Genomic DNA, 144,179 nt, shown 5'->3' on the forward strand with positions numbered 1-144,179 from the left:
TGCTGCTCCTTCTTCCACCAAGGCCGTAGCTTTCTGTTATATGATGAGCCTCACTTGGCGTGTTTTATTGACAATTCTTTGTTGGTGTTTATATTGCCTATCAACCTTCCTATAAGGGTTCACGATAAATCTTCGATTGTAAAAAGGTAACTCAAAAGAACTCATTGAAGAAGCACGATTACTGAATAGACAAACATTTCAGATGTGGAGCAGCGTATTAACGGTGTACTCGTAGTCGCTCAGTTTTCAGGCAACGTTTATTTATCCAGTAAGTGACATTCAAATGAACGCCTATGCTGGAGCTGAAACCGCGCAACAAGCGCACGCTCCTTTGCTCTAAGCACTCTCTCCACCGCACTGCCCTCTTCCAGTTATGGACCAGTGAGAACGGTTGTTGCCGATTGGCAGCCGTTGCAGGTGACGACGCCGGTGGAGCTCACGATCGGGATCGTGTCCAGGCCGCAGGCAAAATAGGCGTCAGGATTGAACACACCTGCGGGGAAAATTCGAGACGTTCCGTATTTCGCAATGAAGAAGCTTGAGTATGTGTTATCTAAATGTATGGATTTACTAAAATCATCAATCGCGAAACAGTTTTCGTCTACGTGTGCCACTTTTCACACAACACCAACAATACCAACATAACACCGAAAACAGCACCGACAACATGGACGTCGTTGGCTCGTTGGAGAACACTGGCATCAAAATGCAACGATAGATACATTTTACTTGTACACGGGGCCATAGAAAAGCGAGCAGCCTCCACTTTTGCGGCCCCCTCTATATTTTATATTTTCATTGTTTTTAATCTTGCTTGGGTCCTCAACCCTGGGCACAATTCGCGGAGAGCCGCCTGAATGGAAGCCGGATTCATTTTTGGTAAACAGTTGCGGTTTATATATTATATTCTAATATTTTGTGTCCTATTCTTCTGTTGACAGGAGAAGGCACCCGTGAAATATCACAGACCCCAAAGAAAATACGCAAGCCGTGCCTGTTGCCCCTTTTTTGTCGACCAGTATCGCCATCTCATCACTGTCAATCCCATTCTATTATGTTTAGCCGTCTGTTCGCCATGCACTATATCTTACAACGCCACGGCATCCAAGCGGTGACGCGACTCAGAGACAAGCCTGACGACGGGCGCTAACAAAAGGGGCCGTGGTACGAGCACAGTGCCGCGGCACACAATGTTGCTGCCGACTCGAGGCTCGGCTTGAATTCCCCCTATGTGCTGGGGCAATGTCGTTCTCGGTTTTCTCGCTTTATGTCCATGCCTCTACTGCGGATATTTTTCCGACATGACCCTATGCCCTTAATAAAATCTTCTTCCCGTAGTTCAAAAACTTTTGGGAAAAAACACTGGCGCTTCGTATCTTTCTCCGCTTTCGTCACTGTAATGACTACATCGCATCTACCTTCCAACACTGCCGATATCATTAGCGGTGCTGGACGTCTACTCCTTGCGCGTGTCGTTTCCTTTTAAATGCAGAGCATTTCAGTAACTCACGATGTCACCCGCGTTGACGTCCGTAGTCGTAGTTCGCACCCCTCCCCCTACACTATATAAAAAAATACTATCCGGCGCCAGGTTTCGATCCCTCGACCCTGCGGGCGGAACTCAATGTACATGGTGCTCTACCCACTGCGCCACAAAGCCGACACAGAATGGGAGGCTACGAACGCGCCTTATATTTAGGTGAAGAGAACTTTAGGGGCTCGCCTTGTCGTCGCAGCTCGCTCGCTGTAACGCATCGATGTTAGGCGACTGCAGGAAGTAGGCGGTGCAGTGAGATAACGGACCGAAGTAGAGCCGGACGGCGCACGGCAACGGCGTCCCACACAGGCTTCGAAAACCAAGCGCTTTATATTATCGTATCCGTTTGAAACTCCTGAACCGCTGGCGTTTATGCTACGTCTCCCCGTTGTTTAGCGAAAAGAAAACTGCAGGTACATTTAAGCAAATATATTAACTAACCGGCAGGCTCTTGTGCGCTTAATTAGTAACGGTCGTTGGGTTAGGTTTTAACTATATTAAGCGGAAAAAGTGCCCGCAAGAAACGGTGCGTTCCAAACTGTGCAGTAAGGCGCGACGACTCATGCGATATGAAAGTAAGCAAAAAAAGAGCAGAACTCCCGCTCGCACTGTTTCAGGCAGGGGTCGCGCGAGCACTGCGAAGGCGGGAAATTTGAATTTCATTGGAAGGGCCTCCATTACATTTATCAAGAGAGGGGTGAGACAGCGCGGCGAACATTGTGATTGATGGTAGCTGTGAGCGGATAACGGCGCCACAGCCCATTATGGCGAATCACTGCTCTGCACTTCAGACAGCTTTGAAATGGAGTGGAACGGCTTTAATTTTATGCAACACCATCGATGAGGCACATAGTTCCGAAAAGCTGGTGCTTACTACAGCACCATTTCCCAGAACACCACCGTGAGGGTCACATATGAGTACTCACACTTCCTGCGGTATCTTCCGTAGCAGGGACAGGTCCCAATAGCGCAGTTGGTGCCAGTTGCCTCGTAGGCGCACACATTCAAGAAGGGGCACGTCTGTGAAAAAAGAACGCGAACGAGAACGCGCGGATAATGCTCCACCAGAGACCTTTGCATTATTTACTCTACTATTAATTCCAATGAAGACCAACTTCTCGGTGTAATTGATTTTAAGCTTATTAGAACTTGTGAAATAAATCCCATATGACTCTCAGCTCGTAAAAAATGCAAGGTATTTTCTTTCAGTGGTAAGCGCAACAACTGGAAACTCGCCCAAATCTCGCGCTAGGTATATAAATACTTTGGTGTTCAAATCGCACGCAAGGTCTCCTATCCGCATGTCACTGCTGTATGTGCAAAATCGCTGAAAATACGGGGGCACCTGCATTCCCCAGCTGCTATCTGCGCATCCAGGCCCGGTTAATCGGTAGGGCTTTGGAGATGGTCGGGGAGTATGGTATGCCGCCGGCTACAAGCGCAACCTGAATGGCATTGACCCGATTAAAGTTCTCTCTCACTTTCTCTCTCGCTCGCTCGATCACTTACTCTCGCTCTCTTTATACCTCTTTCACTCGCTGTCCCTCTTTAAACAGATGTTTATCTAACGCTGGCTATAATGTTCACACAATTTGTTGTGCGCACGACAAAGTTAAACCGATGTCACCGTTCGCAAGTCGCGGGTATCCGTGCCTATCTAACGATGGAATTTGGATGGATTTTTAACGTAATCAAAAAGGAAAGCACGCTATGCCCACGAATTAGATTGAATTGTGGTACTGTACTTCGCTATACCGCCACCTGCTACGGCTGCAGCAAATCGTTGCACCATTCACAACTGGAGCCGACGCTTCCAGTTTCTGAAAACGGCCGCGCGCATGCATATAGGGAACGAGAGCGGCCGCCAGGTATCAAGCAGGTAAGTGTTAGTACTTGTAAACCTGGCAGCGTTATTCCGTCCATTTGCATTCATAGGGACGCACATTCTCAAAGCCGATGGAAGCCGGCAGCCGGTTAAATAAAAAAAACCTGCTGGGCACTGTGTACAACCCTGCACAATACCTTTCCACTAGGTGTGTGCATGTGGTTGCGCCAAGATTCACGATGGAATGTTTTTAAAAAGATAAACATGAAGGACCAGCGGCATTCACTAACAAAATGTGTCGTCGTCAGCGAAGAGCAGACGATGCATGAGTGTGCTAGATTGTGAGAAAATGTCGTTCACGATCACTTCAATGACCTATCTTATGAGAGCGCGGGTAGAACATTGTTATGCATAGCGCAGTAATGGTTGCAGCGCAAAATGGCGACAACGATCGACTCAACCAAGCAAAGAAGGCTCGCTAAAGGCGGAAGTCAGCTTTGGAGAGGAGATCGACGATAAAGCAATCGTGGTTTAGGGGCTGTATATCCAGCCAAACTCCCACAGTATCCCCCTCACTGGCTCAGGGAGGCCGCATAAGTACATGTCATGTGCATAGCGATGGAAGGCACTGAAGTGATAACTCGAGTATTTCAAACATAAAACCCTATGTTGTAAGACTTTTTCACTCTTGAGCGGTGAACAAAATTGTCGCCAAGAAATGTCGTATAGCTGGACGTTTAGCAAAGCCATTTGGATACTTCGTTGTAACGACAGGCCATCGACGCGAAATGAAATAAACCTTTTCATTGAAACCAAACGTAGCGGTTGGTTTATTACCTTTCTCTGCATTAAGGAGGACCCATAACTGAATCTGTGTTCTGCAGGTACACTTGTCAACTTAACGAGTCCTGGTTTTTAAGTTCTACATTTCGAATCCCTTGCGGGAGCTTCGGCTGCCACACGTCCTTTTAGAACAAGCTTTAGCTTCAATGGAGGATACAAAACATGCCACAGAAATTGTTTAGGAACTTACGAACAAGCCACATCTTGTGGCGGTATTTTCCAGGAGCAGGCCTGCAATAGTAAAAGCAAGACACGGGTTTAACGGGGCTGGATGAAAAATGATTTGGCGTTTCGGTATATTTACCGTAATAAAAAAAGACAGCATCCCGAGATGCATTTGTCCACATTGTTTGAAGTTTTTATGTCGTTAGATGTTATCGTCCTTGTTATCGGCAGGACTAGTAATTTATCGTGATGTATGTTGCGATATATCAACAGCACCGAAACTCGGTGCTTTGAAGCACTGTGCACTGCATGAACTCTGAACTTGACCTATCGAGCCGCTATAAGTAGAGCTGTATTTTACACACTATTTCACCACTTTTCAGAAACGTTCAGGAGTGTTCGTTTAATGGGAACTTAGATGCAAGTTATCTTATCGAATACATTTCGTTTGGTACTTTCAACATTGCATTTAAAAATACATTTAGAACTTTCGCGCTTATAATAGAGAAACGATTAAACTGACCACAAAATTAGTAATCTAAAACATTTGTGCACCCCTTGGGAGCCTTTGTCAGGGAAATTTAAGACGCTTGTGAAGAAGCCCAAACGCAAATATTCACAAAATTTGTAGAACGCATCATGAATGTTTATTACGAACAGACATCCCTACCAAACGGGCCTGAAGTTGTAGTAGAAAGACGAGTAGGCTTGTTGGCTTGAAGTCGCACTCGTTACTTCAAACCTTTAGCCGTTATCGCTGGTGGGGCTCGCCTTTGAAAGGTAACGAGTTTAAATAATAAATTTGTTTCCTATAGAGATAAGACATTGAGTTATCGCTGCGGATGCCGCGATCATTGTCAGTTGCCGTATGGGCCATTGGCAACTGACAATGTTTGGCGTAGGTATTTTGTCCCTAAACAAGTAGTAATGGACTTATAGGGGCCATTGATAACGTCACAGATCAGGCCCTCCGCAAGAAACAAAAAACACAAACCGCCTCCTGCGATTGCATGTCTACTTCTGAAATTCATCCAAACCTGCACCTCCAATTAGACCTCAGCATCCCCGACCCTTGACTTTTCCTGTTCCCTTCAAGGAGGACAACGCAATGATAAGTATAATCTCATCTACTGTTTAACTTATCCAAGCAAAACTTACTGCCCTTACTAAACGTCTTCCTCTTGCCCTAACGTGCCGTATATACGGACGACCTCACACTGTTGATTGGTCAGGGCTCCACTTGTCCACAGCAGGATTCACCCCAGACTGTCATCTAGATCATCCACAGGTACGTACAGGCTCAGGGCCCCGATGCATTACAAACAAATGTGTGCTCATTACACCATGTGCTCCTGACTACTAGAAACGCATTGATGCAATTCGAGGTCCTGAGCTCCTCTTCAACAACCACCCAAAACCCATTGTACATTCACTAAGTATACTCGGACTACGCATACCCGAAAACGGTAGTGGCTTTAGCGCCGTCACCCAACTCTCTCAACTAGTCTGCAGTGTTTCCCATCGCTGGTTTGGTGTGGTGGTGGCGAGCATTTTGGAGCCCGAAAGCTTTCGCAGCAACGTCACCTTCAACGTACCTGCATGGGGCTGCGGTGGCAAACGCTTAGGTTAGGACACTCCACCACCACACGACTTTGGGGTAGACATATTGCCTTACATCAAGCAGCACATCACCGTAGCTTTTATGCCCCGTCATGTGCTTAAAGGATAGAACATCGCCCGCCAAGCCACTCGTCCAGGCGTGTTGCAGACGACCCTTACTTCACCCCTGGCTGCACGGACGCCTGCCACTGCTGTACCAACTGAGCATTCGCTATCGAAATAGTTGATCACAGCTGGCTACCGCTCCCGACGGCCTCTGTGAGCACTACCACGTACAGAAGGACTACCGAAGCAGGCACAAAGAAGCCCTACATTGCGTCACTCTACTCACACTCTAAAGAAGCCTGCCACGGATATTTACACGACCACATTACACTCACAGCCCCCGGTTTCCTTCAGGCTCAGCCCAACCTGCTCGACATCCTCCTCATTTGGGCACCCAGCCACGCTGACCACCCTGGAAACGATGCCGCCCAGGCCGCTGCACAGCAGGCCCAAGCCAGCGCTACCGCCCCTGTGCCTACGTCAGGCCGTCTTCTACTGGCAGCCTCCTCTCCAAGGCACCCATATAGGCTTCTTTATTCTTCTCACCCACAACCACTTCAGCCAACGCAGTCATCCTTCCTAACACCCGAACCTCTCTCAGCATGACAGCACTACCCTCTGAAGCCTAAAAACTCAAGCCCTGTCCTTATACTACATAAAAAAATCTACCGTCCCCAATACCACAGTATCTTCGCGTACTAATACTCCCTGGCACCCTATACCACTTGGTACGCATGTGCCAGAAATTCTCTACGTCATCATCCACACCAAACATCAGCTGCAAACTAGGGATGTATCGGCTGACCAGCTAGGAGCTTGTGGCGCAACTAACCGTCGTCGCTACAGCCCGGTGGACGAACCACGACCACTGGCTGCCGGACGACTGAGGATGCCCCTTCAGAGTTGGTGCCCTGGTCATCTACAACCAAGTTCTCGCTTTAATTAAATGCCTACGCGCTCACTCTGCACCCTTCCCTACTCACTCTGCACCCTTCACTCATCCTTCCCTAAGACGGAATGCGATATTGTGAGACAGGGGTAATGTACTTAGGGGAAGGAATTATAAACATCGGAAATAAATAAACGCAGTGTCCACTGTGCCGTCCTCAGCGTTGCAGCCAAGGCGAATGTGCTGTCTAACGACGTTCGAATATTTAAAATTACGCTGCCACAGGGCGCAGCGCTTGGCATTGTGGCGTAAAGTTTCCGTCTAAGCTTCCAGATACCCAGCCGGGTAGTGCGGGTCCCGTGTGGGCCAGTTTTGGTTTTTGCTATGAAATAAATTTTAATCGGAATGGCCTGGGCTAGTTCTTGGTCTTTTAAATTATTGGTTTTTGTTCCTTAGGTTTTGTTTTGTTAGGTTACGTTTGATTACGTGACCTTACGTTAGGGAGAGCAAAAAGGTGGAATACGAGGCAGTTCTTTTTTTACGAAACGCCGGTGAACGTCGCTTCAGTACTGTGCTTGTACTTCCTTGGGACGTCACTTTAGACACTAGACACAGCCATACCGCAGTATCAAGTTGCTTGCACGGACTTGAATATATTGTCACTTACATTCGAAGGGGTCCGAAGGACACTTCTTCGCTCGGCACTGGTATCCGCCGGTACACTGGAGAAATAAAGCAGCGAGGCGAAAACAGAGCGGTTGATTTGAATTAAACTGCACTGGATGTTGCTTCCAGCAACAACCCTGTGCACAGTTGTATAAGGAGTGGGGAAAAAAGGACAGGTCAAGGGCCAAATTTGACCACTGTAAATATGTAACCAAAATAACAGTAGCATGAAGTGATTTAATGAGTGACAGAATAATATCTACGCAATGCATTCGCTTTCATGGCGATTCTGGCCACCGCAGTGACGTCCGGTTCTGCAGAGCGCGCGCCGTTCATGCCGTCGCCATTTATTACTTGTGAGATAGGTAGCGGGTTCGACCCCGGCTGCAGTTGCTGCATTTCTGAAGGGGGCGTGACGTGAAAATGCCTGTGTGCCTAGATTAGCGCACGTTAAAGATCTCCAGGTAATCGGAAAAAACCGGTAGCCGTCCACTACGGCCTGCCTCAAAGGCAAGGTGTAGCCTCAAAGCGTTAACTCGCATAATCAATCAATCTTGAGTGAGATATTGTAATAAAACTTATTTTGATCATAATTTTCATAAAACAGTGGGTGTTAAGTTTGGGATAAATAAATTTCCCATAGACTTAACACTGCTCCCATTTTGCGACCGAGGCAGGTCCTCTCCAGGAAACTGCTCCTAAGAGTCAGGAAAGCAATCCAGTTAGTACTCGAATCATTGACTCTGCAAATCAATAATTACAAGTAACTCCTCTGGTCAGGCTGTAAATATTTTTGTAAAGATGGCGTCTTCTTCTCCGAAAACCTTTCTCATAGAGCACTTCCTCCTCCTCTATGAGGCATGTTGTTGCCGCAAATTTGCAGTAAATGCCATTAAGAAGACGCTCGCCAATGCAGCACCCATCCTCCACACCATATCTAAATGGTTGCACCAAATGGGGGGGGGGGGACCTGCCCGAGCCGTTGCCAACAGTGTTCAGCGTACTCTACAATTCAATTGCATAACAGCATTTGCCTTGTGGACCATTCGCAGAACACTGTTTTGTCCCTGTAGATGCAGTTCCTCGTGGTTCTCTTCAATAGCTCCAGGAAAATCCAGTGGAATCGAACCCACCGATTTCTGATGATCTATACTACCGGGTGGTGGCCTTGTCAGGAGACTACATGCATGTATTTATTTCCGAAATAAATAGAAAAATTAAAATCAGATCGTCATACCCCCTCACCTCATTATAGGCTAGGCAAAGTTTTCCTTCAGAGCCGTCTTACGTGTGCGGCGTGAGCGGTGTCTGCATGCACCTTGGAACCTCGAACATGACATCCACCATTTGAAGCGTGTACTCCAATTTCCCCTTTCCTCCTGCGGCCTTCTCTTTGCGAGTACAAGAAGTCGCCCTGTTATTACTACAACTAGCACACTCGAGAGCTCTACATAAGGTTCCTCAATGCATTCGTCTCAATGTTTTCAGTACGGCAGCTGTTAACCAAACACTTTTTCATAATCGATAGATGAGTGGGTCCCGGTTGCCTCGTTGAAAGGGGCGGTTAGTTCAAGAACTGCCGCCCCGAAGTCCAACCTGTTTCCTAGGGTGGTGGAAGTACAGGATGTCCCCTGTGCGGTTTATAATACCTAGATAAACAACTTGTATACAATGAAGATAAGGGTGTTAGGACTACTGATTGCGAACTACTGTAGCCCGATATCTAAAACATACCAGCGCCGCCTTCGACATTATTGTGAAGCTCCAATTCCGGCGGCGCGGTAATGAATAAAACAGGACTTTTTACATTGAATTGTCGATCGTGTGTCCTACGAGTTTACTATAATCAATTTGACGAAATTTATGCAGTCTTTCGAACGGAACCACGAGTATCAGATAATAGGAAGAGCGTTCGCTGCAAGCGTCCTTGTTGTGGGCTTAAGATTTCAGGCTAACACCGCATTCAACAAAACATCATGCCTACGAGTCCTCCTTGTACTACTACGAAGCTCATAAACCCGAAGGATAAATGTCCCTGTTCTACAAGTTATCGCAGATCGGTTTGTCACGGTCTAATATGACAGCTGATGTCACAGCTGACGACCGACAGGACTCGAGCATTTTGCGTATTACGGTTGTCCCTTGGACGGGAGGGAAGATTGGATTTTTATGTCGTGATAGTGCTGCTCCGGCTTTGGCAAGGAGTATGGGGTTACGTGCATTCTCGTACAGATTCAGACAGAGATTTCTGGGAACAATAACAACCTTCACGAGGTCATTGTGAAGTGTAAACATGAATTGTGGTTCACCAGCAGAGTCGTTTAAATCTGGGTGTTGGTACTACGAGGACTGTGAGAATAAATGTATTGATGCAGGAGACCTCTTTTGCATCTGGTCCTGCAGGAGGACTACACAATTATTTTTTATTTGCGCTTCTGTTTCCCCTCTTGTGAGCGATATGTGGTAAAAAAAACTGCATAATACCAGCCAAACCACACTGCGAATGCGGGGGGCGGGGGCAACGGAGGTTAGGGAAGTCGTTCCCACCCAGGATGGGCCCATAAAATGCCCGCCAAACTGTGCAGTGTGTCATTCCTGTCTCCCGTCCTCTCCATGCTGTATGGTATGCATTGAAGTATTCCCTCAAAGAGGCGCCGTTGATTCGCTTCAAATTTTGCTTAGCTGAATACGGCCACAGCACTCTTGGTCGGTATGCCATGCAAATTTCTCGCATGAAGGCTACGGGGGTAATTAGAGTGCCTCATTAGTTAACTGGCCAATTATCTGAACCGTAAAAGACGACGACGCGGTGGGAATGATTGCTTTGTGTCCTTAATGCCCAATCTTCGGCGAAGAGAACGGTGATTAGAACTAACAGAATATGCGGATCAAAGAGATGCATCCAGAGACCAGGAGGTTCGGTGAGAAGTGTGGTATACTTTGCATTACCTCCTGATAGTTGTGACATTCCCTGTTTTTGACAGCAGCAATCAAGGAAGTTAGGGTCTAGCTTTTCGGCGAATGACAGGCATACGAATTGCGGCAGAAACAATGAATACTTTGTGCCTGTTACCCAACTAAGCCTTCAAACAATCTGCGTGATCCCCTGCCAACGTTGAGTATAGCTACGCTGGTATGTTTCACACAATAGGATACTTACAGAGCAAACGGGGCCGAGCGTTCCGGTACCTGCACAGTAAAATGCGTAATTGTATACATCTGCTTCAAAGTGAAGTACAATAGGCATTTACAGGTACAATAAGAACACCGTAAAAATCTGTCTTAACGTCGAATTCGTGCTCGTATATCATAATGGCGCGATAGGACCGCAAGGAACACTCTACGAATTTGCCTGAATTCCGGTCTCTAGTTGTCACATTCAGGGTGCATTCATTGTGTATTCTTCCTTTCAGTGATACAGGCAGCTTACATTTAAATGTTTGGTGGTGCTTGGCGAGTGCACCCAACATAGTAAAAATTACCACTCAATCAAGCAATCAACAAATCACCGGTCTACAAAACACACATTCTACAAATCAAGTAATCTATCGGGCCCACAAGGAATCAAATAATCAGTGAGTCACTCTTTTAGTCAACCAGGAACTTACATTTCTTTGACGTGGCGCACTTCTGCCCTTTTGCGTAGTTGTAGTACGTGATGCATAGTTCCCCAAAGCCAGTGCACTGCGAGTTCTGCATACGTGAACAGAAAGCGGGTTTACAACAAGTTTAGATCTTCGCATTTGTGACACGGTAACTGAAACGTGGCTTTACCTTGCTACTGACACGGAATGTCTTCTATTTCGGCGGCGATGCTTAAATGTGTTTGACCATCAGTTTTGGCGCTCTGACAAATGGGTTGTTTACACCAACACCATATCCACGTTGACTTTTGCTGCTTAGTATCGCTGATTCAAAGCTTATTAGTTTGTGCTTTTCGAGCTTTAAGCAAACTAATTTCGCGCGGATGTTGTCAGAGGATACAGCCTACGTACTAATTCGAATGAGATTATTCCGCCAGATTCTAAAGCCAGAAAATATCCGTCATAAGTGTACGGCAAGTAATAATTGTCCAGGAGTAACGTAAAACTTCTCGATCGTTTTGCAGACTATGTGTTTAGGGTTGATATTTTTAAGGGCCCACCTTTCTGTATGCTTGTTGTGGCTTTTATGCAATTGTTTTATCTAGTTCCTAAACTTTTCTTTTGTTTTATTTGTTCGGCATTCTGTGCTCCCTCGGCACCATTGGCTCTACTTTTTTATTCAGCCTTGTCATTGAATTTTGTTGGTTGAATTTTATTTCCTGTCTTTTTTACATTTAATTTTTCTTTGCTCTTTCATTGTTTCCATGACCTCCAATAATTACTCCATTTTATTGCAACCATCCCCATCTGGCGTATCAAGCGCTGCCTCTAGTAGAATGGACTTCTCCAGTTAACATAAAGATTCTCTCCCTCTCCGCTCTACACCGACCGTATATTCAGCGATATTGCTGGGGGTATCAAGGGTGTGCTCTCCTCTGATAGCCGCCTGCACACATGCCTAAAAAGACAAAACTATTGTCATTTAGACCATCTTGGGCAATGGCATGAACGCCTTTATGACTGTTTGCTCATCGCCCCGCTTCATTCCTCTAATTTCCTTGGTAGTCTACATACAGTGCACATAAATGATAGGGAAATTACCTGCGCTGAATGGGAAGGCATTGTGGCTTTCCCTGACGATACGTAACAGGTATAAATCATGACTGCGTTATGCGAGTTTCATGAAGCTACCAGAATACAGTTTCGCCTTCTCAGGTCAGAGTTCTGGATGGCCCCTAACGTGGTCACATGCCAACATAGGAGAACAGTCATTGGAAATGACGGCTGCCAGCAGAACTTGAGGGCCGATTCGCCAAATTTACGTTTGCCTGCGACATCAACATACCTTCTCAGGTTCCCACATACGCACTGAGAAGAGGATCGAGCCATGAAGCTTAAAGGTGCCATGGCAGAATCACGACCGAATCAAAATTTCTCATGCATATATTTTTTTTGCATCTTAACCACGTAGGCGTACCTTGTAAGTGTCTTAGTAATGAGGGTTCCCCGCATATTTGGGTAGTTGACATAAGGTATGCGAAGGTTCTGTACCTGTCAATACCACCTATACTCCGCTCATCACCAACAAGGGGATCTCTCCTCACCCCCCTTCAGATGTTCATCCTTAGCACCTATTATCCGAGCAGACTTCAAACATAACTTAAAAAGAGCGAACGATGAAAAAGAAAAAAAAAATCGAACAAAAAAAAAAGCCAACGATGAAAGACAGCAAAGGAGGAGAGCGTCGGGCAATAGGGAGGGGAGGGCGGTTTGCCGCGGCGGCGCAAGCCAGCACTCTTCGAAAGTGTGTGGTGGGGGAGGGAAGGGGGCAGCATGCTGTGCCCGCACGAGGCACTCGACGGCGCGACGCTTGGCGAAAACATGAGGGGGGGGGGGGGGGGGGGGCGTGCGCGTGACTATGATGTGCGTTTCCTTAAGAAGCAGTTCGCGGTCCCTTCCTGAGACGCACTTCGCGCCGCCGACGCTGAGGCTCATCATCGCTCCCGTCGAGAGAACCCACCACGGAGTACTGCCTCAACGCACTGCTGCTGTGCCCAAATATCGCATTAGGGAGTATCGTAATCGCCATCATCTTTTTATGTTTCTTTGTCTAGTCTGAAAAATCGTTCATTTATTCGCTTGTGGAAATACGTCGCAGCGAGCAGGACGGTACCCAAGCCAATGAGGTATATGTGTACCTGTCAGATCTGGTAAATGAAATACTACGTACTGTCGTGCAGGCAGCAGCTGCAGCCCCATGGTGAGAGAGCAGCACTCCTGTAAGTAGGCAACAATGCAATCAATGAAGTAAAATGACAGTGCTCTCGGGATTCATACGGTGACACTAATTTCATTTACTGGCCACGGGACAATTTTAGCAAGCGCTCACTAATGGGGTCAGAATTTACCACGGAGTGGAAAGTGACACGGCCAGGGATATGAAGTCACACGTCAACAGACCGTTTTCAGTTCGTTTTAAGAGCGTTTATTTCACCGCAGGGCCTAGACGAAGGGTATGATAAGATAATATTTGTAAAAGTATTTCATGAACGTGATGGTCCATTCCGAGATAGGTGCGATCCTAGCACTACAGGTCCAATCCAGAACAGGATTTAAACGTGTCCATATGCCGTTCTGCGACACTAAACAGAACTAAAACATCAAAACCAGCCTCCTTTAGCAACAGAATACGTAGAATGGAGGCAAAAACATTTGACAGCAAAACATCACGAATCTTGTATCAATTTCGTTGCTGCTTCAGTTTTACCCGAGGTCATTCGCGTCCAAATCCACGATTGTACCCCTAGGCTACTGAAGCCTAACACCGGGGGTTTCTTTGCAGTTACGTGATCTAACAAAAACAGTGTTCTCCGCAAACCAGTTGGTGACTCTGGGTGCGTACAGGCCGTGGCGGTGTTCTACATACAGTGGAATATAATCTCGCTAAATGAACATAAAAAGGTTCGCTTGTTCTTCCCTATTGTTGCAGCTGATGGGGAGCGACATTCTGTAGCCAAATAATGCCGCAAACTAGAAGAACTTTTATTGCGAAGTTAATCATTGGCCACTTACCCGATTATAAGAGCCCACGTTTGGAACATTAAGTATACGCCGGCACTCGGAAGGCTACAAGCGATCTTTCCTAGACTCATATCCACAAAAATGCAAATGGCGTCCAGGGAAAGCTAACCTATAACATAAATGGGCATCTCCACAGAAACCTGATCCACGTACTCGCTCATTAGGGAGCAGGACAGTAGATTAACTGGAGGCGCCATTGCTCAGCTGTCAGCCCGGCTCACAGCAATCCATCGAGCTGGCCAAAATTCTCTAGAGGGGCTCCAGAGGCAGGTAACGTGGAGGGCATTGTGACTTGTCCCTCTGGTCCCCTTCCGTCTACCAGCGAAGGCCCAAATAAAGCTCCTCCCCTCTCTTCTCTCCGGAATAGCAGCATTCGTTAAGTGTACACGCAATTAACAGAATTTTAGACAGTGTCCTTCCCCTTCGTTTCGATCCAGGTAGCAGCTCGAGCTCTGCGATTTCTTTTGCAAGGTACCAATGAAAGCAGAAAACAATTAAAACAAAGTATTTACGTTTTATTTCGAACGATGCCGTTATACCACTGGTCGCGCACACTGTTAAGAGCGAAACACACCTTTGCGCTGTGTAAAACCACGTTACACGGTAAATGTTAACGTGATTGCCCAACGCCTGCTTTATTGAAGTCTGGGATCACGGATGACCAATATTTCTCCCTGAGTTGATGAGACTTCCTAACCGCAACTTCTAAGAAGCCCTCTGTCCTAATATGGCACTGCCCCGTGAAGCGAAGGTGGGCAGTGGGAGTTTCTGTTAAGAAAAAATTGACATACACCTGCACAGCAGTCGTACGGCTACAAAAGAAAACGTTCAGAAAAGCTTTGAGAAACTTTCTAGTCTTGAAATTATACTTGCAACTATTAAAGAAAATTGGGCCTTGTCCTGCCACAGAAACGTACTCCACATTGGTGATTTCCCATGCAATTTTTGAAGCTTGTTGCAATAACGTAAGCTCAGTCTATCTCAGCGAAACAACGTGAAGAAACTTACCGAGAATGAAAACAACAATCGGCACCATAGCGTTCGCCATCATCGGGAAGGAAGACTTGCAGCTTCCGGTCCTAGGGAAAAACTGTGTCTTCTTTGAAAGCACCGCTAATTTATACGCAAAACCTGTTGACGGATCTGCATAGAATGTCCATAAAAAGGGAAACTGCGCACTTTTCTAATTCGAGTTGCCACGTGCCTACTTTTAGACATGAAAACAGACCAGCTTCTTTATTTAACCGCACGGGTTGGAATATGCACACGCGATCGGCCATTTTTTTTTGTTGCTGGTATTTTTGGAAATTTCTTTCTAAGTTCAGCATGTCTCACGGGGACTATTTTTGCGCCAATTTTCCGGAATTCCACATGAAGACGAAAAGATGTGATTTAGCACACTGTCTGTGCTGTATTTGTTGCGCAAAGGCAGTATATTCTTAAATGTGAATGCATGAATAGGCGGCCAATTGGAGGGACAAAGCTGAGCTTCGGCCTTGGGTGGCGTCTGGTGCCTGCAGCGGCTCTTAAAGGGACCCTGGAAAACTTTTTTTTCACTATTTTAAAAATCTTACATGCTTGCAGAACATATTCACCCAACACACCCAGTACTTAGTTTTTGGGGTGGCAAAGTACCTCAGCTAAAAATCACTGCCCTCCGTCAATCATATAATTTGAAAAGTCGCTCAAAAGGTTTTTCTCTCTTTCCCTGTCTTGACATTCTTCGACGGCCCGAACTACGTCACTGAGGCCTTGTAGGGGCTGTTGACCGGTTTTCCTCCAGTTGCAGCAATGAATGCTTTTCTATAGCAACTTTAAAAATAAAGCAACAAAAACAAAGCAGAAACGGGAGGCGTACCCGGTGCGGCGAGAAATAACGCACTGCCGCTTCGTGCTGGCGACAACTGTAGCTTTCGCAGTGCTTCCAGACGCGAAGGAAAGAGTGAAAGCGTTTGTCGATAATGTTGCAGGGTCCCTTTAAACTCCAACCGGCTGCGAGGAATTGTACCCTGTTCGCGGCACAAAAAGAAAACACACGAAGAAAAAGGGTGCGCCCTTTGGCAGCGAATGCGGGCACGCGTTAGCTTGAGTCCCTATTGGCTGCGACTTGTATTGCGCATACTGCGGACACACATGCTACGCATACGTTCGCATTCCGCGAGAGTGTGTATGCGTTGGCCTGACGTCTTTAATAACTGCGGTGTATCGTATGGGTGATGAGTCAGCAATGAACGGAAAAAAATCAAATCCCCTTTCTTAAGAAAGAGATGGTTAAAACGCTAAGCTTTCTCCTATGCAACGTAATAAAACTACTCCAACCATGTCTGAACGGCGCAGTAGGACAGACGTCCGCTTCATAACGCGAAGTACCCAGGTTTGGGTTTTGACCTCGGCAAGCGTTTTCCTTCCTTTTGAGGTGCTTGATGTGCCTTTTCATATCGCCACCATCGCTTTGTGAAACCAACTGTGTAAGGTGGGCTTTCCTGCAGGACGTTTTTTGTGACGAACGATGCCCTCAGTGAGCCATCGAAAGCGTAGCTTTTTTTAAAAGGCAGCGCTTTGTCCGATTGTACACTCATATTGCATGCGTGGGTAAGCACTTGCCTGATGTTTCATTAACAAGTACTGCTGACGCACAATGATAGTTCCGTTGCTTGGAACGACGTCAGGTTTGGAGTAATGACTACCAAACAAGGTAGCAAATTGGGCGAGTTGGATAGCATTCATGGTGGTTAGCGCGAACGGAAACAATGCACAAAGAAGATAATAGACGACACAGCGCTTGTGTTGTCTATTCTCTTCTTTGTGTGTTGTTTCCGTTCGCGCTGACCACCATGAATTACTACCAAACGTTAACCTTACAATTGCGATAGGTGAATGCTTTTAGATATTGTAACAAAAAAGAAGAAAAAGAAGCAACAAATGGTTGATGGTGGCGACGAGGAAAACAAAACGGGGTACATCATAATACGAGGACACGCGTCTAGCTTCGTCAGAACCGTTACCTCAACCAGCGGCGCAGGAGTCACCAGCGCCTACGCGGCCCACTGCAGCGCCCATTCTGGCGATTGGATATCAATGGTCTTGCATTCCCAACTGACGGCGTTAAGTGATCTTGGCGGTGGTTGTTTTTTTCATTGGCGAATGGCGACGATATGCCTGCTTAGGACTAAATATCCGATTACTTGACGTGGTAGGCTACTTTGACTACGAATAGGAAAATGTCTAAGGAGCGAATTGTGGGAATTCCGCACCAAGGTTTCTGAATACAACATTCCACAAAACTGCGCCTGCCGGTTCGGGTAGGTAGTAATTAGGATGCACCGCAGTGGGCCGCCTGGTAAACATACTACCCATAATTCCATTTTTGGAAACAAAATTCATTGACCCGAGTCCCTACATAAATCAAACGGTGACACCTATATTTATCTGACTTGGTCTACCCTTCACCGCCTCCTCACGCACACCCGAGGGCGAATGCAGCTGGTGTCAAAAGTGGATCGTAATGGTTTAAGAACGTAATGTCATGGCATGTGATGGTTTAAAAAACATGATTCCTGTGTGTCACTTTAACGCTCTTTGTAGCACAGATATGAAGACACAGAAAAATAAAGGGGTGATCCAGGAACATGTTACTAATTTACATCCCTCTGCAAACTCTGAAATAAAACGGTTCAATGTCTTTGTGGTTTTTGGTAATCATGTAGTTCCGTTGCTGCTGTACATCTTTTGCAAAGCTTGACCGTGGTGTGGGTGAAATGTAGTCGTGGAATGAACGTGAACATGTGGACTTTTGTTTTCCTTGAACAGAAAGTTCGTAAACTAGAAAGTCAGCAGCGTCCATCTTTCTGATGTGGAACTACATGCAAAACAAACCTTGGTGACTGGTTGGGGAGGAGGGGGGAAGGGGGTGCGCGGGCCAATACGACATCTGCGCTGGGAGGCCTGGCGTAGTGAAAGGCTACGAAATAATGTTTATCTCTTGGTGTTGTTTAACGTGTCCCGCACTCTCGACACTTGTGAGCTTCAGTGTTACAAGCTGATGACAAAATGGTCGCCATTGCGGAGGTGGAACTAGCGCGTCCTCGGGGCTCCGTAGCACAAACCATTAGCGACTGAGCCACCGCACTGGCAAAAATACCAGTGATCATCTCTTTCCCAGTCCCATGAACATTAGCGAGTTCGGCCCTCTCGATGGCTACCAGTGTTACACGCAGCTTCCTTTACAGGAGCGTATATGTCGCTAATGAGGAAAAATTATATTGTTGCGCGAGGAGTGTATAGGGCATGTCAGCAAAGTTTTCGTGGCGCGCAGTTCACATTCGCATTGTTGTGTCGACCGGGCGAGTGATGTCTCTGCTAACTCTAGTAAACGTGGCAACTGAGGTGGCTGGAGCGCTAGGCACGGAATCCCCAGAGCACGAGGGACGTTCCAGAAACGCGGAGGTTTGAAGACGGGGCAAGCAGACCCACCGCGGTGGCCCAGCGCCTGAAACCCGCTCTACATGTGGCGAATTCACCGCTGCGGCACCGCTGATGCGGCAAAATGACCCCTTCTCGTAGCAAGGGCTGCAAAGAAAATACATCGTTTTGCCGCACGAGCGGCGCCGCCGCTGCGAATTCGTAGGTAAATACGCACCACGTAGAAAGGGCTTAAAGTGGCCATGCAGACAAAACACAGGTTCGTTTTATTCGAAAGAGTTTACGTTTTATAGTGCGCCCAGCGCTTTTCTGACCGCAAAAGATGTATTCACTGATGAAATATTCATATTAGGTTTAAATTTTTATTCTCCCGCTAAATCGAATGTTTTCGTGACGTCTACCACGACGTCACAAGGGCCGGAATGAAATGAACTTCGAGTGCGTCGTTATGCTCTGCAGCCTTGCTTACTGTCGGTCCTCCCAGATGGCGCTACCATACTGAGGAGCGGAACGTTGGCCGCCGTTTTTTTTTTTTTTTTGTTTCTGACCGTATTTGCGCCTGGCTTGTTTTTGTAACGGTATAAAGTAATCGTTTCATGAAACATGTGGTATGCTAGACAAACAGGGTCGCGTAATACAACGTCGCTTACGCGAATCGGCCAGTGTCATGTAACACAACTTCCAAGCGACGGACTGCTGTGCGGCTAAAACTAGCATAGTGCGCCCACTACCAAAATGCAGTGCGCATCGGTACTTTGATGTTTACATTTTCGTAAATTTCATTGTTCACCACACCCATCTTACCGCTGTAAAAGAAATCTGCATTATATTTCAGCGCAAATAGCTTTGATGGGCAAGCTTCTTCTTCTAGTCCTCCCCCCCGGAATCCATTATGTTACCCTCGTGGTCCCCCTGTGGTCAGTTCGTCTCACTACAAGGCCAGCCCAAGTCCATTTCTTCTGCTCAGTTTGAGCTATGACATCTACTCGAGTTTTGTCCGTGATCCAGGATGCTCGCTTCCTATCCCTGAGTATTACTCCTATCATAATTCGCTCTATGGATTGTTGCGCCGACCTAAGTTTACTTTCCAGTTATTTAGTAAGGCGCCAAGTTTCTGCTCCGCCCGTAGAACTCCTTCAGTGAGTACCTTTCTTTCTACGGATATAGGGAGCCTACTTTTCATTTTTTTTGTGGGGGCTTTCCGAGTGCGCCGTATCCCATTCCTATTCTAAGTCGTATTTGTATCTCATGATTGGAATCAGTATTGACCACCTGTCTAACGTAGTTATATTCTTCTGCCTGTTGTAATATTTCCCTAGCTATGCTGGAGAAGGCACTTTCAGCACGCTTCTTTGTGGTTACTTTAGCTTTACTCATATCAATAAGCTTACTGCGAAGACCTATGATTGCGGATCTTTAATCATTTTTTGCAGGTGTTCAGCAGACACACTTAGAAAAAGCATTCCTCATTTATCCTTAACCCTGTGTTTTCCCAGCCAAGCTTCCTAAATACCCCCACACCCTCTCAGACCTGCTGTGAATGGTTTTGGCTAGATGGTATCTCCCGGTCGGAGCGGTAATTTGTCGCATTGCTTGTGAAGAATCACTATGCACGTGCAACTTTGATACATATGTCGTCTAGAAGTCTTGTGTATGTTTCCTTATTCCTTTGTCTTTTAATGCTTCAAGCGCTTCTGCGGCGTGTACTGATTCAAGCGTTTTTTTTATAGTCCATACATTCCGTGTAAAGGGGTTTGTTGAACTATGGGGAGTTTCTATTACTTGATTGATGACAAATGCGATCCAATGTTGATCATCCTACCCTATACCCTGGCTGCCCTTTGGGTTGTTCAAAATCTAGGCTGCCAATAGTGCGGTTAATTATTGCCTTGGTAAAGAGCTTGTAAACAGCTGACAGTAGGGTGATTGGTTTGCAACTCTTAGGCTCTTTCTGTCGCCCTGAAAACACCGCCAGCGTTCTTGAAATAAACATTTATTCCTCGTCCCGCCTTCGTGTGAACTATTATTATGGTCGCATTTTTTCACGCCATGGTTGCTTTTAAAGTCCTTCAGCATTCGGAGAATAGTATAGAAAGCTTTCCGAGTACAATGACTCCACCATTTTTGAGAATGTCTGCGGTTACGCTGTCCTCGCCTGCAGCCTTTCCTCTTTTCGTACCCTTCACCACCTTCTCTACTTCCCGCGGGACATCGGAAGAGAGGCTTGTGGGTTTGTTAGTTTCCCCTGGTCCAAGGGTGGCGCATAGGGTCGGGCGTCAAGTTTCCCCAAGGGAGTGTCAGGAGCTGCCGATGCGATCCACCAGTGGACCTTGAAATATTTTTATCGCTATTCAACTGTTATAGAGCTTTCTTGCTCTCCCGTTGCATGAAAAAAAGGAAGCATGATCTGCTTTTATACTTTACTGTTGTAGATCTTGGAGGGGACAAACAAATAGGGCAGTTTCGCACTAGCGGTGCGAAGACTAGGCAAACAGCAAAGCAGGCGGCCCCACCTAGCTGATCCTTGGTTCGGCAAGCGAAGTTTATGCGTGGTTACTCTGGGAGACTAGGTAAAGTTTTCTGCAGCGTTATATACTTGGAAACTCAGTCAACTTTTCTGTGCAGTTAGGCTTCGAGACTCGGTCAAGTTTTCTACGTGGTGTCGTCGTTAGACTTCCAAAGGGTAATGAAAAAACGGTCATTAAAGTATGTACAATTTGTTACTTTATTTTTCGTACAACTACTTTGCTTCGCGATTGTACCGGAGTCTCCGCATCCGTCCTCGAGTGTCTGGGCAGTGGCTTTCGCGCCGCGTACCGCGCTTCGTCTTCTTCGGGAGTGACGCTCTTCTTCTGTAGCTCCTTCTGTCCCTCCGTGGGGCACACGGCTGTTGCACCTTACATGGATTTATGAACTTGCCCCTGAAAGTTCCCCATGAGTGGCAGGCCTGGATCCTTTTGTCCGCAAAATTTCACATCTCTCCAAAAGTGGACTGCGATAGCACGGGCTAGAACCGGGGGCACCCTGTTTCGCGAACTCGACATCTGTAGGGAGAGCTTTTGTGTGCCTCCAGGCTTCCTCCAGTCTCCAGAGTTTTCTCGATCACCACAACATTGTACGCACGAATGTCGTTCTTTTTTTCTTTTATTATTCAGATGGTTGGTTTAATGATGGATGCGAAAAGCGAAAACGCGTGTGCGTCGGTGCGTCGGTGCACGTTAAAGATGGCCATGTGGTCAACGTCAGTCTGGAGCCCTCCACTATGACGCGCCTTATAGCCCAGGTTTCGCTTCAGCGCGTTAATCACCGCAATCAACCGGAGCAAGGGGGACGCACAGGGTGCGGAGGAAAGTTTCTCAAGGAAGTGTCACAAGATGCCCACGGGATCCAGCAACGGATCCACCAATGAATTTTTATCATTATTCAAATATAGTAGGTATTTCTTACTCCCCCCTTGTCTCAAAAAAAGGGAAGCATCATCTGCGTTTACACTTTACTCTTGTAAATTCCGGAGTGGAGTGAACGCACGCGAAGTGGCGAGGGAAGAGCATTTCAGAGATGACGCCACCAACGCTGTGCAATATGTTTTCAAAGGTCGAGCGGTGGGGGCGCGCGAACTGACGTTTCCTGGGCACGTTTTCCGTGACAGCAGCCTAAACGGCGTCGCTGTTAAAAAAACCGTTCCCGTAATATTAGTGCTAACGTAACACTTGACAACGATTTCAGTAGCGATAAAGTGGCTCCCTTTTGCAGCCAATCGTGTATGAATAGTATATCAGTCAATGACGAGGAGGGAGTGTTGTTTACGTATTTGACATTTTCGTATACAGTACATGATTAATTGGAATGGTGGAGGTGGGCCGTTTCAGTGTGCTCTATTTATACCTTCTTAGCAAATGTGTGCTGCCGAGTCAGTCGTTTTAAGCTGCGGCCGAAATTGCATTACCTTCAGTCGTTTCGAATATCTGCATGATCCCAGCTTTACTTCGAGGTTGCGCATAGCACGGAAACTCTTGCGAAAAGTATCTCTGTCAAAACAGTGTCACACTGAAACGGCGCAATACAGCTATTTTCTGTTCAGTTGCCACGGCATCGATGCCTTTCTCTGTGTCGCTGATTTGCGTCTTCATTCTTTCTTTTAATGGGAACATCCCCTCAGATAATGCCACCATGATAGAAGAAGGACAGTTTTAAGAGAAGTTATGCGACCAGGCGAAACTGTACCACAATGGGAGATCTACTTTTCGCGTAAATAATTTATTTATGAAGAAAATTTGCTTTAACGTTTTAATGCAGAAGTTCTTATCAGCGCGGCATTGTTTCGTAGTTAATGAAACCATTACATTTTATTAAAAAATAACGATTTAGCTTTTGGTTAAATTAGGCGCCTCAAATTTTTCGAACACAGTGCGCGTTGAAACTAACAATTACGCAGATGGCATCCAAACTTGCCATATTGACTACAACGTCCAATTTCTGCGGGGATACAATTAGCAGACGGAATTCCACAATCCGAAGTGAGGCTTCGGGTGTCTTGGGATGGGTGGGCATACTGACTCTATGTCTTTATTTTTCTTACGAAAACTCGCCGTTCTGCCGGAAATTATTTTGACCTCGTAGTTTCATTTTAGTGATGCGATTTTGTAGTTTCGCGTACTTTTTTGAAAAGAAGGTGCTGCTGAACATTCAAACCAGTGGATAAAGGGCACCTACGTTCCCTCGATTGTCACTGTTGTAAATTGCGTAAGGACTTTGTCTGCACCACCCGAACAACGCCAAACCGCGCACTGGTATTGATCAACCAGGAAAGTGCTGTAATCGTCCTTGTATCTTATATTATTTCTAGTCTGAAGGTGTCTTAAATATGTCATATTTTCGCTTGTGTACGGTGAAATTTATGTAATTCTTGTATGGCAATGGAACTGTCGATCGTACCGAAGCAAGCAAGCCCCACTCCTTCCACTTACACAGCAAAATACACCTGACATCATTGCCCTACAAGAAACTGACACCGACCACATTGCATCACGAGGATACACAGCATACACCACAGACCACAAATCCAGAACCGCCATCCTAGTCCAAGCTTCCCAAACGGCACAGGCACATACCCTTCCCACCACAATAGACTACACATTCATCGAACTGCTGCCCCGCCGGAAGTCCCATACCAGCCTTTACATTCTAAATATATACAGCTCACCCACCTCATCCCTCTCCGGAATTGACCGACTACTAAAACACGTACGCCAACGCACCAAAGGACATAAGCTCGTTGTCCACGGAGACTTCAATGCTCCGCACACAGTTTGGGGTTATCTGAGAAATAACCGGAAAGGAACTCGGCTTCAAGAAGCCGCTCAACAAAATAATCTCTACCTCTGCAATACCTACGGCACCCCCACCCGCATCAGCAACAGTGTTTCAAGAGACACCTCCCCTGACCTCACATTCACCGATAACATCAACGATGTCATGTGGTCTTGCCTGGAAGAAACCTTAGGCAGCGGTCACTACATCATCCAACTTCAAATCCCACACCGCAAAAACACTCAGCAGCGAATCGGCACGGCCAGACTAACAGACTGGAAAAAATTTCGTGAAAACTTCCCCACCGATCCCATCGACGATATAGAAGAATGGACCGCACAGCTCCTCACAGAAGCCTCGAAACATACCAAAGAGTTAGCGCTAACTGAAGATAACCCAGCCATTGATGCCCACCTGTTCCACCTCTGGGAAGCCCGAAACGGACTCCTTAAACGACGGAGAAAACGCAAGACAAACCGTAAGCTCCGGATTCGCATCGCCAAACTCACGGTCGAAGCAGAAACTTGCGCTCGTAAATTAAGTCAGCAAAACTAGTCGGAGTTTTGCAATAAACTTCAAGGAACCCTGGGAACCCGCCGCACCTGGCATCTTCTCCGCTCCCTCATGGGAACAAAATAATCCAAATCGACGACGGCGCATCAACTACGTAGACTGATACACCACCATCCGGGCACTGAGGAAGACCTCATACAAGAACTAGAGAAACCCCTCAAAGCAACATCGGCATACCAAACGCAAGTTATCCCACCATATACCGGTCCCCCCAATCTAGAGTTAGATGAACTTTTTTCAATAGCCGAAATGGAAGCCGCAGTGCGTAACCTCAGAAGAAACACACCCCAGGAAAAGAAAAAAAATTCCGAACAAACTACTTCGCAACCTCGACCCAATAGCCCTCGAAAGCCTACTACAGTACATCAACAATCAATGGACATCTGGCTCCCTACCACCACAATGGAAACACGCAGAAATAACCCTCATACCTAAACCGGGAAAACCTCTGAATACAAAAAATTTGCGACCCATCTCGTTAACCTCATGTGTTGGAAAACTCCTAGAACACATGGTCCACAACCGAATTTCACCCCACATAGAGGACAACGGTTACTTCTCGAATACGATGTATGGATTCCGCTCACATCTCTCACCTCAAGACGTTCTACTTCAACTGAAAGAAGATATCATTTACAAACTTACCAATCACCACAAATTCTCGATCCTGGCTCTAGACATCAAAGGAGCATTTGACATCATCACTCATCGCAATCCTCCAAGGTATCGCCTCTAACTGCGGCCAACGTCTCTACGACTACGTTGCCTCATTCCTAACCAATCGCACTGCAACAGTGGGAATCGGGCACCTCCATTTCGACGTTTTCCAAACTATGCCTAAAGGAACCCCCCAAGGCTCAGTGATATCTCCATTACTGTTCAACATCGGCATGAAAGATCTACCTCCCCGGTTGACAACTATCCCCAACCTGCGACACGCCCTATACGCCGACGATCTGACACTCTGGACTCCTGCGGGCTCCATAGGTGACCAACAAGACGCCCTCCAAAGTGCCATCCAAGTAGAACAACAAGCCCAGGGGTTGGAATGCGCCCCCGAAAAATCCGCCTTACTTACACTGTGTAAACGAACACCTAAACAGCACGCCAACTCTATACCGGATCCTGAACTCAGCATCAATAATCAACCCGTTCTTAACGTCCCCCACCTCCGAATTCTCGGGCTCACTATTCCCAAAGACGGGTCGGGTGCCCGAACAATTCTGCCACTCCAACGTACTCTCTCACAATTAATGCATCTTATCCATCGAGTTTCTTACCGAAGATTTGGCCTCCAAGAATCAGATACTCTGCGCATAATCCAAGCCATCCTTATCAGCCGGATTGCATACAGTGCTCCTTACCGAGCCCTAAAACCCTCCGAACAAAACAAACTGAACACCGCGATATGGCAAGCTTACAAAACCGCACTAGGATTGCCCCCTAAAACGGCAGCAAGCAAGTTACTACACTGGGCGTCCACAATACACGGGAAGAAATCCAAGAAGCGCACCAAATTTCTCAATTCACATGCCTCCAACTCACCACCACGGGAAGAGCGACCCTCCGCCGGCTAGGGTATGCGACCCCACAACAACAAGACGAAAAGACACGCATCCCCTGCCCAATTCGACAACACATCAGAGTGGCTCTAATAGCACGTAATATGCATACGACCGATAACAAGGCACGACGAACAGCAAGGGCACGAGCAATCCATGTGCAGTATGACCACCTCCCCTTCAGTCGCTATGCAGACGCCTCTCCATACCCCCACAAATCTGCCCACGCTCCCAGTGTGACCGACGCCAACGGGAAAGTGTTAACCGCAGTCACGACCATTACCAAATCTATAGAAACAGCCGAAGAAGTTGCTATCGCCCTAGCCGCCACCACTTGCGAAAACTACACAGTTATACTGACAGACTCCCAAGCTGCATGCCGCAATTTCTTGATCGGACGAATATCCCTACCAGCATTGGCTATACTAAAACACATTAAGCGACTTCCTGAACTACAGATTGTCTGGTCACCTGGCCACGAAACCCTCAAAGGAAATGAGTCCGCACACGCCGCCGCCCGCGCGCATACACACCGGGCCGTTTCCCGAGAGGGTGACAAACTTCAAGATGGCGACATCCTCAACCCCACGCCCCTGAGAAAAACTCCCACCTCCCCTCGCGGGAACCCCTGTGTAGATGCGACGCATAGGCGGAGCGGCGAAGGGACCGCGTTTTATAGCGCGCATAACGTTGAGGGGACTGCGTAAGCCGGTCCCAGTCGATGACGACGTTGCCGTACTGGTAAAGCGGCGTGGACTCTAGGTGTTTGAGCCAAGCGTGGATGTTGCTTCCCCGGAGAACGGCACACCGGTTATATGCGCAGCGCGCCCGAAGGAGAGGAAACCGCGGAAGAGAGAGTACTGCACATGCGCCGGCGCCAGCGCGTCTGCCGCGGCTATGATGCAACGTGCCGCGGATATGACGCAACACAATCCAACACAATCCACTTTAATCCAAATCCAATCCAAATCCAATCCAATCCAATCCAATCCAATCCAATTCAAGCCAAGCCAAGCCAAGCCAAGCCAAGCCAATCTAATCGAATCCAATCCCATGCCCCCCGTGAGAGAGTGTTCGCTATTGGAGAGGAGAGGGGGTGAGCGGCGGAGAGCGGAGCTGGCGCGGCGAGGAGAGTGGGGGAGGGGCGGACAACGCCGACGACGCCGGAGGGACAAGGCGAGTGAATGAGATGCTCTGCATCTAAAATAGGCCGATATACTCGCCCACTACCGGCGCGGGCGCCAACAATACCCGGCACCCCACCCACACCTATCCAGAACCGAAAGTACAATACTCCGGCGACTACAAACAAACTCTTATCCCCACAATACCCTACTCCATGCAATGTACCCCACCCTCTACCCCGCATCTTGCAAATACTGCCCCCATCCTGTCACCCTATACCATCTGGTATGGGGGTGTCAACAAAACCCGTCCCTTACTCCCAACCCCCAACCTACTTACGAGCAGTGGGCGGTACAACTGACCAGCTCCGACCTCTCCTCCCAGCGTAGCATGGTAGACAGGGCCCGGGTGGCGGGTGCACGCCAGGGCATCCCGAACTAGTGGAAACCCCCCACCAGGCGGGTGTCCAGACAGCAGCACCTAAGGCTCGCATTTATAAAGTTTATTCCTCCTCCTCCTTTCAATCGTTCTTTCGATGGCTTTTTGACAAAAAATCTGTTTGCGCCTTTCTTTTGCGCTTGTTCAACCTATCCCTGTCCTTTTCATTTATTTTCTCACTAGAGAAATTCACCACTCAGAGGAGGAGAAATTTATAATTCTTCCCTACAGAATTATGGGAGCACGTGAACCAAATGACCAAAATCAAAACGCAATGACCACAAAAAAAGAAAGTGAAAACACTTGTACGAAAATCAAACGGCAATGACCGAATTTAAAACGCGAAATAAGCGAACTAGCAGAAAGAAACCCGTTCATTTCGCGGAACTTTACCTGCACACGATGATTTTGTATACGTTTCGGCAAATCATTCTACGGCGATTATTCGGAGCATTTGCGTTCCTCCAATTTCTGCCCGCTTTTCGCGCAGCCAACCACGCGCGGGTTGCCGTTGGTGCGCCAGAAGGAGAAATCCACGAAGAGAGCGAGAGACCGCTCGCGCGATGTGACCGGTTGCGAGTGACGACGCTGACTGGCTTTTCTTGTTGCGTGATATCGAGATACACTTTCGTGCGCGCGCCCGCGCCAGCCCCGAACAGCGAGCGGCAGAAGCGCCCGAAGAGAAAGTCGATAAAGTTGGCACAGTCAACATTTTTTAACACCTGGCCACTCAGTACGTGCAAAACATTTGAATGACATAACCATAATCACGTTTATCACCATTTTACAGGATATGGATAAGGCTGGCTTTGCCGCAAGGCTTTTGAGCGCACTCCACCACCCACGGCGCTAGTCTCCAAGACAAGGTTCGCTTGTGGCCATTTAGTTGTTGGCGGAAGATATTGATTTGTGACGCGGAGAGGAGAGGTGCATCGGGCTCTTCGAAGGAGAGTGTCCTTATCCTCTCATGAGTATTCAGGAAGGATAACAACGATCCAAATAATCCAATGGGATCGCATTGGAGCATGGGGAGGAGGTATTTTTGTTATAAACAGTTGTTCTAAACAGTTAGTTCTGAACAGAAACAGTTTGTTCTAAACTTTATAGCTGGGGGGGATGTGGGGGGGGGGGGGGTGATTCTCGAAGCAGCTCCCCAAATGGGACAAAAAATTGCACTGTGTATTGTGATGTTTAAAATATCGGTGTACACAAGTAATCTCTCATGAACCACACAGTTCTATCGAAATGAGACCGCTGTTCGGCCTATTCCGTTTCCGTCACATACCGACCAACAACTAATCGTCTGCTGCTTCCGAAGCTCTCCCTCCCCCTCGTACCTTCCTCTGAAAAGCAAGTTACCTGGTTTTCGTCTTCACTTTTGCGCTACACTTACCGCTTTTGTGCAAGAGCGTACTTCAATGCGGTTGCCATGTGGTACACGGCTTCTATAAGCGTACGCGGTTCTAAGCCCTGATAAGCCCCGAAATCAAAGTTTTGGCGCATGTTGATTAATTGGCCATTTTTCAGCCGGGTATTTGTAAAGCTTTTTCTACTTTCGTAAATGACTCATTTTGTTGTCTGGGGCAACAATAAATTTTTCAACGAGCTCTGGCTTTAGGTTAGGATTGCAAGCATTCTCACCGTTCCCCCCCCCCCCCCCCTCCCCACCACACACACATATATCTTGGCTCCCACTGGACTCCTACAGCCACGGCGCCCGTTAGTGGCTTTCACAGTGGGGGCTTTCATTGTTATTGTCATGCCCTTGTGCCACATAACCTGTAAATATTCAGTGGGGCCAGGACATGCTCGAACTATGAAAGCAAAAGTAGTATAGGTGACGGAAATGTTTTGCTGTGCTCGGAGCCCCACACAGTTGTTTCACCGAGTATTCCCAACGTTCTTTTGGCCAGCTGCCACGCAGTCAATCAGTCGCAAGAACTTATTTCGACTGGTCAGCGCCGGCAGACCGGGCTTAGCGGGTCGTCTTGCGGCAAATAGTGAACGTTTATTCTTTTTAGTTTCTCGAATCAGTCTTTTATTCTTGCTTTCTTGCTAGTGAATCTCGTGTACGCCTTGATAATCTTTCTATTTTTCTGGTTTCTTACGCGACCTTGTTTGTGGAAGTTGGTATCAATGTGTTGGTATTAACCGCTGGATGTGTTCTAAAGCAAACGAGTTCATCTTCCCCCACCTTTCCTCACTCTGCAGCTGCTGCTGCCGTAACCTTGCTTGGAACCACTGCGGAGTTATTTCAACAACAACAAATGGCGCGCGCTTACCCGGATTGTGCATTTACCGCCGCGGCGTCGATTCAGACCGACGGCTACGCATCCTGGAGGACATCGGGTTAAACAAATACCGACAGCAAACTTGTGATTTTCAGGTTAAAGCTCCGGTCATAGCGAAAGTTTCGCTTTCGACCGCTAAAAGCCGGGAACAGGTGCGGGGATGGGGACTAGCCGACGCAACGTTTTTGAACTACAGGCAGGGTTCGAGCCTTATCATTTACTCCGAAAGTACCAAGCACAAATTTTCAGTATTCTTACTCCATAGCTCAGTTAAAATTTTCACCAGCCGCACTAAGGCCGTTTGAAATTTTCGTAGGTGGACCCGGCAGAGCGAAAGGCGACAAAACACGCCAGAAGCCCCCCGAAAAAAAAAAAAGTTTCTCTTGGGTGGCTATTCTTGCCGTGCACGCGCTTGTTGATTTCATTCCCGACTAATCAGCTTGTTGCAAGAGACAACCATCAAGGGTAGCTTGAGCAACAGGTAGCCTCTATGTCACACCCCTCCCTAAGCTAGTTGGGGGTCGCAGAGAGTCTGAACCGCACTGCTCCCGCGCTGTGAAAGCAGCAGAAATAAAAATCATTTATATTTAGCTCCCAGCTGCGTTCCTTTCCACGGCACCGATATGGGGAGTCTATCGCCGAGAGCGAAAGCGTGGTTAGACGTAAATGCAAATATTGCATTGCCGCAACAATGCACATTTTATGCTGCCTCTTGCAATTCTGATCGGAGTAATCAAACACCCGCGCATACGCTCCGAACAATAGTCTAGGTGCTCGAAAAACGGACGCAAGCGCAGCTTTTGCGCTCTTGAATCCGATAGGGTAAACTGGTCAAAAACCCACCGACCCCTTTGTTTCACATGTGACATTCCAGTACCCGCCGAAAACCGGCTGTGGGAATACCGTCTTCTACAGGGCTCGCAGGAAAAACGACATATGCAAGTTCGTCTGAGGTGACCGCAGTGCAACCAAGACAGAGTCGAACCCTTAATACATACAAAGTAGGACCTGGAGAGCTGTTGCCTTTTTTGTATCTTTTAATTTGCAGACATAACCAATTAACATTGAAATCTGCAGCGAAATGTTTTAGCAGATCATTGACTACCACCCTCTGCCTCCTACGTAAGCTAAAGTAGGCGAAAAAAAGTGGCAGTGCAACGCCAGCACGTTCGGGAGGAAAAGCAAGCACAAAAAGAACAGGACTCCCGCTGGAGCAGTTTAAGGCAGGGAGAGCGCGAGCACTGTGAAGGCGGGAAATTTGAATTGCATTGGCTGGTAGCTGTGAGCGGATAAAGACGCTACAGCCGATTATGGCGAATCACTGCTCTGCACTTCAGACAGCTTTCACATTGAGTGGAACTGCTTTAATTTTTATTCTTATCCAAAAACCCGATACCGTTCCCTTGTTGGTGCAACCCCGCGTTTTCTGTGCGCACGCAGCGCAATCTGCTGCTTCTTTTGGAGCCCTCGTATTTGTTTAGGCGTTCGCTGAAAGACCTTTGCTGCTCTGCCTCAGTAGCATTGTGGTAGAATTGCGGGTTTTGGTACGAATGCCGTGGGTACAGCCTGAGAAATGAGTGCCTTTTTCCTGAGACCAGTCATGTTTACTATTACAAATCTTGTGAGCTCATTCTACGCTTTATGTTCGTAAATAAAAGTGGCTTTGTTTATTTGAGGTTGGTTTAGAGGTGGGGCGGGGTTTATCAGCACGTTTAATTAAGCTTTTGCACGGCAGCAGAGCTTCGGTGTTTGCACCTATGTGGATACTGAGTATATCTACTCGTAAGAAAATGTCGTCGCGGTCGTGCGTATACCAAAGCCTGTTGCCGTAAACACGGCCCTGAAGTTACCATGCACTGCATTAAACATCTCGTACAAGGGGTGATGCAACGTGTCCAGGCACTGTGTTGCGGGCGCGACGAACTGAGAGAGGAGCGATACGCGATGGCTTTGGCTTGACGTTTCCGTACAAATTTGTGGCGAAAGTGGTTCAAATGCAGCAACACCACAACAGCGGCCGCATGTTCTGCTGACGTCAGAACCTTTCGCACGCGTTCTGTCTTATAAGTTTTTTGTTCCTTAGCTTGGTTGGATTGAAGCAAAACTTTCTGTCGACACGGGCTGTATATTTATCACGTAATTAAAACAATCCCAGCCAGCCGTAAGGATCCTTATACCGTTCAGGTTGTAGCTTCTTGCCATTCGATGAGCCACATCAGGAATGTTTCTTTCACAATTTAGTATTTGGTGTTTATTTTACTTGTCATCCTTTCTTCTTTTAATCGTGTAAGCCTTGAGAATATATCTTTCACTGTAAAAAGAGAACCCAAGTCGGTCTACTGCTTTATTTCGGCTCACTATGGACGCACGTTGCCTGGGAATATAGACCTTTAAGCACGCACAAAAACGCATTCACAAGTACTTGTAGTTGTTCAATTTTCGAGCAACGTTTATTCATTTATTTAGAAAGTATCGGTCTTGCGAATGAGCGCTGGCAATGGAGCGGCAACAGGGCAACAAGCGCACACTCTTTAGGTGTAAGCACCCTCTCCACCGCAGTGCCCTCTTGCAGTTATGGACCACTGAGGACGGTTGTTGCTGATTGGCAGCCGTTGCAGGTAACGATTCCGGTGGAGCTCATGATCGGTTTCTTGTCCAAGCCGCAGGAAAAATAAGCGTTAGGATTGAACACACCTGCGTTGAAATTCGGGATGTTCTGTGGTTTGCGCGGAAGAAGCGAATAACTCCTTGTTTTAGTCTATAGGTTTACTTAAATTAGCAATCTCAAAACACGTTCGCTTTCTGCATGTTACATATCACAAGAAACAACAACAAGAACAACAATAGCAACAGCAACAACAACATCAACAACAACAGCGTTGATGCCATCGGCGCACTGGAGCACATTAGCACCAAAATGCAAGGTGGGGCGTACTTTGTACACAGGGTCATTGAAAAGTGAACTGCCTTAACTACTGCAACTACTATTCATGCTGTCATCAATCTTTTTAATCACTTCATAGCTCCTCAACCCTAGGCACACTTCTCGGACTTCCACTTAAAAGGAAGCAGGTTTCCTTTTTGTCACTCAGCTACGGCTATTCTATTTTCATGTCCCATTCTTCTGGTAGCACAAGAAGGTATCCGTGAAAGATCACCTGCCCCACAGGAAATTTGCAAGCCGTGCCTTTCGCCCCTTTTGGTGTTGACGAGTGTCGCCATTTCATTACCGTGAATCCCATTATATACTGTTTAGCCGTCTCTTCGCGATGTACTACACTTCAAAACGCCAGCCAGCGCATACTAGCGGTGACGCGACGCGAAGAGAAACCCGAAGAAAGGCGCGCCCAGAAGAGGCAGTAGTGCGCGCGCGGTGCCGCCGCAGACAATATCGGCGGCGACTCGAGGCTCGGCTGGACGTCTTCCTGTCCGCAAGGGCATTGTCGTTCTCTGTTTCCTCGCTCTGTGTCCACGGGTATAGAGCGATAATCTTGGGCTACATGTCCCTAAGCCCGTATTAATATCTCCTGCGCGGAGCTTAACAAACCTGGGAAAAAAAACTCTCCTTTCTGATATTCCTCCCGTTTGGTCGCTGTAATGACTACATAGGCATCCGCCTTTCAAGGCTGCCGACATCATTAGCGGTGCTGGACGTTTAAATTTTGGGCGTATAGCTTAATGTTTGGGCAACACGCTCTGCTAAGTAATACTAGGGCGATAAGTGCATAGTTACGGTCCACATCCACTTGACGTCTACAAATCACTGCGCACACGAAGCCCTGCCACTTTTATTGGTACAAGGAGATTTGTTTCCGTTTAGCCCGCCTACGCCGCATTGCACCGGCGAAAGGCTTTACGTCTGTAGTAATGGCAGAGAAAATGATTCTACGTACATTGGGGTCTCTTTACTGTCATTACGCACAGTACCAACCGTAACGTAAAGTCTTTTCGGGAGCATGACGCCACCCACCTTCTACGCGCTTGTATTTGAAAGCGAGCGCTGTTACAGAACCTTCTCCCATTCCCATACAAAGCGGAAAGTCATCCCAAGCGCGCAAGATTAGTTGCTTAGGCAAGAATCCCATGATACTTTAGGTTATTAGAAAGGATATTATTAAGGCTATTAGAAAAAAGTGCTTTTAACAGAAGCTAGCATTCTCTCCTGTCCAACCGCATTTACCGTTGCTCTCCAGTCGCCCATCAAGTGAACAGGTACGAATACCACCATAGATCAGGCATATAGTTCCGAAATAGCTGGTGCTTACTACAGCTCCATTTCCCGGAAGACCATCGTGAGGATCCCCTACATGTAGTTGCACTTGGTGTGATATCTTCCGTAACAGGGACAGGTCCCAAACAAACAGGTCAAGCCGGTTGCTTCGTAGGCGCAGAGGCTGAAGAAGGGGCACGTCTGTTCAGAGAGAAGGTGCGGATAATGCTCCGCCACCGAACATTGCATTATTTACACATGCATCGATATCGATGATGACCACCTTGCAAGGTCGAAGGGATTGTAAGCTAATGGAAAACTTGTGTAGTAAATCCCAAATGACGCTGAGGTCATCAAAGTGAAAGGTATCTTGGTTCAGCCGTAAGCGCAACTAGTCCGAGCTCGTTCATATCTCGCGCTGCATATATAAATAGTTCGGTGTACAAATCGCACGCAACCTCTCTGAGTGTCCGCATGTCGCTGCTCTGTGTGTAAAAGCATTAAAAATATTCGGGTGGCTGCGTTCCTCAGCTCCTATCTCGACCTTTAGGTCCGGTTAACCGATAAGGGTGAGTGGAGTGCCACCTGGCTACAAGTGCGACCGGAATGGCATTGGCCAATATTAAGTTTTATCTCTCTCTCACTCTCTATTTAAACAGTTGTTTATCCTATGTTGGCTATACTACTTGTGCAATTTGTTGCATGCAGAACGAAGTTATAGTACCAATGCCGCCGATCGTGAGGGGAAGGTGTCAGGGCTTTGATAACGAAGGATTTCGGTGAAGATTTGTTTGACGTGATCAAACGTATGCAAGGAGCAGAAATTGTATTGCATTGGGGTAACGTTCTTTGATGAAGTGCCACCTAATACGGCTGTAGCAATCGATGCACCATTCAAGTTTCTGAAAATTGCAGTAGACATGCACATATGGAGCGAGAGCTGTCGCCACATAGCAAGCAGGTAAGTGTTTGTACTTGTAATGTACTTGTAAATCTGGCAGTGTAATTGCGTCCTTTTGCACTCATGCAAAACCTTTGGTATAGGCACTGCTCGAGGAGATGCTTGGACAATACACGGTGCAACCAAAAAACGAGCTGCAGGGCACCGCAAGCATACAAAAATTGAAGCCCTTCAACTCAATGTGAAAGCTCTCGGAAGGGCAGAGCAGTGATTCGCCATAATGGTCTTCAGCGCCGTTATCCGTTCACTGCTGCCACCCAATGCATTTCAAATTCCCCGCCTTAGCAGTGCTCGCGTGCCTCCTAGCCTGAAACTGCGCCAGTGGGAATGATGTTCTTTTGCGCTTGCTTTAATTTCGTATGGTGGAGCTGTTTTGCGTCATTTCGAACCAGTAATTTTTTTCTTGCGCAACTAGAGCCCTTCTGCGTAATTTCGAAGGCGCCATTGTTTTCTTGCGCGGCCGCGTTTTTGTTCACTATCGTAAAAACGAACCCAATGAGCATGTCTGACTAAAGGAACGTGGAGACTGCCGGTTATCTACACAGATTTTGCCTGAAATGTAACTGCAGTTTTCTTTGCGCCAAGTAACGGGGAGATGTATGACAAGCACCAGCGGTTCAGGAGGTTTGAACGGTTGACTACTTAAACCGCGTGGTTTTCGAAGCCTCCGCGTAACTCTCTGACGCCGGCACAGAAAGCTCTATTTGGGTGCGTTATCTCGGTGCGCCACCTTGTTCCGGCAGTAGATTGAGCTAAGGCAGCAAGGCGAGCCCATAAAATCCTCTGCACTTAAATACGTTCCCACAAGGTGCGTGCAGGGTGTCGCGCCAAGATGCATGATCAAAATTCTTGAAAAAGGATGAAAATAAGTAACCGATGACATTTACTAACGAAACGTGGTGTCGGCAGCCAAAAGCAGACGAATAAATGATGGCGCTAGATTGTGAGAAAATGTCTTTCAGGACCACATTAATGAAGTATTGTCAGAGAACACTGGCAGTACCTAGTTGTGCATATTGCAAGAGTTGTTACAGAGCGAAAATTCCGAGCAGCCGCGTGTGAACCAAGCTCAGAATGTCCGTTAACGCCGCAAGTCAGGTTTCGAGTGGAGAGCGACAATGAGCAACATCGTGGTTTAGTCGCCGTATAACTCGTCAAACTCTCACAGTAGCCCCCCCACAGGCGTAGCTCAGGAAGTAGCTTAAGGTCCTGTGATATTCAAAGCTATTGGGCGCACTAAACTGACAACTCTTGCATTTCAAACCTAAGGTCCTATGCTATAAAACGTTTTCACTTTTGACGGCGTAGAGAAATTGTCACCAAGAAATGACATATATCAAGCCTTTTATTTATTTATTTATTTATTTTTTTTTTATTTATTCTGGCAAAAGCACATATGTGGTGTTTGGTGGAACACAGCAACATAAGAACGCCTACACTTTTCAGTTTGTACGATCGCTCCTTAAGCCGTCCGCCGAAAAGTGGGTAAAGTTCTTGGCATCCCTGTCCCTCATGATGGCGGCTGCTGGGTGTGGCTTGAACAAATCAAGAAAACATGGCATCAAAAGCTTCACATAATCAAACGCATAAGCAAGCGGTTAGGAGGGGCTACAACGGAGACACTCAAACTATTGACCCAGGCTGTCCTCGCGAGCAAAGTGACTTATGGGGCAGTATGCTTCGACTTTAGTAAGGCTCAGTTGCAGCAGCTGGAGGTGCTACATCGTGAGGGCCTTCGAGTCATCACTGGCCTTCCCAAACATGGCAAACTCGAGTAGCTCTACAAGCACGCTCAACTCCCTCCTCTTACAGAAATCGTCCGAACCCGTCAGGAAGGCCACGACTTCCGGCGAGCATTCGCTCTCGTCGGCCGTGCGCTACTCGTGCTACTGCCACAATGCGCGGCACCACAACATTCCATCCCTTTGCCGCTTCCACCATGGGACGACTTCATTGTCGTTAACCCAAAGCCACTCCCAGTCACCGGTCCTACGCTTCGCCACTCCAACAAACACAGGCACACAGCTGAAATGACCGAGCGGTTTCCACATAGCGCTGCTTATACCGACGCCACTGGGAACCCCACCACGAATACTGCCGGATTAGCGGCCATTCACTCGACATTTCAAGCCGCCTGTCATCAAGAATATGCAACAGCGCCATCGTCTACCCACCTCCAACTCGAAGCGATATTACTGGCTGCCCGACAACTTCAAATTTTTCACTGGCCTGCCAACCAGCCTCATGCAACTATCTTCACAGCCAGCCAGGAGGCATTCCGCGCATTGCGCCGGTTGCCTTACCAGAATTCTATCTGTGCGTCCATCAAGATGCTTGCCCGAAGGTTAGATTGTACAACAGGACTACAAATTCGGGTAGACTGGGTGCCAGGGCACTGCGTTAACTCCTCAAGGAGGCCGCGCGCGCCCTGGCCAGCGATGTTCTTTCCAGCCGCTCCCACCCAGTTTTGCCTCATCACGACCCCAACTTGAACCCCTTTGAAGCCCGTGCAACCTACCAGCGATGGGCTAGAGCTCGACTCCGCAGCCAACCCTTACCACTGACTACCCGTTACCTACAGGACTGCCACGTGGCCTTCAGGTTGTGATCCATAAGGCTCGTGCTATGGCGGCGCTTACAGAGGACATCCTTTTCAAGTGGCGTTCTTACATACCAAAAAAAGGGCGGCCACCCGTTCTCCCAGGCGCTACCGCAAGCAATTCACCTCCGCCGGCCATGACACCACCCACGTGCGTGACGTGCTCTTTAGGAGCCACACCGACCATTGAACATCTCCTTTGGACGTGTTCAGGACTGCACGCGGAGCGCACGCCTTGCAAACACAGCAGCGTTACGTGTTTGACGGACTGGCTCTACCCACCCGCAGCCACAGCCAAGCAGGTGTTTGCCTCCTTGTGGGACTTCACTCTCGCTATTGGCGTTCATCTGAGAATGTAAAGTTTTCCCGAATCGACACCACCCTCCCCACCCGCCCCCACATAGGCCGTGTCGCCATCCTTGTGTCAATAAAGTTTTATTTATTTATTTATTTATTTATTTGTTTGTTTTTTATGTAATTATTTATTTATTTATAACGTACTGCGGACATAAGTCCAAGCAGGGTGGGCGATACAAGTGAACACATTTAAACAGTAATACACCACTTTATGACAGCGCATTTGTGGTGGCTAGGCCATTCCACTCACTGATTGTGCGTGGAAAAAAAGAAAACTTGAAAAGGTCAGTTTGTGCAAAGTAAGAAGTAAGCGCGTGGGGTTGGCGGTGCCGGGTAACTCTTGTTGTTATGGGCGATACATACAATGAAGGGTCAAGTGGTAATTTGTTACGCACGAGTGGGGAAAGAAAATCAAGCCTGAATTGCTTTCTTCGAATTTTGAGTAAAGGTAGGTCGTTAATTTTCGTTAGTTTGGTGGGTCAGTTAGTTTGGTGAAATTTGTTATGTACAAACCGCACAGCTTTGCTTTGAATTCGTTCAAGGTTATCAATGTTAACTTCTGTATACGGATCCCAAATAATGCATGCGTATTCGAGCTTGGGTCTTATTAATGCTACGAAAGCTAAAAGTTTAACGCTAGGCCGGGCACTTTCTGGCTCCTGTTTTAGATAAAAAATATTCGGGAAGGCAGAAGAGCAAACGTTGTTGATGTGAAGGCTCCAGGACAAGTTATTTGTGAGTGTCACGCCTAAATACTTATAGGTATTCACCTCTTCCAGCGGCAACGAACCTAGTTTGCACACGTGCTTGAGTGTTGTTTTTTTATGACTGAGAGGAAGGTACGCTCACTTGTTAGCATTAAGAATCATGCCCCATTCATCACACCATTTCAGGATGTTTCCAAGGCTATTGTTCAGGTTGGCTTGATCAGTTGCCGATTTAACATTTTTATACAAGATACAATCATCCGCGAAGGGTTGAATCAGAACATCAGGGTTAACTACGTCTACAATGTCATTGATATACAAAAGAAAAAGAATGGGACCTAATACACTTCCCCGTGGTACTCCAGAAGTAACTGGAAGACAGCCCCAGTGCTGCCCGCCCACATCAACAAATTGTTTGCGGTTTGTCAAGTAAGCTGAAATCCAAGAGACATAAATTTCAGGGACACCAGTTTTCCTAAGTTTTAAAATCAGTTTATTGTGAGGTACCTTGTCAAAGGCTTTGAAAAAATCTAAAAAAAAAGACATCAACTTGACCTTTTATATCTATAGTGGAAGCAAGCGAATGAATAATCGTAATCCCTTGCGTAACGGTAGAGTAAACCTTTCTGTACCTGTGCTTAAATTTTGTTAAGATTGAGTGTTCTTCTTAATATTCATTTATGCAGTGGCATATAATACGTTCTATCAGTTTGCAGCAGAATGAAGGTAAGGAAATTGGGCGATAACTTTCTATCGATAGATGGTCTCCCTTTTTAAATATAGGCACCACCCGGGCCATCCTTCAGTCTTCCAGTAATTGGGCTTGTCGCAAGGAAGGACGGAAAACAGCAACTAAAAAGTTTGCGAGAATTTCAGCATAACGAAGAAGGAACACAGTCGGGATATTATCTGGATCACAGGAAGTTTTGCTTTTCAAATTGAGCAGCAAAGAAAAAAACACCAGTGTAGGAAATAAAATCTACGTCAAAGAATTGGATATTGCAAGATTTTAAGTTGACGCGAACATCACCATCCTGAATCCCAAGTAGATATACAGTTTCCGGGAAATCCAAAGGCGGTTATTATAAATTCAGAGTAGAAGAAGTGGCCGGCTTGTCGAGGTCGACCTGCCGCTGCACGTGCCGACTGAACCGCACGTGGCAATAGAGGTAGCTAAAAGAAGTGCCACAATGTTTATGTATATGGAAATAGGGGACGTTTGATGCTGAAACACATTTTTTGTATGCGTTTTTTTGTGTCTGCACGTGCAGTCGGCTGCAGCTGTTGGTCTAGGACGTGAGCCCTTCATTTGGAAATTGCGCAGTAGAAGCTAAACTGAGTTTATCTAAAAAAGGTTCGTTTCTTTTTTGGATTCAATTAAAATCTAATTTAGAATTGAAAATATTGGTCTAAAGAAGGAGTGGTGCCTTTGCGTGCATGCCGTGATTCAAAATGCAGAACAATCAAAGAGACCTTCTAGGTTTTGCTAATTTAGGTTGCTTTTTCTCGCTTCGCGTGGAGTTTTTATTGCCGGATTAAAACGTTCGTTATAATATTCCCAGCCGCACACCACAAAATAACCATCCTTTTCATGCAGCCAATAACGTTTGTGGCATTTCTCTGATGTATACAGGATGCGTTATTCTCTTCATAACAACGACAAGATTTTTATAATTTTTTGAAAGTAATTGCTTTTCAAGATACACTTGAGCAATGTTGGGCACCGCCGAATTCCATGGAAATAGAATGGGAAAGATGAAGCTTCAAATTACCGATAATTACCTGCATACAAAAATCACGAGCTATTGCACTCTGTGAATTTGGATGACCAGCGAAGCTTTTCAGCTCACCACCTTGAAGTGACATCATTACCATCATCCTAGTAAGGTCCACTACAGGACCAAGCCCTTTCTCTTCGACCTTCAACTGCTCCTCTCCTCGTGCACTGCTCGGGTCCACAGTTTACCCCCCAATTTCCGTATTTCATCCCTCTAACGGATAAGTGGCCTTCCCCTTCTTCTACACTGATCTCTTGGCATCCACTATGCTATACTAATTGTCCACGGGTTGTCGGTTCGACTCACTACATGGCCAGCTCAAATCCATTTCTCTTTCTTTGTTTCAACTATGACATCTTCTGCTCTAGTTTGTTCCCATATCGAGGTAGCTCGCTTTCCGTCCCGTAGTGTTACTCCTGACATTCGTTCCATAACCCGTTGAGCCCACCTAAGTTTGTTTTCAAGGTTTTTAGTAAGACACCAAGTTTCAGCTCTACACGTCATAATCGGCAGTATATATGCACTGGTTGTCGATGTTTCTTTTGAGTGACACCGGTAGCTTACTTTTCATTCTTTGAGAGTGCTTGCTCAGTGCTCCCCAGTCCATACCTATTCAGCGCAGGATTCCTGTTTCGTGGTTGGGGTGAGCGCTAATCATCTGTCCGAGCTAGTTTGCATAGAATTGAAGTAAAAGATAGCAGGAAAAATTATTTCTCTTGAGCGTGGACGTAGGTTATCTCGAAAGTAAACACTTACAGCCGAATACTTTTTCAGCTGATCATTCGTGATAAAGTTGGCTTTGCACCAGGCATTTTTGCTCAAGCAGGAGAAAAATGCACAGATCCATAGCTGATGTCTGCGCTTCGCACAAACAATTTCATCCTGTATGTCAAGTAACCCCAATGAAAGGAATGTTTACTGTGCACTTTAGGGAATATACCTAGATCGAGCCTAAGTTCCGAACTCCTTTCGGGACGAAAAAGAACATCCCAGAACCCAGTGGGTTCTATAACCGCGCTGTCACCGCCGAAGTCAAATACATTTTAAAATAACAGGACCCAGAGAGTGGGTCGTTTGGTTTCGAACATCCGGAGCTATTGAAATCCTCAGACCTCAAAGTCATATGCAGCTTCGGGAGATTTTGTTGACGAAGAACAATACATGAAACTCTGAAGAAAAAAAACAAAAAAGGCTTCTGCAACTGAGTCTTGGTATCTGCAGGACCCGCTCGCGGGCGATGTTGGTTTGAGCGTCATATGAAGCTGGCGTTTACCCTGAAATCGTGGTCATAAATTACCAACGAGCTGGTTTAAATTACTACCCGTTTTACTTGCAGAAGCATGGCTGCCCGCGAAAAGGGTGGAATGGCGGCATGGTGAATTTAAGAAATGGCTAAAGGTGGGCTGAACAATTGAATCAGCGTGAACAATTGTGAGATGTTTGCGAATGAGGAAACCAAACACGCAAATAAAGAAAGAAAATATAATCTTTGCATAGAACAACAGTCCTCATGGGCGCCTTGTGTATAGTAGAGATGCCGATTTTTGTTCGTGGGATTCGTTTATTTTTATATCCTGATAACCTCCCGTAAGAAAACAACACTGCTTTCAGGCCCGTATACACGCACTTGCTTAGGAAACGCGGAATATCGGGTGTTTTGAAAATAGTTGCGCTTAATTTCCTTTTTGATAACGATGCCAATATCTAGGCTTTTTCACACTGAGAAAGACTTAGGCTAGAACGTTTGTATGTGTTCTTCTCGATTGCAAAATAGAGATAAATATTCATAAAGTGTTTTCACGGACACATGAACACGTAACATATCAAAAAGTTTATAAAGTTGGGTATTTATCATTTTAAAGTGATACGTGTGAGCAGAGTGAGCTTGCAGCAGCCAGTGCAGCAGAGTTAAAAGCTCGTCTTACTTGAATAAAAGCCGCAGCCGTGGCTTAAATTTTGCCCAACCCCGATTGGAAGTATTTTCTACGTTTCCGCACTTTACAATCAACAACATGACAGCTTCCTATCTCCGAAATGCTCGCGCTTTTATAATCGCATCTGGTAATGCTCTCGCTTCACCGAATTCGTTATATTAAATAGGTGAAACGGTAAAACAGGACGCCTATTCTACTTCGCAGAGGTTTTTTGCCCGGCTAATGGCACGCTTCAAGGCTGCTTTCACGGTGTCATCTAAGCACGAACAGCTGGCTGTTGTGTGGGACTCCCTTTATAGGCAGGGACACTGCAGAAGCACTGAAAGGAACCCACGTAACAAGTGTTGCGGGAGCACAAGAGACGTGACTGCGGACTTTTAGTCTCTCAATCAACGTTGCTTGAACGCTCCTTATGTGCACACCAACAGGTTGCAAGCTTTGCCTATGCTCCTTAAGCTCCAGTGTCTCGCCTTTTTTTAAAATGGCGAAAGAAGTCGAGCAAAATAAAAAGTAGATAACAGGAACCAGTTACTAACGACCTAGGAGGCATGCTGGTCACGCGCTATTCGTTCTCACGTGAAGAGGAAACTTTCGCGGCGCAAAATATTCAGCCTGCTGTTCTCGAGGTTTAGGCAGTGTATCGGTGCTTAGACTTTCAGGAATCTGTCGCTGTACATTATCACAGACGCACGCTGATACAATCTGAAAAGTCGTTGCCCTTTCAGCGTCACCACGTTTAGGTCGGGTTTGTGTACTAACATCTTGCTTGGTACCAGTGGCTGGCGAGTCGCCGGAGGATTTCGCAGTCATCGGAAAGCTGTAAAGTTGCCGCAATACAAGGTAGAAGTTTCTTTCAGGCGAAGGGGATTCCAAGATATTCGTTTAGCATGCGATGACCAGCGCTGCCAGGAGGTATTGTGAAAGTGCTTCATCAAGGTAGTGGTAAAAACGACGTAACTCCCATGTTCTCCGCCTGTTAGAGCGTCGGTGCTGCAAGTTTAGAGCAAGTCGTTCCCTGTTTCTGCGCGAGCCAAACACACGGCGTGGGCTGAAGTTGAGTTCCTCCATCAAAGCGCCTGACATGATTGTAATTACACTGGTCATCTTTGGTACGGTTGCTGGTGAGTGAAGCAAGATCATTTTTAATTTCTTGAGTTGTGTCTGGTAAAAAGTTGCATGGTGGCTCACGCCTTTTTGACCTGCCTTGGTTATTTTCTATTAACTTGTTTGATGTTTGCAGCAAGATAAGCCTGATTGTTATTCTTATGTAGTTGTCTTGCGAGTGTACCAAACCGTAATTTTTCGATATGTACCATTGAAAGTACGAAGGCACCAATTATTTGAGGAGAATTTTGCTGTTTTTATTTACTTACTTATATTTGTTTAAGTATTTATTGTTTGTTTCGTCAATGATATTTAAAATTAAAGTAATTTTTTTCTTGCACACAACACTCGTTCCCTATCAGTTCCCGTACTACTTTTTCAAATAGGTTCGATTTCTGAACGTGAGAGTTACAAGCTAAAGTCTGCTCGTTTTCAGAGCTTAATTACACAGATAAATTGGTACCCGAGCATAATCTTGTGCTGGAATTACACTTCAAACAATTTTTAAATTGTGTTTGTGTGCAGCACATATTTGGTGAGTTATTGGTACTATGCACATTATCAACAGCTGACCATGCATCAGACGAATAAACGACACAAAAATGCCACATGACGACAACGCAAATCCTTGTTTGGGACACCATTACAACGTACCTGCCAGTGCTCGGCACTGTCTCAATAGCGAAGTCTCACTGCTGCCGTATCACCTCCTGCTGTCATTGTTCAAAGTACCAATGGAAATAAACCCATAGTACACAGTGTTTTTCATGTGCTGGAACTGTTCCTTCCAGCCACACTTCTTGAAGCCACCAACGTCACCTGCAATGCTACGTGCACAACTGTAAGTTACGTCGCTGGTACACATCAACTATTTTGTTACAATTTGCTGGTCAAGTTTTTATGCTCTATCGGGAGCACATCCTGTTGCAGCTTTCTGATTACATGCTTGCTGTTTTAATTTCTAGAAGTTGGTGGGTTATGACTGCGCTCAATGCAATATCAGTCGTATTTATTCGAAAGGCATCTGGGAAACGTTTCAAACTTTTAAACGCGACCTAACCAAATGAATGGAACGTCTGTGAGACACGCTACGGAACATTTAAGGGTGGTTACCGCTGACTGGCAAAAATTGAAAAAAAAAAAGAACGAGTCAAACCCTTTTTTGCCGCTTACTTGGGAACGGTCGCTAGCCACCATATTCGCGAAGAAGAGTGCCTCCAGAAAAATAATATAATTTTTCCACCCGTTTTTTCGTCACCACGTGAGCTGTAACACATGTGACTTTGGCTATTTTTGTATCTGCATGCTTTAGGTGATATGTCGATTACTCAGGACGAAGCTAAAGAAAGGGCAACACATGTTCCTTCTTTAGATTTATCCGGTGTAACGTTCGCTAATGTGATGAAGGCGTCAGTTAATAGCCAATTTGTCCGACTTCCCCCGCTAAGCGTCCCTATATTCCTTAAAAAGAGCAACGAAATGGTGTAGAACTCCGGTTGGGAATGTCACATGTGTGGCAATCCAACTACAGTTGTCGTACTTAGAACACAGAACAACGCTTTTCTGATGGAGGGGGAAAACAAAAGCGCCCTTGCGTACAAGATGTCGGCGCACGTTAAAAGTCCCCAGGGGGTCAAAATCAATCCGGAGACCTCCACTACTGCGCGCCTCATGGCGTGCGTTGCGTCGGCGCGGCAAACCTTACAATCAATCAATCAATCAATCAATCAATCAATCAATCAATCAATCAATCAATCAATCAATCAATCAATCAATCAATCAATCAATCAATCAATCAATCAATCCGATCAACAGAACTACACATCAAAGAACGCCTTTAAAGGGGTATTGACACAAAATTTTGAAGGCGAGATAACTTCGGAGATAGGTGGTGTGAACACATATACATCATCTGCAAAATACCTGCGGCGAATACCGCCTAGAACATATTTAAAATCAATTTTAAAGTGTGCGAAACGCAATTGAGCAGCCAGCAGAGGACCACACGCAATCAACATCTCGTGGATATTTTGTAAATAAAGAACATCCAAACACGTCACGAGTTTGTGTTTGCCGCTTCCGCACTGCCGGCGTTTTCGCCGGGTTGCGCAGCTCACCGCTACAATCGGAGGGCCGGAGGGCGGAGCTTCTGCTCTCGAGAACGAACGACCCGATCGTTGGTGGCGGAGGTGCCGTGATTTCGACAGCTCATCGGGCAGCTGGCCGCGATCAAAGTTCTACAGCGGTTCCAGGCACTCTGTTTCTATTACTTTTTATTTACATTGGACGCGAAAACGCGCCGGAGACATGAAAAGCCCACTGAGCGAGCCGCACGGTCGCTGTGCAGGAGGCGGCCAAGGCCGCGAAGTGGCCCAGGCCGGCGCAGGTAGCTGGAGTGATAGCTTGTTATCGCTGCACGAAATTGTACCCAAGCCTCAACCATGGCAGCTTATATTAGAAACGATTTAATTATGCGATGGCGGGTTTCATTAAAAATCGTCATCTGCATCGCTTACGGGAGCAGCAATCGAATATCCGCCGCAGTGCTAAGCCGAACACATCAGTAGGCGGACCTGTAGGCAGACCGGCCGGCTGCTCCCAGCGCGCGTCGCGTCTTGCCACCCAATGCGTCGCGGGTCGTTCTTTAGCCGCGGTAGCATTTGCATTCGCAGCGCCTGCGCCACGTCCACGGTCGCTTTTTAATTAGGCGGCTCACGAGATCAGTACGTGGGGGCATTCGCAGAAACTGTTGGCGATGCGGATTCGACAGTGCTACGGCAGCTCTGCTCTGTGATATCCCTCCGATGGCCACGTGGTCATCTTTGTTCACACAAAATCCATCGTTTCGCGGCACCCGCTGAAGCCGAAACTGCGACTGGCGCAATTGAAAATGCCTCTAATTAAACAACCGTCGCACGCTGCAGCAAATGAGGTTTCTACAGGTGATATGTAGGTCACTAGCTACTTATGGCAACCAAAAAAACAAGATTCAAAATTTTTGTGTCAGTGCCCCTTTAAAATGAGAATATTTTGCTTTATGCAAAGAGGTATTTTCTAGAAATACCTTCATGGTGTCATGTTCACCCAGTGAAATCAACATTTAGAACATGAGTAAAATTCACAGGAAGAGTAATATCACGTGCCTCACTTGACTTAGTCCTTTCAGGTAAAAATGATGCGGTTCTCGAAAATTTTCATAAACATAGTCCTCACAATCATATTATTACTTGATGGGGCTGATATTTAAGACTATTCAGCTGCCATGGTGAAACTGGAATGCGAAGTAATACTATATGACAGTTGCAGTACCTGCTTACTCAAGCATGACACAAAAGATGGCAAGTAGAGTTACATCTCGTGTGTTTAAAGAAGCTACACATACATATAAAGAATTATTGTTTGTGAATCCCTAAAACTCTCGTAATTTATATTCAGGAGAGCGATTTCCCGCACAGCAGAATTTAGACGCCCCTCACATTATGGGTGTGTTTCTGGTTTGTGAAAAATTTGGAATTAAACGAAATGCAGATTTTTTTATGAAACAAGGTAAGGCACAATAAAATAAAAAAAAAAGCATCACTTGTGGCACTTCTTTTATGTGTACCTAACTAAAGGCAATATTTGGCTTCAGAAAGGCTTGTATAAAAGAGTGGCTTTCGTAATAAAAATTTATTACACGGTACCTGCAACTTTGCTTGCTTCAGAAACAAAATGGCTAATAGTTTCTTTCTGAACAAATGAATTTTGATTGCCTTCTTGTTCGTTCAACAAATAGACGCTTCAGCTTGGTTGTTTGGTTTAGTTAAACCTATCCTAAAGCAAAGCATCTATATAAAAAGAACATGAGCAAGCGAAAAGTTAAGTGCATCAAAATATACTGATACTTCGGAGTTTATGGGATTACCACACAACAGAAAAAAACTTTTACAAGTATTCTACGAATATAAAGTAACAGATAGAGATCCTCACAAAAAAGCTTCTCTCAAAGCTGAGACGTGGACCGAACATCAATGGCTTTTGTGATGCTACAGGAAACCAGGGCTTTAATTAAAGCCTTTTATAACCTACGCACTCTTTGACTAACTTTCCGCGTGCGTGAGGTCCTTGCAAAGCAGAAAAAGAAATATAAGAGTAAGTAAAAAGGACGTGTAAGTAAAAACGTAAACTTCTATGTAAGCTTACGATAAGCATAGCTGATTGCGGGAGGTATTGAATTGTATGGCTTCGTGCGCGTATAAATGAGAGACGCTCTACTGTGCATCCGTGGTTAATGAAGAGCGTAGCGAATGTTTGGAGTTCGGAAAGTTGGTTCGCAGGGTTATTACTGCGGCCTGAAGTGTATACTTGAAAATGATCTGCCAAAAAAGTGAGATATAAAATTGTGTGCTCGTTATACACGACCGTTCAACAACTAAAAAAAGACATTTTCTATGCTGCCTAGGACACCGACTGTGGCCAAGGCAAATTCTGTGTTCCTCACTACAACTACTCATCCGGCTCGTACTGCCACACGCGGAGCTACTGTGAGTATTTTGCATGGTTCTCAGACCTTTACAAGTTGTCGACGCGGTTTTTAGCCTTTCCCTCAACCCATGAACATAGTTTAACACTGAAAAATGTTGAATGTAATAAAAGTTTTTTGGAAACTTGGCGGCTTGTTTTTCTTAGCGCAAGCGTGGATTCATAGGCAATAAACAAAGAATGGCACTACGTTGTTCTAGTTGGTACATTTCTTGCAGAAAGCGCCGTGTCCTTTCTTTCATGTACTCCGTTGTTTCCTCAATGGTGTTGCTTTCCACCAATAAACCATGACGTTTTGACGCAAACCGGGACGAATAATAAGCAACCTTTGTAATGCCTGTGCTTTAGCAAACTTCATATGGGGGACGGAAGGCGTCTTTATACACAAACTTCTCAGGCGTTAGTTTTGTATCGCAATTAGAAACACGGGGATAAATGTAGCTTGTGGATCAGCGTTTACAAGTTATAACTTAGTCTTCAGAAAGTCCACGGATACTATTTACATAGGTTCCCCATTTTTTGGATAAAAACCCATATCGCCTGGTTACTTCTGTCTTAACTTACCCACCGAAAAACATTGACAAAAAACTGGGTTATGGGCTTCGGCCCGGAATTTATCCGTTACAAGCGCATGTTGTGATCTCGAAAATGCGCCAGTACCACGAAAAATCCCGAGCGAAATTCGTTGCGCGATTCTTTCACACAACCTGCGGCGAATTCAAAACGCTACTATAATCTCATCCTCAAGGATACAAAATGTCCCTGAAGCGAATCATCTGGCCCCGCAAAGGTGTGTTTACAATGGAGACAACATTAAAAATTATATTGGAAAATGAACTTCCTACACACGGTACATAGAATTCGCAGGGCGCAAGTAAAAATGCAGACCGAAATTAGTGAATCTTATCTTTTCTGCCGGGCAAGAAAAGCCCACTGACAATGTAACTAATTACAAATTCAAGCAGCTCTTAGTGTTAGTATGATGAGTATGGCCGCTTGATTGGAAGAACTGCGGGACATGTACGCGTTCGGAATTTTGACACTGTTGATAGTTCTTTCGAGTAAAACTTCCTCCTGTGTGAAAATATTTCGCCTGTTTGAAGATGCTAATGGTTTCAATACGATGATATTATTACTGAAAAGAAATCGCGAAGTTCCGATATTCACGATTTATTTTAAAACCGGATTTATCACCGCTTACCAAACGCCCAAAGACAACGCGTTTTTTTTTTCTCCCGAATTAAAAAAAAACAGTGAAAACACGAACGCTGAGCACTGTTTATATGATGTGCTCTGTCGCATTGCCAGATGCGGCAGAGCAGCGAGTTTAGTTTAGGTAAGATCGTGTCATAAAGTAACGCCGGGGATGAATAAAACGTACACTTTTTATCCAAATATTGCCATTTCGAGGAAAACTAAAATTAGCGCAAGTTCTTATTACAGAATAAATTTTGAAAGCTGAGACGAAGAAGTTCGCGCGTGTTATTTACGTACAGTGGTGTCCTCACTGCTTTTGTAAGAGCTCCATGTTGACACTTAGATCTGACAGTTATCAGGCATAAGAAAGCGTTTCGGTTGAATGGTCCTAATGGCGTATTCAACGTGAGCAGCATGTCGTAGGGCCATATGTACCAACCCTGCATATGCATAATGGTTTTTATTTCCAACGAGTGAAAAAAGCAACATAATCTGCAGACGAATTATGCGTTTATGGAATGATGTATCGCATCCATCGGCTACACAAGGCAGAGTACGCTGGTTTGTTCGACACAGAGGGACACACGTTATAACTTGAGGCGAACGAGGGTAAGAGACGAAATCCCTCACCTTTGTTTTGCTCATAAAAAAGCAGGGATCTGTGTTCTAATATATACTCACAGTATTTGTCTCGCCTTTTTCAGGCATCAGTGCAACACAAAAGACCTGCTCCGTAAGTATATCTTTTTGCCGGCCATAGAGAGCCGCACCAGGTCGCCATTTATGCAGAAGAAATTTGACGTTATGAGCGCAGACAAGTTTGCATGTCCTTGTGCCGGATGTGCACGACGTAACATTAAACTTAAAAGCGTTTTTGCACATTCCTATAATTTTCGCTTCTCAAACAATTGTATAACCTTAAAGATTAGTTTCAAACTCGTATGGAAACCGTAACTCAAATAAGAAGAGCGCTTGCCCTTGGGACGGCGCGTAATGCGAAGAATTTGCCATGAATAAACAGCCAGGATAAGAGCCACGCTACCGAGAGACCAGAGTAAACGTAAACTAAGACCAATTACTTTGAGGAGAGGGAAGAGAAGAAACTTTGCTGATACACCAAATGTATTCGGAGAGCCCGAGTAAAAAGTAATTGAAAGGCTACAAGGGAATACCTTCGACCTGAAACAGGCCCAAATGTGCTGCCACTGATGAGGAGGATATTGAGGGTACCCAACGGTTATAACGGAGACATAATTTTTGGTCATTGGTTGCCGAACCCTTATAATAAGAGTACTGCGCATGAAACGAATAATATTAAAAATTGATAAAGAGGTTGTAAGGAATTCTACAATTTCCGAAATGCTAAGCAAGTCGAAATGACGCACCAGAGGTGTCCGGAGAGGTGAAAATGTCCGCCAGGAACACTGATATCACCCGTAATTCATAAGAGAACAACATCAATGTGAATAGCGTCGTACCCATTGACAATTGACGCATGGCATCTATGTAAGCGAGCTTGCCCCCTAATCAAGTGTCACCGTCCTTATTACCGCAGCTTATTGACCTGATTTAAGCCCGTTTTGCAATTGCTACGTCAGACCCTACGGCCCTGACGGACAATCTTGTGGGAAACGTACCCATTTGTTGTATATCCCGGCCTGTATCCACACATGTATCCTACTGTTCCGTAACTCAGAGTGCTCCACGAGTGTACTACAGGCTGCATTACTTGTATAAATGATTTCGTTTTCGTAGTGTCTATCCTCCATCACAAATTGTTGCTTCACTCCGTTTGCGGTTGCATTGCCTACATTGAAGGAATGTTTTTCTGGCCTTAAAATTGTAAAATCGATTCAATTATGGCACAAGAATGTGTAGAATTTCCATATTGTTCGCAGAACCTGTCTGCGTACTGAATACTATATCGCGGTTCCCCTAAAATGGATGTAGTGGTACTTAAATATTAGAATAACATTGCCTAATCTTCAACATTCATGGGGTGGTCTGTCATGTAAATTAAGGAATACTGTCATGTAAATCAAGGAATGTACTAGGAATTATCAGGTGCGAATTATGGGGGAGGGAGTTTCATGCCATGCAATGTTTAATTTTTTCAGTGCCACGAAGGCTACAAATGCCGGCTAAAAGACTGCCCCAAGTCACCGTACGAGTGTAAGAAAAAAGTATTTATATATTTTGTGCACTGTAAAAAGTGAATAGACATTGAAGAGCGGTTTGTCCAAGCATTTGTACTCTCTTTATAAATATGGCAATATTGTACACCACATTTTTCTTGTTTGAATTCAAATTTAATAAGCAATTTAAAATGCAGGCTAGGATGTAGAAGCACATGTGATGTTACTAAATGAGAGTAATTTAATACCATTAGTTGTTACTTACTCAATTTCTAATAAATCCTTCAGTGCTCACCAAGGCTCCACAAGACAGCGTTATGTTCCGTCTGCACTATCATCTGGAATGCGTTCGAACCGAATGTCACTCGACTCAAATACGCATGTTGGGCAACTCCCCTGGGGTGTAGAATGACATTCGGCTGAACTGACAGTCGAGCCGAGTGAGCATCCCCAGCGGCATTTGAGGCTCTGGAATGCCTTTTCTCACACTCGCGTGCACAGTGTTTATTGAGCATTAAAAATATATTTCTTGCCTAATAAATCAAACAAAGAATTTTTAATTGTGGGGATCTCTTTAGTTAACTTGGATTAGTATATCAGGTTGTAATATTTCTATATATTCAACACCAGTGCGAGCAAGCGGCAAACCAGTGTCGGAAGACATCCCAAAACATGCGCCTAAATGTAATAAATAACTAGTATAATTGTTGTTACAGAATTAAGTAAAAAGCCACCAAACTAATGCCAAGGCTTGCGTTATTTGTACTTTGATATCCTTTCGTTGCCAAGGACTGCACCTAAATTTGATTGTTACATTAGTGTATGCAATCAGAATTCGACGGCAGCAGCGCCACAACAGAGCGCGATTGCAAAAGCTTACAACTGCCATCCAAATTTCAGCGGAGTACACCAGATTCTGAATGCCATTCGAAGCTCCTAATTTGAGGCAATTGACATTCGGTTCGAAGGGATTTGGGCTGCTTGTGTAGACGGGGTAGTACTCTACTTTAAATTCACAGAGTACGTTCCTCGTGGTTTTGACAACCAAATGGGCTGCAGGGTTTATTTCATTCACAAACGTGATTATATTTCCGCAGTAGCTGCATATCTAAGTAGCCATTGATTATGACAGCATTTCTGAAAAGGACATGTTTATTAAACGTGACAATTGTGTCTACAGAAACATTCGCAGAAACTGTGTACATGTGTTTTAGAAACGGTTGGTGTATTTTAGAGAAATCTGACTCCACTACAAACAATGATATGTATCCGTCACAAGCGTCACAAGCTGGTTACCGGTGACCTCTCGCATTCATGAGTGCATCTTGTGTTTGCAAAGTTAAGACAAATCGTCTGTTTGCAAAGTTAAGACAAATCGTCTGAATCAGGTTTCTCACACGGAACTGCTTCCCTCTGGTTTGAGGGGGGCAGGGCATAACAATTTATTCTTCTTTCACACTACAACTGGCATTCCCGCCATGCAAGAAATTATCCCTAAACATGCCGGGAACATTGAGATAGCCACATCAGTAAAAATGATCACAAAATTGGGTAGTGCAAAATGGGCCTTACCCGCTGCTTCCTTATCTAAATTCCGTTATTATTTACCCCGTCTGACAAATAACACCCAAGGTAAGCATCTTTCGTCGGAAAATACTGAGTGTTTACTTTATATGAGTAACTGAGTAAAAGTAACGCGGCACTAGTAACGTATTGCGTGCAAGCGGGGTTTGAAGAAAGGAAAAAGTGCACAGGTACAGTCAGATGGATTATGGGAAAAGAGTTCGGTTGGATACTGTACTGATTTTACAATTCAGCATATAACGGCTTGCCGGATGTATATTCCGCAAGCAGCCAAAATTTGATTTCTAAAATCAGAAATGCTTTAGTTAGAGTTTGTGAAGGTGTTTCATATTCCAGGGAACGCTCAGGCTCACTGCCGTTTCAGGCAAATGAGCAGAGCGCGAAGGTTTTGGGGAATTCACTCCCTTTGCTCGAGTTTCTAAATATTCTTTTTCGGATAGCGTTATTTATGTACGTGACATATAGCCGCAGCAGTGGCTGAGTGGCTAAGGCGTTGTGGTGCTGAGCACGAGGACGCGGGTTCAATTGCCAGCCGCAGCGGCTCGTTTTCTAATGGAGGCGAGAAGCAAGAACCCCCGTGTGTACCAGATTTCGGCGAACATTTTAAGATCCCCAGGTGCTCAAAATTAATCCGGAGCCCTTCACTACGGCGCGCCTCATCTCCTGCATTGCCTCAGAGCACTAAACAGTACAACCAACCAAGCAATCAATCACGTGCTTGGCAAACAAAAGTTGTTATGTTTAATTGGTGTAAAGCGTTATGGACACCCTTCGAGTCTCTACACTGGAACGCAATAAAATGTAATGGTCACAGATAAATAGGAGGACTAATATTTATGTCCCCCTCCATTGAAAGTTTCTTCCTCGTTGAGCAATACCTGCCCTTACCTGAAGGAGTAACGTCAGAGAAAGAATGCATAAAAAGGGCTGCCTTGTTAGAGTTGCCGCATAAGGAACCATTCGGAAGAAGGCGAATTAACATAGCTCAGAGTGAGTGTCCCTTAGACTGCTGGGAGCGACACGATTTCTATCCCTTGACCAGCCCTTGAGAAACATCTTCTGAATTTTCTTCCGTGGTTGTCATGTTTTTGTCCCACTGTGAACCATATCATTTTGTAACCGATTTCGCTGATGAGAACATCATACTAAACGTTTGCTATGGACAAATTTTGAAAGCAAACAAAGCTTCGAACCAATGACCGCATAAAAATATAAACAAGGAGGTCACAGCAACGGACAGAAAATTCTGTGAACATTATTGCTCTAGTCATGTCAAATGGAAACGAAGCCTCGCGGAGTACCGCGGCTTTCAGTTTAAAACTCTACACCCCTTCACAAGCGCTGCTAATTTCCATGATTTAAAAAGTGAACAGTAGTGCGATTGCGGATGTCAAAAACGTCAATTCAATTTCAGCACTAAGTGGATTTGTTTACGCTGGCAACATACCTAGTAGGCTTCAAAGTCTTCCCAATTATCTGTTTTTGTCTCCTTGAATTTTATAATTATAAATATTTTCAAATGCTTTAAATTTCCTTTTTACAACAGCGTGTAGTTATATACTGTCATTGTCATTCCTGAAAATGTGTCTGTGCGTTTGTTAGCGGATGATTGTGTCATTTTAAAACAAATTTCCTCACCGTGGGATTATGTGGCTTTACAAGAAGCACTTATCGCTATCTACAACTAATGTCAGAACGGAGACATGCAGTAAAACACTAAAAAAAACTGCTACTGCATATCAACAGGAAACTAAGTCCTAGTAATTTGCAGTGTACTCTGGGAGGCACTAATGTAAACTATGTAAACAAATATAAGTACTTGGGGGTCTCACGAGCAAGCCAACTTGGTCAACCCACATATCTGACATTACCACTTCCGCAATACGTAAGCTATGGTTTCTAAAAAGAAAACTAGCATCTGCACATTCGCGCACTAAACTTCTACCCTATAATACCTGTGTTCGTTCGAAGATTGAGTATGCTTCAATAATTTGGGATCCGCATACCAAGAAAGATATTATGAATCTTGAACGTATTAACAGAAAAGCAGTTAGGTTTATTTTTGGCAAATATCGAAGGCTTGATTCCCCAACCACCCTAATGCAATTAAACGATATTTCTACTTTAGAACGTCGGTGAAAATTCAGTCTTCTTTCCTTTCTTTACAATTGTTTGTGTGGTAATGTAAAAATTGATCTCCCTGAGAGTGTTAAAGAGCTACCAGCACGGCGTACTCGTCATGGTCATGAACGTGCTCTAACCCCAATTTTTGCCCGATCAACTGCATTTAAATATAGTTTTTTTGCCTAGAACTGTGGAGGATTGGAATTGTTTGCCCTGTGACATGTTTCATTCTAGTAGGTTTCTTGGTTACCTGGAGCGTCACCTTCGTTTTTAACTTTTGTTTTTGTTGTATTGTTGTCTGTTGTTTTTTACAATTATGTTTCAATGTACCCACTCCTGCTTGGCCCAGAACATTAGCCTGCAGTATTGTGAAATAAATAAATAACTATACAAGATATTTGTATACCACCCATATTTGGCAGATCCCCTGCTTGGGCATGTGCCGCTCACCCAGAAACTTCATCATCAATCACGAATGCCCCTATTCCGTCAAACTAATTTTCATAATGTTTACGTCTTCTAGGCGTTATTCTTGAAAACCACGAAACCAGGTGCGGAGGAGAAAAGGTGCGTATTTCGTTTGTGTATTTTTTATTATCTTGGGATTGCGCAATCGCATGTGTATTCCTGTATCTGTCACAGGTGTCTGCTTAAGTGCAAGCTAGTCACAAATCTGCAACTTAAGGGACGATAAAAGGGTTGATGGAGCAGTAACGGCTTTATTGAGCTCACTGACCTGAATAAACAAGGACACACTATTAATAAGCCGTGTGGCCGTGATAATTACACTGCGGAAGCGAAAACCAGCGCAGACTAAACAAGTACACAAGGGAGACGTTACAGCGCCTGAGTGTGACCTGTCCTCCTTTGGTAGGGCTAAAGTTACGTTCATTGTGGTTTGATCAATCTATGAGGAGCTTTTTTTTCGAAATGACTGAAATACATGAGAACAAAAATGCAGAAACCAGTGAAAATTTTGTTAATGAGCCTAATGCAACGCTTTTATACTGCGCTCATTTTCACTACCGAACCACAACAAGCGGCCTCCATTGTTAAACTGACACTGCACCACTCATGACACACTACTCGGAATGTATTTCGGGGTAAAGTTTATTGACCCAGCAAACGTTTCCCGTTATATTTAAATAAATTCATCCACTATCGCCGGAAATACGCGAGGTGAAATATCCCGCATAATCGTTCCTTCTCAACCAGACCGCGGACTACGCGACTAAAGTTTCGCGCTCTCTCCCGGACATGATGTCGGCGGCTCGTGGCGTTCTCTTCGGAGGCCTTATATATATCACAGCCTGGGGAGTTCTCAATTTTGTTCCCGCATTGGGGAGGAGTTTGTTTCCGGTCTGTTGCGACAAAGAAGCAGGCACTCTTGATACCTGCTCGCAAGCGCGCGCTCAGGCTGGTAGGGCGTTTTTGAAGCAAGAAACGCTTGTTCTTTGAATGAAAGAGCAGCATTGGGTTGGCCACTCAACCTCCGGTCCCACAGAAAACACAAAAGAAATGCCAGAACTATTCGCACATATTCATGCCTAAAAGAGGTTGGTGCACAGCGGCGACGACCGCTGATAGTCACAGGAAAGGCGAAAACTAAACCATGAAATCACAGCCATCGCTGTAATAACGTTATTACAGTGGCGCATGATCAGAGAATTTGCAGAGATCGCGGTTGGTTTATTTGCGTCATTAACAGCGAGTTGTGAGCTTACCGCTTCACGTCCCCGTGTAATATCTGGCTCAGGTATTCCTGGCAGCCTAATCTGCACGTTGCGGAGGTTTATTTGCAGTGCTCAAAGCGTGTTTCAGGTTCCCTTTAAGGTCAAAATACGCACCGCAGAAGCAATAATGTTTTCTGCAGAGCTTCAAACATTGATTACACAAAAGAAATAAATAATTAAAATGCACACGCACGTTCTGTTTTGGATACTTTAACTGTTTTTTTGCCACAAGATTTTACTCAAAGGATTTTTCGGGTAAGAACAAAGTCAGTAGTGCAAATGTTGCGTAATATTCACACCAATAGTCCCCTGGAACACGACACCAATTGATGCATGTTTAGCAATACCAAGAGGTGGTTGCCCCTAAAACGATATTTTCCTCCGCAGCTACGCACAGTCCATTTTGTTAGTTCGACACAGGCAGCTTGCATACTGCTCTAAACAGATGACAGTTCTTAGTTTGAACTGGTAACCTTGTACGACGTCCAGCCAAAGCGATAATATTTTCCAGTTTGAACTTTCGAAATATTGCTGCATAGTTTTCCTTTGTACCCATATTAGTCGCATGTTAGAGGGACGTGTCCTTATTTCTTTCGCCAGAGGTATTCTGAAGCCCAAGCATGCACGAACAGTAGCTGATATTTTTAGGAAGTGGAAGGCCAGCCTCGGCCGCCATATCTAAATTAACAGCCGGCCTATTGACAATTCGATTTGCAAACAAATACATCGTGTTAAGGGAAGCAACGAGCTCTATGCACACTGGCCAAATTTCTGACTGCTTGTCTGTAATAGGCACAATTACAATGTGAATAATTTTACTATCATCGTTCCCATATTCCAAGGTACTTTTAATAAGACAAGCTCTTGGAGACCCTTATTTACAGATTAAGATACCGAATTACAAAACTCGTTTCCACGTCTTGGCGTAACAGAGGAGCGTAGCGTGATTTCCGCAGAAAGTCATCACAAAAAAGCCCCGCAAAAAAAATATATAAATTAGTGATTGTAGCCTCTGTTAGAAGGGAACCCCTAGACACGGATAGTCATAAAACATAATTATGTTGTTACCTTCGGTGTGTGATTTTTCTTCCGCAGCTACGTACAGTCCATTTTGTTTATTCGACACAGGCAGCGTGCATACTGCCCTAAACAGATGATAGTTCTGAGGTTGAACTGGTACCCTTGTACCACGGCGATAACATTTTCCAGTTTGAACTTTCGAAATATTGCTTCAAAGTTTTTCTTTGCAGTCCTAGGGTTCGAATTTTAGAGGGACATGTCCTCATTTCTTCCGGCAGAGGTATTCTGAAGCCCAAGCATGCACGCACAGTAGCTGAGATATTTAAAAAGTAGAAAGTGAGCCCCGTCTGCCATATGCAAGTTAATAGCCGGTCTATTTAGAATTCGATTTGGGAGCAGATACTTTGTGTTAAAGAAAGCAAGAAGCTCTATGCACAGTGGCCAATTTTGTGTCTGCTTGTCTCCGATAGGCACAATTACAATCTGAATAATTTTATTGTCATCATTTGCATAAAGTTACTTTTAATGAGACAACCCTTGGGAGACCCTTAGTGACCGATTAACACACCGACTAAAAAAGCTCGTTTCCACTTCTTGGCGTGCATATAGCACGTGCGCGTAGCATGATGTCCGCTAAATTCATCACAAAAAAGGCAAGTTTCGAGAAAAACAATAGAAATTAGTAATTCTTGCATTTCTTAATAAGGGACCCAAAACAGGGATAGTCATAAAACGCACTTATGCTGTGATCTTAGGTGTGTAACTTGTGGCATCGTAAGTGTCGGCTGCTAAATTTCGCTTTTTATTCCATTCTACCCTTGTATGAGAAAGCTATTCTCACACAGGATGGCTTCATAGTGAGAGGAACTTATAGGTGCGCAGAGAAACCTTCTATCTAGTAAAGTACATGCAGGTAATTACCTGTTGGCGTAAATAAAAAAGCAATACAATAGTACCACAGTGAATGGTCGGACGTATCTGGTGTGTGCGAATGTCCTGAACAAAATATCTTGTGTAGCACATTTCGTGCTTCTCTGTATGGCATAAAAAAGGTTCTATGCACGAGATCACGAGGACTGTAACATAAGGCGTAAGTGTTTCCACAGTGGGGACTCTACGCCAACCGAGAGGTTTTGGAGAATACCGGCTGTTCTTGTATAGCGTGCATAAAATTGTTGTTCATACACCTGACCAAGCACCCCCTTCGCCCCCCCCCCCCACTTCTTCATGAATATTAATAGGCACATGTCTTGCCAAACAGCTACGACAACCACGCAGAAAAAGAATACATATAAAGGGTTCTTGTTCGTTTAGAGGAATGTTATATCTGTATACTTCCATCGGGGTACAGTAGAATCTCGATAAACGGAAATCGCTTAAACGGAATTTCCACTTAAACGGAACAGTTGCCTGGAATTTGGTTGGTTTTGTATTCAGATAACGTAAAAAAACTCTCGGTAATCGGAACTAAAATTTCCACATCACCGTGTAAACGGGACCAGAAATGGAACTTCTTGTGAAATCCACAGGCATGAGAATCAGCTTTTTACGGTTCCGGCTGTTTCATTCTTTTGTTTTTTTTCTTCCTCCATGCTTTTTTAGCCTTGTTGGGCTCGTAAGCCTCGTCTCGTAAGTGGTTAGCCGTGTTAGCGCAACGAATGCCACATCGCAGTTCTTGTTCCAGTCGTTCGGTCTCGATTCTAGACGCCGAGGCTACAGGGCTCACCTCCTGTCACCTCGTTCGTGCCATAGTTGTGCTATTCGTCCTTCATTACCACGTCGCCGTCTTCTACATTCGGTGGCTCGTAAGCACTCGCTAAGATGAGGCCTCTAGACTCCGTGAAGATGCAGTTTCAAGGACTCAAACAAAAATAATTGACGCATTTTGTAGTGCACAGCGAGTCATTGTTGCCAAATCAACTTTGTGAATGCTGTGCCTACGCTTCTTGTAGTTTTCTTGCTTTCTGAAAACTATAAGCTACAGTCACTTTCTAGTGGTTAGAGTTCCATGAAATGCCCTTAGAAGTGTGTACGCACTTAAATTTGCACCTTAGAACATCTCTCTCAGTAAACGGAACTTCTGTTAAACGGAACTAATTTTTCCGGTCCCTTGAAGTTTCGTTTATCGAGAGTGTACTGTATTTTTATCCAAGGCGATTTACTCCGACATCGTTTCTCCGTAGCGCAGACCACGTCCTATAATGTTTGTACAGGACGCGCGTGCTGCGCCGTGTTGCTTCTCTTTTTGTTGCAGGGCACAGTCGGCAAACAAGCCGGTAGGCAAACAAGTCAGCAAACAAAAACCAGTCACCGGTTTTGCTTTCTCCAAACCGTAGTTTGGTATAGTGGTATTTGAGCGTTACCTGGAATTGTAAGCGCTAATGAGCACGTGCTTGTCGGAAAATGTATTCGTCAATTCTCGCTTAGCTTAGAAAATTTATTTTTTCTGAATATACAGAAAATAGTCTCTTCAAGCCAAGGCCAGTATATTTTATAACATGTTTCCAACTTTATATTAAGAGAGTAGCGTTATTAGCAGTCAACAAGGGCCGCTTTGATTACAATATCCGGACTTTATAGCGATGGAATCTTCTCGCTTATACGCCATGATAGTGGCCCCGAGAAGTGTAGCTTAACGGCCTCTAGCGCCCCATTTTGCAGGAAGGCATGAGTAAACCCACGGTCACTGCTACTGTAGGCGACGTCCGCTTCAGTGATTTCCCGGTTGCACAGGAGATGTCCGACACACAAGTAGCGTGCCCCAACTATTAACAGATATGAATATGAACTACGGTGTTCTGGAGAAAATAGTCGTGATTTATAAGAGGGCAACAGTTTATACCCGATCGGAGTATAGAACAATTGGTCTGCATACGCGCGAGTATATTGTGATAGGCCAGTGTCACGAAGCACAAATTTCTCATGATTCCTCATCCTACATATTTCCTAACAATGCCTCATTAAGGCGTGCTTACTCCCATGATAATAGCAGACTAATGTATATATGTTTTATGCGCTCACAACGGTACGGGAACACCAGTTACGCTTGCCGATGTTATAACTCAGACGCGGCTCACATTAATTGACAAGCGGCCCTCCAAGGAGGACGTCCTTGCGACAAACATAACGAACGTTACGAAAACATTGTTTGGATAAGGCGAAATCCTATTTTTGATGAGCATGTATTCAAGATTAATGCTGCGTAGATTTGTCCAGGTGAAAGCAATGTTCAAGCAAATCAAATAGGCGTAGGGTTACGTTACACACCATGGCGACGGGGTAGTTTTGCGAGGTTTATCCTTGTAGAAAGCTACGCGCTGCAACGATCATCGGTCAGCGCGTACGCTAGCATGTCTGATTACCTGTTTGGAGACTTTGCTATTCGTAGTTGGTAAAATGAAAACACTGTAACGCTGTAGCACCCTTGTTGTATCTAGCCTAGTGAAAGGAGCTATAATATTGCGGTTGCTGTGATCCAGTGGGCCGATATGTCTAGCGCGTTGCACCATACCCTCCGGGCTCAGCTGCCATTGGCACGGCGCGCCGCCGGCAGCTGATCGTGAAGGTCATGGCAGCAGGGGGCAGTTGCAAGACTGTGACACAATCTGGAGTCTTAAGGGAAAGCGTAGGTGGGAGACAGAAAATTCTGGCCAGCGCTTTGCTGTCCTTGTTCGGTGCTCCCATGCGCATCTGACTAGTTCAGCTGCCGATCCGTAGAATACGGTAACAGCGTATGTTGTTGCTACTGTAATTGCCTGTCGTTCTCAACACAGTGCGTTGACTATTCGTTCGCCGCATGTCCTCCGAGGTACGTTTTAAAGACGATAAACTTTCTTGGGCATCTTAAAGACGAAAGTTTTGATCTGGCTGTCCATAGTGGAAACGATGGACAATTGAATTGAATATAGGAAACATTTATTGCGTTTATCACAGGAGCGCCAAGAGAGGAGGGGAAGAGCGTGAGAGGTGGGCGGGTGGAGGTAAGACTTGCGCAGTTGTGTCAGGGTGGCCGAAGACTGTCGCCTTTCGACGACATTTGAAGCGATCCTAGCAGAAACGGCGGATTTTCAAAGCAAAGCTTTCTACTTATACCAGCCAACGGTGTCTTTCTACTTATACCAGCCAACTCCATACCATGCTAAAATGTTACAATAGAAATGTCCCCTAAAAACATTAAAAGAAAATAAATGAAAGGGGAACAAAACCTGTATCAGCGAAGCTATAACAGGTATAGACTACACGCGCCGTCGATACTGGAAGCAGTAACACATTTGGGCCAGATATCCAAACGCATACGTTCAGAAACCAACCCGGGAGTGGCTGCATCCCAACTGCTCTTGAGTCGCCGCATACTACCCAGTGTCTAGCGCTCCACAATTGTGTTTTTTTTTAGGGAAAGGATGCTTCTCACTCACAGAGCACAGCGTTGATGACGCGGCAAATGGGAGCTACCTAGCGTTCTTCTCGCGCCCAAGTCTGCTGACCCCGGCGTTCGCGTCAGCGGGAACATACCGTCGGCTTTGTCATCTGTTTTAGCGATGTTTGTTTTTGGCCTGTTTTGTCAGAGCTTCTCGGCCATTGCGCGGTTTTACGACAGCACCTCCTGGTAACCCAGACCCGAGGGAATTAAGTAGTCACACGGCAACCATACATTCAGGATTGGTTGGCAGCGCGGCAAAACAAAATGTATAGACTATATACATACATCTGGCCGATAGAGAAATGCTACTTTATGCACACTGCTTGCCACGAAAGGGTCTCTGTTTTTTAAATTGGTGAATACCAATCCGGTTGTGTTTTGACAGGTAATAAAATGACGAAAGGGGCAACTGGTGCTGATAAATAGTGGTTATAAAAGTTCCCTCAGCTTTTTTGAAATTCTCATATTTACCAAAATAACCAGTTTTAATCGGCACAGATGGGAATCACTAAGCTCACATGCTTAATTGTTTCGGTGTCTGCACTTGTGACGCGAGGTGGTGTAGCCCGAGCTAGCACACCAGGATGGCTAAGTTCCGCTGTATCACCCTTCGAAAGACGCTCCTCTCCGCTTCCTTTCTGACGAGGCACGGCCCTGGCTACAGCGGAAGCGTCCTCCGCTCTAGCGCGACCGTGGCCGACGCGTATGCGTTAGGGACGCCTCCCCCACCAAGTCCAGGTAACGCCTGGCGGAATCTAGTTTCACTCTTTGTAGAGCCACATGCGTGAATTCAAGGGACATAGCATGGGCAATTGTTGTTGGTGTCGTTTACAGATTTGGTTTACAACCACCTTCACAGTGCGGAATGGAGCCAATTTTTTTCTAGAGGGAAGTTGCTTTCCGGGATCGTAGAGCAGCTAGAAGATACAGAAATGTAAAATTGCGGGGGTAAAAGACTTATCGATGGTAAACTGTAATGTGGCGTATTGCTAAGATACTACGGCTATAGGAATGAAATTTTTGATGGCTCGTTTACGCCAGAATGAAAGGCCTTGTACGAATTGCGGTTAATGTTTTCCCACGGCCCTGGAACCTGAAGATGCGGGAGAGAATAATATTTGAAATCACTTGAGGGCTCGCTAAGAGTGATGTGTGGGCATTCTTAAAATTGTTGCGGTTATTAAAGGTAGGTAAGTTATTCTGTCTGTGATCGAAAGCATTTCGACTAACTAAAGTGCACATAAAAATTTTATAACGTGATGATGATAAATAAACTTTGAGTCAAGGTGCTGGTATTGGGGCACCCGCCCGTTGGGAGGCATGCCTAGTCCGGGATGTCTTGGACCGTGTTGGTGAAATTGAGGAGAAAAAAGTAGCTGAATTGCAACTAGGCGGGCAGAAGATTCCACCGACGAAGGGCCATTTAAAATCGCGGGGAACATGAGAAAGGTTGCGCTTCACGTATTGCAGAGGTCCCGTATTACTGGCCCGTACGGCGCGGACCAGTAGCGACTGGAGGTCAATGGGGAAGGAGAGCGTCGTGCAGTGGACTTAGTGGGCTGTTGATCATGGGGATGATTGTGATGATGATGATGATGATGATGATGATAGTTGTGGTGGCCAAGTTGCATTCGAATGGTAAAACCTTGATTGGTCGTGAGTTTTTGAGGGCTCGTGGTATCGCTCCTTGGCAATATACCTGAGTACCTGAGTGCGCGTGTTTGCCGCACGGGACTTTCACTGACAGTATTCGGGCTGTGTGCAGCCAATGAGAATAACTTTGACCGGTTCTGGTCATGACTCTTCGAGGACGCCGATTATCTCGAGGGTGTTCAGTATACGTATGTTTAGGGACGAATACCAGGTGTTACAGCGGTGCCATCTAGAATAGCACTGCTAAAACAAACCACTATTTCGGCTGCAAATTTGTGTATAAGTGGTTGATGCAGTGCTTGCAAAGTGCACGTGCCTGTGAAGAAAAAAGAATTCAAAATTGAGCGCCTACACTTATCAAGAGACGCAGTAAGGCTAAGAATTCTAGTTTGAATATTCCTATTGTTTTATTTGAAACGCTGCTTAAGTCGCTATATACCTTCATTATTTAAGTTATACCACGATAGGATACGTAAAAAGATACACCTTTATTAGAGTGCCAAAATATTACACCTTTATTAGAGCCCCAAAATATTGAACATGCATACGACATGCTACAACGAAGAAACAGTAATTTGTACTTGCAAAGAAAATGAATGGTGGTTTAACGGGTTTATCGAGTGGAGAGGTGGGAAGCGAATGTGCTCCCAGCTACTCCATTTCACCAATACAGGTTCATAGACCCGGCTTTACAAGTTCACGGTGCACAACAATTTCGTGAGTACTAATAGTTGCCTATATAATGTCCGCCTGGGTTGGTGCTCACTGAGTCATTGTAAAAGAGCTAATACGTCACCTAATACTTTGTCGCTCTTCTTGTCAAGGTCACATACACATTCAGGGCACGAAAAATCTTATTTTGAAGCCCAGCATCAGGTCATGGTCCTAGTAAAAATGCTAAACATACCATGTAATGTAATGTTTATGTAATGGGAGTTTGTTTAAACGTTCACGTCTTTGCCATGAATATAATGGACAGTCTAGCATCACGTGGGAAACCAGTTCCTCGGGCGCTCTGCATGCACATAATGGCTTCGCACATGCGTATGAAAATCTCAATTAGAAAAAAAAACGAAAATTGCGAATCGGCAATCACCTCTTTGTAATTATGCACCAACTCGCGGAAGCCCTAACCATTTCACGTCTCTTTTCGACAATATGATCCCCTCCAAACTCCAGCGCCTCCGCAATCCCTTACGCGCTGCAAAAGAGAAAAGCAGAAGTTTCTTATGTAAATATACATGGTCGTAGAGGTTTTATCAAGCGATAGCAGGTCTGGAATGAATAGTTGTGTATTCGCCAGAAACTTTGTCAGCGTGTTTTTGTCTGCATGCGGTTTTCCATTGTTTTTCAGGCTCCTGTCTGCAAGGAGGGTGAAGTCTGCGCTTACGTTTATCAGAACATCCACTGCTACGAGTGCCCATGTTACTACACGCACATGGTTTCGTGTAAGCTACCAATTCAGTAGTTATTTTCAAATAGCATTTCTTTATAACAAGTCTAAGCAGCCGAAGTTCTGGGTGGCTGGTACAGAAAGTTATGGTAACGTCTGGGGTAGAGGTGGTCTAGGCGCGGTGGCCAACGTCGGGTGGATTACAATCTTGGGAAGCGGGTTCATATGCATCTTGCTTACTTCGTGCGCTGTGCGTCCATTGCAATAATTCCTGCTGTAGAACGTTGTCAAGTACACATATGCTACATGCGCCACTGTCTGGGTATGTATAACACTACAGGGGTGTAGCCAGGTGGGGAGGCACACCGGGCCCGTGCCCCCCCCCCCCCCCCTGCCATTGGAAATGTTTCGTTCCAGCCTGGGGTACGGTTTAAGTAGCCTGAAGAACCACCTGAAGTCGCCTACAGGCGCTGACCCTGCAGTTTTAAGGACATTCTTGCTCATATAAAGCTGACCACAAGCGCTACGTCAACGTCTGATCCCTGCGCCCGCTCCAGATGCTGTACATGTCAACATATACAGCCCAAGCGCATTTCGCACCGTATACACCGGGCTGCGCCGAGAACATGCCGCGAGCAGATGGAGACAGTGCAGCTGTTTCGCTAGCGGAACAGCACGGCCGGAAAATGGCGGAACAGCAGTAAAAGCCTCATATAGCATACATGTGGTCTGGACTTTAGCGTGTCATTCCTTGTCTTTACACTGGTACAAAGTATAATCCCATGACAAAGTGGGACACTGTATTTTGTTCAGTCAACATATCATATGTTGACTGAACATATCAATCCTTGATATGTTTATTTTTCTAGAGACATCACATCTCATTGTATAATGTAGTTCCATAATTTCTGCTTTATGAAACAAAACGGTACAATTCTCCTTATTTCGGAGCTTTGTCTGTTTGGCCATATTCTGGTGCTTCATTGACCTCCCTCTTGGTTAGAATCAGCATTGTGTACTTGCTTAACCGGAATTTTACTGAAGCCGGACTTTTACTGTCTGTTCGATTTAACGGATAGAAATAGCATGAAATTTAAGAAACGTGCAACCAGCTCAACGTTCGACAGCAGTGCAATAAGGCGTGCCGCTGAGCATAAGTTTACTATTCACGTTACTAGCCCTAAAATGACAAAAAAGTCGATTACTTCAGGATAACGCCGCACGTTTGCTAGCTTCACCGCCATAATATACGAATGTGCTGCACGTGCAGTCCACACGATTCGAAGGTTAACGCGGGAAAGCTACTCTTTCAAATCAAGCAGACCGAACACGAGCTTTACAAATCTTCCATGCCAGTTTTATTATCGTCGGCGTTGATAAAAGGCAACGAAGTCTGTTCTTGATAACAACGAATGCAAAGCTTGAAACCCAAAGGGTGGCAAATCAGTCATGCGGGCCATTGTCGTAACATAGAACAGCCAAAAAGGAGACATCAGTGCGAACTCTTGATTTTCATGGTTCTGAAACAAAACCGCAGGACCGTGGCACACATGGCTACTCGATTCTGGGGCGATAACCTTCAAATCGTGCTCGACTGTACTTCATAGGTGATAACAAATCTTAGTAGTTCCTCGTCTAAAGGAGAGAGAGAAGGCTCTTTATTGAAAAAGCAGAGAGTTTTGCCGACGTTTGCAATCGCCTTACCGAACCCTTGTAAAGTAAAATCTAAAGCACGCCAATCCTGACAGTAAACACCCAGTGTTGCCCATCACTTCTGCCTGACAAACCTCGGGTACCGCGCGCCACTCACGAGCACACTTATGATCAGGCTCACGAGCGCATGCCCGCATAACCGCCTGCTATACGGACGAACGAATCACCCGTGGCCTACTCATAGACCGGCGAACGGGTATTTAGGTCATTATCACTATTATCATCATCATCATAATCTACTGTGGGCTTTACTGTTAGCGTTCAGCATACACAAATCGCATGTTAAAGTCAGTCATTTCAAGCATCGCTTGAAAAACAACGTGCAAGAAGCCTTACCTACATATTTCCCCATCTCATCTTTTGGTAGACCGCTCCCCCCCCCCCCCTCCCGAAAATATTTCCTGGCTACGCGCCTGTAACACTGTATTCGGATTCAGAGCAGACGCCCTGCTTTGTTATTGTCGAAACTAAATGTTCCTCGCTGCCGAATGGAGGCGAAACGCGCAAGGCCCCGTAAGTCCGGATTTCGGCTAACTTGAAGGATCCCGTGGTGTTCACTGTTTTCTCTAGCCGTCCACAATGGCGTGCCTGATAGCCCAGTGCAGCGTCGTCACGTTAAACTACACAATCAAGCAATCGAACAATTATTCAATCAACAAATTATTCAATCAAGCAATCACTGGAGCGTTCGGTGGATTTATGAATTGATCAGTCAATCTTCGAAGTTGTTGGCCATAACCTACCAAGTTAGTGATTGATTGCAGTCTTTGATTGACTGAAACGACGGAGTTAATTTGCTTTGTTAAGAGTTTTCCGTTATACCTCTGTTGGTATACGCTTCTTTGTGGGCATGAAACCCTTTGTCAGGCGTCAACGTATGCGCACATATTTAAAAGTTGATTGATTTTGTGTGGTTGACTGACCTAGTGCTGCCGCAATAAAAATGATGGAATGTATTTTTGGTATAATGCACGGTAAATGACAGCGAACGCTGGTGCTGTCCACTGGCAACGAAACTACTTGACAGGGACTGACCTGATTGTTTTCGCTTATGCCCTTTCACGACTAGACTGAAAATCTGAACTTTTGTGAAATATAAGCAGTTAATTCACGTTAGTTGCTGGTGATGTGTCGCGCCTACTTGTTCCCACTTCTCCAGCGCCACTTCCGCGAGCATGGACCATCTCATCGAGAATATAATCCGCTTGAAAAAGTCGGGGGAGAGCTCGGTCGCAATCGCACGTGCAGGACTGGTACTACTTGACCGCTGCCGTGGCACGTTGGTGTGGCCTTCAGCGGTCGCACGGTGCCACGCCGCTGGCGGCTGCAAGTTCGCCGTACTGTTCACGTAGCTCAAAGCGGACATAACCGCCGCCACCACCAAGCCACGCTGCCGCGCGCCGAAGTACTGCGCACAAAAATAGATGTTGGTCATTAGGAACAGTGTCGGAGTTATGTCATTGGAATCATCTCATGAAAAGTTCGTGCGAACAGTTACACAGTATTTGTGTTTAAGGAAGCCTGGTACCCACTAAATAACAAAGATATTTCTTATACGTAAAACAGACTTTACATTGCTTCAATATTTACTATGTGCACAACTTTCTCTTCCCCCAAGGTGTCAAGATCAGCAAACTACGGCGTGCCTGTGGCCCAAACTCCATTGCTGAAATCCGTGCTCAGTCGAAGTACAGCTGCGACGGATGCAAGTCGGCAACAGCTGTGCTCACACCCCCAACAATCAGTCCCGGGCCCTGATAGAGGACGGCTGACCCCCACCGCAGCTCTCATGTCATGTGTAATTAATGCTGTCTGCAAAATACTACGAAGAAAACATGCGAGATATATAAAAATGTCGCTTGACCTCTCTTGGAGTATTCGCGAGGTGATCAAGCAAACCCCTTTTTACTGTAAGGTTGTATACATCCAGAGTGAGATATGTTTCCAGGACAGTACGGCGCACAATACCTCTTGTTTCCGATTGTAAAGTTTCTCATCCGCAACGATCTCTCCAAGGTAGCGGGGTGGACTCGTGCTTGTGTCTATCCACGGAGTCAACAACACACAATGGGTCACCCGACCTTGTGCAGCGGCATTATAACTTCCCAGTTGAAAAGTTGCACTAACAAATGTAGTGGCAAACGCTGCTCTAGCGGGACATAACGGGGAAAGAGGAACCGGAACTCAACGTTAAGATCCTTGCACCAGCCGCTACATGGCGAAAGCAATCTTGGTGTCATGAAAGCATAGTACAGTAAAGCTGGACAATTCGAACTCGAAGGGGCCCATAAAATTGTTCGAATTAAGCGGAGTTCGAATTAGCGGGAGGGCGCTGGAATGAATGTAAATCGCGCCACACTGCCCTGGCAGAACACGAAGAAGCCACATCCGGACTCGTTATCGCGAATTAGGCGCTACTAAACGCTTGTGGCCGGTTATTTTGTAAATGATGTTTCGTACATAATAATGGCATGCACCGGAGCACTGGTGCCGGTGGAGTGGCACGCTCTGTAGACGCTAACTATCCTGTAGCAGGAGCATAGCGCGCGTGCCACTCTCTTGTTTGTTTGTTTCGTTGTTTTGAATCTTTAGTAAATTTAGTTTGGTTTAATTTCGAAAACACTGCAATCACTCTCGGTAGACTTTTTCTGCCAGGAGCGATGGAAGCCAAGGGATCACAGTTCGAATTAACCCTGCTGGATACCGACGCGTTCAAAATATCGGGAGTTTTCCCCATTGAAATATACAGGGCTGTGCCTGGGCGAGGGCGTGAATTCAAATTAACCAGAAGTTCGAATTAACCGAGTTCGAATTAACGAGATTTTACTGTACTTACTATTTAAATGGACGACCGACTTTTGTGGAGTTCATTACCACTACCTCACAAGAAAGCCACAGTTTTCTATAGTGGGGTAACCACAAGTGTTTTCTAAATTAATTGGCGGATGTAACTTTAATTTGCCGTAAAGTACCTGGAATGTGATGGTGGCGCCACGTGTTGACTTGACGAGGCCATAATGTAGGGTACGGGTAGGCCACACTCCCACTCGTACAGGCACAAGCACCTCAACGGACACCACACCAGAGTTATTATTCCTAGCTGGGACCCTCGATGCTACATGGCAGAATTAGGGCGTGAACCTGGGCTCGCACCACGACGTACTACGTAGCACTATCAAAGGACCGGCGTTTAAGGCGAGGATTGGGACAGCACAGATCACGAACTGGGACAAGCTAAGAAAAGAGCAGGAAGACCGTTAAGAGGAGGAGGTGAAGGGCCGGCCGTACGAGAACTGGGAAAAGTAGCAGCTGGCGCTGGTGGACAAGCACACGCAGAAGATTGCCACGACGCACCAGACTCCATGCATCGACGCACGACTGGCGCACCTGTGAGAAGCCAGGCACAGCCTCACCAAGCGCTGGAAGTGGCAGCGATATATTAGAAAATTGTGGAAGAAGATAAATGAAATTAGCAGGAAAGCACCTGAGTATGCTGCCGAGCTGTGTAAAGAGAGTTGGCTCAGCCTCTGTGACGAATTGCGCGGCACACACTTTACCCCTAGGGCTTGGCAATTGCACCGTCATCTCATAGACCCACTGGCCAGCAAAAGCGCTACCAACCGAAGCATGGCGAGCACATTAGGCAACTACGCAGGAGGTGCGAAGAAACTAATGGAAGACCTCAAAGACAGATACGTGAATACGGAGAAGAGTGTGGAGCAACCTGGGCTGTACAGAGGCACCTCTAACGAGGTCTTGGACAGACCTTTCATCGACTCTGAAATACGAACGGCCATTTCTGAAAGTGATAAACGGAGTTCCCCAGGGCCGGACAATATCACTTACAGAATCTTCAACAACCTGAGCGACAAATCCAGGCAAGAGCTCCTGGGAAAGCGGCGTGTTGCCAGGCAGCTGGAAGGAGGCGGAAGTCCTGTTCACCCTCAAGGCTGGGAAGTCACCACACATAGATAACTTACGGCCGATCTCTCTCACGTCCAGCGTGGGCAAGGTTATAGAAAGAATGGTGTTGAATAGGCTGCAAAAACATCTGGACAGCACTGATCAGATGCCGGACTCTATGTTCGGATTTCGGAGGCACTTAAGCAAGCAGGACGTACTGCTGCAACTGAAGAGGTCGTGAAACAAGCTACCAAGAAATCGCCTAGAGCAATCTTGGCGCTGTACCTCAAAGAAGCGTTTGAACGTCTCCCACACTGGCATCCTAGCCAACCTTCAGGACACAGGCTACGGAGAGCGGGCGTAAAACTATGTGCGGGATTTCCTGACAGGCCGCAGCGCTCAAATCAAGGTGGGGGAAGAGGTATCTCCACCCATATGGTTGGGAAGGAAGGGGATCCCACAGGGATCCGTCCTGTCGCCTATTCTCCTTAATATGGCACTACTAGGCATTCCCAAGGCGCTTGGAGTAGTCCATGGTTTGGGGCACGCGCTCTACCCCGACGACATTTCGCTCTGGACGACGAAGGCGGGCTCCTTAGGGTGGATTCAAGATACGCTGCAAGCAGGCGCAGAGGTGGTTGGTAAATACGCGAAGGAGTGTGGATTGCGATGTTCGCCTCAAAATTATGAACTGGTGGTTGTCCGCCCTCAGGCACCCAAGACACAGAAGGAAGACGTGAAGGTGGTCCTAGAGGGCGAAGACATTTTTCCAGGGCTCAGTGTTAAGATTCTGGGGCTCACCATCCAGGCAGACAACAAGGCCACTACGTCTGTGCGCAAGCTTAGGCACTCCTCAGGACAGATCCTGCACATGCTTCGGAGGGTGGCAACAAGGTGGAGAGGACAGAAGGAGAACGACAACCTGAGGCTAGTACAAGCCTTTGTGGTGTCAAGAATAACGTATTCCACAGCTAACCTCCTGATGAACAAGGGAGGAAAGAGCCAGGTGGACATAGTAATACGCAAGGCAGTGAAACAAGCCATCGGAGTTCCATGAGTGCGTCGACAGGCAAGCTCCTCTGGACAGATGCGTCTACACAATACAGTGGACGAGCTGGTTGAGGGCCACCTATCCAGCCAAAAACAGACGGTGAGTCACACTAAGGCGGGCCGCCGTGTCCTGGGAAGAATCGGCTGGAGCGTGGCAGAGCTGACCGATCGAGAACAGCTTGCGGACAAATGGCTAGAAGCAATCAAGACCAAGCCTTTCCCAAAGAACATGAATCCGGCTCACCATGGCGGCAGGCGTGAGGCTAGGGCTCGTGCCCTCAACAGGCTACTGGAGAGCGAAGGCGGTGTCGTCCTCACGGACACCTCCAAATACAAGGGGACGACAAGAGCAGTGGTGGTGGTGACAACTAGGGGCGAGCTGCTGACCAGCCCATCGTTTCAAATCAGAGATGGGGAAGAAACGGAAGAGCTGGTAATTTCCCTAGCCCTGACCCTTCCGGGAATTTACAAGGTTGTCACCGACTCACAGCAGGCGTACAGGAACTTCCAGCCAGGCTGGGTGTCCTGGCGGGTACTTCGCATCCTGAGAGACAAAACACCGCCAGAGAGCCATGTTGAATTAGTATGGGTTCCAGCCTACTCCTTGGTGGATGGAAATGAGTTTGCCCACCGGCAGGCCCGCGCGTTAACGTACCGGGCAACGGTTGAGGAGGAGGCAAAAGGTGAACCTATGGTGACCTACAGATAGTGCGGCACCAACGAGAGGATAGGAAGAAACGTCCTGCCCTGCGCCCAGAACTCACGTGGGAGCAGCGAGTACTGTATCGGCAGATTCAGTCAGGATCTTTCCCTCACCCTCGCTTACTGAATAGCATGTTTCCAAATCAGTACGACAAGACCTGCCCGTTATGCAAGCAGCTCGGTAATATTCGCCACATGATAGGAGAGTGCGACGTCAGCCCAAAACACCCACCCCTCATCAGCAACTCAACACTAAGAACCCCACCCTTACCCCTAGCGAGCGATGAGAGATCTTGCGGTCCAGCCCCGCCTTGGGGGAGAAGGTGCGGCTGGTTACCAGGGGCCAGGTGGCGAAGGCAGCAAATGGAATCCTGTGAAGAGAGATCCACTCTCATCCAGTCCTGTTAGCACTGACATGCTGCGCAATTAAAGTTATTCCTCCTCCTCCTCCGCGAAACCACTGAACAGTGAGTCGGTCTCTCTAAAATCTGCATTCAATCATACCTGATTCCGTTCTGACAGAAAATCATTACCAACTCAGTGGTACAAAGCAAGAAAAAAAATTAGCCCTATTCCGAAGCAGCGCGCGTCACTCCGCAGCGCTAATTTTAAGCGAGCGCAAGGATATCTTATAGATGATAACACGATAATGTGCGGTGTATTGGACAACATATCTCACCCCGCACGTTATCCAGACCCTAAACATGAAAGCAATGCCGCAAGAGTGAGATATTATGCAAGTTTTGTTTATAAATACACCGCGAAGTCAACAACGAGCCTTCTGTGACAGGACCTGTCAAACACTGAGGCTGGTGAATAGGAGAGTGGTCATCCGAAATAAAATCTGAAGAATCCACATCGTTGCTGGCGAAATCATTGCTTCTGGGGTAAAAAATAATTAGCAGTGGCCATAGTTTCTCAAACCACTTTCCGCTTTTGCACAGCGTGCAGTAAAACAGGATGCCATTTTAGCCCAACTCGCCGCTGCCTTGGGTTTAAATTTCACTCGTGACGCCATCTCCCCACGCCAAATGTAAACAAACTGCAACAAAACTGAAAAAATGGCTGCGTATCTGCTCCTTCCGTTGCAAATGTCGACGAAAGACGACAGTCGGCTGGCGCCCCTGCCAAGTAAGTGCCCTCATTCCCCTTCCCGCTCACCTGTCATGGTGTTTCTATTCCGTCTCGTTCCTCCAAAGATAGCACTCTAGAAATTTGTTCAAGTCAATTTCGATTTACTGCGACCCACTGCTCAAAGTCACTTGCCACGATGCCAGCGCTGCCGCACGGCGGAGACGCGCCTGAATCGAAGCACTCCAACGTTTATAGAACCACGTTGCCTTACTCAACGAGCGCTTCAAGCGGTACGTGGAACCCATCTAATGAAACCTTTCGTTACTGTTGCCGTTTGATTTCTTAAATGCCGCCTGGAGCTGTAGTAGCGCTGGCAACAGCAGGCGAGGGTTTTGTGCAGGTAATGTATTATTTCATTTCCTATCGCAGAAACCAAGCATCCAAGTTTTTTTTAAAAATAAAGGAACGCTCCAAATATTACTAATGTAGCGAGTTTCTTCCTTTCATTTGCGTAATGATTTGTTTGTTTTAAACAATGTTGCCAATGATGAACATTGACACCGGACTTAGCCGCTTAAATTTGGCGGGGGCTATACGAGACTATTGCACAGTTTTCTTTTCACTTTGACCGGGCGGCTGGATCGAGCCATAGACAGACCGACAGACAGGCATACAGACAGACCTAAATTTACCGTTAAGTAGCTCTAGAAAGACTATTGTTATTAAAACTGGTTCCCAATAAGCACACCACCAATAAACATGGTACTATTGGGACAACTGACACCAGACGACGTCAGTTGTCCGAATAGAGCTGCTTTTAGTTCTTGCTGGAGGTTTGAAAATCATCAGTTACCCGTGAACTATGTCCTTTGGCCTGGTGACGAAGAGTTAGGAAGATTAGTCAACATTGCCCAAAAAAGATGGAGCAAAGATCGTTGCGACAGGGACGAAGAAGCAAATCGCCTGCATTCATAGACATAAACCATCGTAATGGTCGTGAAGGTTGCGTACACCTTAGATACATTCACGTCTTACGCGTTGGTGTAAGCTTCCTGCATTTTTTCTACGAAACACCTTACTTGTTCGCGCTGTCGGTATCTGCTGTCGTCTCGAGTAGTCACGGTACTAAAGCACCGGGAGACTCGTTTTCCAACGCCTCGTGCTAGAACATTTCATCTCCGTGGACAAAGGCGCGTAGTAACATAACACACCTGGACACTCGTTTTCCAATGCCGCGTGCTACTTCGTAGCATACTTATAAACATGCTGCCGAGTGTAGTACGAAGGCAACTTGCGGAAAACCTTTATCTCATTTATTTGCTTAAATCCGGTTCCCGCGAGAGACGGGGCCACCGCCTCGGTCAAGCGTGCAATTGCTCCTCCCACCGACACTTCTTAGGCGCCAAATCAGGCAGCGCCGTGTGGTAAGACAGATGCTTCCAGTCTTTGGATACACGTTTACCCTGCATGCTTCGCCCCTTCCCAAATTTCTCCTTCGTGGAGATGGCCCGGGTTTTTTATAATTAGTTGCTGAGCTGTTGTACAGGCCGCAAGTTTGCAGTTACAATAAAGAAACCAGACCAATGATGATATTTGATAAGGGCATGCCATGCGGCTACCACCGAGCGTCCTCGGCACGTGCCGCGGCTTTAGCAAAAAAAAAATACTAGCGAAACCGCCTGTAGCAAGAAAATGCCAGTGCTCATGATACCGCGCCTCATGGCAACCTTCGCGTCCCTGACTGGCGCTGCGGCTTTAGCAAAAAAAGAACTCCACCGCAGTCGTCAAGCCCTATAGCGCATGTAAAAAAACTGCATCACTAATGCTATAAATTGAAAGGCACCTTCCTTGGGAGAGGTCAACGCAACCGCCGTTTTCTGTAATAGCCTTTATTGATAATTGAAATATACAGGGCTGTGCGTGGGCGAGGGCGTGAATTCAAATTATCCGGAAGTTCGAATTAACCAAGTTCGAATTACCGGATTTTACTGTACTTACTATTTAAATGGAAGACCGACTTTTGTGGAGTTCATTACCACTACCTCACAAGAAAGCCACAGTTTTCTATAGTGGGGTAACCACAAGTGTTTTCTAAATTGATTGGCGGATGTAACTTTAATTTGCCATAAAGTACCTGAAATGTGAGCGTGGCGCCACGTTCTGACTTGACGAGGCCATAATGTTTAATGCTGATTAAGAAACCGCAGAAAATAGAAAGATAATTGTTTTAGCTTGGGCAAAATTTTAGGTAGCGTTTTTATCCCATTCACCAGTGGAAGTACGTTGCTACGATGCTCGCTTCTATGGTGGTCAGCGTTTCTTTTGGCAGAGTATGTAATGCTGATCTACTTATAACTCCGCCTTAGTCCGTTCTAGGGCCCTTTAAGGAAAACTGTTTCTCTGCGGTTCAAGGTGTTTTAAACGATGCCCTTTTCTTTGGGATAAACAGCATATACTGCACAGAGGGCAATTAATTGTCTGTCTCTTATTTTCGAATCTTGGCCTCAGTACGCTGTACGGAGAGGGTGCCTACGCTGACGCCAACAATTATTCAGGGCTTCTTGCACTCACCCGCAAGACTTGAATAGCGAAGCTGCAGTAGGTTAGCATTTCCGGACACATAGTTAAGTCTCAGTATGATTGTTTATTTGCCTAGTGGAGGTGCTAATAATCGTCGTCACATACATCAGAGAGGTGGTCGTCTTCGTCGCGGCGAGTGGTGGATGCAACGTCATCTTCAGCATTGTAGATCCACCAGCACTTCGTGATCAATACCAGGTCGTTTCAAGGAGGATTGGCACACTCGTAGCCATGTCTGCAATTATCAATAAAGGCTGTTACAGAATACGGCGGTTGCGTTGACCTCTCCCAAGCAAGGTGCCTTTCAATTTATAGCATTAGTGATGGAGTTTTTTTACATGCGCTTTAGGGCTTGACGACTGCGGTGGAGTTCTTTTTTTGCTAAAGCTGCAGCGGCAGTCAGGGACGCGAAGGTTTCCATGAGGCGCGGTGTCATGAGCACTGGCATTTTCTTGCTACAGGCGGTTTCGCTAGTATTTTTTTTTTTTTTGCTAAAGCTGCGGCACGTGCCGAGCGCGCTCGGTGGTAGCCGCATGGCATGCCCTCATCAAATATCATCATTGGTCTGGTTTCTTCAATGTAACTGCAAACTTCCGGCCTGTACAACAGCTCAGCAACTAATTAAAAAAACCCGGGCCATCTTCACAAACGAGAAATTTGAGAAGGGGCGAAGCATGCAGTGGAAACGTGTACCCAAAGACTGGAAGCATCTCTCTTACCACACGGCGCTCCCTGATTTGGCGCCTAAGAAGTGTCGGTGGGAGCAGCAATTGCACGCTTGACCGAGGCGGTGGCCCCGTCTCTCGCGTGAACCGGATTTAAGAAAATAAATGATATACAGGTTTTCCGCAAGTTTCCTTTGTACTACATGCGGCAGCATGCCAAGAAGTATGCTACGAAGTAGCGCGGAGCATTAAAAAACGAGTGTCCAGGTGTGTTCTATTACTACGCGTCTTTGTCCACGGAGATGAAACGTTCTAGCGCGAGGCGTTGGAAAACGATTCTCCCGGTGGTTTAGTACCGTGACTACTCTAGACAACTGAAGATACCGACAGCCCGAACCCATAAGGTGTTTTGTACAAAAAATGCAGGAAGCCTACACTAACACGTAAGAGGTGAATGTATCTAAGGTGTACGCAACCTTCACGACCATTACGATGGTTTATGTCCACGATTGCAGGCTATTTGCTTCTTCTTCGCCAGCGGTGGAAATCCTGCCGCCCATACATTTCCTCACCTCGGCACGCTTCCGCAGATTAGGCCTTCTACAATGCATGACTGAAACTGCGTGAGTAGGTTCACAGCTTGAGCACCTCCGGTACTCATGGAAGTGCCAGATTAGTCGATCACGAAAATGTGAAGTTAGCCTAACTAACTTTCGCTGTGGCGTACGAAATTTAAATTATTTTTTTTCACCGATGTGATCTGGCCCCCTTACCCCTTTGTGCATTTTGTAATGAAAATGAGACACATTAGAACTTTTTTCTCTTCTGCCGAAGGTTCACCTCCATAGGAAAAAGATATCTGGAAACACTTTTAATCAATTGGACCACCCAATTTCCGTTCCTCTAATATTATCACCCGGAGCGAAAGTCCTGGGTTTCTGCCTCAGGGATCTTTGCCGCTCTGTACACTCATTCAATTGGGAATCTCGCCGTCTACGGGTACCCACTATGTACACTATTCCTTCCCGCTCACTGCCTCTCCTTCACTGCCGTATCTTCTTGCTTTATTTCTTTACGTAGTTCTCACGCTTGTCCTTCTGTCTATCCTTTCCTTTTTCATAAGTGTTTGTTGTGTCGTGGGCGACGGCGAGCGGCCTCGGCGGCGACGGGAGCGAGGGACGGCCGCCGGGCCCACGCACAAGCCCAAGAAGAAAGAGTGCGGCCTGCTCGCACCAAGACCAGAACCCAAAGAGAGCGTTTATTGTTTAACAAGACGACACCGAGACGCATACGCACGTGACCCGTCACGTGCGTCCACAGCAACGACATCTAGATACCATTAATACAACCAAGCGCACACAGTGAGCGGGCGCTCCACTAGAGGGCGCCACTACACCACATCATCTTCCCGTGCAAAAGAAGTTCGCACACTCGGCGAAATACGCCACTACACCACATCATCTTCCCGTGCAAAAGAAGTTCGCACACTCTGCGAAATACATACAGCATCTTAAATGCACACTCCACATCATTCTCCCGTGCTTTGAAGAATGTCTGCATCTTCCTTTCACTTGACTCACACAACAGGCTATCAGTCGCTCACGACAGTTCTATAAGTCCCCAAAAAAAAAAACCCGTCCAAAAAACATTTTCGCTCACGACAGTTCTCTAAAGTCCCCAAAAAAACCCTGTCGAAAACACTTTCAATGATGATATACGATTCAACACAGACATGACACGTCCAACATGACGCAAAGCATGAACCGTACGTATACCCCTTATTGCACATATTCGCGAAGCCACTGAGGCTGCTTAGTCTTACGGCGCGGACGCGTAGACGTTGAACTTGCATTATTTGACGATCCAGAAGCCCCCTCATTTTCCCTTGTGTTGTCTACATGGCTATTTGGATCTGTTTGTTCACTATTTTCTTCCTGACATTCTAATGGTTCCCGAGGGACAATGGATTCAGACCTTGCACTGGTAGAAACCTCCGACAGATCAGGGTCTGTCTGAACACTGGGGCTTGTCCCTTCTGACAACTGTAGACTAGGGGACTGACTGTCACAAATGTCCAAGTTAGACAAAGAGTACAAAACTCTTTATGCCTCGACGAGAGTTCAACATTGTCAAAGGAATACGGTGCTGAGCCAACCTCGATTCCCTTCGGAACGACTGTGAGTTTTGAAGCGTTCCAGATCTTTCCATCACTGAGCTTAAAGGTGAAAGGTGCAACCTGAGCTTGCACTGTCAACGGCTTACTATACTTCAGAAATCCTTGCTTACGGAATTTTACCTTCACGACATCTCCCACCTTTATGCGGGTCTGCTGCGCACCTTTCCTTCTGTCAAAGTACTGTTTAGCTTTATGCTGCTTCGTGAAGACCTGATTCCGAACATGAGGCAGGAAATTGTCCGATTCTGCTGCCTTTTTACGTATCCTGAAGTTGCTAATATCCACTTTGGAACGAGGCTGACGTCCATGCAGCAAAAAAGCTAGAGAAAGACCTGTCACTGAATGTGGTGTGACCCTATACGACCCAAGAAATTGTGTAATGCTTTTCGAAGCATCCTTGCCTTCAAGTCTGGCTACCTGTAAATGTTCTTTGAGAACTCTGTTAAACCGTTCAATCTGGCCGTTAGCCTGAGGGTAATAATTCGACGAGAACACGTGGCGGATACCTTTTTCCTTTAGATACTCTTGCATTTCTTTGGAGACAAACTGGGGTCCATTATCCGTCACTAAAACCTCAGGGAGCCCTTCCCGACTGAAAGACCAGTCCAACAACTTAATGACATCCTCAGTTGAAATGGAATTTGTGCCTAGAACCTCAGGCCACTTAGAGTAGTAATCGACTAGTGTAACAAGAAATCGGGGGTACGACCCATCTAACGGACCAACGATGTCCATTCCCAACTTTTGCCAAGGCCCTTCAGGCCATTCCACTGGCTGCAACGGAGTTACATGAGGCTTAGCAGACTTGTCTGCCAGCTGACAATGCTTTACATGTTCTTCAACATTGCGATCCATTTGAGGCCACCAGTAACGTTCCCGGAGAAGTTGCTTCGTTCGTACTATTCCTTGATGATTTTCATGTGCTAACTCGAGAAACGTAGGTACCAGTACACAAGGAATGACTACACGGTCATCACGCATGAGTAATCCGTCCACAACAGAAAGTTCATCCCTTACATGAAAGTAAGCTGTTAAGTCACTGTGGACCTTTTTCTTATCAGGCCAACCCTTGGACACATACTCTGCTACCTTCTGCAACGTCACATCGGCCTTCGTTGCCAGCTGCACGGTTTCTTTATCGACTACTGATGTTACTAGTGACACTATCTCTTCCTCCTTAACAAGTTCTTGACCGGTCTGAATGGGTAATCTCGATAGAGCGTCAGCCACCAGATTTTCTGACCTTTGCAATACTCGATGTCAAAATTGTAGTACAGCAGACGAGCTGACCACCGTGAAATCCTTAAAGGTCTCCGACCTGAGTCTCCTGCGGCTAACAAAGCAACTACAGCCTGATGGTCAGTTCTAAGTGTGAACCGTCTGCCCCAAAGAAAAATGTGCCACTTTTCGCACGCGAACAAACAAGCCAGCGCTTCGCGCTCTCCCACAGAGTATTTTCTCTCTGTCTCCGACAAAGTTCTAGATGCAAAGGCTATGGTTTCAAGCCGAGAACCATACCGCTGCTGTAGTACCGCGCCAATTCCCACATCAGATGCGTCGGTAGTTACTACAACAGGCAAGTCAGGATTAAAGACCTTCACAACCGGGGAACATGTGAGGCCCGCTTTCAACTGATCGAAACTGCGCTGAGCATCATCAGACCAACAAAACGTCTGACCCTTCCTGAGCATGAGGCGAAGTGGTTCAACTATCTCTGCATAGTTCTTTATGATCTTAGCATAGTATCCTGCAAGACCTAAAAATGATTGCAGTGACTTTATGTCCGTAGGAGCGGGAGCATGAACTATAGCTTTTACTTTGCTCTCCAAAGGTGAGATGCCCTCAGCCGAAATCTTGTGACCCAAAAAATCAAGTTCCTTGACCGAAAAAACACATTTGTCGTTCAACTTCATGCCACTGTTTGCTATACATGTTAAGACTTCAACCAGGCTCGCGTCATGCTCAGCTTGAGTCTTTCCCCACACAAGAATATCATCAAGATAGCAAACGACATTTTTGCAATTCTTCAAGATCTGAGACATCATTTTTTGAAAAACCGCAGGCGCCGACACCAGACCAAAACACACCCTCTTAAACCTGAATAAGCCTTCATGAGTCACAAAGGTAGTTAAGTCCCTACTTCCCTCTTCCAGCAACAACTGATGATAAGCCGACGCTAAGTCGAGCTTAGAAAAACAAACAGCACCATGAAACATCTGCAACAGCTCTTCAACATGCGGTAAAGGATACCCATCAATGATAATTGCCTTATTCGGTTCCCGGAGGTCCACACACAGCCGAATGTCCCCGTTCTTTTTCCGGACGACGACGAGTGGCGAAACCCACTCCGAGGCGTCGACACGTTCAATGACATCATTGTCCTCCAGGCGTCGCAGCTCGCTGGACACTGGATCACGGAGAGCAAGAGGCAATCGTCGTAGCTTAGATGCAACTGGAGTCACTCCTGGCCGCCGTTGGATCTTATGTGAGACGTCTTTGACAATACCCAACTCGCCGTTGAAGAGATGTTCGAAACCCGAGGGCACGTTCACGGGACACTGCACTACACACACCGATGCTAGTCGACACGTAAGAGACGCACCGTCGATCTGAATGCCCAGTTGCTGGATGGCGTCGAGTCCCAAAAGCGATGTCCCTTTGTCCCGGGGAGGCTTTTGCCGGCAGCAGCCGGCGGCGGCGGCTGCTCGCTCCGCCGATCTCGAGGTGACGGCAGCGCCGCTGCAGCCGGCATACGAGCTGGAGCCGCCTCCAACGGCGAAGCTTTGAAACTGACCTAATTTAATAACGTTTGCCGTAGCGACTGCGCTTTATTGCAAGCGTAGCGAGGCAGCTAGAGTTAAAGCGCCGTAGAAAATTGTCCGTGGGATTTGGCCAGATTTAGCCGCCGCAGCCGTAAAAAACTAGGCAACGCTTTGTATGAGCCCAACAAAAATGACGTTACTTCTTCCACACTTTTAGCAATGCGTTGAGATGCTAGGGGCCTCTCGTGAGTATTCTTTCCTCCATGCAACGAGGGTTCCGCCCATGGAGGAAAGAAAAGAATGGAGGAAAGAAAAGGTTAGGAGAGGCCCTGACATCACGTTTGTGAAGCCACAGCCGCCATGACATGAGCCCACTGAGCCCCGCACTTGTTCCCACTATCCTCTGCTGTTTCCGGTTTGGTTTGACTAAAATGGCGTTGCCCTGCCCTCCCGTTTCGCACCGAAAACAGCTTCACCGCTAATTGCTCGGTGCGGTGTTATCTTCTAAGCTGTTGATTTCGCCTTCAATTTGCCCATTCTAACCCTCACCCAAAGTTTCAATCAGAAAACGGCCTTCGTTTTTGAGATGGAAGGACGATTTTTTCAGATCTGAAGCCTGGCAAAGTAGCGCTTGTCGTCGTCATAGCAATAGGCTCGCGGGATCAGGAGTGGCTACCGCGGTGTCTGTTTGTAGATGGCGCTAGGAATCCAGGCATGCTAGTGCCCTATGCGCGGCGGGCGTCGCGCACGAGTTGCAAACTACATGCGTGTGGAGTACGTGCGCTTTTCACGTTTGCGTACATGAACTCTGTACACTCGTGAAACTAAAACTTTCTAATCTCACTTCACGTGACTAAGTGGCTGCAGTGGTTTGCAAGATGCCTCACGGTTGCGTGCCGGGTTGCCGGTCGCACTCGCGGTTCACAGGTAAGCATATTCGCCCATGCGCTATTTGTCGAGCAAAACGGAAGCACTACGTGTCTGCCTCACTTTGTTTTGTGTTCGTTGAGAATATATTCCAAACGGAAGCAAATCGCCACAGAAAGTGGGTTGACGCTGCCGAAGCTGCCAACGGGCATAATTTCACCGGCAGACAGATAAGGAGGGAAAACTACTGCGCGAATCGACGAGATATCGCCACCAGATAACGGCAACTATGCTCACCGACCACGCCAATTATTAACCATGGGGTGTTGTGTGCGAAGGAACATTACACCACAAAGGAAATGGCAGCAGAAGAAACGCTGCGAAATCAGCTGTAGTGTACAGACTACAGACGCCGACGACGCCCCAGCGGCTGCTGCGCTGTGTTACCAACGTAGCGAGGAAGCCACAGTCAAAGCGCCGTAAAAAATTGTCCGTGGCATTTTGCCAGGTTTAGCCACCGCAGCCGTGGAAGACTAGGCAACACTGTCTATGGGCACCAGAAAAATGACGTAACTTCCTTCACACTTTTTGCAATGCATTGGGATGGTAGGAGCCTCTCCTTAGTATACTTTCTTCCATGGTTCCCCCATATTGCGTGCCCAGCGCCCTCTAGTAGCTGGCCGATTTGGTGGCTTGGGCGTTTGCTATGCGGCGTATGGGCGCCAGCGGCGTCTCTGTGAATTTTTCGTTGTATCGCGCCGTCCGTTCGTTTCCGTAAAAAACTTTAAAAGGAAAAGTTGTTGCATAGGACCAGCTTAAGTGACCTCGCTTAAATTGGGGGCACTTCGGGCCTCGGTGGAGCTCAAACTCTCGTCGAGGTAGCGTGGTCCGCGGTGGGTAAACGATGCCGTATCGCACTAATATTTTCAATATTTCCTCACAATTTTTTGTTTGTGTGTGTGTGTGTGTGTGTGTGTGTGTGTGTGTGTGTGTGTGTGTGTGTGTGTGTGTGTGTGTGTGTGTGTGTGCGTGCGTGCGTGCGTGGGATCGCGTATAGCGATTTTTTTATTGCTTCACTGGAAGAACTGACGTTCGTTAAAACCATAAAACTGTGATACGATCGATGCCCATGGGCAATTAGCGGAAGCGCGTGCCATTATAACATACTTCTGGCTACATATCTCAGTAGGGCGTAATAGAGGTAGTTTTATTGAACTTTGTATTTGGCATATTGTATGGTTTGTATTATATCTTATTCATGTATCAACGCCTTTCCCTCAGCCAACATTGCCGCTTACTATAAACCCCTATTCCTCTCTCTAGAATTCCAATCTGCTCCGCAGCCCAATTAGCCGTGCAGATAATTCACAACACAAATAAAATAAACAACCCGGCTCCTGGAGAGCGTCATATAAGGACTTATTAAGCGTCCGGCATTCGGCAATCACAAAAGCGTTCGCTTTTGCGTTGCTTGGTTTGATGCTCCGGGTAACGAGGCATCACATTTGGCAATAGACCGAAATCTTGGCTGGAGTGAGTGAGTGAGGAACTCTATTTTGCCCGAGTCGGGGACGGGGGAAGAAAGGAGGCGAATCTTCTTCAGTAGACCCCCCCCCCCCTTCTTCTCAGAATGGCTGGGGAAAGGCACAACCTAGGAAGAAGTAGTCACTGTAAAAATCGCCAATGCCAGCCCACGTATTATTTCTCGCTGGGTATGCCGCAATGGGACCGCCGCAACGGTGGACATGGAGCCAATACCACTTGCGGCACAGGCAAATTTCAGCGATACATTTAGGTTTGGTAACCGGGTACGTATAACGGCAGATAAACCAGCGGTGTTTTATATTCACCTGCGGCTAGGTGCCAACCGCTACAAGCTTTCAAGCCCAACTTATAAGTGGTGGCTCTAATCTGAAAAGATATTACACTTTTCTGGCGCGGAATATTTCTCGAGGATAACGAGGCATTATAACAGCGAGAACTCGAGCTAGAATGGAGCATGATTGCAAAAATTCCGTACGCTACCGCAAAAACAGGACTGGCTATACGCGAGAGCCCGATGGCTTTTAACGAGGAAGAAATCGATTAAGTTTTTATTACCTTCCCTACAAGCAGTGGGTGGCACTGCTGATCAGTTCCTACCTCTCCTTCTAGCGTAGCCTGGCCGAGAGGGACCCCAGCACCGGCCCAAGATTCACGTTATAGTGCCCCCCTCCTACAGGCGGGTGCCTAGACATCGGTCCGCGAGGCTAGCCTTAAAAGCGTTCGCTTCGTCCCCTTGTCCCAGTCTCATTGTGCCGTCAACCTGTGCCAAACAAATATGCGGTGCCAGGCACACAGACCACCCCATTTTGCCGAATTGCCCGCCACTTCTCCAAGGTAGGTGTACAGAAAGAGCTCAGCAGAACAAAGTTGACAAAAATCTCGTGTGCGCCACTCACAAGCTGCAAGTCTGGCTCATTTATCAGCAACAGTTTTTTAAAATAATGCGTATAGAGTGGTAAACACCCCGCGAAAAGTCTACAAAGCGTAGTCAAGGAACAGGAGGAGTCGCGCCAGGAGCGCCGGGACCGGCGCGCACACTCCTTAAGCCCGTTCTACATGGGGCGAATTTCGCTTGCGAATTCGCAGCTGCGGCGCCGCTCGGGCACCAAAACATTCTATTCTCGTTGCTATGGCGAATTTCCAAATGTTTGGAAGAGTGGAACTTCTCTTGTGAACGCCGCTTAGCATTTGGCAATATGTTGCAGCAGTGAAAATAGGAAAATAAATTGTTTTGCCGCACGGGCGACGCCGCAACTGCGAATTCGCAGGCGAAATTCGCCCCATGTAGAACGGGCTTTAGAGGAGGAAAGGCGGCCCGCGCGCCGCGACGGCTGAGTGCGAGAGTACTTTTCCCCCCTCGCACGATGGAACGGTCTTCATGCCGGCGAGGCTGATGGGTTCGAGGGGCGCTAGGAGCAGCCGTGGCACCATTTCTGGTTTCATCGTGTTCAGGATGACCGGGACATCGCGTATTTGTACGCGAAGTGGCTTTAACCACCCCTTTTGTTTGATTCCGGGTGGCGCCGACGGTACCGGTGACACTGGCGTCTAATTGTCAGGGGTAATTTCCGCATTAGTTTGTGCGAGGCACGGGTGCGTTCTGAGCAATGAAGTGGCCCTCGCTATGTGGTCATTCGGTGGGTCATCCCATAGGAATATACAAAGGCGAGCCCCCGCGGCTGCAAATGTAGAAAGCGATGTACGCAGCGAGTTTCGGATTCAATTCGTCGCTACGACGGCGGAGACGGTGCTGAGGGAGGGATATAGCTACTTTTTTTATGCAGGGGCTACGTTGACGTCGGAGGGAATTTTGGCGGCGTTCGGCCTAATTGCGGTGCTCGTCGTGGAAGCATACGGAGGTGAATTTCGCCACGATTGCACTGCTGCTTCGCTATCTGTGGGAGCTGTTCGGACCTAACTCTTGATCAGCAAGCGCAATGCCCACGAGCTAGCTAATCTTGGTTGGAATTCATTACTAAAAGATTATTTTCAAAGCGTTTTTTCATAATTCTTTCCCACTTCAATCAAGCATGGATCGATTTTAAATAAAAGGACTTTCAAAACGACAGTTTTGTGTGAAGTTCTTACTTAAATACGACAAAATTTATTTCCTTGCTGTAAAGCTGTGAAACTTTTTTGACAATTTGAATATTTTCTTATTAGTGTTTCATTATATATAAACGTCATACTCAGAAATTTTTTTATCATTTCGCTACGGCTGGCATCATCAAAATAATGGCTAATAATATCCATGTTTCATGAAAACTTATTGGGTAATTTTCTGTGGTTAGGGCAGCGCTGTCATCACTTGACGCTGCGCCCTGATATGTGGGTTATAATAAATTCTCTTTACTCCCCAGATCGGCAAAACGTTCCCTTTTATTGGCCCGAGATAAGCCACTGCCTATTATAAATGCCGTCAGTCCTAACGTCAGAAACATTCGCATGACCTGCTGGATAGTGCTTTGTGATTTCTTTCCTCGCTAAGGTATGCCCTTTCCACATCGCTGAGAACTGGGTACCCCATTTCCTCCCATTAAACGGCGATCAATAAGAGATATACTGCTGAAACTCAACAAATTAAACTCATTAAAATAGCTAACGGGTTCTCGGTCGAGCCTCCACCGCGTGGCTACAGCGGCAAGAGAAACAGTCACGTGAAATCCATATAGATGAACCGCTATCAATGCGATTGCAGGAGCAATAAATTCAACTAGGCAAACCTTCTGTGCGTTTATGTCGGGGTGACCCAGACAGAAGCGGACAAATTTAAGCGGATCAATAAACGCGTAGCAGGGTAAGAGAAGAGAGGCATTTATGTGACGAAGGCGGTAGATGACTATGGTCTTGTGACTGCTTACAGCCAAGATATCAGATAAACAGCCATTTTATGCAATCGTTTCCTTAAGGTAGCGGAATTTTCACAAATGTTTCTGTGTTTCGTCATTGTGGGATCACCGTCGAAAGCCTCATTTACTCAGATAAAAACCAAGAAATGAAGACATCTCACCTACAGATTCGTCTAATGTACGCATGTATTAGCATGTGTAAATTATATACCATTGGAATTTGCGTAAAGGCTCTTAGAACTGTGGAGTGGCTATGACGCCCTGCGCGTTCTGAAATAGGCGCATAATTTTGCACTTCAGGCTGCCTACTAAAGAGTAGAGTTGTAATATATAGAGTTCGTATTATAGACTAAAGAGTCAACTGTAATTTAACACAATTTCTGCAGTGAAATAAGCTGTTTCCAAGGCAAACATCATGCTCTGGGTGGGTGCTAGTCTTCTAGCTCAAGAAATGTGCAAGATGATTTGTATATGCATAATCGCAAAACGTACTGTCTAAGCGAAATAATTGTTTGAACTATAAATAAAAATGTGTACCCGAATGAAAAAAATTAGTGCCCTTCTACTCTGTGAAGAAGGATGACCTGCAAACAGCCCGCACTCCATGGAGTGCACGAAACGAAACACGTTTGTTTGTAATTTATGACTAAGCATACTTCCTAGCCAATTACCTAAACCAAATTAGGAACAGACCCAAGCTTTATCCAAGCGGATAGACGTAGAGCTGTCGCTTTCCTCACCTTACCGTTTGTGTAACACGCCAACCCAATCCACCCCACCACAGATGACACCGGCCGCATTAGGCTGTTTGACGGCCACGTTGAACCTGACGGCAACACAACGCACATGTCGTCAGTAAGGGTATGAAACCTATATTTGCGCCTGCCCCTCCACTCCCCCCCCCCCCCCCCTCACTACCCACATTTCCCAACCCATGCACACATAAACAGGCAAGTGGTCATGAGCTGGGGCTCAGAAGTAAAAAATACTGTCCCACATGTCGCTCTGAAATCCGTTTAAGCTGAGCGAGTTATATCGACCCACGTGGGCGTTCTAAGGGCGGCAGTTGCTGTTCACCCGGGACTGGCTCGCAGCTAAACGACAAGCTGCAACTTCAAGAGGCAACGGCGGCAGCAGCGGCTTTCTATGGTTTTCGCACCGATTCACGCTTCTGCTCGGGATGACGCTTCTTAAGTTACGGCTGTTCTTCCTCTAGGTGAGCGACATCCGTCCGTCCCATAGCGAGTTAACACCTGGGTGGTTTCGACCCCTATTCTGGAGGAAATACACGTGTGCGTCCCTTTCGCTGCTCGGTCGTACGAATCTCATTGTATGGGCAACACGCCAACCGAGACCCAAATCGATTGATTGCGGAGGACACCTGACTGGGCGCATTGAGCCTTAAGTCGACCACGTTGATATCTCCCACCATCCCAACAGGTATGTCATCGGCAGCGGCATTAATCCCTGCTGAGCGTGCATGCGCCCTCCCTTCGCCTCCATCCCGTGCACGCCTAAACCGGCGACGGCGGATAGGCGCCTAATTAGGCGCGAACACACTGTCAAATGGAAAGAGAAAGGCGTTATATGCCACCAGACTGTTCTATTATTCTTCTTCAACCAGACAAGTATGACCAGTTGGTAAACGAGGGCCGCTGACGTGAAAGTGTTGCACGGAATGGCTTTCAAGCAAAGGAAGAGTAATGTGCTCACGCCGGTGTACCAACAGAGCAAGTTGCTTTAAATCGGCAGGGCCGCGCAGCTAGTGTGGGAAATAGAATTTCGAGCCGAAAAACTGCTGCGGCTACTTTCTCGGTGGCGGCAATTGCGGCGGCGGCGGCTTTCGGGCGTCTTTACACCCATCTGATCACGGTGCCACGGCCGCTTTCAGCCGACCGCACAACTTCTGAAAGATTCATAAGAGGTTGCGAGGGGAGTAATCGTTGTGATAATAGTGGTGAAAGAGGAGTCGGTGGTGGTGACCAGGAACAATGAAATGGTGCTAAGTAAATCTGCTTCACCGGAATGAAAAGGGGCGAGGGGGTGAGACATATACAGATTTACAGTAAAATATGCGCCAATGCACCCCATACAGACCCAGTGAAGCTCTAATGTGCGGCCAGTATTTAAAATTGGGTTACTTCTAAATAGTTCACGAGTTTTTGCATTAGCGGTTGCGAGTTTATGATATTTTCTTTTGTTTCGGCTCTTGCTCGACTCGTCGCACACCCTAATGTACCTGCTCCTGTGAGTGGCATACCCATTTTGCATTAACGTGTGACCGGCGTGTGCCACTGCGACGTAGGCGCTTGAGGGGACGAGCTAGTCAAACAATCTCCAGCCTTTATCACTTTATGTCTCACAGTAGCTCGCTGGCTGCGGACCCGTCCTGCCTCTAGCGAGATATACCTAGCCACCCTCTCGGCACTTACATCTAGCACCTCTCAATCGCAGTATTTTCAGAAATGGTTTTTGTATTGGGCAGTTTTTTTACGTACTGTTATGAGCAATATGAAAAGGAACACAGGAACTCGTAGCTAACACCCTCTGACCCAGCTATGAGTGATACGCTGCTGCCGCCGTCATAAACAATGTGTAAAGTTGACGCTGTTCCAACAACTGTTCCTATTCCCGCTGAGCCTCTTTTTGGCTGTCGAACGAAATGACGTAAGCTGCTGCTTTGTAGAAATGCCAGCCTTGTGGGAGAGTCAATAGTTTGTGGAATAGCGCCGTCCTGTTACACTTTGTTTTTCACAACGCCATCTGGGTATCGCGCCGACTCTGTTTCGAGGCTGTTTGCCATGCGTTCCTGAGTTCCTTTCACATTGCTCATAATAGTACACAGGACTGCTTCCTTATAGCATGTAAAATTTCGCTTTTAAAGACAAGTGCTGTGAGCAAGCGTATATGCCTGTTTTGTTTTTCAGTGGTAAGCAAGCTGCTGTTGAATAAATTTACACATTAGTTTCTTGTTCTGGAAACTTAAGTTCCTTTAGGCAATTTACAAAGAGTTACTTATTATTGTGAAGCTTATAATTTATTGTTACTGAATTCCTGCCCTAAAACAGCCTGGTGGTAATCCCCGTTATTGCCGCACGCAAGGTATGTTGAATACGCATCAAGGGTGTTCGCTACCGACGAAGAATCTGGAAGCAGTGCTCACCTAGTAAAACAAAGCAATGCCAAACTAGATGTTAACCGATTTCCGTTGTTTAGCAAATGAAGTCCGGAGGTAATTGAGTTTTGACACATCCGTTGCTGTGCTTGAAATAGCGAAAATGAATAACAAACTCTTCGGTAAATCACTGTTTGTCCGTCAGTGTTTTATGAAAGTGCGCAGAGTGCCCTCCAAATAACATAGCAGAGAAGGACCCTAGGATGGTAATACATGGACCCTTCCTAATCTTGGCGACACATAACTCACTCACCCAAAACTTGTCCGTGCTTTCTGCATGTTTTAGGCAGGCGGGCGCTGTGAACGAAGTCTTTGTACTGCGATCCCCTTTCCATTGCCATTGTGCATCCGCTGGCATGCGCTGTCCCAGTTAAGGATGCCTCAACTCTTGTGACCAAGGGGTCCATGTCTTGAACAGTCTCCCCGCGAACTTAATAAACCAGTTGGCTTGTCTGGGGGAATGATGTTGGCGTATGTGCCCTCTTGCACGATGATGCCTGCAATTGGGCAAACAGAAATAAGTATACCTCCACATATATGATAGTCTACAAAATACACAGTTGTCAGGTGTCGTAAGACGTTATTAGAGGAATTTTTGGTTGAGCACGCAGAAATTTTCAACAAAAACAACGATAGGCGAAGTAGAAGGTGTGGGCAAATGAACCGACTCAGGTCCCTTTATTCAGCCGAACAAAAACCTGTATCATGAGGCGTTAAAGAACAAATGAAACAATATATGTTACGTGAGGACGCGTTACATTTCTCTTTACTAGCCCAACAAACTGCTTGAGAGATGCGCAATACACTAATGAGAAAGTTGCTGCTGCTTGAAGGATTAGGTGACAGCATGATGTCGAGTACTTAGCGGTGTAACTGTAGTCCATTATCGAGCTACCAAGCTAAAGTTACGTCCTTGTTTAACTAGAATTCAAGCGTGACGCTGCAGAATTGATGGAGACTTTTGCGCCAATGCGCAGTGCACACCAGCCGCAACATACAGAGCAGCACTCCAGTGCAATGGGACGACGTCAGAGAGAAGCATGCGGGGTTTTTTGCTCATGCCCTTGGCGTCTCCTCAACGTGTTCACGAAGCAAGTTTTATTGATGTGGACACATGACTCGTTGTCGTATTCTACATCCCGTATTAGGAAGTCAATTTCGATTGGTGGAGGTTCGCCAGCAGGTAAGGACTGAACTACTTCTCTATGAATGACACTGAGCATAGTTCCTGTCGCACCAAATTATTGGTGCATTCATTTTTCGACACGTTGCTGTGAATCCAACCATACGCAGACAACACAGTGTTGTTCAGTTGCACTCAGGTGTCGCCTATCACAATTATGATAACAATAATTATAATTCGTTTATTTAATCATCATTGTGTATATAATGACAGGGGCCCTGTATTATCTCAGCTTATGAAGCGACGTTATCGCGGACATCTTGTGCCTTAAAAAAGGAGCGGGAAAGCGGATTTATTTTGGCGCCACCTTATAAATTTGATGCCCAGGAAATCATAAAAATATGCACTAAAGCTGTTTATTCCGGCTACACAGAAAATCAAAAGACCATCAGAAGTACTTATCCAGTCATATATTTTTATTATAATACGTCCTTTGTTTATTGTAATGAATTGACCAAATAAAAACGCCAAATAAGAATACCTACTGAAAAATAAAGAAACAAATATGTTTTGTAACGTTACGGGTGCTACATACTTTAAAGATCCTTTAGTTGCTATTTCGTGCATACTTATTCGGTGCAGTGATGTCTTCAGCAGCCTCTGCTTCCACTTCCCCGTATCTGAGATTGCAACGCAGAGAAAATGGCTGCACTAAATTGGGATATTTCGCACATCTTTAGAAACTGCTACCAGGGGAACCAAGCGCATTGATTGATCAAAGAGGCAGCCAAACTTGTTGACGTGTGCGTGAATGGAGTAGCTTCCAAGCATACTTTTACGGTTGTGTACCTTAACCGCATCAAATAAAGGTATTAAAGCCGGTGGTGCCCTTCAGCAGAGCTGAGCAGCTCCGATGTCGCACGGTTATGCGTGGCCACAAGTACTGACATGTGCGCCCCATGTAGCGCGCCATGTTTTTCAGCAATGCAACCTGGGGGCCAGTTGGTTAGACCTGATTTTACCATGCGAAAAATATGAGACGGGCAGAAAGAAGATACAACAAAGCGCAGTCTCGCCTAGCAGCGAGCCGAATGGGGGATTGTGGCTACTACTCGGTCTTTTCACTTCATCTCGTCGGCCTCGACCACAGCAGTTATTTGGGACAAAAACTCAAGCAAGGACCAGCTACTTCTAAACCATCTGCAAATCCACTTTGCTTGCTACAGTGTAAATGTGTCTTTGCCTCAAACATTTCTTGATCCGCATGATTTATAATACATTAAAAATCTGGCACTGGAACACATGAACCACTGTTAAAATATATGGCCAGTATTGCAGATATTGCAGAAATTAAGACGCCTAAATTTAAGCCCGTCGGACAATATTCTGAGGAGGTAGACCGCGCAATGTTTTATCTTCTTGCTGCCCACCTTATCGTCATTGCGAATTTTACCTGCTTTTGTTCTGACATTTTCCCTCCTACAACTGAACATAAATTTAAAAGCCACACAATCCACTGCTCACAGCGGAGAATAAAAGTTACCCCACTCGGCATTGGGTACGGAGTGCAGGAGAAGGCGTTGGATGGGTGAGTGCCTTGAATGTAATATACAACGGCACATAGTTGGGCCGATGTGAAGAAGGAATATGTTCACAGGTACAGCCTTACCTTTACGCCTATTCTATTACGAGGAACATTCATTGGGGCGAAAATATAATTACGAGCCACTTATGTTGCGTACATGTTTCAAAATGTTTAGGGCCCCCTAATGAATTTGCACCCAAAATGGTTGTTTTTTATTACTCTGGGATAAATACACGACAACGCTTTCCTATTCAAGCTAAGTCCCATTTGGCAAATGAAAAACAATGCCAGCATTGTTACATTGCACTGAATAAATTTGAAGGATATAACTAAACCGTTTTCCCATTAAAAACTTCAGAGCCCAATAACTTCCTACGCTATTGTAAAGCAGCTTAAATAAAACTGACCTTTTCGACACGTCGGCTTTATCTGCTCTCGCAATAGAGACGCGTTGACGTAAGAAGCCACTGCCGCGTCCAAGGCGTTCTCCCCTTCCCAGGGAGACAAACCTGCATGCGTGCCCTTTCCTTGGAAATGAACGGTGATATGCGCCAGCAAAACAAACCGGGAAATCTTTGATAGTCATGGTGGGGCCTTAAACAATGCCATGAGGCTACTTTAGTAGAAAAGTTGTGAACTCGCGCTCACAGACAGATGTTATTTTGGGCCTTAAAGAGCAGCATAATAGGCCAGGGTTGCTTTTAGATATTTTTCTCTTTCTGTGAACACGAGAAGAACACACAGATTCGCCCTCTGTTTTTTCATTTGTCAAGGCCAGCTTTATTTCAAGATAGTGCTGATTCTGACGAAATGTTGTATGGAACATTACAATAACCAAAATTGTGTGAAAAGGCCATTGGAAACGATAAAATGCGATCCAACATTTAAAAAGCAAAGTTCCATAGCGAGGGAAAAAAATGTATCACACTGAATAAATGTGATAAACAAGAAGTTTAAAGAACTTTTAAAAAGGCGTTCCCAGTGCGTAATTCAACAGGTTTCTCACTTTTCTATCGTTTTCTTTTATTTTTAAGCCCCAACCAAGGTGTTACACCAAGTATAGGTGATATTGTCGTTGTAGTGAACAGTTCAAATACTGCCAATATGTGAACCGACGGCGATATCACGTGCTGAGGGTGTGTTAAATACGTTTGTCGAAATGTTTGTCCCTACGTCAATTAGGGACTGTTGTACTTAAAGTTTTTTCTGGCTTCCTAATGATGCTTGCCTTATTCGTCATTTTCGCTTGCGCAATTGTGAAATCAAACACAACGTTACCTCTGAATGGTAATAGTACAATTGCGCCCGCATTATCGCAATAGTAATTGGCACCTGCAAATATACTATGCCGACATTGTTTTCAAACATAAAAATCTGGAAGCAATAGTCAATACGCGACGCAAACAAAAACTAGTATGCCACTTTTTTTCCAGCGCCTTGAAGAACGCTGATAAAAAATGCAATAACTTGGACTCACAAGGAAAGGGGTTGGTGTTAGCCAGTTGAAACTTTTAATTGCATATTGTTAAGTCGTTAATTGTGTTTAGCTGTAATTACAAATGCCCCCTTTACCCTTCAGAACGACTAAGAGCTCTTCCAGGCTGTTAAACAAAGTAAACACTTATTTTATAAATAACAAACAAATGGTTTAAAAGTGCAGTTAGAAACAAATTATCAGTCGGAATAGTAGCGCTAAAGTGTTCCTCTTTTGGTTTTTCACTGAAATTATTCCATGCGCTTTGAGTTTCAGCAGCTCATTATGACCTGCAGCATGCCTGCAGCAGTCCGCACTTGTTTTTTTTTTCACATATATAATGTCGTGCCGAAAGCCTGCTTCTGCGAGCATCATTTTGATGGGTATTGTTGGGCGGCTTGAAGAAGTACTGATTATAAGGAGCTGCAGGTGACATTGGTCTCAGATCACGACCATGTTATGGCAATTATACTCTGCGGCAAAATGATAGGAATTCCAAATGAGCTGTCATTGCGAGGATGATTGTCTGCATGTATGCTGCAGAAACCTTCGCAGAGTGGGTTCGAGTCATTACACAGCATTTCCAACTTTTCATTCATAAACACAATAAATCTGCCGCAGCCCCTGCTAACTACCAATAAGTCAGGACGGAAGCGGGCGGCAAGATACAATAAGTGCCTTCCGTATTGCATTGCTCATAACGCCTTAAGTACTTGTGTTATCAGAAGAAAGCAACAAACACAAATGCAGCTTGCCAAGAAATTGCAACCTCTTCATCATTACGGTATAAAAGCACAGGGTCCTGTCCCCATGAGGTGCCACTCATTTACGCAGCCGTTGTCGCAGGGACTCCGCAAAGTGACAAAAAATATTGATCTCACTGATTTTCGAAAAAAAAACTGTAATAAGTCGTCAAAAACAAGTAAAAAACACCATAATACAGTCACTGATTTGTTACATAAAATACTGGTGATATTAAGTTGCTAAAAGACAAAATATTCAACAATTAGGTTGTTTAAATGATACAATTATCCCAGCTTATGTTTCCACATAAACATGTTTTTTCTAGCAAGGCCGTAGAACGATCCCCTTGCCTGAAATGACGCAGAATTGCGAACAGAAACATTTCTAATAAATAGGTACGACTTGCGTGTTTGCAACTAGAGCACTGCACGGGCCCGGGCCGGCCCGAAAGCCCGGGCCCGACCCAGCCCGCGGGCCGGGCCAGGGCCGCCCGAAGTCGATTATTGAGGGGCCCCGACCGGGCCAGGGCTTGAATTCATAGGCACGGCCGTTAATAGGTCCTACGTGAAGTGTAGAAAAGAGCATCAAAATGAATATTCTTAGTTTATTTTTGCGTGCTTCTTGCTGTTAGTTGTACGCATTATTTTAAAAACGTGTTTTGCTAGGTCGGATGGTCACTAAGCTGCAATTTTAATGACATTTCTGGTACAGCATCAAGATTTTCTATATTTTTGTATAACATACCAAAAATACGATTACAAGGAATGCCCAAGAGGGGAAGGACTTAATTCAGACATCCTGGAGCTGTGCACCTATGTCTATCTATGTACACGTGTGTTTTAGATATCGCACCAATCAAAATGCGGCTGCCGTGGCCGGGAATCAAACACGCATGCCAGAGAAACGCCACCGCTTAACGACCACTGCGTGTGAAGTACGTCAACGCGTGTACATACTCGTAGGTTCAAATTCGGATCGAAAAATGTCAGCAATACCAACTTTTGGCCGAGACAACCACGTGAAGATGCCAAGAGTCTGGTCATCAAAGGTGATGATGTCTCCCGTGTAAGAATACGAGCTATTATTACGCCGATGTGGCGTGCTCTGCAGACGGTGCAAGCTAAACTATGTGCACTTTTAAACCCTTATTTTTTGCGTTTCAGTTCATGACGTGCTTGTACAGACTAGATGCTCCGTCTGATCGCCCGGAATATAATAAACAAACTTTCTTTAGCGTCAAAGACCGGTCCTGGTCACACACTCGCGGGCCCTCCCTAGGCCAAAAAATAAATTAACGGGCCTGGCCGGGCCCGGGTTGAGATGGCGGGCCCGGGCCAGGCTCGGGCCAGGCTCACTTGTGAATGCCCGGGCCCGGACCGGGCTCGGGCTAGGTGTTACGGGCCCGGATCGGGCTCGGGCTTCGCGAAGCGGGCTCGGGCCGGGCTCGGGCTTTAAAATCAGGCCCGTGCAGTGCTCTGTTTGCAACCGCCACGTCAACAACGCGCGCAGCCTGAAGCGCTCGACGGAATTCGTCTGCCTACCGAAACTTCCGTCTCCCGAAACGGTCGTGTCCCGAAACGCCTGTGTCCCGATAGGTCCGTTCACTGAAAACATCGTACCGAAACGCCCTTTCCCGAAACGTCGTGTACAGAAAAGACCGGAGCGGCAATGGGGTTGCCTAATGCTACAAATATTCCAGGTAATATTTTACAAATAAACAGTCTTTTTTGGCGAAGTCACATAACAAACCGCTGGTCCAAAATATCGCAGAAATGCGAACAAGATAATCTTTTATAAATAGGTACGAATTGTGTGCTTGCAACCAGCACGTCGACAAGGCCCGTAGCCTAAAGCGCTCGGTGGAATTCGTCTTTGTACCGAAACACTCGATCCCCAAGCGGTCCGTATCCCTAAACTCCCCTGTGCCGAAACGCCCTTGGGCCGATAGCTCCGTGCACCGAAACGACCGTACCGAAACGACCTATACCTAAACATCCTCTACCGTAAAGACCGGAGCCGGAAGGAGCTATCAGCCCCTAATCAACTGTCTCCGCAGCCGTGGCGACCCATTGAATCTGAAACCCGCTGCGTAACTTGATCTCTACAAACTCTTCAGTGGCGGGGCGCGCTCTACTCTATTCATAGTGTGTAACCATTCGGATGACTTCCTACTGAGCCCCACTTTATTGACCGGAACGCACCTACGCCTCGCACGCACTAAAGCGTGATTACCCCGGACAATTAGAGGCCGTTGCCATGGGCACTCCTGCCCCACTCCGACTAAAACAACAAACCTGGGTATCTTCGCTGCGTCGCGTACAAATACGTGACATCTCATTCATCTCAGGAAGCGATGAAAGCGATAAGTTTTCCCACTTCTGCTCCTGGCGCCCCTGGAACACGTCAGCCCCACCTGCACAGAGAAGCCACACAGGCCATAAATAAGAATAACGGAGCTGGCCACAGTAAACAGTGATTAAAAGAGGTACTTGGAATCAGTCGCTCGTGTCCCCGACAAGACGTTTTCAACCGAATGCAATATGCTCTGCTGGCAAGGGGGAAAACCGCAAACTGGAATATTACTTGGCGACACTTTCCCCTACGGAAAAAAATTTCACAATCTTCCCGTAGGGGAACCTTGAGTAGTATGCGAAGCAGCCATGGGGTCGACTCAAGTTCCCATTAGTTTTGCCGTTAGATCGCGGCATTGCGGGAGGAGAATGAGGAGAGCGGAGAGCGAGCGCGTGTCATTTATACCGCGGAGCTACAGTGGCGCCCGCAGTGGAGTATGCAGCGGTTACCGTCGCGTCTATAACCCTACGCTGCTTCGCATTATCGCGCGCGGAGACGCAGGTGTTGCCATTCGTTGCGCAATCCCGGAGAAGAGAGGAGCTTCGGAGAGGAGAGGAGGAATGCCTGGCATACTACTCAGGGTTCCCCTACGGGAAGATGACGACGGTGGTTCTACCCGAAGCTATCTCATGATGGATTCTTTGGTCGGCCAATCCCTAGGGGCACCTGCCACAATCATCATCAGCGGTGCCTGGACAGGCATGTGCAGTGGGTGTGCGGACGGTGTACAACGACAACGACAAGGGAGGGAAGGACACAGCCCCGACCATGAGATGCTCCGCATCTGAAAGAGTGCCTTGACCAAGCATACCCGAACGCTTTAAAGACAACATAAAGACTAACCAAAAAGACCCATCCGGTATAAAGTCTCACAAAAGTAGCAATAACACGGCTTGCACACACGCAAAGTGAGGACACAAAAGCATTACAAACCCAACTTCATAACACAGTCATGAAACTAAAAGCACTAGTGAAAAAACACAGAATAGAGCAAGAATAGACACATCTCTACTAGCCCACTACACTAACATTGAAAATACCTAATACCCTTTACAAAAGACACTGCCGAAGTCATGAACTCCCTATGCGCGCACTTGATACAAAAGGTGTTCAGGGTAAAACACTAAAACACAGTCCTGACGCCTCTATCGCGCTACCCCTGAACAAAACTAACCTTTGCAAATTAACCTTTAACATAACAAAAACATCGCGCGAACAGGCTCTGACACAAGCGATTACTCTAAACATATTGGCATGCACTCTAGAAGGCTAACAATAGCTAGCCTTCTAGCTATTAGGCTAGAAGGCTAGCCTAGAAGGCTAGAAGGCTAGATAGCTAGAAGGCTAGCTAAACCCTGTGATCACGCTAGAAGGCAACGACACTGAACGATTATAAGAAACTACAAAACTACCCAATGCATAAAGTATACGTACAAGGGGACAGTCAAAGCAAACAAACTTCACATTACTTGAAGTTCGTGAGTCCAACACAAAGAACGATGCCCTGTCAAAGTTCTGTGCAGCGAACAGAAACCTCTTCCAACTTGACGCACTTGCAAGACTGTATACCCACTAGCCCAGCGGTCCGCATGCATCCCGGGCAATCTCCCTGGTGCTTTGTTCCCTACCACCCCATCATCGTGCAGCGGAACCGCTTGTGGTCGAGAGGTTCAATGAGTGAAGAGGTCCAGCGAGTCAAGATGCCCGATAGTAACGTTACAGCCGAGTCAAGAGGTACAACGAATCAAAAGGTCCATTTTTGGGTCAAGAGGTACATCGCGTCAAGAGAGGTCCTATTGGTGTCAGAAGGTACAATGCGTCAACAGGTGCGCGTCAAGAGGTCCAATGCGTCAGGAGGACCACTGCGTCAAATGGTCGAACGAGCCTTGCCTTTTGTCTTCTCCATTTATAATTTACCCCCCAGCCATTCCTAATACATGAACCCTTCAGCTCATTTTGTATCATGACTGGATCCAGTAAAATGACCTAATAATATTTGGTCGTTTAAGGTATGCGTGTGTAGATTGCGATTAATGGCTCCTTGTGATGGTTACTGATTGGTATAGCTTTCGTCTTCCTTCGACCACCAGCCTTTACGCACGAAAAGCGATGGTTCGGTTGACATCAGCAAGCGTAAAGTGTAACAAAGCTACATGAAGATTGCTCCCACTGTAACTGTAGCACTGCCTCTCCATAGGGTAAGCTTTCAAAGCTTGTGTTATCTATTCCTTTAACTCAAATATATATAACAACGACGTCGGCACGAGAGTAGGTGGATAAATATAATAAAAACCATAATATTTCCCACGTACAGAAGCAACACGTTTTCGCCGAGGTCACAATGCAGAGTGTTCCACGCAAAGCTTCTATTCACGGATGAGGGTGAAACTCTCTCCAATCTGGGCCGACCCATCCAGGCGTTGCGCAGTGCGTCTGAGGTTTAGGATTTCTTGGTAAGCTTGGTCGTCTGTGCTTTATTCTTTTACTTTACTCGTGGTTTTCCAGAGATTTTTTACAGCTTGTACGTCTCGACTCAAGCGTATCAAGATAAGCAATTAGTCCAAAAGACCGCGGTGAGTCAAGGGGTCCAACGAGACAAAAAGACCCAATGAGACAGCGATCCCATATTGGACCTGTTGACGTGTTGCATCTTCTTACTCGTTGGACCTCTTGACTCGGAATCCAGCATAACCATCTCTATCTATTGTCCTCTCAATGAAACCCCCAATGCCAAGTTGCTGGCATATACAATACTAAACAAAACCTACACCTCGATGGGTAAGAGCAAACAAAAAAAACAATACTCAGCAATGTCGAATATAGAGAATTGTCCATAAAAATGAGCCTCGCCTTGGGCACACGGGAGATTGCCCTTTTTTCCAGGTCTCCTCTGAAATAAAATTGAATGTTCGGGCCTTTTGAGTTCATGACAACAAAGCAATTTTAATCCCACAAGAGCCCGCTACGCCAAAACAACACATACACTTCAGCAGAAATAGTCCTCTCATTAAGGCTCTCACACCAAAACTCACTGCAGCCTTTTAATCGTCCATTCGGCATGAGTAACAGATGCGAGATGGTGGCGATGGAGCAACAAAATCCAACAACCAGTGGTAACCCGAAACTGCGCGAAAAGAAGAGCCGACCGGTCTCCAGTCATGCGGCGCCTAGAGGCAAAAATATCTCACCTTACTGCTCCCCTGAAAGTTCGCTGCTGCGATGAAAATCGCCTTGTCCGGGAAAATCCGGGTGTTGGTCTGAGACAAGGCTTCTCAACCGAAGTCTGTGCCTAGCGCCATGGGCCTGGTTAGCTCTGGTAAGGTGCCAAGGCGACAGCCGGGACTTGAAGGAAAAGTCTTTGTCGCGGTTGAAGATGTCTTAGCTTGCCCTTGTGGCCCACAGTGCCAAAGATGAATAGCACAGAAACAAATTAATCTGGCCCGGTCCACTTGACTTGATGCAGATCTCGGGTGTGAAAAGCAGGACCATCAGCGATGAAGGTGTGGGGAAGAGGTAATAATGGTAGAGGCGGTGTTCGCTACCGGGCTGCTTCCACCACTTTGTAGCGACTAGTGCTCTGCCGCTACAATAGTATGTTTGGTCCAAGGACGAAGAACACAATGGTTGTGTAGATGCTTTGTTTAACGCTTTCTAATAAACGTATGACGGCATCTGGCTGCAATTCAGTACATACTATATTTCACAGGAAAAACGGAGAAATACCTAAATGCACTCAGATAAACATATTAACTCACGGTGGTCTTCTCATTCATTATCGTTCTATCAACCGACCCTTGTCTGTAGCTTCTCTAGATCGCCCTATAATAACACCAAATACTTCCCTTTTATTACTCATAAACCACGTTTCCAAAGGCGTATCCAAACAGAGTCACGAGGACCTGCTAATGCGCTCTATGTCTCTGGCTGGCCGTGACAACAAAAACCATTGTTCTCAAACAATCACGTGATCAACACTCGCCCTCATCAACAATAAGCTATTCATCAAAATATAAGCCCAGCACAACCAAACCCCACCCTTACTAAAGTCGACTCGGAGTGGTGGCCGCCAGCCCTCTGGCGACATGTCACATAATATTAGCGGTGCCGAACTTATTGAAAGGTTTATGGATTTGTCTCCATCGGCTACGCAATCGAGTACAATATATTGAGGCAAAAAAAAGTGCGGAATGAGTTGGTGACGTAATACCCGATGATATTTGCTAAAACCGATAGCTGTCTCGCGTAAACAAACGTGAATATTGTGGCCAGTCTCGGTGCTCTACAATTTAACGAAAAACCTTGTTCTCTAAATTTGATGGTACTTTTTATAAAAGCGATTAAACATAAAAACCTTGTTGATCACATATAAATATTGTCTAAAAATTTTCCATGTAATTCTGCAATAAATGAAGTTTAAGCTTCTTTTTTAAAGAGCTTCACACAAAACTACCATTTGCAGTGTGCTATTAATTAAAATTGTCGTATCCATGATACAAGTTATAAAAAATTACAAATGCGTTGGAAAAGTGTTGCAGCCACAAATACGTACATAGCTAGCCCCTGGGCCTTGTGTTTGCCGCTCAAGTGTTAGGTCCCAGCAGTTCCCACCGATAGTGAAGGACCAGTGCAATCGAGGCGAAGTTCTTCTCGTTAAGCCTTTAGGACGAGCTCCGCAATAACACACGTCGACGAGACTCCTATCTTTGTCAACCTAGCCGGGGCATAACAAAATGGGCTACCAGTCCCGCATCAGCGTCTCTGTTGTCGTGGAAACACAATAGAGATTTTAAGTGCGAATGCACTTCTTAAGCGACCCTGAATCACGCGTCCACCGCCGTCCATCCGTCCGCCCCACATACCCACTTAGGGCGATTGGCCAAGAAGAGTTCCTAATTTCTTTAGCACATACCCACTTAGGGCGATTGGCCAAGTAATCTGAATCACGCGTCCACCGCCGTCCGTCCGTCCGCACCACATACCCACTTAGGGCGATTGGCCAAGAAGAGTTCCTAATTTCTTTAGCACATACCCACTTAGCGCGATTGGCCAAGTAATCTGAATCACGCGTCCACCGCCGTCCGTCCGTCCGCACCACATACCCACTTAGGGCGATTGGCCAAGAAGAGTTCCTAATTTCTTTAGCACATACCCACTTAGGCCGATTGGCTAAGAATCGGGCGTGAGAAGGGCTAATGCACCCGCTTAAAGGAGTACTGACACGAAATTTCAAAGCTGAGATCCGCTCTAGCAATCAAGTACAACGACAACACAAATAGGTGTCTGTGCAAGGCACATACCCACGTGGGGGATTGGCCAGGAATCGGGCGTGAGAAGGGCTAATGCACCCGCTTAAAGGAGTACTGACACGAAATTTCAAAGCTGAGATCCGCTCTAGCAATCAAGTACAACGACAACACAAATAGGTGTCTGTGAATAAATGCATCTTTCTTTCTTTGTAGTTGTGTGTGTGTGTGTGATCTCTCTTTCGCGAACATTACCGAACCGCGCAAATTCAACTCCTGCATTCGCACTTTCACATTCTTCCCCTCGGGGAAATGCGGGGAAATTTTTTAGCATAGTGGGTATACCGTCCGCTAACGCTACGGCGCGGATACCGGTCAGTTGACTGGGCCCTTTGGGATTCTTTCCAGTAGGGTGGATTAGTTCCGCGGGACGGCCATCGCCATGCCTGCGCATTCGTTCCGCTCAGGGCCGGCCTCCTCGCCCTCCCACGTGCGCATGCGCAGTCAGGTCCCTGTAACCCGCCGCTGCGCTAAAACTCTCTATTGAATCGGAAACACGCTGCGTACCTTGGACTCTACAACTCGGTTGTCGCGGGGGCGCGCCTTTCTCTATTCATAGTGCGAGACCCTTCGAATCACATCATAGTGAGCGCAGCTCCATAGGCCGGCACGCACTTCCGCCTGCCATGCACTGATGCATTTATTAACAATGAGAATTAGACGTCGCTCTCACGGGCACCCTCGGCGCCACTCGGACTCAAACAACAAATGTGTGGGGTCACCACCGCGTTGTGTACAAATATGCGACATCCCGGTCATCCCAGAATACGACGAAAAGCGGAAATGTTCCTACGGCTGCTGCTAGCACCACTTGAACACGTCACCCTCGCCGATACAAAGAAGACACCGAGGAAGACGGCTAACAAATATGCCAGCAGTAGTGATTGATTAACAGTGCTACTTGAAGTCAGCCGCTTGTGTCACTGCAATTCATTTTCAGCCAAATGCAATCTGCCCTTCTCCAAAGTGAGAAAACTAAAAAAATGGCCTATGCCTTCGCGACAATATGTTTCTCCGTGCTTCCAAATATAGCTTCTGTTTGCAAACCTTGCACATTATTTGTTTATAGAAGATCCGGGGGCATAGTCACATGCCTTGCTCTCATATTCTAACCCATTCTGTGCAGCTGTAGGGCTTGATTTTTGTCAACCTTTTAACATGGGTAGTTTTTCATCATTTGAAAATTTACTGAACTTGCGGTTTGACCAACGAAGCATGCACCCTTAAAATGTAGACAAGCTGGCCGAAGTGTAATCCTCGTGTACAAGTTGCCCACCTGACATCAGAAAGCAGTCACTGGCAGCACGATTGGATAAGATGTCACAGGAAGTGCCATTTTGCAGGTGCCGGGGAGAAGGGTGTTTTCTTTTTGTTGCAGCCGCATAAGAGGTACGTCTTGAACAAAACGGGTAATCAAGTTTCCATAGCATATTTTTCTGCAGCTACCTGTCAGAGCCGGACGGGTACGTTTCGGGTCTCTTGCGACGTTAGTTACTACAGGGCTTCGTCCTGTCGAAAATGTTATTCGGAAAATGGCGGTCTGCGTCCTAGTCACCTGAAAAACACGCCACTGAATTTCTGGCTCGTTTAGGGTGATTTCGGGTGCATGGAACGCGCAAGCTCCCAAAACTTGCAACAAAGGGGATTGCAAATGCATGATTGCGAGTTCATGTAAACCTCAAAAGGAGGCAAGGTTAGGTTATTTTTCAAAGGAATTGGAACACCGCGTATGCCTAGGACAAATCCTCACCTTGAAGATCAGTTATACTAACGAAATTAGTAGACCTCACTTGAGAATGGAACCGTCTAAACTCATTGAGAGATTTTGTGCATTTGTTTTAATGGGTACGCAGCCCCGGGAAATATATACAGTATAAAACGAGCGTCACAAGGCGGTAGCATTTCCGAGGCTAATAAACACGACAATTGCGGCAGATATTCACGTGTCCACAATGTGGAAAAATGCTGTTTCTGTTAACAAGAGGTTATGACTAAGACAGTTATATAAAAAATCTTTTTTTAATAAGTATTAAATTTGCGCACTATTTTCAACATTGTTAAACAGTAAAGCAAACATAGGCTTTTTTTGCAAGACCTTTATACAGAGCTATATTCGCAGTGTTCTTTTATTTCAAGTTTACTGACGGTTTTTTAGAATCAGAAAAAATAAATTAGGCGCGTTGGATTTGTTGTTATAGAAAAGATTAACAAGGCAGCCCACTTGCTGATTGCAGAAGTGTTACGTCCCACAATTCCCACAGATATCGAAGCAGCAGTGAGATGGTGGTGTAAATCTCCTACGCAGTCTTCTAAATGCTCAACTGAGAAAGGAGGTGAACAGCGTGAGAAGTTGGCGGATGAGACAGGAGTCGCATTTTCCTGACACATGCATCAGAGGAATATCGTATTTAAACATTTGCTCTGACACGAGCAGATGGGTGGTATTTTAATTTATGGAACATTACAGATCCCATTCCCAGTCAGAACAATTCTGTTCCCATACCGTTAATAGTTCTCTGTGAATGTGCGAAATCAGTTGACTTTCCCAGAGTGCGAAGAAGGGCTAGATGGCTCATAAACATAAAAAACAGCCCCGGCAACAGAACGGAAAGCAAGAAAGAGACCACCACGGCTTACAGCTTAATACATTCTAATGCACGTAGGCAATATAAGAGAATGCAGAAACAAAACAAAAAGAAGGAACAGTTAATATTGTACATATGTTGTCTGGTTGGCCAACAAGTAGACAGACGGCTTGCTGAAGCATGCGCCCCATCCCTCGTGAATAACAAAAGCTAGAGATTTTGTGCTTTTTCCGGTCACCGTAGCTCCGGAGGATATTACTGCGCTCAAACAAGGGCGCGTATGAGGGCTCATTCACGCATTAAGCAACATGTGTGGCAAAGTTGCCAGCAGTAGCGGATTTTATGGAATTAGCGCTCACAGGAAGACAATTATTCACTCATATTCGAGTTTGTTCTACGTACAATCTACGGTCGGAGAGGGACATCTCGTACACTGCTCTGGTCCTCCTTCTTTGGTCCACCGAGTTTACAGCCTTGCGAATGCTGTCCCACTTTCTGGGAGCAGAAAACACAACACGCGCCCTTGAACGTTCCACAATCATTTTCGGTTCGTGCGAGACGCCGTGAATATATGGGATAACCGCCGTCGCCCTGTATTCTTTGGGCGCCCTGGGACGTGTTCCTACTGGCTCTTCCGTCAGTGTTTTGCTGTACAGGGTACAGATAAGGTCCTCGGTGCATCCAGACATTAGTAAACGCTTCACCTGGTCCCGGAATATAGCCTCTATCTGATGATGGCACGATCTAAACAGGGCGTTCTTCAAAACGGCTGTAGCCACTCCACGTTTTGCGATCTTGGAGGGGGCCGAGTAGAGTGGACGCAGTGCCTTCTGGTCTCCCGGGCCTAGCCCCAACACACGTGTTCCTCGCTGATCCACAGGCTCAAGTCTAGGCACTTCAGCTGCCCATCAACTGGCAGTACCCTAATGAGCAAGAATTCCTGAAGTACAGAGGCGAATGCTCCTGGCAAATTTTCTACCTCCGTTACGCCCTCATTCCTGTCGCTCTAGATCAAGAAGAGGTCGCCCACGTACCGGAAGTGCCTCACCATGGGGCCCTCCTCAAACACTTCCTGCGGACGTCTACCCAGGCTGGCCAACAATATATCGCTAAGCTGTGGAAAAAGGCAGGAGCCGATGAACACTCCCTGCTTCTGAATGAAGCCTTCTCCACTGAAGTCTTCTCCATACACGAAACAGTGGGCGCATGCGGCAGCAAGCCGTCAGTTGACTTGTTGCCCAGAAAACTTGTTGCCCAAGTCATTCTTAACCTTTACTTCGGTGAAGTATATGTCTCACCGCCCCCCCCCCCTCCTCGTTTTTCATTTCGTCGAAGCCGATTTACACGTCGCCGCTCTGGGCCCCTCCCACCCCGTCGACCCCTCTGCCACAACGGTTATCACAGCGGTTATTCCTGTTGCGCAGTCGCCTGACAATGGCCGGAGCGCCGTTATCAGATGATCGCGGAGAATCAACAGCAGCGCGAATGGGCGTAAAAACTCCCGAAAGCCACCGCTACTGCCGCCACCGATAATGTAGCAGAGGCATTTAGAGCCTCAAATTCCACATCTCCCACCAGCTGCGTGTACTTGCCAGTTGAAAGCAACCTGCCCATTTGGAATGCCCGCGTGAGCACTTAATTCCCTAGCTTGAAAGCCACTCCAAGCGACGTTGTCTCCTCGGCGGCCTTTATTTACCAGCTGGTTATAGTTCTTCTGGCGGAATATTAATAATAGATCTTAACTTGGCCGCGTATAGTCTCTGAATCGCTTTTCGCCGTTGTATTTCATGGCGTATTATGCGCCCATCCCCGGCGGCCTGCTCAGGCATGCACGGTTTGGGGATTGAGGGAAGGGAGGGGGGGGGGGGGGGCATGCACGCACAGCAGGGCTTAATGCCGCTGCCAGTGACATGCCCGTTGAGGGGGGGGGGGGGGTTAGTTTTCAATGTGGGAGTCTCATGGCCAATGCGCCCTGTCAGCTGTCCTCCGCAGTCAAATGGTTTGGGTGTGTGGGTTTGCGTATTGTACAGACAATAAGATACCTCCGACTGGGGAGCGAAAGCGAAATCCATGTGTGTGTGTGCTATAGAATAAAGGTCGATGCCTTCGAGTTCTTAACTCGTTATGGGACGGATGCATTTAGTTTATTTGGAGGAAGAAGAACGGAAGATGAAGAAACGTGAGCCCGAACAGAAACGTAAATGGGCGCGGAAACGGAGAGCCGCTGCTGCTGGCGTTGTCGCCTTAAGTTCCAGGTACTCCATTAGCTGCGAATCCCAGGGAGTCTTTAATTTGTACGACTTAATTCCGGTTAACAATAAATGTTTGTCAATTCCTTGTCAATAAATGTTTCGATGGCGTCAGTGAATGTTATCAGAGCCAATTCCCTAGAGTAGCGTGGACGAAAACAGAATTGCTTAGATATGAGGACGGCAAATTGGTTATGCTAACTTATCAGGCGGCTGATAATAAATTAGATGTTACTGCATCTCATTCACTCGCCTTGTCCCTCCATACGGCCTTGTTGTTGTCCGTCAACACCCCTCCCCCATTCTCCTCGCCACGCGAGCTGCGCTCTCCGCCGCTCACCCCCTCTCCTCTCCGATAGCGAACACTCTCTCGCGAGGGGCATTGGATTGGATTCGATTGAGTTGGCTTGGCTTGGCTTGGATTAAATTGGATTGGCTTGGCTTGGCTTGGCTTGGCTTGGATTAAATTGGATGAGGTTGGATTTGGATTGGATTGGATTGAAGTGGATTGTGTTGGATTGTGTTGCGTCATAGCCGCGCCACGTTGCGTCATAGCCGCGGTCGTTCCAGCACCGGCGTTCCGATTTCCATCGATGCGTTGAATGGAGCCTAACAATTATGCTATAGCCCGCGCAACCGTAACAAGCACCGATCACTGTGATAACAGGTGTGCTAGCACTACTGAAGACAAGGCTGCGAAGCGGCGTGAACGTGATGCTGAACGCAAACGATTGAAAAGAGAAGCCGGTTCCGAAATTCGTAAACGTGATACCGAACGCAAACGGTTGAAGCGAGCAGCCGATGCTGAACTTCGTAACTTCGTCAACGTTACGCCGCGTGTTAAATAAAGAATTTAAGACAAAGCCCTGACATTTTAAGACAAAGCCCTGACCATTCCTTCACCCAGCCTGCAACGTTCATCTGCGCAAGCTCCTTGCACCACTTCAGGGCTTCCTTCCACACTTTCTGAGGCCTCACATCTGGTACGGCATTAAAGTTGTTCAGAACAGCCTCCCTCGCATTCTGAAAATACGCGGCGGATGGCAGCACAGCAAACCCACCTTCCTTATGAGAACGAAGAAGCTTGAAGTCAGCAACCTGCAGGGCGCAGACACTCTTGCTGGTTCTTAACAAGGCAGTCCTTGGGTTTTGCTGGGAGCGCAGCAGCGCCCTTGCTCACGCACCGAGTCACATCCCCCTTTTTTACCCTGGATGCGCAGCTCCTCCCGAGAGACAACACTATAGGCGGGAAAGGAATGTCGCTGACACCAGGAGACTGATGCAAAAGGAGGGTTTAGGAATCCCGACAGGGCTAAGATAACCCGACGAAGAAGAAACAAACTCTACTAGAGTGTGAAGACACGCTAGTTGGTGCATAAACATCGCAAAAAACACCGCACATAAACGGAACGGGAGGCAAGAGAGAAGCATTGGCGCTGACTAACAACCGAATAAATTTTATTGCGCGCAGGAAACATCAGAAAATGCAGAAAGAAAACAAAAAGAGGGAGAATTTAAGATTGTTAGAGCTTGTCTTGGGTCCCTGGCCATACAGACGTTAGGAACAACGAGCTAGCGGACCATTTAGCTAATATCGCTGTCACCGCTCCCATTCAATTGGGAATACCTAATCTGGCTCTATTTGCATCTTAAAGATTAAGACGATATTGGCGTTTAGACGCTACTCGTTCAGACTCACTTTTATCATTTGAAGAGTACCAACATTTAAAGTTCGTGTGGAATGTTCATTTTTGTGGTTCTCGGCAATGTGAGGTGACGTTTACCGAGCTGCGCTGCAGGATTCCAAGGCTTAATTTCTATCTGTTCAGATCAGGACTTTCATCTACGGATATGTGTGTGGTGCCAGGTCCCTCAAACAATCGAACCTTTTTTTCTGGACTGCCGCCGTTTCTCAACAGCTAGACAACTGCTTTTGAAGGACCCAATAGAGCGTTTGGGGTTGACTTTTTCTGTTCCACTTATATTATCTTTAGTCTGCATTAAATTTGGGGTTTGCAAATAGGGTATATATATAATTGCATTCAAAATTTTCTTTCTGCTTCAGGTCGTTGGAATTGCTGGAGGGTGCTAATTAAGGGGTAATTTGGGTTTTATTCGTAACTAAGTTTCCTTTTACAGCCTCTTTCAGGAAACAATTTAATATTTGAAGTCCCCACGTATTTCAACAACCGATTTAGCCCTGGCCAATCTCTCTTGTGGGTACGTGCCAAAATCTTTGAGGACATCATCATCTTCATCATAGTATCTCCTTTGGCAACGAGTCGACTGATGGCTTGCTGACGCATGCGCCCACTCGTTCGTGCATGGCGAAGGCTTCAGTGGTGAATGCTTCTTTCAGAAGCAGGGAGTGTTCGCTGGCTACTGGCTCCTGCAGGAAGTGTTGAAGTACGGCCCCATGGTGACGACCTTCCGTTACGTGGACGCCTTCTTGGTCAACAGAGACTGCAATGACGGCGCAACGGAGGCAGAAAATTTGTGCGGAGCTTTCGCCTCTCTACTTCGAGAATTCTTCCTCACCAGGGCGCTGCCAGTTGATGGGCAGCTGAGGTTTCTAGACTTGAGGCGGTGGATCAGCGAGGAACATGTGTGTTGGGGATACGCGCCGAGAGTACAGGCGGCACTGCTGCCACACCCCTAGGCCCACTCCAAGCTCGTAAAACGCGAGGTGCCTACCGCTGTTTTGAAGAACGCACTGTTCAGGTCGTGAAATCATCAGATAGAGGCTATGTTCCGGGAACAGGTAAAGCTTTTACTAATGTCTGGATACCTGGATAGCCTCTTCCATACGCTGGCCAATCATTTGCTGATGGAAGAGGAGACCGGGTAGTAATACGTCCAAGGCGCGCAACGATTACAGGACGATGACGGTTATCCCGTACATGCACTGCGTCTCCCACAAACTGAAATTGATTGCGGTACGTTCAGGGGTGCGTGTTGTACAGCGTGTTGTTGGGATAGTTGGTACTGCATTTCAAGAAAAGAAAAACTGCATATCAAAGACAAGACAATGAACAGGAGACAGGATGGGCGTAGACTCACAGCTATAGTTTTCCTGAAAGAAAAACATGATGTGAGGAGGCGCTGCTTACCGGATAGAAGTTGCAAAGAAGTGCGCGTGCGGCGGTTGGCGGGGATCGCGGGATGAAGAGAAGTGAAGAGGAGTCTATGGTCGTGGCACGGACAAGCAGGAACCTCAAAACAGGAAGAACGATGTTCGGGTGGCGACTTGCCGGATGCTAACGTTCGCGGAAGAACCTCCGCTCTGAGCTGCTCCTTCCTCCTGGAAGCTCTCTGATGGGTAGGAACGCCTAGGAGATCTTTAGGCCGAGCTACACCAGGTCTCTTGGAGCCACTTCGAGTAGCAGCGAAGGAAAGGCTCTGGAGTCTCTCAAGCAACACGTTCTTCCCATCAGCCGGCAGCAGTACCCCTACCGACTAGTGCCCTGCGCCAGCACACCGGCCAAGCACAATGACAAGTGCACCGAGTCCAGTGCACCAACCCAGCCCACCGACGTCACGGACTCCCACACGTGAGAGGGAACCATTTTGAGTTGGCACTTCTCGTGGGACATTTCGTCAATTGATTAGATTAGCGTGTCTTCGTAATTTGTGTACTTGTTTATGTACTTGTATCGAAAATACAGTCCGTGTCTGACGTCACTCGCTTCGCTGTCTCTCCTCTAATTCACCATAACCTCCTCATCATAACACAACCTGCTTGACACATGGCTATGTACCATCAATTGCACGTGAGCACAAAAAAGACAGTTTTCTTTCTCTTTTCTTATCAATGCCCCATCCAGTTCAAAACTTCAAACTCACTTCCGTACAACCTAACAGATGCCTTGCTCACAACTTTCTTAGGTTTTTACGAATAAAATGGTTTCTACCAACTCGCGGGCGACTCATTCACAGCTTCGAGAAGCTCACCACTTTCGTTTCATCTAACAGCGGCTTACATGGCTTAACCTTAGAGGCCAAATAATTGTGCGGAAGTTGCCTTGTCTTGTCTTTGACGCGCAGTGTTTCTTTCTTGAAGGTGCGTGTCGTGTTTTCTGCTTCCAGACAGTTGGGCAGCCTTTGCAAGGTGGTGAACTCTGTGGAGCCAAGGCGCAACGTTTGTAACCAGCGACACACAAAGTGTTTCATGGAGTGCACGACCAGCAGTTTGCGACATCTCCCTTTTCGGCAGCCGGTTTTATGTAGAATAAAAGGGAATGTACATGAATGACCGGTTTCCCGAGTATGCCACTGCCATAAAATCCGGTACTTGTACCAACCTTGCCGCGCATGGCGCTCCATGCGTGAACGAGCCCATGCGCAAATTCTTGTTTTAGGAGAATAATGCCATCAAGCGCTACGGCGAGCAAAGAACACGCGAGATCTAAAGCTGTTTTGATACACGAGGTAGCGGACGCACGCGTCAGCAATTCGTCAATCCACAGGTCGCCCAAGAAAATAGCATATCTACAATAATACGTTTTTTTTTTGTTTTTGTGTTCTTTCTACATTTTCTTATATTGCCTACGCGCTAATAAATATATTAGGTTATTAGTCAGCGCCCGCGTTTGTTTCTTTCTTGCTTTCCAGTCCTTTTACTCGGGCTGTCTTTTTTTCGATGTTTATGAACCCGTCTTCGCACCCTTGGAAAGTCAAATAATTTCGGACATCCATAGAGAACTATCAAAGGTGTGGGAAAAGAAATGTTCTGAGTGGTAAGGTGATCTATTATGTTCAAGAGAAGAAAATTACCACGCATCTGGTCGCGTGAGTGCAGCCTTTGTCACGTAAATGGGACTCCCGTCTCATCCGCCTACTTCTCACGCTGTTCACCTCTTGTCTCGGTTGAGGCTCTCGAGGCTTACAGAAATGATTTTCCCCACGATCGCACTGCTGCTGCGATATCTGTGGGAATTTCGGCACTTAACACTTGAGCAGCGAGCGCAACGCACAGGCGTTAGCCTTCTTTGTATTTCGAGTTTGCAAGATTATTTCCAACGTGAGTTTTTTTATTGCTCTAAAAAAGAACCGGCTTATCTGAATTAAAATAACAGTGCATAGGGAGGATCGCTGTTAAGTGCGTATAAAAATAAACCTACCTATCTGTTTTTGCTCAGCAACTTTCAAAATATTTTCCCAATTTTGATATTTCTTTATAAGTGTTTTTTACATACAGTAGTCTCAATCAAAAGCTGTTTCAACAATGTGCATGGTGACACCTCCAAGTAATTCATAAGAGGATGACAGGATAGGGCCCTCACATAGAGTAGATTACCAAGGACGGGATTTAAACAAGTTAATACTTCATTTTAATTTAATTGACGCACACGTACTCCTTCACGGAACAACGGTGCAGTACACATGGCAACAAGGAAGGACGAAAAGTAGACTAGACCCCCCTTTTACGCCAAAGTAATAGCAGCATATAAAAAACTAACCACACATAACTCACAAAGAGAAGTAGAAGACATGAGGAACATAGAACTGGCTCAGAAATTAGATGAGACGAGTCCTGAAAACCTAGAAGAGAAACAAAAGAACTTTCCTTGGCGCACGCTGATCAATGCAAATGTACCGGGTGAAGCCCAAGACGTAACATGGAAGTATGGGTGGTCAGTCTTGCAGACGAGAACTGTCTTAAGGAGATGGGGTACAACAACAACAGACAAGTGTGTGCACTGCAATCAGAGGGAGACAAATGAACACGCAATGGTCCAATGTACAGTCGCCAAAACATTTTGGCTCATAGTGAGTAGGGCATATAGACAACTCCGCATTCGGGACTTCCTGGAGGGCAGACGATGCCCAAGAAACCCTCTAGCTGTGCTTATCATAACGATTGGTCTTTATGTACTGTGGATAAACAGGTATACTGCTGTCAAGCAATCACGCCCCCGACGTAACCAGTGGAACTTACTGATCCACATGCACACAAAACTAACCGAAAACCTGGAAGCAGAGCTCTTCTTTTTAGGGGAAGAAGAATTCTTGAGAAAATGGTCTTGTCCTTTCATTGAGGTTCAAAACGGGCGAGTGCACTTGAGCTGCACTCCAATACACGGGTTACGTTTCACAGGAACATAAAAGGAGGCTTATAAAAGCGGGTGTGCGTGAGCCGCACTCCAATACATGGGCTACATTTCAGGGAAATAACGGGAGGATCATAAAGGTGAGTGCACTTAAGTTGCACCCCAATAACGTACGGGTCAAGTTTACGGGAACATAAGGGGAGTCTTTTAAAAGGCGCAGTCGCCTCGGGCGGGGGAGACTCTCCTCCCGCACCTGTGCACTTGGCGCCTCACTCTACTACAAAGTGAGCTAGCTCGCAAATGTAAGCCGCTTACTTGCGTTTTTACAGGTGTAAGCCATGCGGTGCGGATGTAAACTGCGTGATTGTACATAATGCAATTGGGACTGCGTGAAGGCAGTCCCAATTGCATTATGTAAACAGAATTCATGTTCAGAGTATCTAATAAGTTTTGTGGCCCCAAATGGGAAGGTGGGCCAAATAAGTGTATGCGGTACAGTCAACAAACCAATGGTCGGTTTCTTTTGTATTTGTTTTTGCATTTGAATGTCTTGAAGTTGTGTATGTAGCAAGGAAGACCCGAGTAAATGAAACGTCTTGTGTAAAGGGAGCTGGTGCTTGGGGTGGGGGAGTAGTTCCCCCCCTCCCAGGACACAGGCTGTCCTCTCAGTGCACAATTTATGTACCAAGAAGTGTACGTCATTTGCATTCGTGTTCATGCAATGTTAGTTTTTCACTCATTTCGTATCTGCTTTATTGATAGAAAGGAGAGATGTCGTCCTGCAATGTAACGGATGGACCAAGTATGTAAACGTGGGAAAGCGTAACCACGAGTGTTTTGTACTTCCTTTTGATACAAGAGAAAAATAAAAATTCCTTTGTTATCCAGATCGACTATATTTGATAGTACCAGGAATGGTACCGACTTTAAAAAATACCCTCTGTTATAACGTCGCGAACTCATTTCGCCCATTTTGAGGATGTATGTATTCTTCGCGGCTGCGTACTAATGGAGAAAAACACATAAATCCTGTCAATAAGTTAGGCGGTTCCATTCTCTAGTGAGGTGTATGAATTAAGTTAGCATGATTGTTTTTAAAGGAGAGGATTTATCGTAGTCATATGCGGTGTTCCAATTCCTTCAAAAGTTATCTAGCGTTGCCTCCATAATGTTTACATGAACGCCCAAACATGCACGCGCAATCCCCTTTGTGGCACATTTTTGGTGATTACGCGTTGCATGAACCCGCAATCACCCGAAACGGACCACAAATTCAGTGGCGTGGTGTTGAGGTGACTATAGACGCAGATCACAACTTTCTGAATCACGATTTACTAAAGGACGAAGCCCGGTAGTCGTCACGACGCAAGAGATTCGAATCGTTGCCGTCTAACTATGACAGGCAGTATTTAGCGAAGCTGCAGAAACACATTCTTATGAAATCTCGATTACGCGTTTTGTTAAATTCGCAGGTCTTATGCGGATGCAACAAAGAAAAAAACACCCTTATCTCCTACGCTTTCTTTTGACACCTTATCTAATCGTGCTGGAAGTAACCGGTCTCCGATGTTAGGCGGACAACTTGTACACGAGGAATATACTTAGACCAGCTTGTCAAAAATTTTAAGGGCGCATGCTTTGTTGATAAAAACGCAACCACGGAAAAACTTTGATCTGGTGAAAAACTACCGACGTTAAAAGGTTGAGAGCATAATCTTATGTTTACTCGTTCAATCAGCGAACCCTACATTTGCACGTAGCGAGTTCGCAAACGAGGCCACGGCACATGACAATCCCCCGGATCCTTTACAAACAAGAAATGAGCAAGGTTCCAAAACAGGCGTCATATCTGGAAGCACAGAGAAACATATTGTCACGAAGCCATAGCCCAGTTATTCGGTTTTCTTTTATTTCCTTCTTTCTTCTCCCTCTTCCTCCTGACTTCCTATTGCAACTTCATTCCCTGCTCCCCACCCCCATGAGTAGCATGTAGGCGTTTACATGCCGGCAGACCTCTCTGCTTTCCTCTAATAAAGAGCTCTCTCTCTCTCTCTCTCTCTCTCTCTCTCTCTCTCGGTGTTCCCACTTTGTGAGCAGGTTGCATTGCATTAGTTTGAAAACGTCTTGTCGGGGACACGAGCGGCTGAGTTAAGTTGCACTGTTAATCAACGACACACAGCGGGGAGCTGCGTTAATGTTCTTTATAGCCTGGGTGGCTTCTTTGTGCAGGCAGGGCTGACCTGTTTAAGTGGCGCTATCAGCAGCCGTAAGAACGTTTCCGCGTTTCATCGTATAGTCGAACCCGCTTATAACGAACACATGGGGAAAGAGAATTCAGTTCGTTATATCCGCTTTTCACTATGTCTGGACACAAAATTTATGTATACAAATGGTAACGGCAAATGAAGGTTTGTTCGTAACAGCCGCTATTTCGTTAAAACCGAGTGCCCTATAAGTGGGGTATAGTGTATTGTGGTATGACCTGGACGTCGCGTATTTGTACGTGACGAGGCGGAGACCCGCAACCATTGTTGTTTGAGTCCGAGTGGCACCGAGGATACTCATGGTTAATCACCGCATTAGTGCATGGGAGGCCAAGTGTATTGTGGACAATGGAGCTGCGCTAGCAGAAAGGTCATTCGAAGGGTCTTCAACTATAAATAGAGAAAGGCGCACTGCCATGGCTCTCGAATTTGCAAAGACCAAGGCACGCAGCGAATTTACGATTCAATGTGTCGCCACGACAGCGGAGGCACTGACGATGGACTCATAGCTCCTTTTATTACGCACGGGCTAGGTTGACAAAGACAGGAGCAGTGCCTTACATAGGACCAGTATAATTTTCTTGCTGAACAGCTTTGAAAATATTTAGCCAATAGCCATATTCGATAAAAAAATTCCCCCGCATTTCCCCCAAGGGGAGTATGAGGAAGTGCGAAGCACGGGGTGATGCTATGAGGGGGAGTTTGTTGAAGTTTGGTGGCATTTTGCCCGTTAGTTACATTAACACCCCCTCGTGATCACGTTCGGCTTAACACGCCTCGTTTGTCCCTCTGCGGAAATCTTGGTGAATTAACGTGTATGTTCGAGAGGAGGAGCGCACCGCACCGCAGCGCACCGCAGCTGCGAAGCGCCGACCGGAGTGAAGGGAGAGGAGGCGCAGTCACGTGAGAGAATGCAGAACTAGCGGGTTTGTAGTATCACGTGTACACCACGCAGTTATCAAGCCGCTATAACGCCGCTGAGTCGCCAACGCACGCCGCTGACGGCGTAGTTTGAATGCGTTAAAGATATAAGGCGCGTTACTAACACTGATATCAGCGTCGCGTCCGTGGCTTAGTCGGTAGAGCGTCGCGCTGCGGCCGCATAGTCCGCAGATCGAAACCTGGCGCCGGATGCTGTTTTTTTTTTATATAGTGTAGTGGCCTGGCTGGCGCGCCGAGAGAGGGTGTTGCGAGCTGGAGAGTAGTAAAGGGGCTTTAGGAGAGTAGGCGAGGGGGGAGAGGAGGCGCTATGCGAGCGCGACGATTCAGGCTCGCTTAAGAAGTGCATTCGCACTTATTCCTGGCCAATCTCCCACGTGGGTATGTGCCATGTCAGCGGCCAGGCAGCGCGCGCCCATCTCCCCCCGTTGCTAAGGAAGACGAAAAGCGCGCGCACCTGCAGCTGTTGCTATGAGGACGGCGGAAGGTTCGGGGTCGCTTATAAAGTGCATTCGCACTTAAAACGTTTTTTAAATGATCGTCTCCATCAAGAACAGTATCTACTGCTTACGAAAACCATACGATACCGTAGTATAAGAAGTACTTAGCTTTAGGCATGCTATCGTGTGTTAGAATTATCTTCGTTATAACGTCACTAACCCATTCCGCACTTTTTTCGGCTCCATATACTCTTCGCGGTTACTGTAGCCGATGGAGACAAATGCATAAAACCTGTGAATGAGTTAGACTTCACCCATTATGGTTGATGTCGCTCGAGCGGCGGTAAACAGCACTCCGAGTCAATTTGGGCTGGTTAGGGTTTTGTTATTCATGTGCTTGTATTTTGATACATACATTACTGTATCAGTGGGAGTGTTGATGACGTGATTAACAATGCGGTTTGTTGTTATGCCCATTCAGAGGCCTAGAATGCATTAACAGGCCCTCTTCACTCTCTGTTGGGAAACGGCTTTGCAAACGTGATGTAAGTAAAATTAAAGCGAAATATTTGGTGTTTCTACTGGACAATCTAGAGAAGCTACAGACAAGGGTCGATTGATCAAAGGAGAGTGAACGAGAAGACCACACTGAGTTAAATATGTTTAGCTGAGTACAATTAAGTATTTCTCAGTTTTTTATGTAAATTGGTATATTCGTTAGTACTGCGTCCTGATTTGTAACCACATGTCGTGTCCGTAGATTTATAAGAACATTATGTCCTTCTACAATGTGGAGATAGGTGACCTACGAAGCTGGACGCAGTCCACGGAGTGCAAAAAACGAAAACACGTTTGTTCGTAATTTGCGATTTAGCATACTTTGTAGCCTATTAGCTGAATGAAACTGGGAAAGAAGGGATCTCTGGTCTCACGGACAAACACGGAGTCGTCTAGTTACTCCCGCGTCCTAGGCATCTTACTGTTTGTGTAACACATCAACCCATTCCACTCGACCACTAAGGGGACACCGAACAGGTCGTATTGGGCCATCACACATCAACGTTCAAACCTCTCGCCAGCACAACGGACGGGCCATCGGTAAGTCCATGACTCCAATATCTTGGGTACATACCCTCCCTCTCCTCCCCCCCGCTCCCAACCCGTGCACGCCGGCAACCGGTTATGTGCGCGGGCTCAGAAATGAAAGAATCCTTCGAAAATGTCGCTCTAAAAGCGCTTTAAGCTGAACACGTAATATTGCCCTACGTCGCCGTTACAAGCAGGCAAGTTGCCTTTCATACGGGAGGGATTGACAGCTACCCGATGAGCTTGAACTACAGGACGCAACAAAGGCGGCAGAGGCTTTTTATTAGCGCGGTTTTTGAGTGGAAAAGGTCATTCACACCTGCTCGGCGAGGCGGCCAGAGCGGCGGCGGCTTTCAGTCCTTTTTACGCCAATTCACGCTTCTGTGTGTTCTCTGCGATCATCTTGTAATTGTGCTGCCACCATTGTAACCCAATAGCGCCGTTTATGAAAGAGGCATCGGTGATTGCGAGGGAAATAACAGTCCTGATAAAGTGGTTAGCGGTGGCGAGGATGACTCCGGAGCGGCGCCGAGTAAATCGACTTCACAGGAATGAAAACTGGGGGGGGGTGAGATATACTGCTTCGCAGTAAAAGATTTCACCCCCGAATCGACATAGCCATTGCCTGCTTCGTGCTTGGGCCAAACATGCTATACGTTGCGGTAGAGCCCAACTACTCGCTTCAAAGTGGTGGAATGTTCCGGGTAGCAACCACCCCGTCTACCATCATGAAGTCTTTTTCCCCCCTTCATTGCTGATCGTCCCCGTTCCCACCGCCAAGATCTGCAACATGTGGAACGGGCAAGATTGATCTTTTTTGTGCCATTCATCTTTGGCAGTGTCGGCGACAAGGGCAAGGGAAGACACCTTCAGCAGTGAAAAAGACTTTTCATTCAAGTCTCCGCTGTCGCCTCGGTACATCCACCAGGCCCATCATGCTCGACACCTGCTCCGCTGAAGAGAAGCCTGCGGGCCATGCAAAGACCCAGACGCCACCCCGACCAGCCGTATTCATCGCAGCCGCAAAGTGTCAGCGCATGCGGTGAGGTGGGAAATTTTGCCCCTCGGCGCGCCACACGACTCCAGACAAGTTGGCTTTACTTTTCGCGCAGTTGCGGGAACCCACTGGTTGTCTGATTTTGTTCCATCATCGCCACCGTCTGGAGTCGCATCTTTACCTCATGCAGAAGTGACGGCTAGGACGGTACAGTGAGTGTTGATGTGGGGACCAACATGAGAGGACCATTTCTCCGGAAGTGTATGTGTTGTTTTGGGGTAGTGCGCTCTTGCGGGAATAACATCGCTTTGTTGTCATGAACTCTAACTGCACGAACGTTCTATTTTCTTTGCGAGGAGACCTCGTGGAGAAGACTATCCCCCTTGTGCCTACTGAGTGGCTGATTTTTATGGGCAATTCTCTATTTTTGAGATTTCCGTGTATTGTTTTTTTTTGCTCATACCAATAGAGTTTGAGGTTTTGTCTAGTATTGTATACGGCCGCCACTTCGTAGTCGGGGTTTGAGTGAGAGGACGTTTGGTAGAGTTGTGTTCTGCTGTACGACGATGCCGTGGTCCGGAACAAAGGCACCAGTAGGGCTGCCCGTGATGCAATCGAACAAGAAGGCTAGCGGTTACGCAGTCTGGCGAGTGTGTTTGGTAGGCAGAAATTTCTGACCGCTGCTCAGAGCTTTGACAGTGAATTGTTCTTTTTGTTGGACTACGAACTTTAAGCAATCGTAACTTCCTTTACTTCGACTGTCCCCTTGTTCGTATACTTTAGCCATTGAGTTGATTCGTTGCTTATTCCAATCACTGAGCGTCGTTTCCCTTTAGCGTGCGCGTCAATGTTTCAGAGTATTCGCGTGTGTCGGAGCCTGTTCCCAGAATGTTTATTATACTAAGCAATGCTCAACGAAAGTGGGTTTTCCGAGAAGTAACGGGAGAAAGGTGTCTGGACTGTGTTTTAGTTTTTTACCGTGAACACTTTTTATACCAAGTGCGCGCATACAACCTTAATGATTTTTGTAGTGTCCTGTATACAGAGTAGTGGGAATTGGGACTTTGTTGATGGAGCTTGTACAGGTGTGTATTCTTGCTCTATTCTGTGTTTTGTTCTCCTTTGTTTATAGTTCAATAATAGTGTTATTACTTTGGGTTGGTAATCTTTCCAGTCCTCACTTTCCGTTGTTCGAGCCATATTATTGCTATTTTTAGATACTCACATGCCTGTAGTTTTGTAGTGTTATGTACAGCGTGCGGTCAGGCCAAGATTTGCAATACTTTATACCCGGGGGCCTTTTCGGTTGCTGTTCATGTCGCCTTTAAAGCGTTCGGGTATCCTTGGTCAAGAGTGAGGTTACTTTTTTTCAGTAGGGCAAGGTTTTGCGGAGTCATAGTCCGGTTTGCTGTTTTCCCGCTTTGCGACAGGGCACATTGCATTCGGTTGAAAATGCTTTGTCGTAGACACGTGCGCCGATTCCAAGTACCTCTGTGTATCAACAGTTACCGCGGGCAGCAGGGTTATTGTTGTTCATAGGCTACGTGGCTTTTTTGTGCCGGCGGGGCTGACGTTTTGGAGGGGGGCTAGGAGCAGCCATGGGGACACTTCGCTTTTCATCGTTTTCTGTGATGGACGGGATGTCGCGTATTTGTGGGTGACGTGGCGGAGACCCCCACGTTTGACGAGAGTGTAAAGTTGGGCTTGTTGGTTGTGCATTCTTGTAGACAAAGCGCGAGGCCGACAGAGTACGCGACAAGAGATGGGACGAGGACGAGCGCTTGAGTCCTCGTCCTCGAGTCCACGAGTCCTCGTCCCATCTCTTGTCTCGTCCTGTGTCTGCCTCGCGCTTTGTCTACAAGAATGCCCCACGTTTGTTGCTTGAGTCGTAGTGGTGTCGTGGGGGTCCGTGACGGGCCTTTAATTGTCCGGAGAGTTAAATTTCGCCTCTCCATCTTCTTGGCGAACGATGAAGACAAAATAATAAGGTTCTTAAAGAAGCTCGAGCCGAGAGGACGATTTTCGACTCACTCCGATGACCGACGTCCGATGCTTGGTCCAGGTGCTGCCTTTCTTGCTAGATATTAGGTTTATTTACAGTATTTACATTACTCCAAGTCTTTACACCAGGACAGAAGGATGGCTACATTATCGCTCTGCCAGCAGCAGCCTGTTCGGCCAAGATCTACACTCTAAACTTTTTTTCCTCCCATATACTCCCTAGAGGTTCTTTTTCGCCTGTCCTCTAGTGGTCCTCCTAGTAGGAGTTTTTTTTACTACATGGAACAGGGAGGTTTTGTTTACCTCCTCAAAACAGGGAGTTTTTAGGTTATAGAAAGGAGGTATTTAGGGAGTTTTAAGAAATGTTCGGGAGAATTTAAGGAGGTCAAAATGGAGTATTCTTTACTTCCTGAAGGGCGTTTTTAAGTGATGTTTATGGAATTTTTAGGCGGTTGAATAGGAGCCTATTCTGGCTCCCTTTGGAAGTACTTATGTTAGTTTAGGGGCGTTTTTAGGAGGTTCTAGGGAAGCATTTACTTCTTTTGAATGGAGTTTGACGAAAGCTTGGGGAGTTTTGTAGGCCTTCCGAAAGGAGGTTTTCAAGGCCACAAGGGAGAATTTATAGTTCTCTGCGGGAGTACTGATTTCACACGGTTTTTCTCGATTTCAGGTTTATTTCAAACGAACTATCGCAGACAAGTTTACATGATACATGGTGTACACAAGGAGGTTCCGAAATAAATACTTATGGCGACCTCATATTAGAAATCACAAATGGTACATTGCTAAATAACACGCCAGTTAGGAATTGAAGACAGCAATACGATGCTAGTTGAACAAAACGTAGAAACAATATTACTACAAGAACTGGAAATACGCGAAAAACAAAGATAGGCACAAACACAACCGCATGGTAAGTGAAATCATTATAGAATACTAGAGGATCGAGAACGCGTCAGTACTTATCAGAACTTATCAGTACGCATCAGCGCTCAGTACACAGTGAAAAAAATGGCTGCAGTGGTTTACAACACCAAAAAAAAAATTCAGTAGGTGGTGAAATGAGCGAGAGCTGTCTGCTAGTTGAACAAATTGTAGAAACAATAATAATACAAGAACTGGAAATACTTGAAAAACAGATAGGCACAAACACAACCGCATCGTAAATGAAATCATTATATAATACTAGAGGATCGAGAACCCGTCAGTATTTATCAGAACTTATCAGTACACATCAGTACTAAGTACGCAAAGTGAAGAAAAAATGGTTGCAGTGGTTTACAACAACAAAACAATTTTTCAATTTGTCGTGAAATAAGCGAGAGCTGTACAACGATTTGATATTGAAAGGTAACAAGCATTTTGTAGGTGGTAAAGGCACAAGATATAAATGATGTAGGAGACAGACTGCAGTGAGATGGCTATGGATAAATGAGTAATATAAAGAACGAAAAATATGCTGCGGAAAATACCAGTGCGTTTTGATAAAGACACAAATGCGCCAAGAAAAGTGACCGAGTCTGACGGGTTAATTGCAATGATATAGAACAGAATGGGTGGTATCGCGACAGCTTCTTTAGAGTGAGAACAAAAAGCCATGAAATTCGTGTTTTTCGGATAATTTTTAGTTGATTATTTCGCACAAGTTGCCAATATTATTTAGATAATTGTTTCAAGTTAAATTAGTTTGTTAATAATATTGCTTCACTGAAAGATAGCTGTATTATGAGCATACAGAACGGCCCATCAAATATCCCCTTTTCAGTAAAAAAAAGAAAAAAGAAAAAGTCAGAAATATAATACGGAATTCTTTTTGACTACTATCCAATGATTACAGGACTGAAAACAAATATTAGTGAGCGATATTGATGCGATAAAAGTTAATTAGTTCTAAATCCTTCACACGTGGTTTGGCGCCGGCAAGGTCCAAAAAGCCATGTTCCACAAACGTTAGAGCTCTGTGTGCCTTCTTGGGATATTGAATGTTGAAAATCCAGAACGATGCAAACAGACTACACAGTCCTCCCAGTAAAGATGATGCAGTCAAGACACGCTGGCCATCGATGTGGAGGCTAACTTCCCCGTTCACGGAATGCAGGCAGGGAGTCAGAGGAACATCTGCCTGAGAAAGCAAAAAAGAAAAAAAATGTCCCACACGTAAAATTCAAAACAGACACTATGGTTAAATGAACTTAATAATTCGGTACAGTAATAAAATTATAAGGGCAGGTTCCCTGCGAATTCCAATACCTAAATTAGGAAGGCAAAGGCTTCATAAAACCAAGTGCCAGTACATTAACCGTCGTGGCTTTTGCAGCAATAAAAAAGATATTACTTCTGCACAATATACTCGAGCACAACCTTAAATGACAGAGAAGATAAAATGCAAGTCTCTGTAGGTTGATAGATTAGTTTTTGTTTTTTGTTTTTGACTGAAAAACACTTTGGTATTGCATGATTTTGTTAACTGCTGTTACTTGCTTTAAGATGCCAGCTTACATCTATTCAAGTGAGTGGGCACACAGTTAAAGATGCAAACCCTTACACTGCCTCTCCCCTACCATGGTGGCTCACTTTCATAGAAAAAGTGCAGCTTTTGCGAGCTGGACGGCTGTTGCAAGCCGCGGCAATACTCACTTCTGCTGGAGGGGCCAACTTGGTTTCCGAATGCAGCCTTGCCTTGTACAGCACAGCCTATCCTGCCTTAAGATCTATGAAGTCATTCAACTCGATCGTGTATCAGGATCTGCCGAAGAAAATCGTGTCAGCAAATAATGAATTCATGCCGGACAGGCACCCACTGTTTCAGTTATACTTGCAGATACCTCCACCTATTTCCCTCCTGGTGTTACATCCAAAGCTAATTTGTTACGGCTTGTCTCATCAAGTATGGTCATTTGCCTAAACACATCTAGTCATACAGGAAAGTCCTTCACTGGGTCAGAAAACACTTTCTTTTTTTACAGTAGTAATAAACTAGGCGACTCAGTCATCCGTATTCTGACACCTTAATATTCTGTGTCACCGAGCTGACAAGCGTGATCGGTGCATAAGGTCATTTGTAGCTGCAACCGTTACTACAGCCTTGTTAGCTAACGAAAACCTCGTTCATGGCAACAAATTATTTGATTGCATGGCAACAAAAAAAACAGCTGAAATGGAAACGCTATTCTCGCAAACTTACCAACGCTGCATGCCACACACCTGCCTTAGTTAATTTACCGTGATTGTAGAAGTTTCCGTCACGCAAAACCACAGTGCACTTTTTGGAGCTGCAAGCCCCGTGTCAAAATCGGGTGTAAGATCAATCGAGTAATTTTTGTGTATGGTCTTACTATTGATTATGACAAATTTATTACCAACAAAAGAAGAGTGTATGCATTGTTCTTGTAAAAAATGATATCCTTTTTTATGCCCGGCAGACATGTGTCATGCTACGGCAAACTCTGTTCTCTTCCATAAGGGCATGAATTTGTGTTTTTAATTACGTGGCCTTAGCTGGCGACTGACGGGCCCCGATTGTATACAGACCCCTCATTATCATCCGAAAGGGAATAAAAACATTTAGGTTTCGAACCACGTCGCCGTCGTGGTCCACACTATATGCATTTATTCGTTCGATAGGCTCATAGCATCTTTTACGCATGTCACCGTTTCCTTAATAGGGTACGCTGTTAGATGTGAAGAGTCGACTCAAGCGAGCAAACAACCCCACCGAATCTACAGGGCACAGTTTTCGAAGGGGGTGGCCGTCTGATCTGCGGCTTTCGCCGACCAGAGCGCTAAGAATGAGTCAGAGCCTTGAACTAAAACAACACAAAGACATATTTGGACAGGCAAGCCATCCGGAGCGTTAACAAATAGATATTACAAAGTAGAGCAGTTAAATAAAAAGAACACGAGCAGTTCGATGCATATGAGAGACAGAGTCCCACAATATTCACCGACCGGGCCCGACTATGCACCGCTGTCGGAGGCGATTCGGCTACCTGAGTAACCGTCACGTTGCTTTGAAACGACGCCGCGCGCGACAAACGATTTCATCTCGAATGCCCTGTTACAAACCGCGGCCTACAAAAGAATGCGAATGCATACCCCAAAAGCCACAAACAAGTACAATAAAACGAGTGTGCGCTTTTTTCTTTGCCCGTGCGTGTACGTGCTGTGTGCGGCACGGGTACTTCGCAGTTAACCCTATCCAAACGTTTGACAAACGCATCGACTGATGAAAGAGCACTTACCAGCGAGCTGTCCACAGCGGTCGCCGTATCCAAATGTTGTTAGCGGCCGTTCGTCGTGTGACAGGGGCACATAAAAATCTTTCCACCAAATGGCACTACTAGTCCTTCTCAAATAAGAAAAAATGATGGCCCAAGGCGAGGCGCTTGAAGCTCCGGCCGCACCAAGTTACCGGCCGCGCTGCATTGACGGAGGTTGTTTACATCCGGGCAGCAAGTCGTGCCGCCAGGGCAAGTTGAGTCGCTGCAGTCGGGTGCGTTGGCGCGCTGGCACGAGAATTTAAATTGTCTATATATGCGCAAGCAAGCGAAGCAGATGAACATTGCAATTGTTTGCAACGGCGAGAACTGTCTCTTTGTTAGCAGCAGAGTTTGACAACACCTACCGCCAAAGTAAACAGATTGAAACAACACGGCCGCGCTGTCTGCTTGTGATCGCGCTGGCTGAAGCATCTATACGGGTATACGTACGGTATCGGTTTTGTAGCTGCATGCAACTGTCACGTCCTGCTTTCTCGTTCTAATTAGCATTAGTCCATGGTTGAAGTGCTGACACACGGAAACAACACAAGACTAACATGGCGACCGCCCGCTTGAGATGATTACCCCAGATGGGGAGTTTATTGTGGACGTGGTTGTTTACAAGGGACCGAACGCCATCTCACAAATGGTGTTATGTCGTTCTAAATCCTCCCTTTTGCTACACGGATGGGCGACGGTACTACCATGGAGGTTCGTCCACTTGTTTAGACCATGCCTAGGGAGTACATTTTTTGCTATAAGTACTTTTCAGGGCACATTACTTGATTAAAACTCCATTTCCGGCTAGTTTGCGTTTACAGTGTATACTGAACTAGATCCCTCTCGACCGATCCCGGACCAAACCCAACACTCCGGTTTTGATCCCAAAAACCATGCCTCCAAAGGGAGCGTTCAAGAAAGAGCGAAAACCCCTTTCAAAGTGATTAATATGAAGGTAGCGCAAATAACAAATTGGCATGAAAATTGCTCCCAGTGTGTCTGTAGCGCTTCCTGCTCATAGGGTACGCTTTCAAAGCTTGCGTTATCGGTTCTTACTGAATGACATAAAACAACGAAGTGGCCACTAGAGTAAGGGGATAAATATAATAAAAACATAATATTATCACACGTACAGAAGCAACACGTCTTCTCCGCCGAGGTGACAAGGTGAAGTGTTCCACGCAAAGCTTCTATTCGCGGTTGGGGGTGAAACTCTTTCCCTTCTGGACCGACCCACGCAGCCACTGCGCGGTGCGTATCAGGTTTTAGATTTCTTGGAGAGCTTGGTTGTCTGTTCTTGGTGTTTTTACTTTACCCGTTGGCTTCCGGTGAGTTTTTACAGCTTGGAACTCTCGATTCGGTGGACCCTTTGACTCGCCTCAGCCGCGTTAAGAGGTCCACGGAGAGTCAAGAGGTACAGCGAGTAAAGAGATCCAATGATCAAAAAGTCCTCTGGGAGTCAAGTTGTCCAACGAGACAAAAGACCAAAAGAGCCACAGATCCAATTTTGGACCTGTTGACGCTATTGGATCTCCTGATTAGTTGGACATCTTGACTGTCAAGCCAGCATAACCCTCTCCATCAAATGTCCTTTCATTGAAGCCCCATTCCGGAGTGGCTGCCATATATACTACTAAACAAAACCTTCAACCTCGATGGATAACGAAAAAAAACAATACTCAACAATTATAAATATAGAGAATCGCCCATACAAATCAGCCTCTCTGTATGCACATGCAGGATCGTCCTTTCATCGAGGTTTTCTCGCAAAGAAAATGGAATGTTCGGGCCCTGTGAGTTCATGACAACAATGCGATTTTATCTCCACAAAGCGCACTACCCCAAAACAACACACACACTTCAGCAGAAATTGTACTCTCATGGTGGTCCACGCATCAAAACTCACTGCACCCTCCTAATCGTCCATTCAGCGTGAGTTACAGATGCGAGGTGGTGGCGACGAAGCAATAAAATCCGACAAAAAGTGGCTGCCCGCAACTGCGCAAATAGAAAACCCTCGAGGTCTACAGCGATTCGGCGAGCCTAGTCAGAAAAAGTTCTCACACCACTCCTGTCCGCTGAACGTTCGTTAACGCGATGATGATCGCTGGTCGGGGCGCAGTCCCGGTGTTCCTCTGAGACAAGGCTTCTCTTAGCCGGACCGAGTGCCTAGCTTCATCGGCCTGGTTTGCTCTGGTAAGGTGCCAAGGCGACAGCCTAGACTTGATTGAAAAGTGTTTTTTTACCGTTGAGGATGTCTTCGCTTGCTCTTGTGGCCCACAGTGCCAAAGATGAATAGCACGAAAACCGATGAGTTTTTGCGGTATTTTAATTTATATTATATTATAAAACCGGTCCACTAGATGCAGATCTCGGGGGTGAAAACAAGGACGGTCAGCTATGAAGGGGCGAGGAAGAGATCATGATGGTAGAGGAGATGTTCGTAACCCGCACCTTCCACCACTTTGTAGCGACTAATGCTCTGCCGCTAAGATAGTATGTTCGGTCCAAGGACGAAGAACGCAATGGCTGTGTAGATCCTGGGGTTAACTCTTTCTAATCTACGGACGACGACATGTGGCTACAATTCAGTAAATACTATAATTCACAGGAAAAACAGAGAAATACCTGAATGCACTCAGCTAAATATATTTAACTCACAGTGGTCTTCTTGTTCACGTTCGTTCGATCAAACGACCCGTGTCTGTAGCTTCTCTATATCTCCTTATAAAAACACCAAATACTTCCCTTTTAGTACACATAAACCACGTTTCCAAAGGCATGTCGCAACAGAGAGTGAGGACGGCTGTTAACGTACTCTAGGCCTGTGGTTGGCTATAACAACAAAAACCATTGTTTGTATCCGCATAAGTCGTGCGTGTTGAACAAAACGCGTTATCCATATTTTTTAACATAGTGCTTCTGCAGCTTCGCCAAGTACTACCTGTCATAGCTAGACGGCAACGATTGGGATCCCTTGCGAATTTAGTGACCACCAGGCTTCGTCCTGTAGAAAATGGTCATTCGGAAAATTGTGATCTGCGTCCTAGTCACCTGCGGAAATGAATTTGTGTCCCGTTTCGGGTGATGGCGGCTGTATGGAATGCGAAATCACCCAAAACGTGCCACAACGGTGATTGCGCGTGCGTGATTCTGAATTAATGCAAAACACGAAAAGGAGGGAAGGTTAGAATATTTTTGGAAGGAATTGAAACACCGCATATGGGCGCCGGACAACGCCCAGATGGCGACACGGAGGCCGCCACACCCAGCGCCCCTTTCGGCAGATATGCGCAACAGTGGGTTGGTCCTCCCAAGCCGGTACGCTCCTGGCTATTTTGGCTACGTTAATAAATTATATTAGACGCCTCTTTTGGGTTTAAAACGAAGTAATAATTTGAGTAGTAATCCTTCCACATAGTGCAGGCTAATCATGGAGGATTTATTCGGTTTAACAAGTCCGCATAGGCATGATGCCCAGAAGAGAAACGCTTGTACAGTCTGCCTGCGGGCAAAACTTTCTCTAGATCAGCATGTTTCGCTTCAAAAAAAAAAAATATGATAAGCGTAATTTATATTGTTCAACCCACAAAACACAAGGCTTTGCCTGCAAATATATCAGACGTTGCGCGATATTTGCGCGCGGGGTTACCCATCAATGTGAGTGCACTTGCGACTGCAGAGCTACTATATAACTGGCCCACATCGGTGTCACATAAGGGTCTTTGATCCCAATGTAATGCTCCATACATGTAACAGAATGAAATTCCCATTTATTTGTGTATAGCGAAAGGGAGGACCTTAATAAGTGCACGCTTCGCCGAAAAACATTTAGAATTCCAGGTGTATAGAAACCAGCTGTATAGAAACTTGCGCCGAAAAAGTAAACTTCGGTAGAAGGCTATCACAAGAAATGCCATTGGGCGGGGATGGGGTGGGGGAATGGCAAGCGGATATTACGGAATATTCATATTCGGGATTTGTTTTCTTTTCACGCCAACAGGTCCAGCATGAGATATCTGTCAGAGAGAAATCGTAGCGCTTTTATTACCGTCAACACCCTTGCAGCAAAAGTCGCTTGAAAAAAATTTAGTTCCATCAGGACACCCCTCACTGGTGCGAAGTGACCGCAGTCGCAACAGATATGATAAACAAAGTTTGCCCTCCTCCCTCCCATCCCCGAACGCGAAAAGTACGTCCTGCGTTCGTATATTTCCAACTTCTATTGCGGAACGTCTTAGCTCTATTTTTATTTGCTTTTCAGTGGCTTAGACAACATTTTCATTTTTTCTTTGCAAGAAGAGGCGGTGACTTTACGCTATCCAATAGATCACGAAACATTTGGGAACGTAAACAACTGTAAGTGTTAACTCCCCATATTTGGTCACAGGTATCTAACACGGCTGTGTAAGCACGTAAAATATTACATGAAGCAGAGTAGAATCGCTGGGTGATAATTATATACGATGCCCTGACAGTGCTGGGAGAGGGTGGGGCCCGCTTTTGTAACAAATTTATGCTAACATGTGTGTATTTACCGCCTGCCCATACACCCTGGCGCACGTAATCCACTCGCTTAGTGGGGTTTTTATGCAGAAATGCATTATAGTCGGGGGTTGTCGTGCGTTCCTTGGCCGGCGTGCGCAGCGCGTCTGATGATGATTGTGGCATGATGCTCCTAGGGATTGGCCAACCAAACAATCCATCACGACAGAGGTTCGCGTTCAACCACCATCGTCATCTTCCCGTAGGGGAACCGCTGAAGAAGGAGAAGAAGACAAAGCCGCGAAGAGGAGGGCTGCGTGAGTTTTGGCTACCGTTATCCTCCTCGGCCGGCGCATCTTCCCGATTTGAACCCGGTCGAAGAGCGGCTCATCGCGCCTCGACTCCCCTTCATGAGCATTAGGCGGCTGACTCGAGGCAACGGTCAGTTTGGAATCAAGGGACAGGCGGTGAACGTGCCCATCGACGTATCGAAGGTTGTGCGGTGCCTTCCTCGCATGGTACCCGAGGACGTTGCGTTCGATATTGTGCTACACGTTACCATGTGTGTTGAATTCACGTAATCAATAATCACTGAACAATGTTGTGTTTGTATTTTCAGTTTTCGTAGTTCGTAATTAGCTTTATTGATTCTGTGCAAGCATCTTGTGTCAGTGTGTGTTAAGTTTGGATTTATTATATTGCTCTCAAGGAATGTGAATTATGTTTTTACTACATTGAGTTATGTATATTTTTGTTTGCATAAGTGTACACAATTGTTTTATAAATACATTAGGGTGCACGGACCCCGTCAAGCCGCTCCTGTTGGCTTTCTGTCCGCGCTGCTGATATCTGAATTTATGGTCCGTAGTAATATCTGTATTTCGATGTCGAATAAACTTGACTTGACTTGACTTGACGTTCACATCAAGCGGAGGCTGATGAGTCCGGCAACGTACAAGCGCGGGTTGGTGAAGCGCGGCAACATCCTGGCTTGGCTCAAGCACCTGGAACACACCCCGCTGTATCGCGCCATCAACGTTCGGGTCGATTGGAGTCAGCTCGATCACTTCGATGACGGCGGCGAACGAGAGGAACCGCAGGAAGACGACGTCGATGATGCTGACGGTGAGTTCGAAACGATTCCCGACGACTTTGACGTGAACGATCCCCTGCAGTTGGCGGTTGCGTTCAACGCGGTCTCGAAGAGGCTTCTCTATAACCAAGCGGAAATGACGGGTGTGGGAAAAGAAAATAAAAATAAATGATTACGCTCACACTCTCGCCTCTCTCTCAGCCATTAATGTCATCACACTCATCGGTGCACCCAATGCATTTCTGCATCCTCACAATCCCCCTCGGGGAGGTGCGGGAATTTTTTTATCAATGAGTGCATCGCTACCACCAGTGACCCACAGCGTAATATCGTCCGTGTATGGGTGGTATTCAATGAAAAGTTTAGCTGTCTATTCTTCAAGATTCCGTAACCATGCTTCGTATCTGCGAAATAAAAGAGAGAAGAAGAATCCCCGGCAGAATGCAAAGCCTTGAACACACGCTTCCCAGTTGTGTCAACCAATGGCTCGGCAGCAAGGCGACAGCATATTATCAGCGCCCCGTTTCATTTAGAGGCTTCCCCCTACTATATATCCATTCTGATTGACTTTGTTGCAGTATGTCGTAGACATACACGCAAAAAGCGTTATGACACACGTTTTGCAATGTTGCGTTCATGGGCGCTGAAGGCAGTCGGCGCGGCGGGACCGACCCAGAGTTGGCGGGTCTGCCGCGGCTGGCGCTGCGCTCGCCCGGCAAACTTCGCTGTCTGGAGCCTATAACTAGGACAAATCCTCTCCTTCAAGAACAGTTATAGCAACGCAATTAGTAGACCTCACACGAGAATGGAACCGTCTAATCTCATTGACCGGTTTTAAGCGTTTGTCTTGATGGATACCTACTACGCAGCCGTGTAAAATCTATACAGCATGAAAAAGAGCGAAATGATTTCGTGACGTTAGAACTCAAGTAATTTGTTAAAGACGGCGTTGCAGCTCGAGCTAATAAACGCACATATTTTGCCGGGCTGGACTTTGACGTATTTTTGACGGTCATGCCCGAAGACACAGTTACGCAATGTCGGATTGAAACGATAATATTTGAAAATATTTTCATCAAGTATGGAAATTGAAAAACCATTTTAAAACTTGTTAAACAAGAAATTAAGCGTTGTCCTACTTTTCTGATTTTTTTCATACAAATCTTTCATCTGCAGTGTGTTTTATTTAAAACTAATCCTTTCTTTTTAAAGTCTGAAAAAAATCAAAATACGCCCTTGGGAAAACTACTAAAACCACGAAATATAACTAAAGTAGCGCCCTTGCCTGCGCTTGCCGCACAATAATTACGTCCCAGAATTTCCACAGACAGAGAAGCAGCAGTGAGATCGTGGTGAAGATCACCTCCGCAAGCCCCGAAATTCTCTGCCCAGACAGGAGGTGAGCAGCGTGAGAAGTACACGAATGAGAAAGAAGTTCCATTTTTGTGACAGAGGCGTCAGAGGAATATCGTATTTCTACATTTGCTCAGACACGAGCACATGCGTGTCATTTTGATTTCTGGGACATTAAAACATCCCAGTCCCAGACAGAACAATTCTTTCCCACAGCTTTGATAGTTCTCATTTCGTGCCCGAAATTACTTGACTTTTCAAGATTGCAAAGACGGGATGGTTGGTTCATAAACATCGAAAAAAAAATTCGAGAGGACATCTACGTTTGGGTCTTCGAAGAGCGTTACTTCGACTCCAGGGAAGCGTTTTGGAACTAAATTTCTGCATTTACGATGTAGGCATCACGAGAACTCAAGGTCGGCGAAGACAGACGGGGTAGCAGGAAAGGTGTTCAATAGCCGTGTACCATAAGAGAGAGACTGAGACCCTCTATGCTTCAGTGGCTTAAGATGGGAGCGGGAGATGTTGTGGCTGCGAGGCTTTGGTCCGTGTAAGGGATGGAGAAGTTACCTTCTCCCTGCTTCATACCGACCATAACCTCGCCGCCACATCCTTTGAAATGATGCCGCTGAGTGTAAGTGTTTCAAAGTGTTCATTTTCAAATTTTGGTGCTGCACTGAACGTTTCTTTTTTCTTTTTTGCGAAGAGAGAAAGACACAAAGTTGAGATTTTTCGCGGAAGAAATACTGGAGCTGTTTCGTAAAAGGGGGTAAACAGATGTGAGAGAGCTCAAAGGTGGAACCTGAAGTCTAAGCCATGGATGCGGAAGGTCCTTCTCTCGCCTGTCCAGTCAGCTCGCGCTGATCCTGAGATAAAGAGCTGGCCAATACTGCCTCCAATGTTTGAATGGAAGTAGAATGGGTTATGTTTGCCTTGATCGCTCGTGAGCATACCCCTGTACATGCCTAGAATATGGAGAAGCGGGTAAACGTTCCTCCAAATTTTGCGGAGACTTAATTTAATCTACGATGTCCCCCCCTCCGCTCACCCCAACATCTTCGCCCACATTTATTGTTAGATAGTTGTGTTGGTTTACCCACCAGAGACTTTGCCATTATTCAACACGGAGACCCCCTTTAGCATGGAGGAAGACCGTGTTTCTAGGCGTAGGATTACCAGGCGTTAACTTTTTTCGGGGAGAGGAGTGCTGTAGTGTGGTCGAATCTAGCACGATGTATGAGTTCGCGGATCTTTTGGTCGGTGCGCCGATCTCTTGAAACCCTTGTGCCCGGGTGGCCTAGTGACATCTTCTTCATTACGGACTGGAATGTATACACTAATTTTTAGCTGTTGTGTCTTCAGCGAACAGTCAAATACCCTTGAGTAGCTATATTGAGGTGGCACTTGTGTTTGCTACTTCAGCTATTGGAATCGCCAAGAGGATGGCTTTAACGTCTGCTTCTTTATTCCAGTGGGTAGGAGAGTCATGCAGTCACGAATATTGAAAGATTGGCCACCTACGATCGACAATTTCAGCCTTCTACTATCATAAATCCCACAACCAGCTGCGTGGCTGGCCTAAAGAAGAAGCCCCCGCCGGCTCGAACGTCACAGGCACGTCATGCCTGTATACGCGATCCGCCGGCAGGTGCAGCGTGGTCTGCGGCGGAGCTTTTTTAAACGCTTCTGACTGATTAACGAAGCGTTTCACCTACCACATGTGTCCCAGCTGATTTCGGGGTACTTACTACGCATTAAAAATGAATTTGGTAGTGGTAAAATTTGAGTGCAGTTGGCCTTTAAAGACACAATATGGGGACATAATCAATGTCAATATCATCAACAGACCATTCAGGTCTACGGCAGGACGAAGGCATTCACCCGCTCATGTGCGGCGCTGCCAAAATTTATTCCTTGCCTCCCATTTTTCTTACTTGATCCATCCATAGAGCTAAAGGCCTTCCCCTTCTTTCAGGCCCACCCCGCACGGGGCACCTTGAGTAATCTTGGTGACGGTACTGGCGATACCGCGGACCCCGAGCCTCCAAACATAAGCTGGATCCAACCGTGGTGATGTGTTTATAGGTGGAGGGTTAGAAACCACGAACGGTGGCCGTCGGAGCCAAGGTCAAGCTCCGGCGGATGGGCTCCCTGTCTGTTCACCAGGCAGGGAGCTCCGGGACCTCTTTGACTACCAGGGTAAGGTCAAGGAAGAAAGTACCCCCGTCTCCCTGCTTTTTCCTATGCCATATGGATAAATCAAAACCCCCCCAGACGTGATCGGCCCCCTGAAAGGGGCCGCACCGAAGTATCTTTTCCTTCTATCTCGCTCCCAAAGCCAGATAACTACCCTCGTTTTTTGATCATGGAATCTGTGGACAAAGCGAAGCCGGTTTCCTCTCAATCGGTATTTCTTGTTTCTAAATACCTTGAATGTATCATCGGCAAAACATATGACGCCAAAAAACTCAGAACTGGTGAAGTGCTAGTTGAAGTTAAAACCAAGCAGCAATCCACAATCCTCCTGAAACAAACCCGCATGGCAGATCTGGAGATCAGGGTCACACCCCACCGCAGCCTCAACAGTTGTCAAGGTGTGATCTCTGAGGCAGATCTCCTAACCGAGACAGAGACTGATCTGCTCGAAGGCCTAAAAGAACAAGGCGTGACAGCAGTAAGGCGCATCGTCATCAGGAGAGAGAACAAAGAAATAGCCACCAAACATCTGATCCTGACTTTTGACCGCTGCACACTGCCCGAGCATGTCAACGCAGGTTTCATCCGTTGTTCTGTCCGGCCGTACATCCCGAACCCGAGGCGCTGTTTCAAGTGCCAGAGGTTCGGGCATGGTACCAACTCCTGTCGAGGCAGAACATGTGCCAAATGCGCCCAGCACGATCATCTCTCTTACAACTGCACTGCAACCAACTTCACCTGCCCGAATTGCCAGGGTCCACACGCAGCATACTGTCGCTCTTGTGAAAAGTTTCATCTTGAAAAAAAATCATTAACCTTAAGATAACCGAAATCATCACCTTCCCAGAGGCGCGAAGGAGGTTCGCCTCCTTCCCTCTGGGCAGGTACGCCGACGCAGCTCGCCGGGGGGCGGAGCGGCGTTTGGTTTCGGCGGGGACCCAGTATCGCGAGTCGGACTTGGTCCCGCCTCCGCCCCCCCCCCCCCCCCCTGGGTTGCCTATGGCAGCCCAACCCACCTCCGCACCGCTCGCTCACCCAGCAGCGGCTGTGGTGGCAACAACGTCTGTTGGGGATGGCGCTGCATCCACTGCTTCCTCTCCACCGGCCCAAAGCACACGCAAGGGCACGGAGATGGAGACGGAGGCAGTCGCAGCGACCCCCTCCCCCGCCTCACTGCCTGTGCCACCTGTGGTGCTCCCCACGCCTTCGGCACTGGCAGCGCTGGCAAAGAACACCCGAAAGGGTACCACGTCAAGGGGGCCCAGTCCGCTGGGCACCCCCTTGCCATCAGATGACGACATGGACGTCGAGCCCTTCCGGCTTTCATTGCAGCGGAAGGAACGGGCTGCGACGTCCAGGTCAGTAGAGAAGGTCAGAAAACCCCTTCCAAGAGTGCAAGCCCCGAAAGACCCTACATAAATAATTATACTCCAGTAGCTCTAACACATCATAATGGGAAGAGAAAACATTGTTCAATGGAACTGCAGAGGCCTTCTGAATAATCTTGACGACGTGCATGAGATTCTGCATGCCAATCAGCCAAGTTTAATGTGTGTCCAGGAAACACATCTTAATTCCAAACACACAAATTTCTCGGATAGTTACCTGGTATATAGGAAAGACAGGGATGGCTGCACACACTCTTCTGGCGGTGTGGCCATAATTGCCCGCAAATCCTTAGCATGCCACCCTGTCACCTTGAACACTGTCCTTGAGGCTTTAGCAATTCGAACAATAATATTTAATAGGTTGATAACGGTATGCTCCATATACATTCCTCCTGATGTCTCACTTTCGAGCTCTGACTTCGAGGCGCTGGTTGACCAGCTGCCCGAACCGTACATCCTTACAGCCGACCTTAATGCTCATAACTCTCTTTGGGGCTCTTCTCGCACGGATACCCGAGGTCGCCTGATAGAGAAGTTTTTAACATCCTCTGGAGCGTGCCTTTTCAACAAGAAACAGCCTACATACCATAACACAGGTCACAACACATACTCACATCTTGACTTGGCTATTGGTTCTGCAATTCTCTTTCCATGTCTTGAATGGGGCGTGGGCACAGACCCATATGGTAGTGACCATTTCCCCACTTCATTAACGCATATAGGTACAGGCCCGAGCAGTCCATCTTCCCATAAAAGGTTTAATGAAGCAAGAGCTAACTGGAATACATTTACAGAGACATCCAAACTACACCACACATCCATAGGACACCTACACGTTCAAGAAGCTACCTAACTGCTCACGGCGCACATCCTCGACGCCGCCGAAAGGTCCATTCCCCACGCCTCTGGTGCCCCGCGCAACCAGCGGAGGCCGTGGTGGAATGAGAAATGTAGGCGGGCGCGAGAGGCCCAGAACAAGGCGTGGGGTATCCTTCGTCGGTACCCCACGTCGAGTAACCTCCTCTTGTTCAAACGGGCCAAGGCTTTCGGAAAACGTGTGCGCCGTGAGGCAAAACGCGATAGTTGGCGTACATTCATAACATCAATTAACTCCTACACAGACACACGGAAAGTATGGACGAGAATACGTAAACTCAAAGGACAACAAACACACAGCTTGCCTCTGGTCAGCACAACAGGTTACACACTTGAAGACCAGGCTGACACACTCGCACAACACTTCCAACACGTTTCCAGTTCAGCACACTACACCAACACCTTCACGAAGCACAAACTCGTGGCCGAAAAGAAGCCTTTACATGACAATGACAGGTCAGCCACCTCTTATAACTCCGAGTTCACGCTTCATGAGCTGAGGGGTGCTCTGAGCACGTGCACACCCTCAGCTCCAGGCCCAGACAACATTACATATACAATGATACAGAACTTACACACAGACACTCTTGTAACACTTCTTCACCTGTTCAACAAGATATGGCTTTCGGGGCACATTCCAAAGTCTTGGAGGGATGCCATAGTTGTAGCATTCTTGAAAGAAGGGAAGGACCCTTCTTCTCCCGCTAGCTATCGACCCATTGCCCTGACCAGCTGCCTGTGCAAGCTTCTCGAGAAGATGATAAGCCGGAGGCTCGTGTACTTTTTGGAGTACAACGGCCTTCTCGAGAGCTGCCAGGCAGGCTTCAGGGCGGGGCGATCCACGAATGATCAACTCGTAGCTCTTGAATCGTATATTAAGGATGCCTTCGTGCATAAACAGTACTGCGTAACTGTGTTTTTCGACCTCGAAAAGGCTTATGATACCGCTTGGCGTTATGGAATCCTTACTGACCTCAAGTCATTCGGTGTTTCTGGTAATATGTTTAACACTCTTGCTAGTTATTTGTCGGAGAGAACCTTTCGCGTCAGAGTTGGTTCTGCACTGTCAAAGGTACATGTGTAAGAAAATGGCGTGCCGCAAGGGGGAGTGTTGAGCTGCACGCTCTTCATAGTTAAGATGAACTCTCTTGGAAAGGCAGTGCCACCCACAATCTCTTATTCCATGTATGTAGACGACGTCCAGATATCCTTTAAATCATGTAACATGTCCATCTGCGAACGTCAAGTCCAGCTCGGCGTCAAGAAGCTTGCCGGCTGGGCAGAAAAGAATGGTTTTAAAATTAATCCCGGAAAGAGCTCTTGTGTTGTATTCTCCAGGAAGCGTGGGGTCCACCCGGACCCAGACATCACTCTTGCGAATGTGCCAATTCCTGTGAACAAGGAGCACAAGTTTTTAGGCATTTTATTCGATGAAAAACTTACATTCATCCCTCATATCAAACAGCTCAAATGTAAATGCCTAAAAACAATGAATATTCTTAAGTTTCTCTCACATCAATCTTATGGGGCCGACAAACAACTCCTGCTGCACCTGTACACAGCGTTGGTGGGGTCTCGGCTCGACTACGGCAGTGTCGTGTATGGGTCGGCGACAAAGACCGCACTGAGAATGCTCGACCCAGTGCTGCATCTTGGCCTTCGCCTCTCATGCGGCGCTTTCCGCACTAGCCCTGTGGAAAGCCTTTATGTCGAGTGCGACAAGTGGTGTCTAGGGCATCAGCGGGAGTATGTTGACCTGCTATATGCATCTAAGATTGTATCCCTTACCAACCATCCTTTTAATCCCATCATGAACAATACATCAAACTTGCAACTCTTTTTAAACAGGCCAATCGTTTCCTTACCTTTCTCTCTCAGAGTTAGGGAGGAGGCTTCTGCACTCACGGTCCCTCTTTCAGACACGCGCAAGACACCCATCCATAATTTAATTCCACCATGGCATCTACATCCTATATCATGCGACCTATCATTTACATTAGTAGAAAAAAATAGGGTACCCAGAAGTGCAATTCTACAGCACTTCCTGTTCCTGCAGGACAAGTACAGGTGCGCAGAATTCTATAGTGACGCGTCGAAAACTGGTTCTATGGTATCTTGTGCAGCGCACGGACCAAATTTTAGAGTAAGCAAAACAATGAATTTTCATAACAGTATTTACACGGCAGAAGCATATGGCATTTTACTCGTTTAAACCACATCATCAAACATAAAACTCCCAAGTCCATTGTGTACACAGACTCTCAAAGCGTTGTACAGGCACTGTCATTAGGAAGGTCATCTAAAAACTATGTCATAAATGCTCTCTTCAAGGTACTAATGTCTGCTTATGCCTCAAATCTTGAAATAACTATATGCTGGGTACCAGGGCATTGTGGAATCCCTGGCAATGAGGCCGCCGACCAAATGGCTGGTGATGCTGCTCTCATGACTACAGTTGACGTTACAACAGTACCTTACACCGACCTAAAGACACACATCAGACGACAGCTTCGTAACACATGGCAATTACACTGGAGTCAACAAACAGACAACAAACTACACATAATAAAACCACAACTGGGACGCTACATAACAGACTCACACAACAGATACACTGAAGTCGCCCTGGCTAGGCTGCGGATAGGCCGCACACATGCGACGCACTCCCACCTGCTCACTGGAACTTCGGGACCCATGTGTAGTAGGTGTGGAAAAGGCCTATCCGTAGTCCACATACTAATCACATGCAAGGCACTTGACACAACACGACACAAACATTTCCCTGAATTATACAGACAACACATTCCTTTGCACCCATCATACTTTTTAGCCGACGAACCAATGTTTTCTAGTCAACGTGTTTTTAGGTTTTTAGCTGAGGTAAACTTTCTGTAGCTCTTGTCATATCATGTGTAATCACCCTGGCCCTATACACCAGCCATCTCCATTGTCTTTTGTTTTGCATCACCTTTACTTTTAGTCACATGTTTTAGTATGTACGGTCTCATCATAATTCAGTAACGTCTTCTTTGGCGCTCTTTGCCCATAGTCGGCCTTGCGCCAATAAAACCCAACCATCATCATCATCATCATTCTTTCAGGCCCATCTTTGTCTGTCCATTCTTTTGCGCTGCTGGCCAACCGGGTGTCAGGTTGTCTCACGCTAAAAATTGCTAGGTGGGGGGCTGCTTTATATGTTGCCTGGTGAGGGTGTTCACTTGATCTTCTTCGCCGCGGGTAGTTACAACGGTACGGTACGCTCAATAAAATCCGCCTTGTGATCAACGGCTTCATGAGTCTTATCGTTTCATCTCTCATTCTTGCTCATCTCTTGGTTACGAGCTTTATAATGTGGGCACGTGGTGAAAGATTTTCTCTTTATTTTTAGGGATTGTCAAGCCGGCTCTGCCTCTGAACGCTAGGGCACGGCGAGGATTCTTACCTGGCTAATCTCTGGGAGAATATCCGTACCTATTTTCAGAGTAACTTTTAAATTTGCCCTGTGGTGCCTTGGATCGTTCGTCAAACTCAGCTTGCGCCGGAAACAGAACCGCGGGAATATCGAAAATAGTTGGAAAATGCATGTATTACACGCTACACACAGGGTTTTATTTCAGTTGGTTTCGGCTCATATTGTATGCTTTCCTTGATTTCTGAGTGACTGGCGTTCATCCTTTCCTCCTGTTTTAGTTTGGTGACCCAACGCTGGGGCGGCATGAGTTACAGTTTAAAACTCGCTGTGGTGGCTCAATGGTTAAAGCATTGCGCTACTGATCCGAAGCACGCGGGTTCAATTTCCGGCCGTGGCAGCAGTTTTACAGATTGAAGCAGAAAACAAAAACACACATGTCCCGACCGGACGCCAAAAATCCCCAGGTTGTCGAAATGAACCTGGAACCCTCCACTACTGCGCGCCTCGTAACCCGGGTGTGGCTTGGGCACGTGAATAGCCAAAAATTTGAATTTTTATCTAGCGCTGGAGAGGTGCTTATTGTGATGGCGCCACTTTCGGGTAACACTGGCGACTATCTTCCGAGCGTGCTACCACCGAGACGATGTAGAACAAACTTATTTGCGCAGGCGCAGCATCTGCTGGGAATGAGTGTCGTTTATTCTATTTCTGTAGTAGCATTATTTGTCTCCTTTCCACACTTCAGTTGCCGTTGTGTCATATTTTAGACTTAAGCGAACACTCGCATCTCGCTACCTCAGTCGTAGCTTCCGAGTGGCAGTAATGACGTGTTTCTGTGGACGCTTGATGGGCACGGCTGGTAGTCGATGGTTAGCAGGCACGGCGAAATGGAAAAATGAGCCTAGTAACGGTATCAATTAAAAACCGCCCACAGTAACGAAACGAAATCCGAGAAAGAGCGCTGACTTATAATTTAGTGCATTTTATTGCGCGTAGGCAATATAAGAAAATTCAGAAAAAACACACAAAAAAACAGTTTATATTGTAGATATGCTATATGGTTGGCCAAGAAGTAGACACACGGCTTGCTGACGCATGCGCCCGCTCCCTCGTGAATCAAAAAAGCTTCAGATCTCGCGTGTTCATGGTCACCGTAGCGCTCAAGGACATTACTGTGCTTAAACAAGGGCTCGTGGAAGGGCTCGTTCATGCATGAAGCAATATGTGTGGCAATGTTGCTGCCAGTAAAGGATTTTATGAAATTAGCGTTCACGGGAACACAATCATTCACTCATATTCGTGATTATGCTATATACAACCCGCTGCCATAGAGGGCGATAGAGGGAGATCTCGTACACTGCCCTGGTCGTGCACTCCATTAAAAACTTTGCGTGTCTCTTGTTGCAAATGTTGCTCCTTTGCTCTCCGAGTTCACCGCCTTGCAAAAAACTGCCTCACTTTCTGGGAGCAGAAAACACAACACGCACCCCTGAACGTTCCACAATCATTTTCGGTTAGCGCGAGACGCCGTCACTATAATGAATAACCGTTGTCGTCCTGTATTCCTTGCGCGCCCTGGGACGTGTTCGTACTCGCTCTTCCGTGAGTGACTTGTTGTACAGGGTGCCGATAAGGTACTCGGTGTATCCAGACATTAGTAACCGCTTCACCTGGTCCCGGAACATAGCCTCTATCTCATGATGGCACGATCTGAACAGGGCGTTTTTGAAAACGGCTGTAGCCACTCAACATTTTACGGGCTTGGAGTGGGCCTAGGAGTGTGGCAGCAGTGCCTTCTGGGCTCTCTGTGCGTATCCCCAATAAACGTGTTGCTCGCTGATGATCCAGAGTCTCAAGTATAGGAACTTCAGCTGCCCATCAAGAGGTAGCAGCCTGGTGAGGACGAATTCCCGAAGTACCGAGGCGAATGCTCCGCATAAATTTTGTACCTCCGTTACGCACTCATTTCTGTTCTCTAGATCACCAAGATGTAGTCCACGTACTGGAAGGTCCTCACCATAGGGCCCTCCTCCGACACTTTCTGCGGACGTCTTTGCAGGCTGGTGAACCATAGATAGCTAAGCTGTGGAGCACGGCAGCAGCCGATGAACACTCTCTGCTTCTGAATGAAGCATTCACCACTGACGCCTTCTCCATACGCAATCCAGTGGGCGCATGTTTCAGCAAGTCGTCAGTCTACTTGTTGTTCAAACAGATGCTATATCTTCAATCTGCACTTTTACTGCGAAGTAGTACATGTCTCACCTCCAACCCCCACCGGTTTTCATTCTGGTGCAGCCGATTTACTCGTTGCTGCTCTGGGCCTCTTCCGCCACCGCCGACCCTTCTTTCACAACGGTTATTACAACGGTTATTCCCTCGGCAACCACCGATGTCTGCCACAAGTTGCGTACTGGGCTGACAGCGCCCGAAGTGCCGTTATCAGCTGATTGCGGAGAATCAACAGCAGCATGAATTGTTGTAAAAACGCCCGAAAATCACCGTCACTGCCACCGTCGAGAATCTAACCGAGGCCTTTGCCGCCTTAAATTACACCTCGGCAACTAGCTGCGGGTACTTGCCAGTTGAAAGTAACTTGCCCCGTTGGAGCGCCCGCTTGAGCACTTAATTCCTTCGTTTGAAAGCCATTCCGAGCGAAAATGCCACGTCGGCGGCCCTCGTTGGCCAGCTGGTCATCGTTCTTTTGGCGGAAGAATAATAATCTTAATCTGGCCGCGTATAAAGTCTCTCAATCTCTCTTTGCCGTTGTATTTCACGCCTAATACTTTATTTTTTATTTATTTATTTATTTATTTATTTATTTATTTAGAAATACTGACAGTCCGGTGAATGATCATAGCAGGTGGGCAAAAAAAAAGTGCATTGAAGTGTAAAAAAATGCCTTGCAGAATGTGATAGTCAGTACTAAATGCATAGCAATACAACGCACAATAGTAAGAACGGTTTCAGTGGTCAAGGTGTGCATATTACTGGCATTATTACACTCTGACGTCACTTAAAGCGAAATCACACAGTTTCATGTGTGTAAAGGTTTACATTTGGTTGATCCTTTCAGCAAAACATACAGGCATAAAAGCAATCGAACTGTAAAAGACTCAGCGTAACACATACAAACAGACGATGACGGCAGTTTATAATACGGGTAGCGCCAGATGGTTAGAGATAAAGAAATTAATCTGCACCATTCGCTTTTCCACAAGTTTGAAAAATTTCATTGAGGTGGCACTTGGGATGGATGGGCTTAGTGTTCCATTCTCTTATCGCTACAGAGAAAAACGAGTTCCTGAGACAATTAGTGCGGCAAGGGAATTCAGTGAGTGTAAAAGAGTGCTTATTACGCGTCGGTCGGGTCTGCGCGACCGATATGAGGTTTGTGGTACTAATGTTAATTTGATTATGATTCAGTTGCAACAAGAACTTTGAGCGCGTTAATTTCG

At 46.4% G+C, this 144,179-nt stretch overlaps 2 protein-coding genes across 3 annotated transcripts; one reads left to right on the forward strand and one right to left on the reverse strand.

Moving 5' to 3' along the window:
- Nucleotides 1–266: 266 nt before the first annotated feature.
- Nucleotides 267–15,391, reverse strand: LOC144166872 (uncharacterized). The gene is made up of 8 exons (XM_077696325.1): nt 15,264–15,391; nt 13,405–13,451; nt 11,199–11,283; nt 10,751–10,779; nt 7,592–7,646; nt 4,396–4,436; nt 2,464–2,557; nt 267–493 (listed from the first exon to the last, which is right to left on the reverse strand). The coding sequence occupies exons 1-8, from the start codon at nt 15,304–15,306 to the stop codon at nt 372–374; spliced, it is 516 nt and encodes a 171-aa protein (XP_077552451.1). The 5' UTR covers nt 15,307–15,391; the 3' UTR covers nt 267–371.
- Nucleotides 15,392–43,146: 27,755 nt separating this feature from the next.
- On the forward strand, nt 43,147–68,952 carry LOC144166873 (uncharacterized). Of its 2 annotated transcripts, XM_077696327.1 has the most exons (9): nt 43,147–43,434; nt 43,503–43,643; nt 44,418–44,467; nt 48,068–48,149; nt 50,049–50,077; nt 51,462–51,516; nt 55,711–55,754; nt 65,368–65,461; nt 68,738–68,952. In XM_077696327.1, the coding sequence occupies exons 2-9, from the start codon at nt 43,604–43,606 to the stop codon at nt 68,875–68,877; spliced, it is 534 nt and encodes a 177-aa protein (XP_077552453.1). In that variant the 5' UTR covers nt 43,147–43,434; nt 43,503–43,603; the 3' UTR covers nt 68,878–68,952. The 2 variants fall into 2 exon arrangements, with proteins under 2 accessions (XP_077552453.1, XP_077552452.1); XM_077696326.1 differs by having other exon boundaries at nt 43,147–43,643.
- Nucleotides 68,953–144,179: the final 75,227 nt, after the last annotated feature.

Source organism: Haemaphysalis longicornis, unplaced genomic scaffold (genome assembly GCF_048455015.1).
Source record: "Haemaphysalis longicornis isolate Haplotype H1 unplaced genomic scaffold, Haemaphysalis longicornis Haplotype H1 scaffold_194, whole genome shotgun sequence".
Lineage (NCBI taxonomy): Eukaryota > Metazoa > Arthropoda > Arachnida > Ixodida > Ixodidae > Haemaphysalis > Haemaphysalis longicornis.

What these genes read in the sequence shown, in the direction of transcription:
- LOC144166873 (XM_077696326.1), top strand. Translation starts at nt 43,604, where the DNA reads ATGATTGTAATTACACTGGTCATCTTTGGTACGGTTGCTG. An exon ending in CAACACAAAAGACCTGCTCC is followed by an intron (nt 50,078 to 51,461) that starts GTAAGTATATCT and finishes TAATTTTTTCAG; the next exon opens with TGCCACGAAGGCTACAAATG. An exon ending in CTACACGCACATGGTTTCGT is followed by an intron (nt 65,462 to 68,737) that starts GTAAGCTACCAA and finishes TCTTCCCCCAAG; the next exon opens with GTGTCAAGATCAGCAAACTA.
- LOC144166872 (XM_077696325.1), bottom strand. Translation starts at nt 15,306, where the DNA reads ATGATGGCGAACGCTATGGTGCCGATTGTTGTTTTCATTCTCG. An exon ending in GTGCGCCACGTCAAAGAAAT is followed by an intron (nt 10,780 to 11,198) that starts GTAAGTTCCTGG and finishes TTTACTGTGCAG; the next exon opens with GTACCGGAACGCTCGGCCCC. An exon ending in CGCTCGGCCCCGTTTGCTCT is followed by an intron (nt 7,647 to 10,750) that starts GTAAGTATCCTA and finishes TTATTTCTCCAG; the next exon opens with TGTACCGGCGGATACCAGTG.